This window comes from Eptatretus burgeri, chromosome 17, assembly GCF_056783735.1.
Source record: "Eptatretus burgeri isolate ZD-2024b chromosome 17, Ebu_testis_v1, whole genome shotgun sequence".
NCBI lineage: Eukaryota > Metazoa > Chordata > Myxini > Myxiniformes > Myxinidae > Eptatretus > Eptatretus burgeri.
The window spans coordinates 22,187,949-22,332,127 of record NC_140977.1 but is presented as its reverse complement, the minus strand read 5'-3'; the positions used below and the strand labels follow the sequence as shown (position 1 = coordinate 22,332,127).

Sequence of the window (144,179 nt, the reverse complement as noted above, 5' to 3'; positions counted from 1 at the left end):
AATTACTCACGAAGTTGCTACAAATACAATTGCAACCCTAACCCTCGGTGATATAAGATACACACAACACCTGCCACAAAATCACCACAACAAAATACATTTTAAAAAGAGCAATCAGAGATTGCATACGCTCACCAGGATTTGTTTTGTGGTGTGTTGTGTGGTTTTGTGTGGTGTTTGTGTACTGGTTTGTTACATCGATCTATAATTCCAGCAATGTGTGTGTGTGTGTGTGTGTGTGTGTGTGTGTGTCTGTCTGTCTGTCTGTCTGTCTGTCTGCGACTGCAGTTTCTCGACCACCGCCGGTCCGATCTGATTGAAACTTGCCAGGAATATTGCCGGGGCCCCGCGGATGTGCCTTTTCGAGGTTTGATATCAATCGGACAAGCGGTTCCCAAGTTACGGACATTTATCTGTCGACCAATGACAGGACACGGTGCTTTGACGTCACGAATGACGTCACATTTAGTTTATTTATTTATTATTTATTTTGCACGATTGAAACTTGCCAGGAATATTGCTGGGGACCCGCGGATGTGCCTTTTCAAGGTTTGATATTAATGTCTGTGTGTCTTAATATTAATATTAATGTCTGTGTGTTTGATAGAGGGGGGGGAGAGGGGGGCATCACAATTCAAGAGAGGGGGAGAGAGGAGGTGCAAGAGAGGGGGGCGAGAGGGGAGGAGAGTTATATAGATTATCTATCTATAATTATAGATCGGCGAGAGAGAGGGGGCATCATAATTCAGGAGAGGGGGAGAGAGGAGGTGCGAGAGAGGGGGCATCACAATTCAAGAGAGGGGGAGAGAGGAGGTGCGAGAGAGGGGGCATCACAATTCAAGAGAGGGGGAGAGAGGAGGTGTGAGAAAGGGGGAGAGAGAGGGGAGGAGAGTTATATAGATTATCTATCTATAATTATAGATAGGCGAGAGAGAGGGGGCGTCACAATTCAAGAGAGGGGGAAAGAGGGGGGCGAGAGAGGAGGACGAAAGGGGGGTGAGAGAGAGGGGCGTCACAATTCTTCTTCTTCTTCGTTTGACATGACGTCACAATTTACAGAGGGGCGAGAGAGAGGGGAGAGAGAAGGTGCGAGTGAGGGGAGGGAGAGATGGGGGCGAGAGAGGAGCGGGGACAGAGGAGGGGGAGAGAGGGGGGGGCAAGAGAGAGATGGCGTCACAATTCTTCTTCTTCGTTTGATATGACGTCACAATTGATGCTGGGGACCTGATACTGCAGGCACGAAGTTGCACCTACGGGCCCGCACTAGTATAATTAATGACACATAATTAGAACTGACACTTTATAAATGCTGGCAGTGATAACCGGTTCAGCCATTTCAGAGATTTTTGAAGGTTTAAAAAAACACAAAACAATATGGATGCCAAATGACGTGACCGATGTAGTCATCAAATTTTTTTGTGGACCATATTATCCCGAGATGACACTCAAAAATTTTCATCATGATCAGACGTGGAGTTCCATACCAAGCGGCTTAAGCGCTCCATTGGAAAACGTTGATACGGAACGGCTGGCTTGGCAAGCGCTAGCAAGCTGTTTAATAACTGAACCCACCCGAGATCCCAGTCTCTGAACCCGGTCGAAGAGCGTCGAAATGTGTTACCTTCCCTTCCCCTCCCTCCACCTGAGTCTGCTCGTGTCAGGACGCCGCAAACAGTCACCATGGCAACGCGCTCCTCCGCCTGCGTCGTCATGGTTTTCCCAGATTGGTGAGAAAAGCTTCAGAAAACGAGCCTTGGGTCGCTTGGGGGTTCCATGGAGAATTCGTGTTCGTTTTTGGTTTTTGAAACTATAAACCCGGAATGCTTTTTAAGTTACCTCACTGGAGCTATGTGACGAATCTGCGGATTGGAATTGTTGGATGAACTTATTTTGGAGATCGCTTCACAGTGCGCAAGCTGTGTGAAGAATCTGCGGATTGGAATTGTTGGATCAACTTATTTTGGAGATCGCTTCGCAGCGCGCAAGCTGTGTGACGAATCTGCGGATTGGAATTGTTGGATGAACTCATTTTGGAGATCGCTTCACAGCGCGTCGCGCGATCTCGCGTCGCGCGATCTCCCCTCGCACACGTTGTTCTTCGGCTGCATTGAACTGTGCGCGACTGTGCTAAATGACTACGTACACTACTGTACCGTGTACTATGAACGGAGATATCTCCAGCGACGGGCACAGAGCGAGTCCTCAGGTCCAGGACGGCTCTGACGGGAGAAGCTCGGTCGGTCTCGGAAGTTCTCCCGCGGACCATGGGTCTCGGGTCGCTCCGCCAGAGGACAACGAGTCTGCACCCGGTAGGTGCCGTTCCGTGCACATCGTGCTACTTTTTAGTTCCCGTGCTGTGAAGTGAGGAAGGAATGGAAATCGTGGGGTTTGTTTGGAAGCTTAAACATTCTCCCATTTGTGCGTACCTAATTTGTAGATAGCTCCTCAATGCATTTTACAAACCACAAGTTTTCCAAGGAGAGTGTATTTAGGATCTGGAAGGTTTCAACTTGCAAGAATGTCTTGCATCCCCAGGAGTCATCCAATTAACGATGGAACTTTGTTGTTGAAGTGGTGATGCGGTGCAGGTACAGGTGCACAAAATCACCATTTCCTTTGTCTATGTTTCGGGAGATCAAATATTGACCAACGGAGATCAAGTCTGTTTCAAATCGATATCTTCAGGAGTTTGCTGGACCATAAGTGGCTCGTTGGTCGGACGAGAAATCGGGCTTTATTTTAATTGTTATTACTAGTGCGTGGCCTTGCGTGCAAAAAAAAACAAAAAACCTTCAAACCGCGTGCCAGAAACAACAACCGCACAGGCCGTTCCTTCGCTCTCGCGTGCCCATACGTGCGTGGCCGTACGTGCAAAAAATAAATAAACTTTCAAACAACTACACAGGCCGTTCCTTCGCTCTCGCGTGCCCGTACGTGCATGGCCGTACGTGCAAAATAAATAAATAAATAAACTTTCAAACAACTACACAGGCCGTTCCCTCGCTCTCGTAAACGACGACTGGATTGGGGCATTGTGTTTATAAATGCACATAAATCGAGAAATTATAGAATACGGGAAGTCATCACTATCCAGAAGTCCGTACGTTGTAACCCATAATTGGGAACGCGGCTGAGGATCTCTTCCCCAACGGCCACGCCTACGCAGCAACGTGTCCTGTCATTGGTTTGGTAAATAAATGGCCATAACTTGGGAACCACTTGACGGATTAATATCAAACCTTGAGAAGGCACAGACTCAGGTCCCCAGCAATATACCTGGCAATTTTCAATTAGATCGGACCAGTGGTTGTCGAGAAACAGCGGTCACACACATACACACACACACATTGCTGGAATTATAGATAGATTTTTTTTTTTTTTACCAAAGATGGTTAAAAACGCTCTAATTAGAGAGTTTGTCAGTGACACAAAATACACCAGAATGCAGAGATAGTCGATTATTGTCTATTAATGAATGACAAGGTGGTTCGAAGTAAAAAAAACTTCAAACTCTGTGATTGTGGTGACAATATTAAAAATGCAGCCCATGGGCCCTGGTCAGTTCCGACTTCATCAATATTGGATGTATTCATTAACGTTCATTATTTTCATTCCTGCCCCAATGAACTTCATACTCATCAAGAATCATTATCTTTCCTCCTGGACAAAAATTCGGAAAAAACGCTCAGACAAGCTGCAGACATTGTTCCATAGAACCATTATACCAAACCAGAGGCAATGACTATGAATAGTTTACGAGTTTTAGGACTTTGAAGACTAATTGATTTGACTAATTAACTAAGTCAATTGGTGACAAATCTGAAATTTTATTATGGGAGGTTCTGTGTCATCTCCCCAAGTATCATCCTTCTGAGTTTCAAGTCATTCTGACCACAGGTTGCAGAATAATGATCAAAAGGTTGATTGCGGACAGACGGACGGACGGATCTACGGACATGGACCCCCATTTTATAAGTCAATTCCTTCCGAACTGACTAAAAATGGGGACAATACCCCTGGGCGCTCACCTGGAAGAACAATAATACTGAGGCGGAAATCTATGTGGGACAGAATCAGCAAAATGTACCAATGAACCAATCTTATAGAAAATATCTATTTGAGGAGCTATTACTCTTATAGAAAATACCCCCCCCTCCCCAATACCCCCTTAGACCCTGATATTTAATAATAATAATCATTTTTATTGATGTTGGAAACAAACTTTGGTCCATCACGGGTGATGAAGGTTGTGGTCAAGTTTCATCAAAATTGTGTCTGTGGTTTCGGAGAACAAAGCATATAATATTGTTGCGGCCACGGGTACCGAGACACCAGCTTGTCACTCAGGGGGATTAATCCCTGGTTGTCCTTGGAAGAGCTGGACCTGGGGCCACCGCTCACAATTAACCTTGTGGTACAGTGGGTTGTTTTAAAACCACGAACGCCACCCAGTTAGCCACGAGTTCCAGTGTCCACCATCTAATTATGCCGTTTAACTAGAGGTCACGTTGTTACTTATCTGAGCGGGGAGCGCGCCCTCGGCAAAGCACCAATGTTATCTCGATTAGATTTTAATTCGGGTGGCCGAGCGTTTTAACCGCTGGTGCGTGCCGACTATTTTTGGTCAAATCTATGGTAATTACCTCCCAGTCTGTCAAAGTTCGGACAATGCTATACCAATGGAAGGAAAGGACAAATACGGACAGGTTGGAAGTCAACAAATGAATTATTAATAAGGAAATAAATAAATATAAAGAACTTTTATTTCCTGAGGTAAATAATTGAATAAATTTCAAAGCAATCAAAATGAATAATTACTCAGGCAAAATCAATCAAAATGTCAGGAAAGAGACAGAGAGCAGATGCTTATCGGGGGTTGACTTACTTACAGGTAAACACAGACAAGGGTATCCAGCATATCATTCGGGGGGGGGGGGGGGAGGAGGAGAAGAGTCATCTCGCTCACCAGAGTTAGTCTTCCGTGAAGTGAAAAATGTCCTGAAATGTGTGCGTGCGTGTCACGTTCATCGCCAGCACCCAGCCCCGCTGTGCACGCACTCGCCAACAGCCTTGAACGCCAGTCGACGTCTGGGAGGGCACCGAGATCGTCCGTCGCGGGTCCACACCCTGGTGCTGCGACACGGGCAGCCCCTCACACTTCACGAAACTGGTGACGTCCAGTGGCCCACAAGGTCCGTCGGTGACTGACCCACGCCTCACTCGTTGCCGGCACTGCTCACACCCACACGCGCACCATGCGCTCGCTTGCTCAAGCACTGGAAAGGACGAATTGTCTCATTGTCGGCGCTGGTCAGACACCCGCACGTGCACCACACACTCGCTTGCTCACTTGCGGGCTTGCACGCTTCCTCGCTTGCACGCTTCCTCTTTGGCTCGATTCTTCCCTAGCGCACTTCAACTCTCGCTTTCTTTCTCTCTTTTGTGCACTTACACACTCGGTTCTTCCCTTGTGCGCTTCACCCGCTTCATGCTCGCTTCTCGCTTGCTTCTCTCCTCGCATGCTTACACACTCGCTTCTTCCCTCGCACGCTTACACCCGCTTCTTGCTCACTTCTCGCGTGCTTCCTCTCTCGCTTCTGCTTTCTGCTCCCTCAGAAAGGACCTCCAATTATTTTTAACCTCTGTCATCGAAGATGGATGGAGGTTACTGTTTTCACCCCTGTCTGTTTGTTTGTTTGTTTGTTTGTGCACAGTATTTTGGAAAAACTCCTGGACGGATTTTGACAAAACTTGGTGGGGGGATTAGGTATGGTCCAAGGATCATGCCATTAGATTTTGGACTTGGTCCAAAGTCCAATATGGCCGCTGTGGTGGCCATTTTGAAAAAAATATTTGAATATATTTTTGCATTTCTACATGTTTTAAGTGATTTACAACCCAAAAATATATGTTAGAGAAAAAAAACAGAAATTTTGCAACTTTTTTTTTTCAAAAAAATTCCGATATTTTTTTTTTGGCATTTCTACATCTGCGTCGATCTAGTTTAGTTTATTCAATCGTGGTTCAGTAGAGTCTGATCCGTTTTGACCTACAATGAATAGGACATCAGGTTCACTTAAGTGACCCAGCACTATTGGCGGCAGAGGTTTTCACTCTACCGAGTGCTCCCCCTTGAGTTACAGTGGGGAGAACGAATATTTGATACACTGTCGATTTTGCAGGTTTTCCCACTTACAAAGCACGTAGAGGTCTGTAGTTTTCATAATAGGTACACTTCAACTGTGAAAGACGGAATCTTAAACAAAAATCCTGAAAATCACATTGTATGATTTTTAAATAATTAATTTGCATTTTATTGCATGAAATAAGTATTTGATACATCAGAAAAACAGAACTTAATATTTGGTACAGAAACCTTTGTTTGCAATTACAGAGATCAGACGTTTCCTGTAGCTCTTAACCAGGTTTGCACAGACTGCAGCAGGGATTTTGGCCCACTCCTCCATACAGATCTTCTCCAGATCCTTCAGGTTTCGGGGCTGTTGCTGGGCAACACAGACTTTTAGCTCCCTCCAAAGATTTTCCATTGGGTTCAGGTCTGGAGACTGGCTCGGCCACTCCAGGACCTTGAGATGCTTCTTACGGAGCCACTCCTTAGTTGCCCTGGCTGTGTGTTTCGGGTCGTTGTCATGCTGGAAGACCCAGCCACGCCCCATCTTCAATGCTCTTGTTGAGGGAAGGAGGTTGTTGGCCAAGATCTCGCGATACATGGCCCATCCATCCTTCCCTCAATACGGTGCAGTCGTCCTGTCCCCTTTGCAGAAAAGCATCCCCAAAGAATGATGTTTCCACCACCATGCTTCACGGTTGGGATGGTGTTGTTGGGGTTGTACTCATCCTTCTTCTTCCTCCAAACACGGCGAGTGGAGTTTAAACCAAAAAGCTCTATTTTGGTCTCGTCAGACCACATGACCTTCTCCCATTCCTCCTCTGGATCATCCAGATGGTCATTGGCAAACTTCAGACGGGCCTGGACATGCGCTGGCTTGAGCAGAGGGACCTTGCGTGCGCTGCAGGATTTTAATCCATGACAGCGTAGTGCGTTAATTATGGGTTTCTTTGATACTGTGGTCCCAGCTCTCTTCAGGTCATTGACCGGGTCCTGCCGTGTAGTTCTGGGCTGATCCCTCACCTCTCATGATCATTGAGGCTCCACGAGGTGAGATCTTGTATGGAGCCCCAGACTGAGGGAGTGTGACTGTTATCTTGAACTTCTTCCATTTTCTAATAATTGTGCCAACAGTTGTTGCCTTCTCACGAAGCTGCTTGCCTATTGTCCTGTAGCCCATCCCAGCCTTGTGCAAGTCTACAATTTTGTCCCTGATGTCCTTAGACAGCTCTCTGGTCTTGCCCATTTTGGTGAGGTTGGAGTCTGATTGATTGAGTGTGGACAGCTGTCTTTTATGCAGATAATGAGTTCAAACTGGTGCAGTTAATGCAGGTAATGAGTGGAGAATGGGAGGGCTTCTTAAAGACAAAACTAACAGGTCTGTGAGAGCCGGAATTCTTACTGGTTGGTAGGTGATCAAATACTTATTTCATGCAATAAAGTGAAAATTAATTATTTAAAAATGATACAATGTGATTTTCAGAATTTTTATTTTAGATTCCGTCTTTCACAGTTGAAGTGTACCTATGATAAAAATTACAGACCTCTACGTGCTTTGTAAGTGGGGAAACCTGCAAAATCGGCAGTGTATCAAATACTTGTTCTCCCCACTGTATATCTGTGGCCCGTCTCGGCGGGTGCAGAGTCCCCCCAAGCTCACCCCGCCCCACTTGCGCACCGTTACCATGACATCCCGTGCGCTCCAAAAAAGGCGGGCGTCGGCGCTCACAAAATAAATATGTGTGAACGTGTCTGTCTTAAAGAAAAAAAAATTCCCATAAGAGAGGGGACCGATTCTTCACCCTTCTCAACGCATCACATTTAAGATCCCATTAGACATGGGGATGGGGTGAATCTGAACATTCATTTAAGGAAATAACTGTCTGAGGACCTGGATGTGTGGATGCATTCATCAGACCGGATTCTGAAATCTGTAACAATATTTTGGGGGGCAACCCCCCCCCCCGATATATCCCCTTAGATACTGATTTTTTTTTTTTGTTTTTTAATGTCACGAACAAATGTTAGTACCTCATGGGTGTAAAGGTGGTGGGCAAATTTCATCGGAAATATGTGCCATTTCGAAGAAGAAAGCAGACACCTATTTTGGGGGACAACCCCTATAGACTCCCCTTGGGGCCTGGTTTTATTTTTATTATTATTATTATTATTATTATTATTATTATTATTATTTTTTAATGCCGTGAACAAACTTTGGTACATACAGGGTGATGAGAGTTGTGGAAAACTTTCATTGAAATTGCTTGTGTAGTTTCAGAGAAGTTGCAAGTATTTATGGACTGTTGGAAGGACGAGGTGCCATTCCATAAGCTCCCCGGAACTACATTGCATGTGAGCTAATAATAAACAATACGAGTTCGCTTTCTAGGTCCTTTGACGTCAGAGGATGCCACAGGCCCATCAAAGCCTGCACTATTATTACTGACCTATGGATGTGTCCGTGCTCTGTCCTTTTTAAATGCTGAGCACCAAGTAAGGCAGCAGCACATACCATCTTTAAAGCCTTTGCAATTACTGATGGGGGAAGTAATGACTGAAGGAAAGTTCAAACCACTGACCTCCCAGATTCAAACTCAGAGCTTTATTGACTGTTTTTTTGTTTCCAGATGTTGCCTGTGACATGTGATATTGTTGTGGACCGGGTATTGGCGACGGGCACGACCACTAGTTGGAGCAGCAGAGTCGACTCCGCTGAACACCCGGAATTCAGATTGTTACCTTTGGATAACTCCGAAGATACGGGTCCCTTACAGCAATGGTTCTCAACCTGGGGGTCACAAGATTGTTTTCGGGGGTCGCGGGAAGGTTGTCAAAACAAATAAACAAACAAATATATAATAAAGAAATTCAGAAATATTTTTTTGAAAATGATTTTTCAATTAAATCTCCCATACCAATGTTATAATGTAGTCATTATGAAACAGATTTGAGCAGAAAGTGAAATTAATGTGTGTGTGTGTGTGTGTGTGTGTGTGTGTGTGTGTGTGTGTGTGTGTGTGTGTGTGTGTGTGTGTGTGTGTGTGTGTGAGTGCTAGAGAGAGAGAGAGCGCGCGCGCAGCACAGTGGCGGGTGCTGAAAGTCGATGTTAGCGCAAGCTAACTACTGCAAGGTGGCTGAATATGGATCGGTGGCTTGTCAAAAAACATCTGCCAGCTCAAGATGTGGACCAAGACGACACATGTGAAGGTGGGCCAACTGTTACAAGTTCAACTGAAAAACGTAAGGTGCCGGTGGCAGATTTGGCCTCCAACAAGCGTCGGAAATATCAGACTGACTTTCTGCAGTACGGATTCACATGCCTAGCCAAAAATGAAGTGGAATATCCACAGTGTGTTCTATGTTCAGAAGTGCTTGCTCACGAAAGTTTGAAACCAGTGAAATTGAAGAGGCATTTACAAACCAAACACCCATCCTACATTGACAAACCATTAGATTCTTTTCGTCATAAGGAGGGAGATCTACAGAGCCAAAAGACGACTGTACGTGAGCACTCTGCAATCCCTGTCAAAGCCCTGTTGGCTTCATATGAAGTGGCATACCTGGTTGCTCAATCCAAAAAGTCCCATACTATTGCAGAGAGCCTGATCTGCCCAGCAGCGATTGCAATGACCAGAGCTATGCATGGTGAAAAAATAGCTAGCACACTTGAGACTATTCCACTGTCTAGTGAAATGGTCAACAACATTAAAGAGCAGCTCATTGACCGAGTGAAGAAAAGTGGAAGATTTTCTCTCCAAATTGACGAAACAACGGATGTTTCCAGTGATGCACAGTTGCTTGTTTTTGCAAGATACAGCTACGAGAGGAAAATGTACGAGGATATGTTGTTTTGCTCGACACTTGAAGGAACTTGCACAGGTCGTGACATTTTTAACAAACTGGACAGTAAAATGTGCGAGGAGGGGCTAAGTTGGGAAAATTGCATCTCTGTGTGTACAGATGGAGCTGGCGCCATGCAGGGACAAGAAGGGGACTGAAAGCTAAAGTTTTGGAAGTGGCACCGCATGTCAAATTCACTCATTGCATTATTCACAGAGAGGCCCTCGCCAGCAAGAACCTCGAGCCACTGTCTGCAGCAGAGGGTCGCTCAATCTTCCAGTCTGTGTCCCGTGCATAAATAGGCTACATACCGCTCTTTGCAATTATGGAAGCCTTTTTTATGAATGTGGCTGGCTGTTTTTACTGTTATACATCAGAGTGTAAGTCATTAATTTGTGATGCCAGTTTAGTTTAGTTTAGTTCTGTTTAGTTTTAACAGCTGGCAGTACCTTGGCGTTGACCAATGTGCTCCAGGCACTGTTGATTTTTTTTTATGCGCTCCGTGACGTCACTGCATTGTGTTTCAAGTGTGAGTCGGGAGGGGGATCGCGAACCCCAACTTAAATTTTTTGGGGGGTCGCGGCTCCAAAAGGTTGAGAACCACTGCCTTGCAGGACCGTGAATCATCAATAAATCAACCGCATGGGCACAGGGTTATTTGCCAAACTTCAAAATACCTAGAGGCCCATGTGGCGAACGACCGAGTATTCACACCTTTGATGGGGCTCGAACGGGACGAGTCGTTTCCGTGCTTGACCCGTGCGTAACCTGAGCGGATGGTTACCGAGGTCTCGTCGGTGCAAATTTACTTCCACAGCAGCAACGGCCTTTTTAATCACCCAACATGCACCGTGTTAAACCAATGAAGAAAACACAGAAACGAGCTGATACATTCAACAAATGGATATTTATTTACAATAGGTGGGGAAGGAACACATAAAGGGCAGAGTTATCCGACTATAAGAAATGCAGTATGTACAAGGCAAAAAGCACTTAACAGTTCCTACTTAAAGACGGGCCCACAGACAGATGCACACTCAAAATAAATGAAATGGACCTTCCTGCCTCGTGCGGTCTTCGACATCCTGGATCGGCGAGACTCGAACCCGCAGCTTAATGCCGCTGCAAGCACTGGGTACGGAGGACAGCGTCAGGCTCCCACACACCCTCCTGCACACGACGAGGCCAGAGCCAGCGACGAGACGAGAGCCAGAGGACCAGCAGGGACACGAGACCAAAAGAAGCGCCAGCGACGAGACGACCAGAAGACCAGCAACACCGCGCCATCCCATCTATTTCTTCTCGCCCCCCGTCGGGGCGGGGGGAACGCGTCTCACCCCTCCGCGCACCTCATTCACCGGGGAAATCCGTCGTCTCTCCATGATTGGTCGGGGGGAATGTCGGTGCGTCTCGATTTACTACCCCCCCCCCCCGAAGAGGCTTTGCTTCTCTTGGAGCCCGCTCTGCACGGCCACCTCGCTCGCACCCCCCGTATTGGGCGAGAGAGACGTCAGGTCTTCCTGAACTCCGCTCACGTACGTGCTGACACACATGCGTGCAATGGTTCCGGTGGAGGATGGTGGAAGGAAGCGAAGGCAGATGTCATCGGTGTTGTGGTTGTTATAAAAATCCTAAAAATCAATCAAAATAAATTTGCAGCGCATGTAAATGTAATTCCCATTAGACACAAGTAGGGGGCCCTAACTAGAAACACACACTTATTGAAATAATTAAGCTACGTGGATGGCTGTCTGTGTGCACAAGGCTTCCAGATTCGTAACAATATCACCTTTGCTACAAATGGTGTCCCTACAAGGAAGAGCAGTGCTACCTGGTTTATGGAGACCAAATGATGATCTTGACAATAAAACTGAGAAATGTTCTTTCACATGTATCAAACTGCATCATTGTATCCCATTTCATTCATTAGCTCACCTGGAACTTAGTTCTGGGGAGCTTTATGGGATGGTACGTCGTCTGTCTGTCCGTCTGTCCATCTGTCCACAAACACTTGCAACTTCTTCTCTGAAACTACACACACAATTTCGATGAAACTTCACTACAACCTTCATCACCCTGTATCTATCAAAGTTTGTTCACGGCATGACAAAAAATCTGGCCCGAACGGGGTCGACGAGTTTCCCCCAAAATAGGTATTTGCTTTCTTCTCAGAAATTACACATGCAATTTTGATGAAACATCACCACAACCTTCATCACCCGTGATGTACCAGTTTGTTAACGCTATATAAAAAAGTTGGGGTCTAAGGGGACTTGCGGGGGGGGGGGTGTGGGAGGCTTGCTCCCCAAAATAGGTATTTGCGATAACATTGGTTCATTTGTTACGTTTTGCTGATTCCATCCCACGTTGACTTCCTCCTCAGTATCATTATTCCACCAGGTGAACTTTGCCCAGGGGTATTGCCTCTATTTATTTATTTTCATCTTGCCAAAACGAAGTTTTTGCAAGATATGTTAGTCAGCTTGCATGTTTTTTTTATTATTTTTTTTATTTTTTTGGTTGTCTGTAATCACATATAAAAAATTCTGCAGAGCACAGTTATCATTGGAAATTTTTGTAACCGCATATCAGAGGCCTATAGAGGTCCCTTTCAGCGCACAATTTTGAAGGTCAAGGTCAAAGGTCAAGGTCACTTTGTCGCAAATCAGGGGAGTCGACGAAACCCTTATTTTTTGAGTAATTTTGATCGGATCGTCTTCAAACTTCATGGGAATATAGTTCATGGTCTGGCGCTCAGCTGATTAATTTTTGGTGGCGATTGGCCTTGACCTTCATATGTTTTTTTGTTTTGTTTTTTTTTTGTCTGTAATCACGTATAAATCACTCTGCAGAGCACAGTTATCATTGGAAATTTTTGTAACTTCGCATATCAGAGGCCTATAGAGGTCCCTTTCAGCGCATAAAATTTTGAAGGTCAAGGTCACTTTGTCGCAAATCAGGGAGTCGACGAAACCATTATTTTTTGAGTAATTTTAATCGAATAGTCTCCAAACTTTATGGGAATGTAGTATATGGTCTGGCGCTCAGCTGATTAGTTTTTGATGGCGATTGGCCTTGACCTTCATGGTTAGCGCCTGAGGTCAAACATATTTGACCCCAAGGTCAAATTTTCAAGTTTTAGGAACCATATCGTGTAGTACCTCAAATTGAACACCTCGATGAGTGCTTTCTAGATATGTCCAGCTTGAGACATTATGACGTCATTTGGTGACGTTATGAGGCAAACATATTTTTCATGGTTACTCTGTAGAACGATTCTCATCGGAATCTCTCGTAAGCAGATATTCCTCAAGGAGTCGCTCCTGGTGGATAGCAGCTCTGTTCACCTCAGTGTGACCTTAAAGAAGTCACACGTGGTCACCTTTTGGCAAGATACGGGTCACCCTGCGGGTGACATTGGTTTATTTTTATTTTATTATCATCTGAATTTGGAACGATAATTTGTGGACACCTGATCTATATCTGGATGAAAACAATCTGAATGGAATCCTTCAATTGAAAATACTCGAAAGTGACAATAAATATCACAGTAAGAAGTAGAAGAGTGAATTGGAATGCAGATACGACAATATGTGCGACATGAGGCTGCTGTGCACGGAAACCTCATCGGTGGCGACATGGCCTTTGGTTGGGTGAAGCTCATGATGCCATACAGCCAATAGACTCGAGCGGTACCTTGCATATCGGCCACAGGTCACTCCAGGTATTGTCAGTCTGTGTGTGAATCCTTGCGATTGGAATTGAAGCGAAACATCGCTGTTTTGAAATTGTTCATACTTTCTGTCCGATCCGGGTTTTGACTTCACTGAAACGGGTCCATGGGTTTTTGGTAAAACAAAAAAAAAACTGGTCAAATTTGCATAATGCAGGTCACTTGCCAGCCGAGCTGGACATCTATTGTGATGATGACTTTGTTTTGAAATGCTCCATAAACTTGAACTTGAATAGCGAATTACTATGACAACTACTCATTTAACCACCATTTCCCCTTATTAGGGGGTCTGTCGGCTGATGGCCCCCTCCACTTATACCTGTCTAAAGCATCCTCCTCCATTAACCCAAACAACTGCAGGTCTTTACTGATCACCCCCTTCCAGGTCTTTTTCAGTCTACTGCTTGGCCTTTTCCCCTCAACTACTAAACTGGTGACTTTCTTGATAGACTAGTCTTCTGTCTTTCTCGCCACATGCCCAAACTACCTTAGTCGTCTCTTTTTTAACTCTTCCTCAGTACTACTTGCTTTGAGTTTGAATGCGATGTTTTTGTTTTAAGATTCCATTGTGGAGATGAAGGTGGACCCCGAGTTCGTGGATGATTACTGCTCAAGTGACAAAGGTTGGAACGACACCAACAACAATCTTCCTGTTATATTTCAACGTGAACAACAATGTTACATTTACTTCTTAGAGTGACGAATAACTGTTCCATGGTTTGCAGTTGAAGCTCATCTGGTGAAGGTGGAAACTTTCCAAAGTAACTTTTTTCAGACTTCCCAGGATTCATTGAGCGATGAGCATGTAAAGCAGGAACCGTGCCATTCTCCACCCATGGAGTCCAGCAAAGCTGCTCACCTGCTGAAAGGTAAGCTGAGCTCTGTAGAGAACACGTCACATGGTGTTTATGTCCTACTTGTTTAATTTGTCCTTTTTATGTCATCTCTTCGAGCATGACCTAATAATATGGGTGTCGATGTCCTTCGATCTGTCCGTCCGTCCGTCCGTCCGTCCGTTCACAATGAAGTTGAAGCGGGAGATCTGGTCATTAGTGATCCTTATAGAGGTCAATGAGACGTACACGATGGTTTGACTTTCAAGGTCACCGAAGGTCAAGGTCACAAGGCCTGTGAGGTTGCGAAAATGACGATTTTCAAATTCTATCTCCTCCGCCATTTCTCAAGCGATCTTGAATTTGATTGTAGCATATGAATCTATGGGACAATATCTAAATTTGGTTGGGCCGGATTTTCGATATTCGCTTTCGTTTTCGTGTCACGTGACTTCAAAGTTGGCAAAAAATGCGAAAATGACGATTTTCAAAATCTATCTCCTACATTTCTCAAGCGATCTTGAATTTGATTGTGGCATATGAATGTATGGGACAATATCTAAATTTGGTCAGGACAGATTTTCGAATTTCGCTTTCGTTTTCATGTCACGTGACTTCAAAGTTTGCAAACACTGCCCTACCTTCAGGAGGCTATATATTCTCTTCTGGGCATGGTAAAAGTTAGTGAATGGTGTCATTGCATAGCAGCTGACCTTGTCTTTCATGTCCATTCGAAAGAATACCGATATCTTCGAATACGTACACGTCACGTGACTTTGAATTTTGCGAAAACTGCTTCATGTAGTTGCAAAATGACGATTTTCAAAATCTATCTCCTCCTACATTTCTTAAGTTATCTTGAATTTGATTGTGGCATATGAATCTATGGGACAATATCTAGATTTGGTCGGGCCGGATTTTCGATATTCGCTTTCGTTTTTGCGTCACGTGACTTCAAAGTTGGCCAAAAATCCCTCCTGATCCGAGAACACTACACCCTAGTAACAGGAACTCATGCTTGTAAAGGTCGTTCTCGTGCTTGGTATTCATTAACTCTCGGTTTGTGACTCCTATTATTTCTCGCAAAGATGACCGTCACTCCTGCACGGGTGTATTTTTGGATATCAGTTATGCTTAAAATACTCAAATTTTCTGTATTTGTATTTCTGGTCTTTACTCAGGTTTGATCGGACATGTGAAGCTAAATTTGGAAAAGTCTAAAAGCACGCTGTGGAAATCGTATTCGAAAGCAAAGTTTAGGTCTGTCCAATCATGTGATAGGATATGTGCAGGCAAGAGAGTTCATCATGCCGCACAAATCGTTCACAGCCCATTCAAAATCCTGCAACCTGATTCCACAGTGATACACTCGCCAACACCAACTTTGGATGAGATCCTGTACAAGTGAATAGTGGAACCACTGTCCATTTGGTCACATGGTTCATTACAAAGCTCAAATTTCAAACAACAAAGTTATTTCAATAAATAATTCAAGACCTCATATCAGTTATATCTGTCACAATGACTGCAGTTTTTCTCGAGTTCTTGGCTGGTGGAAACGGCTGGCAGCAGGTAGGACGGCAGGCTTCACTTGGTCTGCAGGATGTGTATACGAATGTTTGAAAGCTGGTGAGAGACGTACCCGTGCAGGTCATTGGCAAGGAGGGTGTTGAACCTGAAATTTTCTAAAGCTTAATTTTGGGAATTTTTTCCACGATACTTACAAACCCATTTACCCATACACCAACTCTGCCTGTGATACACTCTTTATATGGTGCGGAGGAGAGAACCTATCTAATCGACCATGTAAATTGTAAACAGTCCCATCATCTGTTTCTTACTCTCAAAACTGACATAATGACACCTGATCCCCTGATGAGCATGCTGGTCACTGTTTCAAGACCCTGGGTAATGGCCCTCATCATTCACCACCTTCTTCCTGGGTACATTGCACAATGAAGTTGGATGGGAGGTGTGACCCCATTTCAAGCCTCCTTGTCTGGATATATCCGACTAGTGCACCTGAGCCCCTGGGGCTATCTTAAGGATCTCACCAACTACGTACTTAACAAACACATTATCAAGGCCCTCCTTTGACACCCTTGTCTTGTGCTCCTTGGCACTCATTGCTTCATGTCCTCTTCCCAGGTACCAAAGTACCCATGAATTTCTCCATTCCCATGCCTCTGGCATTCTGCGGCCAAAGCCGTTCGGGCACCCAGGGCTCAGGGCATAATTCTCTTTTAACTCCCTCCAACTCTCTGGCAACACCCCAATCTCTACCCTTTTACTGGGGCACTACTCTCCCTACTATTCCCATTATAAATCTCAGCATGCCCTATTTGACCAACAGCTTCAGAGTTATAAAGTCAAAATTCCTAGCCCCTCTATCTCCCTTCCAGTAGGAGTGCTGTTCTCTCCAAAATAATTCACACCATAAACCACAAATGTAAAATTTAGTTTCCATTTACTCATTCATCATTTACCAGCAAATATACACTTCATTCATTTTCCATACATTCCAAATTCTGGCAAGCCAGAAAAGGGAAGAATGAGAAAGGCACATCTTTGTTCCTATCAATCTCCAGTTTAATTAAAGTTAGAATTTTTCCAGAGTAGCATTTGTCCTGACACCAGTTTTTCATACACAAATTCAAGGCTCCTGGAAGAGCTTGAACACATACTAGAATGGATTTGGGCATAACTAAACAAAAGGAACAATATTAGGAGAAGGCGGAAACACACCAACAGCAGGGTTGAGGAATAAAATAGGAGATTTGGACAAATATAGAATATGGGGTGGGGGAGGAAACATGGCGCGGACCAGATGGATACAGAAGCAAACTCTCAGGAATTAAAAACTGGAAATTTGGAAACGGGTGGGCAAGGGTGGCAGGGGAAAGGGGTGGTGGGTTAATGGGAGTAGAAAAGATTGTGGCTTTGGATGGGGGATGATCTGAGATTATAATTATTATCCAGTTATCTAGTTCCATCAATTTGTGGCTGACTTTGGTGACATTCAGGATCAGATTTCTCCAAGCATCCCTATCCTGCACTTATTCCTGAAGCTCTGGCAGAGACTGCTTCGTCGCAGCCTTTACCCTCCCGTCCAGCACATACATGGTCTGACTCTTCCTCTTCTTCTTTAAACCACACGCGGCACAGTTGACTTCTCCAGGCTTTCTTCTTCTGCATGCATGATGTGTCCGAAGTATGACAGCTTTTGATTTTTCTTACCGTAGCTTCTTGTTTCATACATGTACAGGCTTATCAGGCACAAGCAAAAGTGTACCTGTCCCCAGTGACAGGAAATGTGATTGGGCATTTCAAGTCCCATCACTGCCAACATCCTTCCTTCCCACTGACTTTAAAGTCTTGTTCTGGACCTGCTTATGAGATTGAAAGGCTTGTTCTGACCGTCTCTTTTGGATTGGCCCGATGGGATTCTCTTCAGGCATTATCTCAAGCCTGTTCGTGAGCTCAAATGGAAGCATTATCGCGAGACATTTGTCTACGTACAGTGTTTTGAGCCTGTTCTTGCATCGTAATGGAATGTCGACATGCCTGCATTCATTCTTTAGCAGCAGAATTTTCTCGAGATCTGTAGTCGTTATCTTCTCAGCACTTTCTTTTTCTAGCTCTCTCACATTCTTGTTCAGCTGCCGTTTCTGCCACATTTGCTCTTCTGGCTTGCATATGGTGCCTAGCCTGCTCTCTCTTTTGATCATCAGTTTTCATCCCTTCTGGTGGCATGATTGGACAGAGAAGAGGAAAAGGATTGAGGAGGAAGAGAGGAAAAGCCAGTCCTACTCATCAAAACACTTTACTCTTCCCCAGCAGCCATTTGGGTGCTTTCAAACCTGGGGGATCATCCAGCACCATAGCTTAATCTCTTAGATTTCTGATCATGATTGTTTTCTTGGCATGTATATAAGTGGTTTGCCATTACCTTTCATTACCTTCCAGGCAGTGTCTATACTAAACAGTCGTCAATTGCAATTGCTTCCCGTTAAATTTAGCCCGTACTTTGCTCCCAATCCTGTTCTTGCTCTCCCATCAGTCAGTCAGTCAGTCTGCCTGACTCTCACCAATTCAGCTCCTGTGGGATCCCCACAGAGCACAACGGTATTCGGTCTCACCTTTTTTTCAAGCCTCCTCATGAGGCTCATGTGATCCTCATGAGGCTCCAACATATTGTCTCGTCAACGTCACCCATTATGTCAGGAGATTTTGCTATTCCTGAAGATTGCCGAGCTTACCAACTTCACACTGCATTCAATTAACTATTTTTTTCCATTTACAAACCACAAGGATCATTCCAAGCCAAGGCCAACTTGGTGCGACATGAAGGAGGCAAAATGCGGGAAAATGTATCTTTGAATGAAAAGGTTTATTATATTGAAATACGACATGGGGATAGACAAGACAACAGAACCCAGACAGGTCTGGCGCATTGGAACAACAAATGGGGGAGGTGAGGCACGAAAAACCAAACTTGTGTACAATAGAAAATAAATACATAGAGCTTACTCCCCAAATGGAGCCATTTACCAGACTCGCACACGATGAACAAGGGGACAGATAAGGGCTTGTGGCTGGCATGAGCTGGTTGTGGCTTGACCACAGTGGTGTGGTCATGCGGTCGGCGCTGTGTGGGTAGAGTGTATCTCAGGGAGCGATGGAGTTGTGGAAATGGCGATGAAGGAGGTGAGATGAGAGGGACGTCTCTTCCTCGGAAGGCAAAGAGAGCGCAAAATGATGATGTCACTGTGTGTAAAGCTCAGCTCCAGTGTGGAGTGCAGCCACGAACCTTGTGAGCTCTAGGACCGCCTGCTGTTTCTGGGCGTGGCCATCCTCCGGGCCATCCCGCCCTGTGGGACGGCCCTGAACAAGTGTTCCGTCTTCTTCAGGGCTCCACAGCAGATCTTGTCCCCATGGCTCCAAACAATACTACTCATTCAGTTTTGCTCCTCACCTCCTGGTCCTGCCTTCACCCACAGATTCTATATCAATATCTAGTCCTTGTCAGGCAACCTCGAAAGACGCAACATCATAATTCTTTTTTTCTTCTACCTTATAACTTGAAGATTCTTGCAGACCAAAAATGACTATATCATTCCTTCTTCTTTCTCTTTCTTACGACTCTTCACGTATTCCCTCGAATATGTTGTCTGTGACTGTCCATGGTCTTATCCACACTGTCTAATTTCCTTGAAACTTTCTCCATTTTCTCAGAACTCACATCATCCCTGGCATCTACCTCACTATCCTTCTTGTTAAGCCGTTTTTTCTCTTCATGTAACCTTGTGATGGATGTCATTACTTTCACAAATGTCAGGTTACACTTGTTGCAGTAACATTGCAAGTTGAATTTTGTTTTCAATGCTTTATGAGTACACCAAGATTCTTCATCCACTGATTCACTCACAAGCTATAGGGTGCCAAAACACACAAACTTCACATTCTAATGTTTTATCATTATCTAGGTTCTAGGACATCCTTGTTCTTTGGTTCTTCATTTGTTGCCGTTTCCATCTACCTGCACTGTTGTTGTCAATGTTCTCACACCATTTTGTAGCCTGCTTGTCTGACAACCACTTTCCTTCTTGACTGTGGCATTTCTAATCCCCTGCTTCCTTCCTTTTTCCCCGATTCATAACCAACTCTGATTTATTTTTTTCTGATAAGCATCCGGAGCATCCAGTGCTCCCCCGAGTCTCACATTTACAGTGTCTCACTCTTGCAGCTCATCTCACGGTAAGCAGCAGCATGCTGGCACAATTTCAGGAATTCATTTCTGTTGGGAATATTAATGCCCGTAACTGGTCCTTATCGGACACTACAGTTTGGATGGCTTGAACTGGTGAAGCTATTCTTTTATATGAATCACGAAGATACGCTTTCATTTGTTTGTTATAATCACCTCTGCACTTTTGGAGAACTTTCATTACACTTGGTGCTGAGAGGGATGTATTTTTTACATCCTGCACAAATCAGGATCAGGCAATTGGTTCACTCTCTCTTTGTCTGTCTACAGATATCAGTCGATGATCGAGGAACTACTTGATTGTTATATTTGAACAAGAATTGGAACACTAACCTGTACCTTAGGAATACTTTGGCTCTGAATTCGTCCAGATCGCACATGTACACTGCCAGACAGACTTATTTTAGTCTGTCTGGCAGCCAAACGAATTTGAAAATCATTCCAAGCAGGAAACTTACTGTTTTAGGGATGTCGTAAAGAACACAAAGACCAAGGATGGATAACTAAAGTAACGTGTTAAATAAGGTGGTGTAAAAGACGATGCATCAACAGTGGTAAACTTCCGAAAATAGATTTTTGTTGTTTTTCTACAGCCTTTAAAATTTTTGTTTATTTCAATTGAATGATATACTTGAACACTGCAGAACACAAATCGCCTCGTTGACACTTCCAAAAACCTCCAGGTTAGCAGTACTGGGACGAAATATTGTTGCGGGGCCGGGACGTCGGCCACGGTCCGTCCGCTGGATGGAGCCGCAAGTCGGCTCGACCGATCGCCCGGAATTCAGATCGTCGCCCCAGATAAGTCCGGAGTCGACGAGTCCTTGTTTTGGACCGTGAAGGGTCAATGTTTCCACCACGTGGTACAGGGTTATTTGCCAAATCTTAAAAATACCTAGAGACCACGTGGTGATCTAGCGAGTCTTCACACCCTCGACGGAACTCGTACGGAAACGAGCCGCTTAGCGCGCTCGTTCTGTGTGCGATTCCGAGCGGTTTAATCGCCGAGAACTGTCGGTCCGAATTATCCTGTTACAATGGCAATGGCCAGCTAATCCCTCACACGCGACATGCTCAGTCAATGCAAGAATGGACACGAACGAGCTGAAACCATTGAACAAACGGGGTTTATTTATATGCAATTGGGGAAATGAAGGGGAAGCACGCAAGAGCAGAGCTAAACCGATTATGAGAAATGAAAATACAAATATATATATATATATATATATATATATATATATATATATATATATATATATATATATATATATATATATATATATATATATATATATATCAAAAGCACTTTTATGCAACATCATAATTCTTTTTGACTTGAAGACAGGGTTTTTTTTTTATATCACTCTACTTGAAGACAGGGCCCCAGACGCACACGCACACACAAATACCCCCAAAATGACCGGACCAGTTGGTCTTTATTGAGTCCTAACTTGGACCTGCCCGCCTCGTGCGGTCTTCAAGGACCAGGTCATCGGGGCCGAACTGGACCCCTTGCACGATCCGAAGGATCCAAGCTTGCAAAGCCGGCAGGGCGAGGGCTGGCGGGAGAAGACCCTCCGTCCGTAGACGCTTCCCAGAGCTCGTGCGCGACCAGGATAGCCGGAGAACCACGCGCGAATGCGCAGAACAACGCGCAGAACGACAGGGGAACCACTCCAACTAGAACCAGAACGACAGGAGAGCCACTCAACCACCACACGAACGCGCAGACCGCGCCAGACCCAGAACTCTCACGCGCGAACATGCAGACCGCGCCTATAATTATACCCCCCGCTTCAGAGGGGGGGGGGCGCCTCCTCGTGACCCTCCCTCTCTCACTGGCTGGTTTTGGCGCACAACATCGCTCTTTGTCTCTCTCACTGGCCAGTTTTGGCGCAAAAATCCTCACTGTCCCTCTCACTGGCCAAAACGGGCGGCAAACCCCTCGATTGGCCTGGGGGCGTGGTGACGTCATGCGGCCCCCGTTCCTCCTGTTGCGGGCCCGGATTGGCTGAGTGGCGGTCACCCCACCCGCTGCACACCGATTGGTCGAGGGCCGCCGCATGGCTCCTCCCCAAACTCAGCCTTCTTCCAAAGGACCGCCCCTCACACAGTCGAAGAAGTCCGATTGGCCGAGCGACGGTCACCCCACCCGTTGCACGCCGATTGGTCGAGGGCCGCCGCGTGGCTCCTCCCCGAACTCCGCCTTCTTCCAAAGGCCCGCCCCTCACACGGGAAGTTGAGCAACATGTTTCTGCAAGGGCTCCGCCCACCCCTGACGTAGACCAGAGCGTGGTGAAGGAAGCGAAGTGAGGGTGAGGGTGATGCGGTGTCGTCGGTGTTGATGTCGGTGGTGTAAAAATAAACAAAAAGAAAACCTGACTATTAAAATAACTCCACAGTGCAGGAACATTTCTTTACCCATTAGACTAGGGTCGGGACCCTAAGGCCTTAGTTATTTTATAACTTGGTTTACGCAGTTCTTCAGCTAAAATGTAGGGTCGGTCGGTCGAAATATAAATATAAATATAATTTCAATTTTTAGAAGTTATATATTTTTATGATTTTTTTCGGATGTTCCATGGAAAAGACAAGGGTAAGTGGGGGGAGGGGGGAATATATAAATCCCGGACCAGGAGGATCTAAGAAAACATAGAAGATGGAAGACCATTCAAATGCAGGATGCCCATGTTCACTGTATCATCTGATGTGAAAAACAATTAATGAGGATTAAAACTTGTTTTTGCAATATAGTCTGGCATATTTTTCTTATAGAAACCTGTTGGATCATCAAACAAATGGAAACAATGCTGAGAAAATTACTCTCCAAGTCGTAGATGTGAGCGTGCACACCAGTGCATAGTGCTGGATATGATTAAAAAAGGTGTCTACTCGGAGTCAACACACTCAAAACGGTCAATCACAGCCATAACGAGCTCTTACTTTTCAGTCGGCATCTGATCGTACCGTCTCCCCATCCCCATGAGCACATCAAAGGCTGATTTCTGGTCCGTTGAAAGCTGAATATCAGCATCTCGCAGGGAAACTTTGACGTACTTGGCACCGAAATCTTTCAATACGAACAGCGGTGTCCAACTTTCGATGGAAACAAAATCGGCACGATCGAGAGTCGCCTGCGAATCATCCCTACTGCTGCACTGAATTCATGCAATCGTTCGGCCAGAATATTCGTCGTCAAGATGTTGCGTGATTAAATCACCAATACAGTCACTCAAATTTATACTGCTGACATACTTCTTAACAATCACTTTCGCCTCAGAAACCACAGTCAATCTGAACCACTGCTCAGATGCCATGAACGAAGAATACTGCGCAGTTCAACTGCGCAGTTTGGTTAAAGGTGACTCGGCATTTTGGTGCGCGCACGAAATTATATTTTGAATATAAATGCCAAGGTTTACATTTCAGGTTTTGAAACTTTGCACCTTCAGTGGAAAATGTATAAATATAAAAGGCTAAAAATGTGTTTTTATATTTATATTTCATTTCGGCAAATATACCGTCGGCGGATCCGTAAACCAAGTTATAAAATAACTAAGGCCTAACTGGCAACATGTACTTATGACTCGGTCACATTTGCTCTACGGCTAGGATACGGCGGCCGTACCCCCCCCCCCCTGAATTGACAGAAACGTGCGGCGGCCGCAGAGTTTCTGAAGTGGCCTCAGGGTGGCCCTAGGGCGTATGGCTATCTTTTACAGGCCGTGGAGGTCTCCGTGGAATTATAGCGCGGCATGGCTTGCATTTTGACGGGGCCGATCGGCCTCGCCCCCGTGATCGACCCGGTGGTCGATTTTCAAGGGGTCTTTTTATTGGCCCCGTAAAATTAAGCTGTGAAAAAAATAAAATAAAAAATAATAAAAAAGCTAAGATTACCTGTATGGCAAAACAAAACACCTTTGTTCAACAGCATTGGTCTCCTTTTGGATGCGAGAAACGGACAATGACGTGGTTGAAGCCATCTCCACAGATGAGAATACTGTTGTGTTGGAGTTATCTTCAGGTAGCTCAGGGGATGAATCTCTTTCACAATTATCTGATGAGTCTGATGATAGTGACTTTTGGGGGTTTCTTCCTGAAGATTTACATCATAACTAAACCTACTAAAGTTAATTAGTATTTGGCAGAATGTACTGAACACATGTATCTGTTATGTTATTGGACTGGAGAGAGAGAGATACTTGCAGATAAATTAGTTTTGTTGAGACAGAAATGCATCAATAAACTCATTAAATTTGCGACTGTTCAGATTTTTTTTTTTTGGTCATCCAGCTTTGCAGCGAATAAAGTTTTAAATTTGTTTCGAGAATAAATCTTTTGACATTATTACTGTTACTGGTGGATCCAGGTGTGGACATTCAAGTACAACCTTCATGACAAGGTAATGGCAGTGAAAAGTCAAGATTTATCCCCATGTATATGTTGAACACAGTGGGTTAGTCCAGGGGGAGAAATGGGTTGGACTTGTGTACATAATACTTGAATGGTCCCAGTTCAATGGCATACATGTAATGTATTGTACCGGCACATCATTCATGCAAATTGTCAGAACATTTGTCATTACAGGTAATAATCCACAACAACAAAGACAACTTCGTTCTAATACTTTTTAATGAAAAGGATTGAGGGAAAGTACTGTGCTTGAGCAGAAAGTTCTGTTTCTCAGAACTTTGTGTTTGGCCCTAAGAAGGGCCGTTTAAGGTACATTTTGAAATTACATAGTTAGGATTAGGCTCAGTTTATTCAGATTCTTTGGCAGTTCAGTTTGTACGGACATTGGTCAATTTGGACCACATGTTAAAACAATTTACAAAAACTAATTCACAAGATTTTGAAGCAATTTTAAAATCAGCCCCCAAACCCCACATGACGAGGCTGATTTATCAGCCCCGTCTGATTTTGAAAATGCAAGGCCTGCGCGGAGTTATAACTTTTTTTTCATTTCTAGCTTGGCCGTAGCAATTCGACAAGCCGTAGCCATGACGTAGATGTGTTCCACGTCGACTGTACGTAGGGCGTACGGTGGGCTTGCGTTATTCGTGCGGCTGCCGTAGGCTCTTATCAATGAAAAATGAATTTTGCCAACCCCCAAAAAATTACGGCGGCCGCACTATTTCCACAGTCGCCGTAGGGTCGTTCTAAGGCGTCTCTGTGTTCACCGTATGGTGGCCTTGCGGTCTGTGTGACTACCTGCGGGCAATGCAGGGTCAAGGCACGGTTCCCCTACGCCCGCCGTGCGTCCTACGTATGGCCCCTGTGGCAGTCTGCGTCGACTGTGCATCCACCGTGCGCTACCGCTAGAGATCGGAGTAAAGGTGTTTGCCACACACATCATCACATTTCACCAGCAGCTCAGACCAGACACATCACCATGCCTCCAAAGAAGCGATCAACCAAGGACAAGGGGAAAGGTGCCAAGAAAAAGACCAACCCAGTCCCTGAGGATGAGCAAGAGGACCAGCCATTCATGGAGCCAGAACAGGTGCCAGACACCCAGCCTGAGCAGGACCACGACCCTGATGGAGAGGATGAGGATGAGGATGAGTCTCCCGCTCTCCAGCGCATTGTCAAATTTTACGAGGCCCATCCCTACTTTTACAACCTCAGACATGAGAAGTACTGCAACACCAAGCTGAAGGAGGCGGAACTGGCTGAGCTTGCCAAGGAGATCAAGTGGACTGGTGAGTTGTGAAATTAATCCTGGTACATAGTTGCCACTATCAGTACTTTCCCCATTTCCTCATTTCTGTAATTCTTAAAATACTGATTTGTATTGTATTTTCATTTAGTGGGGCAACTTAGCTAAATATAGCATAACAAATATTTAACAGATTTATGAACAGATTTGGATATTGGGCCATCTCAAATTCAGCCGCTGATGGCTGTGGCAGCCATTTTCCACTGCCATCAAAAATTTTGAGATGGCCCAATATCCAAATCTGTTCATAATATGATAAGCTACTCGTGTGCCAAATTTGGTGCTTTCCTCACAAAATGCACAATTGTTATGCTAAGTTGCCCCACTCATTGTCAATTGTCCAAGTATCATGAAAAAAATCCTCAATTGTGTAAATACATAATATTCACCTTCCTCTGACACATTCTAATGTGATTATTTTTTGTTTGCAGTGGAGAAGATCAAGAGGAGGTTCAAAAACCTACGTTCTGCCTACGGCAAACTCAAGAACCGGGCCGGTTCTGCAGTGAAGTCGGGCCAAGCATCCTCAAAGTTAACTAGCCTACAGCAGTGGAAGCTGCGGAACTTGGCCTTTCTCGATGAGGTGATTCAGCCGCGGACCCAGGGACAGGAGTTGGGAAGGGTAAGCATTGGCATTGAATTTGTTTGTGTGCAAATGATCCTCTTCTTTTCAGTCCCTGACAGAACATCCTGAGTGTTGCATGTTCCTAATATTCACTTTTCTCTGCCTATGCTTCAGGTTCCTGTGGAGGACGAGGAAGATGAAGATGTGGGGGACGACTCTGCGGCACACGACTCTGAGGCACACGACTCTGTAGCACACGACAATGACGACCATGACAGAGGGTCTGAACGTCGGAAGAGGGGGAGCAGTGCCGACAGTCACCACAGTAGCAGGAACAGGGCGGGCACCAGGATGAGCAGGAAGAAGGCCGCAAAGACCACTCCCGGAGTAGGGGAGCTCCTCCACGAGATGCTGATGGCGAACTGGAGACGGGACCGGGAAACAGAGAAAAAGGTAAATTATAACTGATTTAATGATAACCTAAACTGTACTTTTTAATGTCATGTGTCATAAGTCTTATGTTTTTTGAAATTTGGATTGAAACAGTTATGATAATTTTCCTTTTTGTTTTCTCTTTCCCCCCAGTTGGAAGAGTCCGCAAGCAGAAAACCAGATGAGCGAGAGGCGTGGGGCAGCTGGCTCCAGACGGTGGTGCGCAACTGCCCGAAGGAGATGTTCCGACAATTCCAGACTGAAACCCTGGCCCTCTCCCAGCGATACCAGCCAAGAGATGAGGGGCAAAGTACGAGTCAGCAGTGTCCGGCTCCAACCCCAGCTCCACCTGCCATGTACCCGCCCCAGCCCGCGGCCTCCCAGTTCTCATTCCAGGGCCAGTTCCAGCACCCTTCCCAGCAGTTCCAGCCCCAGCTGCAGTTCCAATACCAACAACAGCAGCAGCAACCGCCAGGGTATTTGCGGCAGCAGACCTTCACCCAAATGCTGGTAAGTTATTATAAAGAAATAAACTCATCAAATCAGGATTCTATGTAAAACATAAAATATTTTATTTCAGAAATTTATAAAGAAATTAACTCAGTAAATTATGATTCTATGTAAAACATACAAGATTTTATTTCAGAAATGTACTATTTATATAGAACCTTTATTTAATGTGCATTTTTTCTTGTGTCTCCAGACCCAGTCGCCTCAACAGCAGCCGCAGCAGCATCAGCAGCCTGCCCGCCCCACCTCTGCTCCTACTATCCCCAGCACCAGCAACATATTCGGGGACCACGACTTGCTCCCGGCCCTCCGCACCCCTGCATTGGGGAACAGACTGAGCCTCTCGGGATTCAGTGGTGGGAGCAGCTTCGGCCTCCATGGCACCAGCACGGACCAGTCCTTGCTCAGCGGTCTAATGAGGCCCCAGACTTCATCTCCGGCAGACAAGGCGTGCGCTGAGTCCGAGTCTGATGGAGATTAATATAAATATGTTGCTGTTACTATATATATATATATATATATATGATATGTTAGTTATTTTTGTTATAGTTAATAAAATGGTACCATTTATGGGCTTTGAAACTTGATTTATGTGTTGGTCTTTAATTCTTCCATAATATAATTATTTATATACCTTTGAAAATAGGAAAGAAAGTTAAAAAATTAATACCACAATAGAGTGAATATTTACGTTATTACTTTAATCTGATCACTTTAAAGACACAGGGAAGCATCATAATTAATAAAGAAACAGAAAATAAAAACCAGAAATTGGGCACTTAAAACTTTCAAGGGAAATTTTCCCTTTATTTATAAATGGAAATTTTCATTACTAAAATTGATTTAAGTGTCTAATTTATGAGTTTTATATTTTTCTTTTATCGTTCAATTATTGCTGTCTGTTTCTTTGTTTATTGTGGGATAAAACGATAAAGCAAACAAACTGGGTTATGTTCAACTTTTAAATACTTTATTTGACAAGTGGGATCACATGGTACATTTAGTTCACAGGTTATTATAAGGTCAGATGTTATGGCTATAAAGTTCATTTGATGGTCCAATTATAATAATTCACCAGTTGAGAGCTGCCTCCTGCCATGGCATGCTGCCGGCAGCACTGTTATAATAGTGTTTGAGGTGTATCCGGAGCTCTTTGCCGGCACGGTTCTCCCTGGGGGCACGTAATGCACACTGCATGTCGGCGAGGTAGCCTGCATCCCTCCATGACCCTGGGACAATCACACCATCCGCCTGCTCCCCGGCAAGGTCGGCATTCTGCAGGTTGGGAAAGCGGATCCGCATCAGGTTGTGCAGTATCACACATGCCTTGGTGATCTTGGTGGATGTCTCGGGGGTGGTCATGAGGGTGGTGAGGAGGCACCAGAAACGGTTGGCAAGGATGCCGAAAGCATTCTCAACCACCCTCCTGGCACAGGAACACCTGTAATTGAAGATGCGTTCGTCGTGCGTGAGGTTCCTGTGGGAGAAGGGCTTCACCAGGTATGTTCGCAGGGGGAACGTGTCATCCCCGATGAAAAAGTATGGCACGTCGTGGTCGTCGTTGGGGAGGGGCTCAGGGGGAGGAAAACCAAGTCTTCCTTCATGGAGGTCGGGCTCAATGGAAGACCGGTTGTAAATCCCTGCATCAGAGTGAGCTCCTTCTGCACCCACATGCACCCAAAGGAAGTGATAGTCTGCATCCACAATCCCCATCAGCACTATTGAGAAGAAGCCCTTATAGTTGAAGTAGACGCTGCCTGACTTCGATGGCTTCTTTATCTTTATATGTTTATCGTCAATGGCCCCGCAAGCGTGAGGGAAGTTCCATCTCCTCCCTAAGACCTGGGCAACTTCATTCCATCCATCAGGAGTTGAGGGGGTCACGAACACCTCGTACCAGCACTCTTCAGAGATGGCATCGCACACCTCGGGCACAAACAGTGATATTGTGTTATGTGCCACCCTGAAGCTGAATGCAAGCGAGTGGTAGGAGTCACCCGTTGCCAGGAACCGGAGTGTTATGGCCAGCTTTAGGCCTGGCGAATGGGGGGGGGCTTGCACCGTCGCTTTTTGTGATTCTGGGAGTGACACGGACCAGCATCTCCTGGAACATTGCAGGTTCCATACGCAGGAATGCCTTGAAGTCACCCCTGGATTCATGCATCAACTCCTGCATCAGGTTGTCGTAGTGGCCCAGGGTGACACGCCGCAACACCCAGGGCTTTACCCACATCGTCCTCCTTTTTCGCTGCCGTCGGGCCAGCCGCTGCTCCTCCAGGAAAAGGGCTACAATCGGGTAATCTCTCTCTCGATGCACACGCCTCAGCTGCATGTGCAGGTAGCCCAGCCTCTGCCGTTGAGGAACAACCAGCGCCATCTGTATATAACCTGGTCCACAATCTATATGACAGAAATGAGATATGATATACATATGAAAAAGAACTGGTATATATACCCACTCGTTACCGTCCGTCTGGCCGCACGTTCGAATTAGGGCCCCCCTGCGATCGCCTTTCGGGCACCTCGAGGCTACCTTGCGTCTGCCTTGAAAATTCTATGGCAACCGCAGGGACACCCCAAGGTCACCGTGTGACATCAAATCAAAGACTGTACGGCACCCCCACGTTTTCGGTCTCCACAATTTCTAAATACCCCGTGCGGCTACCCGAAAAATAAAAACATATGTGACTGCTACATTGTGTGAGCGTGGAAATACTGCGGCTGCCCCATAATTGCTAGTGGCCGTAGATTTTTTAGACCCTACGGCCGCCGAGCCAAATGTGACTGAAGCATTACCGATATAATTGATCTAAAGGACCTGAATGTCTATGTGCTCATGGCCTCCAGATCCGCAACACTACTCCCTCCCCTTTTTACAGCCTCGTCCCGAGTCGTCAAATTTTCGTGTGACCAGCATGTGTAAGTTTTCCCCCAGTACATTTTACCTTTGGATCCCTGAGTGCGACATTTTTTTTTTCTTATACATGTCCCGAAAATAAATAACCTACTGCGCTGCATAACTAACTAAAACTCACACAGACTCATACAGATGACTTAACTATACTGCCTGCGCTACGACAAACATGTAGGTGGGGTTCAATGTATTTACAACCTTAACTTATCTGTTATTTTACACTAACCATGGCCCAGGACCTGGCATCTGTGGGAAAGAAGGCATAGCAATGTCAACAGTTATGTGAGGGTGAGTGCTCTGCAGCGGAAGGTCAGATGTCTTCAGGGCCTGTTCAAAAGGTCCCCTTTTTTGTTTGTTTCACTGAACCTTATTCTTTTTTTTATTAAGTTTCCAGCTGCTGGAGGCAACTCACCCTAACCCGGCATGCCAAATGCCATCCCACAGGCCATTTGAAGGGGGTAGCCAGGCTGCCCAAATGCAGTCTCTGGCTCCCTTGTGCAGGAACAGGAAGGTAGCCGGCTGCCCAATGCAGTCCCTGGCTCCTCCCTGAAATGAACTGGATGGAAGATGTAAAAACACAACGGTGCACGGGCCGCTCGATGCAGTCCCCGTGGCGTGGCTGCCTGCAGGGCAGTCTTTGCAAAACATACTGAAAGACGATCCTGGCGCACATGGTGATGGTAGGTGAACACAGGGGCAAATGCACAATGGGGTAGCAGGCATGGGGTCATGGCAGAGGCAGGCAAACAAGGCATGACAAGGCAACCGTGGAACAGGCCGCTGTAGCACAAACAGGCCGGCAGGTGAAGCTAGCCAGCCTCCGGTCTCGTTCCGTGCGGGTCTGGAGGGAGTGCGGTGGTGTCGGCCGCTCCGAAAGCGGGCTCGGACCTAACCTACTGTATCCCCCCAACCTATCGCCTTTGCCTGTCTCTGTCCATACCCACTCCCTTAATTTGTAACATAAAACCACCAAATTTAGCCCCTTTTTATTTTATTTTATTTTATTTTTTATTTTATAATTTCATCTCCCTCACCCCCTTTATTGTCCTTGTCCGGCTAACCTATCCTGTCAACCTAGCCTACTCCCAACCCCTACGTTCCCTGTCTGGAGGAGAATAGGGAAGAAACTAGCGTCCTGTCTCGAGGCCCAACGAAGCCTCAGAATGGCCTCCCACATAATTCAGCAGTCTTCTCCACAGTGAGTCCAGTGGCCTATTGAGAGCGAAGGGATGGATGGTGCAAAGGGGTACATCTCCTAACTATCCTGCTTTTTATTAACTTTAAACTACCCCAGGGCTTTCCAAAATGCCTGTCACTATAAACTATCGGTTCTAAAAACCATGATTCCTGTCGCCTGTGTTGGTGTCCATTATAAATTCGGGCCAAGCCCTCCAATTTTCATTCGTGTCCTCGCACAATTTCATGGTTGGGCAGCGTGGCTCACTTGGCAGGAACTACCCTCTGCCGAACTCTAACCATGGCACCCCCGGGCACTGAGGCTGTCTCCGAGCCAAGCTCCCTCTGAACGCGGGGGGTTGCCCTCTCTGGCATTGCCCCCCTCCAATGCCCACGTGGCATTTTGGCACTCCGGGTCCCTTTCATAGGGTCGCCCGTGCCCACTACACTCCCGGTCCCGTTGACCCTTGGCCTACTCTGGCCGACTAGTCCAGTGCCCAGGGTGCCCTCTAAACAAATACTCACCTTTCAACAGCCACGCTCCCAGCTGGTCCATGAACTCCTGCACCCTCCTAATGGGTATCATTCCTTCTCTTGACACCAACAACAAAACGAGCTCCTTTTGGTAAATTTAACCACCCACTAACTAATATTAAACTGACCCCGGGGTCCCTTGGGTGGGAATCACTCCTCCCCCAAATCATTCATCGCACCATGCAGTCCACATTCATTCCATACACACTCAGGCCCGCTGGCCCATACTCACTCATTGTACATATTTTCCCTTTTCAATTCACATCATACTCCAACTCTGCCATTCTGCTAACTAAATTCCCCTAAGTAACTCGTGCTCCCTCGTCGTCCCTTACACTCATGCACGTTCCTTTTAATCTACGTAGCTAAGCTACGTCCCCACTACACATTTCATGTCTGTCCATGTCTTCCAGAAGTCCCAACATCCATTCTAAATCTACCCTAAAATCCCTCTAACTAACCCGTTCCACGGGCTCCATGAGGAACAACCCATGTCCCCATTAAGCCGGTCTAACTAAACACCCATCCCACTCACTAGTGCTTCCTTTGCCCAAAAACACAGGATGCCCACCACATCCTGCAGGGCTGTGTACTTGGAGCGAGGGGGTTTTTTTTCCTCTCCTTTCTGCAGCGCCATGGTGGCGGTTTACGGCACGCCCGTTCGTCCTTATAGGGAGATGCCAACGTCCCTTCTAACAGGCGTTACGTGCAGCCATGATGTCACTCTGCAGATCGCAACAAGCGCTCGCTCGCGGTGAATTCAGGATGACGAGCACCGTTTGCCTGGCATTCGTGCCACGAGATTCCTGGTAACGTCACCCGCGCACCGAGCCTGCAGCCGGCGCGCGTGTTTCATCCCAGGAACCCGCTCCGCGAACAGAACACGCAGTATGCAGCACGTGATGCCTCGGACACGTGCCCGCGCGCACATGGGAACCCCCGTGTTCCGAACTCGCCTAACACCTGCCTACATTTTAACCATCCGCGCGACGGTCTTTCCCGAACCACAGGACGTTCCCGCGCCGAGATCCCTCCACGAAGGCGCACGTGCGAGGGCCGTTCGCTAAATGCCGAAAGGGCCCCCGTTCGCGACGTCCCGTGAAACCGGCGCGGTTCCCGAAATAATCCTACGCGGCCTTTTTGGCTCGCCATTCGCGTCCCCCGTCTGGACACGTCTATCCGTGTTTCACGCACGCACTCACGCATGCTATTTCACTCACACCATACTTACCTGTACCACTCACACTATTTACCACACACACTGGGACAATCGCGCCGGGGATTCGCGCGAACACAAGGGGTCCCGGGGTCTCTATGCATCCCAAGCTGCGCGTGCACCCGTTCACCTCACTCATTACCTCAACCTCGCACAGCGCGACTGAACTCACCCAGTCGTGATCCGCTTCAAGGGGGCATGCCGTCTCCCCTCGTCCTTGAAGGAGGCCATCCTGCCTCGCATCGGGTCACAACACATTCCCCTAGCTCAACCCCATTGTCCCCTATTACTCCCACGTGTGTGTGCTCCCTTGTATCGTGTAGTTCCTCCTCTACCTTTTCTATCTCCAGCGTCTCTGGTGTTCTTTCCTTTGTCTCCTGCGTCTCCGTTTGTGTCTGTGACTTTTTCCGTCGTCCTCTCGCGTTCATTCTTGTTTCTCCCCTTGTTTCTTTTATTATCCGCGTCTCTGTTACCGTGAATTTTTCCGTCACCTCCACGTGTCTCGTCCTACACGTCTCCCTAATTATCGTGACGGCGTCCTTCGTCACCCCGACCTCGCCCGTCCCCATTGCGGGTCGACAAACCTCCACACTCCCCCTCGTTGGTTCGGTGTCTCTGCCACGCGGCGCCCCCATCTTGTGCTCCGTTGTCCAGGTTTCGTCACGCGCAACCGCCATTATTGGGCACGGATCCGCCACGGGTCAGGGGGGAAGTTTGACAGAGGGATTGGGGGGGGTGGGGTGTCATACACCGCCTCTGCGCCCCTTTCGGACTCTGCCTTTTGTTGCGGGCAAAGTTCCTGCATGGTGGTGGTGTCCTGGACCATGGATTCTATTAATTCTACACTATCGCTACCCACCTGCCTCAGCTCATATTGGCTGGCCATGTCGCGTGTTGGGAATAATTTAAAAACGCTCATAATTTGGGGAAATGGGGGGGGGGGGGGTTCGCTCCCGACACCCCTGATCTGAATCCGTTAATTTCGTGGAGACGGATGGGTTCAAATTCCGCTCCTGAACACCACTTGTTGTGGGATTCGAACCTGCAAATTTACGGAGGTGGATGGATTCACATCCCACTCCTGACACCACTTGTTGCAGGGCCGGGACGTCGGCCGTGGTCCGTCTGCTTGACGGAGCCGCAAGTCGCCTCGACCGATCGCCCGGAATTCAGATCGTCGCCCCGGATAAGTCCGGAGTCGACGGGTCCTTGTTTTGGACCGTGAAGGGTCAATATTTCCACCACGTGGTACAGGGTTATTTTCCAAATCTTCAAAATACCTAGAGACCACGTGACAATCTAGCGAGTCTTCACACCCTTGACGGATGCGCTTAGCGCTCATTCCGTGTGCGATTCCGAGCGGTTTAATCGCCGAGAACCGCCGGACCGAATTATCCTGTTACAACAGCAATGGCCAGCTAATCCCTCACATGCGACATGCTCAGTCAATGCAAGAATGGACAGGAACGAGCTGAAAACTTTGAACAAACCAGGTTTATTTATACGCAATTGGGGAAATGAAGAGGAAGCACGCTAGAGCAGAGCTAAACCGATTATAAGAAATGAAAATACAAATATATATCTTCTTCTTCTTCTTTCGGCTGCTCCCGTTAGGGGTCGCCACAGCGGATCACCCGTATGATCCGCATAGTGATTTGGCACATGTTTTACGCCGGATGTCCTTCCTGACGCAACCCTAGTCGCCTCTTACGACACAGGGATATGGTACACCTATTTTAACCGGGGTATACACCGGCCCAGTACACTGGTACTCATTGCGCCGACCTCGGAAGGATGACAGGCTGAGTCAACCCCTTGGTGTATTAATTCAGTGGCCCAACGGGGCTTGAACTCAGGACCTTTTGGATCCCAAGCCGCTGCCCTAACCACTGCGCCAACACACCAGGCTACAAATATATATATATATATATATATATATATATATATATATATATATATATATATATATATATATATATATATATATATATATATATATATATATATATATATATATATATATATATATATATATATATATATATATATATATATATATATATATATATATATATCTCTATATCAAAAGCACTTATACAATTCTCTACTTGAAGACGGGTCCCCAGACACACACACGCACACATATACCCCCAAAATGACCGGACCAGTTGGTCTTTATTGAGTCTAACTCGGATCTGCCCGCCTTGGGCGGTCTTCACAAGGTAAGGGGTTCTATGGACTCGAGTTTATTTTGTGTTGATTCGAGTTATTTCAGAATTAGCACAAAAAGGCAGAAGTGATAGCTGAGGGGGAGAGGTTATTCTTGGAAGGGAGAAGTGAGGAAGGTGAAAGAAGGTAACGGGAAATGTAATGTCAAGTTTCAGAATGAATGGAATTCATAAGGTGGGTGGGTGGATGCATGGAAGGGGAAGTTGGAAAGTCATGAGATCAACAAAAACACCTTTCCCTGCATCTGTATTTCCAGAGTTAAAATATGGACCAAAAGAAGGTGAGCTCGTCAGGTTTACATTTTAAAGTCGGTTTCAAATTAATACTTATCAGGAGATTGAAAAGTAAACACTTGCTGGGCATTTCTTGTGATTGAGTTTGTTTACAAATGCTGGGTAAAGTTGAGGGTGAATGGGATGTTGTTTTTTTTCAGATTTTATTGTGGAAGTGAAGTTGAAGTCTCAGTTCGTTGATTATTTCTCATTTCTCAAAGGTTTGCACAACAACAGTAACAACAACAACAACAACAACAACAACAACAACAACAACAACAATCATCTTCCCATTCTATTTCAAAGTGTATAATAATACAAATGCCTCCTGGAGTGAAATTTATTTTTACAAGGTTTGCAGGTGAAGCTCCTCCTCCAGTGAAGATGGAAACTTTCCAAAGTAACTTTCTTCAGACTTCCCAGGATGCTTTTGAGCAATGAGTGTGCAAAGGAGGAACCTTGTGATTCTCCTCCCAGGGAGGCCAGCAAAGCTGATCAGCTGCTTGAAGGTAAGCCGAGCTCCATAGAGAACATCACACTGTGTACATATGTTAGGGGACTGAACTATTCTGGCTTCTACCCTATTGATTTTCGATGGATTATTATTACCTCTACCTCCTAAGGTGGACGGATGTTATATTTTCACCCGTTTGTCTGTCTTTCTGTGAGCATGATATCTCATAAAAGTTATGGACAGATTTGGACAAAACTTGGTGGACAGGTTGGGTGTGTGACCAGGACGAATCGATTATATTTTGGTGAAGTTCCAGATCCAGATACTCGAATTTTGTAAGTGATTCTTCGCCATTGAGAGGACCAAAAAATGATATATAATAGGTTATCTCAAAAAGCACGTTACTTGTAAGTGTACCTGCAATAAAGGAGTGTGCCTCTGCACAATCAAACATGTGAAGAACTTCCTGATCAACTCATACAAAAAGTTGATATATTGCAGTTTTATTGCAAAAACTTCTGATGACATAGTCCCGTGAAAGATCGAAGGTTCAGAGATGTGTGTTCTAACCAAACTTTCGTGCTTCTTTATACGGAATGGAAGGTCATATCTGGAGCTTGTCGATGCACAGGCTAAGTTTAAAGTGATGATATTTTCTGCAACCGCTTATCCGAGGACACAAAACTTTTAACATTGGAGTAACTACCCATGGAGAATATTTTATTGATAATTGTGATTTCATAGGTCACCAAGTATGGCAGCCATATTGCATTAAAGGAAAAATTTTGGACATCTCCGAAACCACTCAACGAAATTTTTTTTAAATCTTGGCACATGTCAACTCCCCTTGGGGAATATAGCTTGATAATGTTGTTATGAATATCATGAATAAGAACCATAAATGGTTGAATCAAAATCCTTATCTGAAAAATCTGAAACTTCATATACCTGATCAATGAGGCAATTCCATTGAAGCATTAAATTTATGATGTCATAAGTCACCTGGTTTAGCAGTCATATTGGCTTGAAAATAAAAACCTTGAAAAATCCTCTTCTCCAGAACAGCTAAAGAGATCAATGTGCTAATACGAGGTCCGTCTAAAAAGTAACGGGACTGAGCCTGCTGTTTGCTCCACTTACACAACTTGAATGAACGGGTTGTGTCACAGTCTTTCGCAACATTCCATCATTATAAATGATTGGTGATGGTTGACTGCGCTTGTTGTGTGATTTTTTTTTACAGGTCGTGCTTTACACGTTGTCTCGTCTGAGTCGTCGCGCTATGAGTCATGAGCAGAGAGCCAATCTGAAGTTTCTTGCCAAGCTTGGCAAGACACCTCCCGCATCCTTCGCAGTGCTGCAGCAAGTCTATGGGGAAGAAACGATGTCATGAAGACGTGCATTTGAATGGCATAAGAGGTTCGAAGAGGGGCGGGGGGGGGAGGTTGAAGATGATCCACAGTCTGGAAGACCTTCAACGAGCAGAACGGCGGACAACATCGAGCGTGTGAAGCAGATGGTGCGCGCAGATCATCGATTCACAGTGTGGATGATTGCTGAGGAACTTTCCATCAACAAGGACACTGTCTGGAGCATCGTCATTGAAAATCTCGAAATGCGCAAGGTGTGTGCAAAGATGGTCCCCAAGCTGTTGTCCGAGGACCAGAAACAGCAAAGAGTCACTGTCTGTCAAGACATTATCGAGCGTCTCGAGGACGATCCAGACCTGCTCGGGAGAGTCATTACTGGCGATGAATCGTGGATATTCGAATACGATCATGAGACCAAACGGCAGAGTCGTCAATGGAAATGTCCGGCATTACCAAGACCAAAGAAAGCAAGGATGTTGAAGTTGAAGGTCAAGGTTATGCTCATCGCGTTTTTTTGACATCAAGGGCATCGTCCACTTCGAGTTTCTACCACAGGGTCAAACAATGAATCAATACGTGTACAAGGAAATCGTCCGGCACCTCATGAGATCAGTCCAGGACAAAAGGAGGGATCTGTGGGAGAACAATGCCTGGGTGCTCCACCATGACAATGCCCCTGCTCACAGTGCCCTGAGCATCCGCCAGTTTCTGGCGGAGAGGAACATTCCAACTCTAGGAGCAACCCCCGTATTCGCCAGACTTGGCCCCTTGTGATTTTTTCCTATTCCCCAAGCTCAAGGGGGTGATTAAGGGGACCCGATTTCCTGATGTGGAGGCCATCAAAAGGGCCGTGACGACGGAACTTTGGAGGACTCCAGAAAAAGCCTTCTGGGGTGCATCGAAGCATGGAAGAAGAGGATGGACAAGTGTGTAAGACTGGAGGGAAACTATTTTGAAGGGGACAAGCTGTGATTTCAATATATTTTTTGGAATAAAATTTCTGTGAAGTCAGTCCCGTTACTTTTTAGACAGACCTCATATATTATATATATACACACACACACACTAGCAAATACAACCTGTCACTTTGCTGATGGGGATATTAATGGTGGGGGAGAAAGAGGGAGAGATTGAGGGGAGAGAGAGAGGATGGAGGGGAGGCAGGGGAGAGGAAGGAGGGGGTGATTATGTGGGGGGGGGGGCTAGGAAGAAGGGAAGAGTGAGGCTTTACAGCTGTGGAGGAGCTCTGGGAATGGTTTGAAACAGCAAAGGGCTTACCTTGGTTAGCCTTTCCTGGTTGCTTTATGCAGCTTCTTCTGCGAGAAGAGCATGGGAGGAGTCAATTTATTTATATAATCCTCGCCACTTAAGTTTAATTGATGAGGTGAGAGATGTGGGTAGGTCTTCGTTTTTCATACGTGTGTGTATATGTGTATGTATATACTGTATCTATATACATATGTATATGTACATGGATATCTATCTATCTATTTATCAAAATATACACTACCGGTCACAAGTTTTTGAACACCCCCATTTTTCCAGTTTTTACTGAAATTTAAACAGTTTAATGTTTCAATGCACTCTGAAATTAAAGCATAGAACAAATAAACAATTGCAGATAAAAAATAAATAATGGAATCATTTTGTTGAACAAAATTTAATTTAAATTTTTGACTCATCAAAGTATCCACCTTTTGCAGATATAACAGCCGAACATACTCGTGGCATTCTTCCGACAATTGAAATCAAATATTGTTCGGAACATTCTTCCCAACACTGTTGCAGAAGTTCCCACAAATGTGTTGTACTTGTCGGCTGCTTTGCTTTCACCCTTCTGTTCAGTTCAACCCAAACCAGCTCGATGGGGTTTAAGTCTGGAGAGTGTGCTGGCCATTCCATGATGTGAAGCCTACCGTCTTATTCTTTTCTTCGAAGGTAGTTCTGACATAGCCTGGAGGTATGTTTTGAGTCATTATCTTGCTGTAGGTTGAACCCCTGACCAACTAGGCGTAGACCAGAGGGTATTACATGGCACTGCAAAATGCTGTGGTAGCCCTTTTGGTTCAGGGTGCCAATCACTCTGTGCAAGTCGCCGACTCCAGATCCAGCAAAAGAGCCCCAGATCATCACGCTTCCTCCTCCATGTTTGACAGTTGGTGTCACACACTGAGGAACCATCCTTTCACTTACTCGATGGCGTACAAAAATCCTTCGTGATGAACCGAAGATTTTAAATTTTGATTCATCAGTCCATAAGACCTTCTTCCAGTTTTCAGTAGTCCACTGGCAGGACTAGTAGTCCACTGGTGCTTCATGGCCCAGGCAAGCCTCTTTTTCTTATTTTGCCATCTTAGGGCCCTGTCACACCTTGACGTTTTAGCCAGCAATGGCAATGTATAAAAATGTATGTAAAACGTTGGCGTACGCTGAAATTTTGATGTTTTTAAAAAAGTTTTGGTCGTATTCATAACGAGTTGGACGTATGCATAATGTATTAGTAACGTACACAGAACGTTTTAATCACATATAGATAACTTAGAGTCTTAGACCAACGAATGATTAGCGTGTTGTCGGCGTTCACAACCTATGCCCAACGATAGTCGAACGTATGCATAGCGCGCTGCACGTATCGCCGACGATCACGTGGCGCAGCCTATTAAAAAACTGCCGCACGCCAATTTAAATCATAACCGCCTGAGAATTGGAAGTGTCAACATCGCAGTCACACCTTGACGATTTAGTATGCCGACCTCTGAAAAATTTGTCTAAAACGCTGGCACATGTGCTGTATCACGTGATTGGGTTTTCGTATATCATGACTCGCCCGCTAGAGGTGGCAGGAATGTACATCAGGACGCGCAATAAAGCGGAGTTGCTGCTAACACTCTTGCTTCTCATGTTCCACTGCACCTCGTACATCACAGTTGGCTGACAAGGATGCTTGATCGACGAGTCACGGCGCACGGACATGTGCCCGTTTTCGTCGGAGATGACTTCGAATTGTTTTCAGAACAATTGGCATGCTATTTCCACGCGAATGATGTGGTCGACGAGAGCAAACAGAAGTCGATCTTGCTCGCCTCGCTATCGACGGTACATTATCGACTACTGAGTGATTTGGTGGCGCCGGACAAGCCCCGTGATGACGGGCTGTCGTTTCAGGACATTGTGCAGAAGATGAAAGCACACATGGCGGCGGAGAAGTCATTACAGCTCGCTCGATACCAGTTTGATCGCCTCTCGAAAGGTGCGGAGGAGCGCGTCGCTGATTTCGTGGCGCGAGTGAAGCATTCTTCCGTGGCATGCAAGTTCACGGCGGAGGAGCGTCCAGCTCGTCTCAGAGATCGTTTTATTTCTGGTTTACAAGATGCGAAGATGGTTTCGGCGGTTCTACGGCTGAAGGGTGAAGCCATTACATTCGACTCGGCGGTCGGCACTGCTACAGCTATCGAGCAGACTCGCGGAGATGTTCGGGCCATCACCGGCCACAGCATGCCGGATGGCCCGGAGGCCCACGCGGGGTCGCGATCACCTCGGGACGCACGCACGACCTTCAGTGCGGACCGGACGTCACCGCGCGGCCGCACGAGCGACGAGGTGACCCCGCGGACGTGTGTGGGATGCGGAGGTCGACACCTGCGCCATGTGTGCCCGTATAAAGGCACCGTTTGTTTACATTGTCACAAGGTGGGTCATCTGAAGCGTGTGTGCTGTGGGGCGCCGGCCACCGTTAAGGTCATGGACGGCGATGTGCGAGGCGACCTCGGCGACCCGGGACGGAACCGGCAGCAGTTGTTGAGCCTGTTTTCAATTGGCCCTGCGGCAGCATGCCCGATGACGGTGGAAATCGAAGTGAACAAAACGCCGATCACGTTTCAGGTTGATACGGGAGCGGCTGTGTCGATCATAGTCGAACAGACCGCGCGTAGACTCAACGGCCTGAAGCTTATCAGGTCAAACCTCACGCTGTTCACGTACACCCGCAAGAAGATAACGCCAGTCAGGATGGCAGACGTGTCTGTGCGGTACCAAGGCCAGGTCGCCGCGCTTCCGTTGTACGTCGTGCGGGGGAGGGGACCGTCTCTCCTCGGCTGAGACTGGCTGTCCCACATCACTGGGCCTGGGGGCCTGCACACCAAGCGTCGTTCGACCGCATCAAGCGGCTGCTCACAGAGGATACGGTCCTCGTGCACTACGAGCCTGTGCGTCCGCTCTTATTGGCATGCGACAGCTCTGCATATGGCATCGGGGCAGTGCTCTCCCACAGGATGGACGATGGTTCCGAGCGGCCTGTTTGTTTTGCATCCCAGACCCTGTCCGCGGCAGAGCGGGAATATGCCCAGATCGAGCGCGAGGCTCTCAGCCTCGTCTGGGGTGTGCGGAGGTTTCATCAATACCTGCTGGGGCGGCATTTCACTTTGCAGACGGATCACAAACCGCTTCAATTCATCCTGAGACCCAAACGCGGGGTACCGGTGGTAGCGGCAGCGCGAATACAGCGGTGGTGTCTGTTTCTTGCTGCTTACGATTACGATATTCAGTTCCGAAGCACCGAGAAGCATGCTAACTGCGACGGGCTTTCGCGCTTGCCGTGTGTGGAGGGTCCAGCTGCGTCTGAGTCGGCCGACCGGGTCGATGTGTTTGTGCTGGGCCAGGTCCAAAGCGGGCTGATCACGGCCAAACAGGTCGCGGTGGAATCTGCTCATGATCCAGTGCTTGCCCGTGTCGTCCAGGTGATTTCTACGGGGAATTGGAGCGATCTACCTTCGACACCGGCATTTCAGCCTTTCGCGTCACGCGCATCGGAGCTGTCGTTGGTCCAACGGTGCGTTATGTGGGGAATGAGGATGCTGATTCCACCGAAGTTCAGGCAGCGGTGTTTGGAAGAACTGCATGTCAGTCACCTTGGCGTCGTGAAGACCAAGAGTCTTGCTCGTAGCCTGTTGTGGTGGCCGGGGTTGGACAAAGACATTGAGCAGTTGGTTAAGCGTTGCACCACGTGTCAAACAGATGCTGATAACCCGCGTTGAGCCTCGGGACTATGGCCGACCCCAGTCAGGGCCTGGCAGAGGGTACATGTGGATTTTGCGGGGCCGGTTAATGACAAAATGTTTTTGATTGTGATCGATGCATTCTCCAAATGGCCGGAGGTTGTAGTAATGCAGCATACATCAGCAAACATTACAGTAGAGAAACTGCGGATGATCTTTGCTAATAAAGGATTACCTGAGATCCTGGTCTCTGATAACGGTCCGCAGTTCATCGCAGGTGTATTTGATGAGTTTATGCGTCAAAATGGTATTCGACATATAAGGTCCGCACCGTATCATCCTGCGACGAATGGGCAGGCGGAGTCGTTTGTTAAGATGTTGAAACGGGCTTTGCGCAGGGGGGGTGTTGCACCTGTGCAGACGGTGGTCGATGTCTTTTTGCTCCATTACAGGAACGCAATTCATCCTGTCACGGGTGATTCTCCTGCCATTCTTCTCTATGGACGGGCATTGCGGTCCAGACTGGATTTGCTGCGACCTGGAGGGTCGGTGAGTGGGGCGGTGTCGCGCCAGACACTGCTGCGTGGTTTTGATGTGGGACAGCGTGTAATGGTGCGCGATTATTTCCATGGTTCCAAATGGGTGTCGGCTGTGGTCTCTGTGGTACTGGGGCCGGCGAATTACATGGTGCGGACTGATAGTGGGGAGGTTTGGAAGCGGCACATGGACCAAATGCATGATCGCTGTTCAGCGTCACCCCCCCCCCCCCGTGCCGAGCGATGTCGGTTCCCCACCTGGAATGTCGCCGTGGCCAGACGTTGTATCGCCAGGGCCGGACGTGCCGACGCCCGTGGGGTCTTCACCTGATTCGGTCCTGCCCGAGGACGTCGGGCAGGCTGGTCGGCCGGGGCGGTTGTTATTGCGGATGGGGAAAGTCTGGCGAGGGTGTCACCTCGACCGAGCTGGGAGGCGTCTGAGCCTGGGCCATCTGGCGTCGCTGCCCGCCCGAGGCGGGTCAGGATGCGGCCGCGGTACTTGGAGGATTTTGAATGTTGACTGGTTTCGGTTGGTCTTGTTATGATTGTCCTTTCATCATTTGACTTGTCATTTTACGAGGGGAGGAGTGTGCTGTATCACGTGATTGGCTTTTCGTATATCACGACTTGCCCGCTTGAGGTGGCAGGAATGTACATCAGGACGCGCAATAAAGCGGAGTTGCTGCTAACACTCTTGCTTCTCATGTTCCACTGCACCTCGTACATCACAGCACACGTCGAATACGTCATGGGTAAGTTGTGTATACGTTAAGAGCACGCTGAAAAACACTGCCATACGTCGTAATACGCCTTGTACGTCGTGAAATTCCAAGCATGCTGAAAATTTTACGACGTACTCGCCGTATTGTTCACACGTTCCACTACGCGGGGAATAAGTTGTAGGCACGATATGCGATCGTTGACACACGTCGACACAAGTTCCTTGTAAGTTACTCATAAGTCGAAACACGTCGAGGTAATGTTTAGCATACCCGGAACTTATTTTCTCCGTCAAGGCACATTTTCTTTTTTTCTCCTTGGCTCCGTGAAGGCACGTGACGAAATATCTGAAGTTGTTGTTGTTGTTGTGTTTTTTTTTTTTTATTTTTTTTAGTCTATCACGAATTTTAAAATATATTCGGACATTTGCTTTAAAGTTTCGACGTCGACGTGACAATATCCTCAAACAGAAAATATTCACAGAGGAGGAACACACAGCTACTTTCTGCTGGTTCCTTTACTGAAATGGATTAAACCTGGGTCCTTTAAAAACCTGAGATCAGGTTTTGTTGGGTCATAAGTGAAAATTCACAACTTTTCTTTGATTTGCGTCCTTTTTGTACATCCCACCATTTCATTTCACCCTTTTTCTGACGTCTCGTCTTGCCATCTTTACGACTGAAGACTAGCTTGCACTATGACGGCATTGTTGATTCCACTCCATACTTGATTGTTGTTTTGACCTCATTATTTATTTGGTGAGACGATCTGGCAGAACTTTCGACAATTATTCAACTCGTTGACAGAAAGACCGTGGTTGTATCCCTCACTGATAACCGAGAAAAGATCGGATACTAGAACATGATTTTTAATCCAGGTAAGTCCTAAACACTCACAGTACCTCTCTGAAAGGTTAAACCAGCCAACTCATATTTACTGAGTGGATTATCCTTTGAAGGAAGTTCATTCTTGAGAACTCAGTGAATCTCACCATTCCTGATGGCATGTCCACAATAAGCTAAATTTCCATGCGAGCCTCTAAAAGCAGGTACGACTCGACTGCAAATTCTTCAACAGACAAAGTCATACCTTGGTTCTTCTTCTGTCTACCAACAAAACCTTTTCAACGAATTGTTCTCCCTTGTAAGGCTGGTACCCCTTTGTTTTGCTTGTCTTTTAAGGACATTGTCAAAGCCAAAGCTCTGAAAATCATTCTGCATCTATGGATGGGTATGAAAATAGAAGGATTCAACAGAATGTTTATCAAGGTATTCTCGCTATGATGGGATTCGTTTTGAATCGTGTCAGACGTCCAGTTGTCTCTTCGCTGTTGCTACTCGCGCACATTTGGCAATGCATATGTCCACTCCATCATAAGTTTCCAAAGCACTCCATCTCGACTGTCATCATCATCCATCGAAGCCCTTCACTGCCGAGGAATCTTATCGATCTGAATATCAGTTCTACGACTGTTCTGGCGGTTTTTTGCTTTTTCTCAACAATGTCCGACAGTACAGCATTAATGGGAGTGTTGTTGAGCGAAGCAAGCATTCTCACCGATTCTGAATGTATATCAGACAACTCGTGCTGGCTAAACTTTGCGCTTGCTTTACGCCAGTTACAAAAGCCTCCGACTGTGAATGAACTTGTCTTTCTATCGTAATGTCTTAATCCCTTCTCTATGGCTTTGCAGCAGGAGAAGCAAAGAACTGTGTCTCTTTCCATGACATAGTGCAACCATTTCCACTTGGTAAACCAGCTTTTCTGAAACAACCGCTCCAAGGTCTCTGTTCCAATTTTCCTCCCAGGAAAACGTATGTCTGGTCGACACGGCTCATCAAATCCGAGTACGTTGGGTGGAACATGCGGTTGCGGTTCCTCCTGTGTGTTGGCTATCTCGTGTGTGTTAGCCGCTGACTCGCTAGCTCCTACACTGTCTGCAGTGGTGCACGTGCTAACAGCCTGGTGGTCATCGTCGGTGATGGTGGGCAAAGAAGAAGAAGGTTCTGCATCCGCAGCATCAGCACCTTCTCACTCGGTCCTGGATGTTTTAGCATTTTTTGTCGGCCTATTGAAAAAATCTGAATTGCGTTTTTGTGCCATGTTGTCCGTGTCTCTCTCTCTCTCTCTCTCTCTCTCTCTCTCTCTCTCTCTCTCTCTCTCTCTCTCTCTCTCTCTCTCTCTCTCTCTCTCTCTCTCTCTCTCTCTCTCTCTCTCTCTCTCTCTCTCTCTCTCTCTCTCTCTCTCTCTCTCTCTCTCTCTTTCTCTTTCTCTTTCTCTTTCTCTTTCTCTTTCTCTTTCTCTTTCTCTTTCTCTTTCTCTTTCTCTTTCTCTTTCTCTTTCTCTCTCCGAAACCGTCCACACTGCGATGTCCACGCATGCGTGTTTTAGCAATGATGTTAGAGTCGTCGTGAACCCCAACCCCATAGCAAGATCTCCATGTCTGTGATCACTAAAAACTAACACACATTTTTTAAACTTATATTTTCTTCCCCAAAGCCAAATTATTTATTATATCGTTTTAATATATATATTTAATATAAAAAATGACTTTTTTTTGCAGGCAGGAGGTGCTGTGCTCCTCCTGCCCGCAGCTCGGGGTGCTGCAGCACCCTCAGCACCCTCCTTCCCGCGCGCCTGTATTCTGCGCAAGTGGCATGGGGGATTCACAGAAGGAAAGAATGTTTTGAGGACCAACAGAAGACGGGGTGTAGGGCCAGAGTGAGGGAAGGCAGTGGTGGGTGTCATGGCCGGGGTGAGCACAGGCTGTGACGGGGGCAAGGGCAGATGGGGTCTGATGCCAGGGAAAGCACAGGCTGGGGCCAGTGCAATTGCAGTTGGGGGTTGGGGCCAACGCAAGCGGTGGCTGGGTCTCGGTCAAGCACAGGTGGTGGCAAGGGTCGTGGCAGGGGTGGGCACAGGCGGTGTTGTGAGCTGGAGCAAGTGATGGCTAGAACTGGCGATAGCACAGACAGTGGTGGGGTCCAGGATTAGCACAGGTTGGGCTTCTGCCAAGGTGAGTGAAAGTGGTGGCTGAAGCCGGTGCCAGGGTGAGCTCAGGTGGTGGCTGTGTCCGGGGCCGGTGCGAGCGTAGGCAATGGAATGGACTGGGGCCGTGGCAAGTGCATGCAGTGTTGAGGGCTTGGTCTGGGGCAAGCGCTGGCAGGAGCCTGGTTGGGTGCAGGTGGTGGCTGGCGTTGGGGGCCAATATGATTGTAGGAGGTGGCACTCTTGATCAGATAACATCACAACTTGGTCCATTAAACGTAATTCTGTACCGAAGCTGAGGCCGATACCTTTTGAAACTCGCAAGAGGCGATTACTACCGATGAGAGAAGGGAATTTGAGCATTTAATTTCCTTAACCGAATCCACAGATTAAGTATGTGGGGTTACACTGAGCAACCTGAATATGTGCCAAAAATAATAAAATCTGCACATTCATCACTGATGAAATAGATCGCAACCTCACTGTGAGATAAGGCACTGCACCCGAGCAAAAATTTAGAGCTGCCACTGACCCCAAAACTCTGACAAACGAAGCTCAAGATGAACAGAAGAGGCCAAATTGAGGTGGGCTTTCCCATACATATTTCTACCAACCCTTAATTGCAAAGTATATTTCACATAAAAGGTACAGGAGAAACACAGTGGAGGAAAATATTTTTAGGACCAACTGAAAAAGTAAAAAGTGTCATCAAACGTTTGGAGAAACTCATTTTAAAATATCACCATCGTAACATGAAGTCTACATATACCCATCCAAATACTGAATTCAGGAAATGACTGAGGAATTCAGACAGCAAGCAACTAAAGACCAGAGGGAAATGACCCCAAACATAATTGGTCAAAATAAGAAAAACAGATGTTCCTCTGGGCCTGGTAATGGATGTTACCTGGGAGGGAATATGCCAGATAAAAGTGAATAAGATTAGACACCATAAACACATGCGAATGGATATTTTGAAAACGCTGTCAGTAAAATTGACGTTGGTACACAAATTGTAAATTACATGACTGTCCCATGGCACAGACTTTCAAAGGGATGTGGTCAGTAGACTGTGATGAATTTGACGGAGAAGATGAAGGCAAGTCAGCCCCACATTAGGAAGTTGAACCACAGGCTTTCAGAGGAGCAGAACCTGAGACCGAAAGATATACCAACACCAAGACCAAAAAGGACTGAGGATGTGCACCAAGGTATGAATTTGGACCACGACTCGACACCGAGACCCCAATGGGGAAGAAAATACCCATTCCCAGAGGGAGAGCATGTTCAGCCAACTAACCACTAATAAGCGGCGCAAGCCCAATAACAGCGAAGTAAGGGTAGTGATGAAAGTGGGCTGGCAGAGAAGGATGGCCTGTGAATGGAGATGAGCTGGAAAATGAGGGTGTTTTTGTTAAACGACCCCTCATTTTAGACCTGGCAGTGAAGTCCATGTTTTTCTCTTGGTGGTCCTTCCATTGCAATCTTTAACGAGAAGGGCACTCGGTAAAGCACATCCCTCCTCCACATAATGCCTGATCCATGAGAACATATTGGGCTCAATATATTTTTGAAATATCATGCGATACAGTACGATATCGTTTTTGGCCCTATCTCTCAATGGTGAAGAATCACTTTAAAAATTATAGTATCTGGATCTGGATCCAGATCTTCACCAAAATGTAATCAGTTCGCCATCCACACACCCAACATGCCCACCAAATTTTATCCGGATCCGTCCACAACTTTTTTGAGATATCCTGCACACAGACAGACAAACAAACAGACAGAGAGGAGTGAAAACATAACCTGCTTCACCTTCCGTGGCAGAGGTAATAATGTGCTTAAATATTGTGGCAGAGATCCTTGCTCTCGTCTTTATTAGGTTCGACTGGATGATTCCCCTCACTGCATCGACAGTGGACACAAAAGAACCCATTACAATTTGAGCCAGTGTCACTAACTGCAGGAAAGTCTTCTTTGTGGCCACGTACTGTATCGGTAGTCTGCACAACTGTGACCCGGACAGTGCATTTTTTTGCTTGAACCAACATGTTTGAATTGAGAACTCTTGCTGTGCAACAGTTTGTGAAACCCAATAATCCAGAGTAATGATCACTGATGCATTTTATCTCTTCTACACCAAAGGAACAATAATTTTCATCTTTGTGGTGAACATGTTGGGGATATAACATTAGGTTTTTTTTTTTTTTTTTTGTATACCTTTGTTGAGGCTCGTATGAGAGCTAACACACAACTCACAGCAAGGAGGCATGAGACAAGAGGGACGGGAGTGGAAGGGACAAAACAGTGGGGAACAGACACATTAGGTGAACTGTGGAAGAGAGAGGGATGGGGATGGGACGGGGAACATGGCGAAGAGAAGATGGACATTTCAGGGACTTTCAGGAAGGAAAGCAGGAGAAATGAAGGAAGTGGGCTTGGGTGGATTATCGGGGGTAGAAAAGATCGAGGATTTGGATGGTGGAAGATAAGAGGTGGTGGTGAACAGCTGTTTTGAAAGCCTGGAGGGAAGAATGGGAAAGAATAGAGTGAGGAAGTTTATTCCAAAGGCGGGAAAAAAGAGGAATGAAAGAGTGAAGATGAGCAGTGATTCGTGATTTTGGTAGTTTTACCAGAAGGGGTTGTTGGCGGACCTTGAGCGCCCTGTGGAAATGTGGTGGGGACAAATCGCAGAGAGAGCAGGGGGGCAAGGCTGGAGAGGAGTCGGTAGAAGACAGAAAGACCACCGACCAACCTGCGGTGATTGAGTGAGAGGCCCAAAGACTCAGCTTCATTGCGGGAGATGCCGATGATCTTAAATGCCCTGGTTTCGACAGCGTGAAGCCGAGAAAGGTGGGAGGCAGGAGCACCAGCCCAGAGGGGAGAGCAGTACTCCATCAGGCTACGGACAAAAGCTTTGTAAGTGGTCAGGAGCTCAAGAGGGCCGAGGAAGGACTTAGCACGACGGAGGATTCCCAGTCGGCGACTGGCTTTTGAGGCGAGGTTGGAAATGTGACTTTCCCAGGAAAGTTCATGGCAGATAGTGAGACCTAGAAGCTTGAAAGAAAAGACTTCTTCCAGAGGATTGTTGAGAAAGTGGATGGGGGGGTTTTGTAAACGGTCCTTTCGAAGAGACATAGTGAGAGTGTGAGATTTGTCTGGATTGAAAGACATGTTCCACTTGTTGGACCAGTTTGTGATTTTATCCAGATCTGCAGTGAGCGAAGAAGCTGCTGCTTGCTGGTCTGAGGGATGACAGATGGTACGGCAGAGGGTGGAGTCGTCGGCAAAGAGAAATAGAGGATTTTCCAGAGAGTCCGAGAGATCATTGATGAAAACCAGAAAAAGAACAGGGCCCAGAACGCTACCTTGAGGAACTCCAGCCTGCACAGGAAGAGGGGATGAAAGAACTCCATTTAGGGCCACACGGTGACTGCGACAGGAGAGGAAGTCTGCGAGCCATGAGTGGAGATGGCCTTGGATACCATGGGAAGAGAGTTTGGTGAGTAGGGCAGGGTGCCAGACTGTGTCAAAAGCACGTGATATGTCCAGGGATACGGCTCGGATTTCCTGTCTGGCATTGAGGACCTCCATCCATTGATGGGAGAGCAGAAGCAGCATATCCAGGGTAGAGTGACCTGGTCTGAAACCAAATTGATGATCGGAAATCAAGCCATTGGAGAAGAGGAAGGATTTCATGTCTGAAGCGATGATGGATTCCATCACCTTGCTGATGATTGGGAGAAGGCTGATTGGTCTGTAGTTACAGGGATCTGTTTTTGCACCTTTTTTATGCAGGGCAGTGATGTTAGCAGATTTCCAAGCAGATGGCAGATGACCTTGGGCAAATGAGAGGGTGAATAGAACAGAGAGAGGGTGAGCAAGAGCAGAAGAGCAGGCTTTGAGGACACGTGGGCTGATGCCGTCTGGACCGGTTGCAGAATCTGACTCGAGGTTTGAAAGCAAGCTCTCCACCTTGTCAGGAGAAAAGGATACAGAGTCCAGGGACAGTTGGGTGCGACTGGGTAAAGTGGGTAGAGATAGTGATGGGTTTGGGACACAAGATTTAGCTGCAAACACCGAGTTTAGACATTCAGCTTTATCACGTGTGGAATCAGCAGTGCGGCCATTTGAGGTAAGGGAGGGGATGGAGGGGGAACATACACCAGAAAGAGATTTGATTAAACGGCACCAGGATTTTGAGGAGGGAGAGAGGTTTGAGAGTTCAGACTTGAGATGAGAAAGATGTTGTTTTCTGGCTCTCCTGAGGGTAGATACACACTTGTTCCGAGCTTTGTGGAAAGAACTGAGATTGCCCTCAGTTGGGTTTGCTTTCCATGAGGCAAAGGCAAGTTGTTTCAGGACAACTGCCTCGCCACAAGCTTCAGTAAACCAAGGGCGGGAGGAAGGGTAAGACAACTGAACACGAGAGGGGATAAATCTGTGCATGAGGGAGAGCAAGTTTCTTTGAAAGAATTCCCAGGATGAGTTGATGGATTTCCCAGGAGGTTGAAGGTGAAGGTCGTGCAAAATCATTTGAATACCTCGATATCTTTCAAAAATGTTTTTCATGTTTTTGAAAAGGATGTCCATAAATCTTTGATCTTGTTTTATTTTTCTGTTTTCTGCCTCATTTTTCTTTTTCTGTGTACCTTTGATAAGGTGCCCTTCTATCTCGAAGGTTGCTACTTCCACACTGCTTGGCAGCATTTGTTCCAAATTGGAAAAGTTAGGTCAAAGCGAGTAGAGTTGTCGTTGTGTTGCCACAGTCAGTTCTGCTCGAACAGGCCCGCGGCACGGATAGCCGATCGATCTCCCGGGAGTGACCCAGAGATCCCTCACATCCCACGATGTGTGCTCTTGTTTAAGTGCAGCCTGGATCGTGCAGTCTTCCATAATGTGTTTTGTTCTGTGTGGGGTGGTCTGGCAGAGGTTGCAGGTGTCATCAGTGGTGCCGTCGAGTCTGTGTTTGTCGTGTAAAAGCTGTGGGTGGTGTCTGCAGCGGAGGCGTGCAAGGTGAACACAATCGGACCTGGCAGTAGTTGGTCTGTGTCATGGATGGGTGGGTGTTTACTTCCCTGGATACTGTCTGGATCGAGTTTGTCTCAGTGAATGGAGTAACCTCTTGTGGTGATGCATCCTTCAATGTGCTTGTTATTTCACAACCCAGATTCTCCCTTTGAAAGGTCTTTGACAAGGTGTAAATCTCTGAGATAGTGTTTGCCCTGAAGATTGCTGCCGAGATTAATTACTCCCTCCTCGGGAATTTCACCAATCCTTATCCCTTTGCTGATTTATCATCCTGAAGAAGAGAAGAGCGCTGTAATTCTTCAAAATGCATCAAGTGAAACCTCCGTCTAATGAGATCCATCTTGTGCCATCCACTTAATGAAATCTTTTAGATTTCTTTTTGCTGTTTAAGGCCCGGTCACACTTTGACGTTTTAGCCAGCGATGGCAACGTATTAAAATGTATGTAAAACGCTGGCTTACGTTGAACTTTTGATGTTTTTTTTTTAAAGATTCGGACGTATTCATAGCGACTTGGTCTTATGTATAACGCATTGGTAACTACATAGAACGTTTCGTTGTGTTATAGATAACTTATACCAACGAATGCTGAACCTGTTGTCGGCCTGCACAACCGATGCCCAACGATAGTCTAACTCAGGCATAGCGCGTTGCACGCATCGCCGACGATGTCGTGACGTAGCCTATTAAAAGGCTGACGCACAACGATTCAAATCATAACTGCCGTAGAAATGGAAGGGTCAAAATCGCGGTCACACCTTGGCGATCTTGCCAGCGTATGCCGACATAACAAAAAGTGTGTCTAAAACGTTGGGGCACGTCAAATATGGTATGGGTAAGTTTGGTATGCGCGAGTAGAACGCTAAATAGGCTATCATACGTCGTAGTAAGTAGAGTACGTCAAGAAATTTTGAACATGTTCAAAATTTTACGACGTACTCGGCGTATGACACACGTTCCGCATGCGATGGGGATAAGTTTTACACACGATATGTGGACGCTTACACACGTCCACAAAGGCTACTTATAAGCTACTCATAAGTCGAAACACGTTGCGGTAATGTCTTTTTTACGCGAAACTTATTTCTAACTTATGTTTGACGTGCTTTGAACCAATTCTTTACGTAGTCCCAACACACATCGACGTATGTAGACGTATTCCAATGACGTCTTCCGGTCGACAAAAAAAAAAAAATGAATGTGTTTCGAGCTTACAACTGCCATATAAAGACGTGTTCCCAGCGGTTTTGGGAATTGGTATATAAAAATGCTGCTCATAAAAGGGGAACCCAACAGTGTTTTCGAGTCCTTTTTGAGTCGATGTCCATGTCAGCAGTAACAGTATCAGTATCAGCATCAGTATTAGTATTAGTATTAGTATTAGTAGTAGTTTGTTCATGTTGGCAGTAGTAGGTGGGTGTGAGGGGGAGGGTGTGGGTTATGATGGATCGTCCTTGCGTCCACGTGTCCACGGGTAGGTTCATAGGCTGCCACTCAACGATTTAAATGGCTGCATCTCCACTATTGAAAGTAGACGCTTGCGCTCAACAATTGGATTTTTTTTTACACTCAACGACTTTTAAACGGTACCACTCAGCTATTTTCATTGTTTACAATGAACGATTTAAATTGCTGTCACTCGCCTTTGTTTTTTTTTTTTTTTTTGACGCTGGGGTTTGGAAATTTGAAGCGTTTCTTCTGAACGTGTTAAAACGCTCAAACTCGACTATTTTAAATAGACGCTGCCGATGGACAATTGGAATCATAGCCAAGCTAGACATCGAAGTGTGAACATCCTCGTCATGCCCAAGAAAAGTTTGAAGAATGCTGCAAACAAGTGTCCTGGCCGTGGCCGTGGACGCTGACGCAAGGACGATCCATTATACCGACGTCTTTCAGCCTATGAGTAACTTAAAAGTAACGTCTGTCGACGTGTGGCAACGATCGTGTAACGTGCCAACAACACGTTAATCATAGGTTAGAAATAAGTTTCGGGTACGCTAAACATTACCTCGGCATGTCTCAACTTATGATTAACTTACAAGTAGCATGTGTTGACGTCTGTCAACGATCGCAGACCGTGCCTACAACTTGTGGCCAGCGTAGCGGAACGTGCGAGTCATACGCCGGCATACGTCGTGAAATTTCAAGCATGAAAAAATTTGAGGCCAACCGAAAAGTACAACGTTTAAAGCCAGCGTACAACGACGTATGGCAACGTACTACGACGTATGCCAGCGTGCTCTTAATGTTATCAAAACTTACCCATAACGTATTCAACGTGTGCCAGCGTTTTAGAAAAAAAATTCAAAAATTGGCATACGTTGGCTAAAACGTCAAGGTGTGACAGGGCCTTTAAATTGGAGAATGCCTTTAAATCATATCCTGTAACACACCACTACTTCATATCAGGTTTCAGAATCATATCTTTTCACTCTTTTGTATGTCCAATGCATCATTCTACACAAGGTGGAGTCATTGCTAAAATGGTGAACTTGGTTGGCATCCATGGAGACGAGAAAATTCCTTCTTAGAAAATGCCCTGCTGAGTGCGTTGAGAAAGGTGGCGCCATTGTTGTGCTGTCACTGGTACCAGAGTGTCATGGGAAGTGACGGCACTTCCTCCAAGGTCAGTGGCTGTTTTTTTGTCTCATCTAACAGTCCTATGTCATGTCACGTATTTGTCCGTGTGTCCATGTGTGTGAGATGTGTGTGTGGTAGCTGCACGATGAGCCTTAGATACTGCACAAATAAAATGGAGGATCAAATATAACATGAATATAGATCAAGAATAATGTTACTCCTGTGATGTTGCCTTGTTACTCCTGTGATGATTATCATTTATTTCTCACCCTTTACCCCAAATATTCAATCCATCTTTTATTACTGGTTCTGTTCCTCTGAATCTGAAGGTGCTAATGTTACTCCCGTTTTCAAAAGTAGCGATCGTCAGGTCATTCACAATTACAGACTCATACCTGTTCTTCTATGTTTTTCTAAAAATTTGGAGAGACTTGTTTGTAACCGTCTAACCGTATAAAAGGAACCGTAGAAAGAGATGGAGATAACCACTGAGCTGTAAATATAATTGTTAGCCATCGCATCAAAGATACATGTAACTGGATTGAACCTGCAGCACACACTTCCGGTGCCAGTCAGCCGCCATGATGGAATACCCGTCCCTCACTAGAACGCTTCAGGTGAAGGCATATCTGAGAGTGGGCTGAGTGGCGTAACCCTGGGACTTTATCGGGTTCTGTTGACAGATTGATTCACATTTGTTTCCACATTTCCACTTTTGTTGACTTTCCTTCAGAGCTTTGTAACTGAGTTATGAAGGTGACTGACGAAACTGAGAATCTGATTTTATTAAGTCAGAAGTGTCAAGTTGAGTTGGTTTCAGTGCGAGAATAATTGAATTTCAGATCCTCAATAAAGTAAATGGAAGGAAAGTGGGGGAGGGGATTTAAATAACGATGTCACTTATGGACAGGGTCCACAAGTGTTCCTTACGAACAGGGTCCACAACAGTTCCTTGTGGACAGGGTCCATAATATGTTTCTTACGGACAGGGTTCATAACTTTATTCCTTACGGACAGGGTCCACAAGAATGCTCCTTACGGACAGGGCCCACAACAGTTCTTTGTGGACAGGGTCCATAATATGTTCCTTACGGAGAGGGTTCATAACTTTATTCTTTACGGACAGGGTCCACAAGAATGCTCCTTACGGACAGGGTCCACAACAGTGTTCCTTACAGACAGGGTCCACAACAGTGTTCCTTATGGACATGGTCCACAACAGTGTTCCTTATGGACATGGTCCACAACAGTGTTCCTTACGGAGAGGGTCCATAACTATTCCTTACGGACAGGGTCCATAACTATGTTCCTTACAGACAGGGTTTCTTACGGACAGGATCCATAACTATGTTCCTTACAGACAGGGTCCATAACTATGTTCCTTACAGACAGGGTTTCTTACGGACAGGGTCCATAACTATGTTCCTTACGGACAGGGTCCATAACTATGTTCCTTACAGACAGGGTTTCTTACGGACAGGGTCCATAGCTATGTTCCTTACAGACAGGGTTTCTTACGGACAGGGTCCATAACTATGTTCCTTACAGACAGGGTTTCTTACGGACAGGGTCCATAACTATGTTCCTTACAGACAGGGTTTCTTACGGACAGGGTCCATAACTATGTTCCTTACGGACAGGGTCCATAACTATGTTCCTTACGGACAGGGTCCATAACTATGTTCCTTACAGACAGGGTTTCTTACTGACAGGGTCCATAACTATGTTCCTTACAGACAGGGTTTCTTACTGACAGGGTCCATAACTATGTTCCTTACAGACAGGGTTTCTTACTGACAGGGTCCATAACTATGTTCCTTACAGACAGGGTTTCTTACTGACAGGGTCCACTACAGTGTTCCTTACGGACAAAGCCTTGAAAAACACACACACACACACACACGCACACGCACACGCACACGCACACGCACACGCACACGCACACACGCACACACGCACACACGCACACACACGCACGCACGCTCTCACTTTGAACCCCTTTCGTGGTGATTATAACAATGTTGGGAACTGTAAATTAAATTCAACACGCAAAGCACGTTCAATCATGCCAACGTGACGTCATCGCGTCGGATCTCGATTGACTTGTTTTTGGAGCGTGCACCTTTTATTTGGCATTTTAGATCCTCGTGACTCTGAGACGTCATTATTTTTCAATTATTATTAAAAAAAATTTCCAGAGAGAAATGTTTCTGGTATTCAGTAAACGAAGAAGAAGAAGAAAGGAAAGGGGAGAAAGGACCATTCAGGCCATGTTGTTGTGGTAATTTATTTTTAACCGACAAAATAGTTCCTCGATCCCATCGTGACGTCATGAAGACGCTCGTGGAGCGATTGTTCTCCCAGTTTCGGTGTTCAAAGGTTCCAACGCAAACCGTGTGGCGAATCTGCGCGTCGGAAACGGCGAGTACACTCACATCAGAGATCCATCGCGTGCGGGGTCTTCACTTCCCTCTTGTTATTTGATCGCATTGCGCGCACGTGCTGCACGAGACGTCCGTGCGCCATGAGGCGAGACCTCTCGGGCGAGGAGCACGGAACGGACCCCGTGGGACCCACCAGCGGCTCCGATGGAGGACGTGCGCTCGGTCTGGGAGGGTCTGCCGCGGTCCGCGGGTCGAGGGTCGATCCGTCCGACGATGAGGAGTCGGGACCCGGTACGTGCCGTTCGCTCCGCATCGTGAAGGCCTGATTAACGTGCTGTCCCGTCCCCGTGCGTGGTCCGTGCTGTGCAATATTTCAAGAACCGAGTACCTGTGGGGAATCTTACAACGTCACGGGCGGGTGGAGCTGTGTACCTGTATTCAGGTACACGACACGGACATTGCCGTTTATTATTACTAGTGCATGCCCGTAGATGCGTGGCCGTACGTACAAACCCTCCCCCCCCGCAAAAAACTCAAACCGAGTGCCAGAAACAACAAACTCACTTTCACGTGCCTTCGCTTTCACGTGCCCGTACGTGCGTGGCTGTACGTGCAAAAAAAAAAAAAAAATATATATATATATATATATACTTTAAAACCGTTTGCCAGAAACAACCATACAGGCCGTTCCTTCGCTCTCGTGTGCCCATATGTGCGTGGCCGTACATGAAAAAAAAACTTTCAAACAACCACACAGGCCATTCCTTCGCTCTCATAAACGACGACTGGATTGGGGCATTGTGTTTATCTATAAATGCGGATAAGAAATCGAGAAATTATTAGAATACAGTAAGTCATCACTATCCAAAAGTAGTGCGTGCCCATACGGAATGTTCACATCATTCCACGAATTATTGCTTGCATTGAAGTAACAACTGCTGTGATACTTACACACAGAGTTAATTAAAATCAAGTTTACCTCCCTGTCTTTGCTTGCCATGACATTCGCTGCCATTTTACCATTGGCACTCCTTCCCCACGGTAACTAAGGCACCGATCGATCCCCATCGTAACCAGCACGGCACGTGACGTCATCGTCGGCCAGCCAAGCACCGGCCTACGCAGCCACGCCCATGCAGCAACGTGTCCTGTGATTGGTAACTTAATGGCGCATCGGCCACGCCTACGCAGCACGTGTCCTGTCATTGGTTGGTAAATAAATGGCCATAACTTGGGAATTACTTGTCCGATTAATATCAAATCTTGAGAAGGCACATCCTCAGGTCCCCAGCAATATAGCTGGCAAGTTTTAATTAGATCGGACGGGCTCTCTCACACACACACACACACACACACACACACACACACACACACACACACACACACACACACACACACACACACTGCTGGAATTATAGATAGATGAAATGAGGTCAATGAGATGACAAATGAAGGGGTTGAATGCAGACTGCAGAGCAATGAGTAAGGAAACCCGTCGTTGTGAATCGTTTTTATCACCAAATTGAGATGTATTTCGTTGGCAAGCATGCTGAGTGGAGCTGAATTCCTTAACACTTCCAAAGGCCACAGCGTTTTGACAATTGGAAACCAAAAAAAAGTTGTGCACTTTTTTGATAAATTATTTTTGGAACAATTTTTCTTCAATAAATAAATAATAATAAAAATCGTCTCCATGTACATTGTACACACCTTTATCTCGTTCGCACCTCTTCATAAACAACATCGCTGAGGAAACGGCACTTCTTTGTTTCCTCGTCCAGGGCAAGAATACGAAGGCTTTTAATGGCCAATTATTCAATTAGCGCCAACGTATTTTGCATTTTCGCAAGGAAAAACATGAAGAGGAGAGGAGAGAAAAAACCCGTAATGGCGAACGCGGCTGAGTTTCTCTTCACCATCGACCACCATCGACCACTGCCACGCAGCAACACTTCCTGTCATTGGTTGATATAAAATGGCCACAGCAACGGTTCCTGTCATTGGTTGGTAAATAAATGGCCATAACTTGGGAAGCGTTTGGCCGATTAATATGAAACCTTGAAAAGGCACATCCTCAGGTCCCCAGCAATATATCTGGCAAGTTTCAATTAGATCGGACCAGCGGTTGTCGAGAAACAGCGGTCACAGACACTCACACACACACACACACACACACACACACACACACACACACACACACACACACACACACACACACACACACACACACACACACACACACACACACACACACACACACATTGCTGGAATTATAGATAGACTAGTGTATGCCAGAATAGGTGCAAAAAAAAAAAAAACTTTCAAACCGCATGCCAGAAACAACTACACAGGCCGTTCCTTCGCTCTCACGTGCCCGTACGTGCGTGGCCGTACATGCAAAAAAAAAAAAAAACTTTCAAACCGCGTGCCAGAAACAACAACCACACAGGCCGTTCCTTCGCTCTCGTAAACGACGACTGGATTGGGGTATTGTGTTAATCTATAAATGCGCATAAGAAATCGAGAAATTATTCGAATACAGTAAGTCATCACTATGCGGAAGTAGTGCGTGCCCATATGGAATGTTCACATGCAATCCACAAATTATCGCTTGCATTGATTTTGCCTTTTATCGCAAGGAAAAACACAAAGAGAAGAGGAAAGAGGAGAAAAAAAAAACGTGCAAAAAATAATTTACTTCCTGCTTCGGAGCATACCAGCACTCTGATGTTACCCAAATTTATGCACCGTCTAATATGAAAACGATCATAACTTGGGGCATTGTGTTTATCTATAAATGCGCATAACTAATCGAGAAATTATTAGAATACACGAAAAAAAAAAACGTGCAAAAAAATAATTTACTTCCTGCTTCGGAGCAAACCAGCACTCTGATGTTACCGAAATTTATGCACCGTCTAATATGAAAACGATCATAACTTGGGGCATTGTGTTTATCTATAAATGCGCATAAATCGAGAAATTATTAGAATACACGAAGTCATCATTATCCGGAAGCCCGTATGTTGTAACCCGTAATGGGGAACGGGGCTGCCCGTAAAAAAAATAAATAAATAAATAAATAAATAAACAAATAAATATTCAAACCGCGAGCAACAAACAACAACCACACAGACCGTTTCTTCACTCTCGCGTGCCCGTACGTGGGTGGTGCAGAAGTTCGCATATCACAGTTACGATGACTCACAATTTAGGTTTTAATGGCCAATTATTCAATTAGCGCCAACGTATTTTGCCTTTTCGCAATGTCATCGCAAGGAAAAACAAAAAGAGAAGAGAAGAGAGAGAAAAAAAATTACTTCCTGGTTCGGAGCATACCAGCACTCTGTTACCGAAATTTATGCACCATCTCGTATGAAAACGATCATAACGTGCGGCATTGTGTTTATCTATAAATGCGCATAAGAAATCGAGAAATTATTAGAATACACGAAGTCATCACTCTCCGGAAGTCCGTACGTTACAACGTATTTTGCCTTTTATCGCAAGGAAAAACACAAAGAGAAGAGGAAAGAGGAGAAAAAAAAAAAAAAACGGCATGCACCGTCTGCACCGTGCGGACGTTGCGGCATGCACCATCTCATATCAAACTATCATAACTTGCGGCATTGTGTTTATCTATAAATGCTCAGAAGAAATCAAGAAATTATTAGAATACACGAAGTCATCATTATCCGGAAGTCCTACGTGTAACCTGTAATGCGGAACGCGGCTGAGCTTCCCTTCCCCATCGGCCACGCCCACGCAACAACGTGTCTTCTCATTGTTTTGGTAAATAAATGGCCATAACTTGGGAAGCACTTGTCCGATTAATATCAAACCTTGAAAAGGCACATCCTCAGGTCCCCAGCAATATACCTGGCAAGTTTCAATTAGATCGGACCAGCGGTTGTCGAGAAACAGCGGACACACACACACACACACACACACACACACACACACACACACACACACACACACCCGCACACACACACACACACACACACACACACACACACACACACACACACACACACACACACACACACACTGCTGGAATTATAGATAGATTATTATTATTATTTTTTTTTTTAACAGCTGTGTCACGTGGTTTGCAGGGGAACCTCATCCGGTGAAGTCAGAAACTTTCCAAATTAACCCTCTTCAGACTTCCCAAGATCCCTTGAGGAATGAACGTGTAAAGCAGGAACCGTGTGATCCCACTCAGTTGCTCGGAGGTAAGCTGAGCTCCATCAAAAAAACATCAAACTGTGTTTACTCGTTTCATTTGTACTTCTTACAATTAAATTATTTCGTTCCAAACTCTGCCAAAAACGGATCCATTTAGAGTGTTCACCCATGTGGGCTTCTTTACATAAACTGGACAGGGATATATATGGATATATATATATATATATATATATATATATATATATATATATATATATATATATATATATATATATATAATATGTGCCTGGTGTTGGCTTAATGGTTTGGGTGGTGGGCTTGGGATCTGAGGATCCTGAGTTCAAATCCCCCTCGGCTGTTGAATTAATACCAGGTGGGGTTGACTCTGCCTGTCATCCTTCCAAGGTTGGCAAAATGAGTGCCAGCTTGCTGGTATCCTGTGTTGGAGTGGTGACCCGTCCAGGATTGTGTACAAGAGCCAAGGAGAATGCTTAGGCAGCACCAACACTGTTCACAGTCTGGGCCGATGGATGGATAGGGATATCGGTTGCATTTCAAACATTTATAAATTTTCCATACTTTGTATTTCTTATCTTCACTCAAGATTTATTGGATCATTTAGCTAAATTATGAAAAGTCTCCATTTCATCAATACATATTGTTATGCAGAAGGGGGAACGGGGGGGGGGGCAGGGAAGGTGAGGAATGGGGATGGGGAGATCCATAGATAAATCCTGTTAAGACTTTCATATGGACTTTGTGATCGAGTAGCTTAGATTACTCCTGTAAACCCGAGAGCAGAATAGGGAAAGAGTATGTTGTCTGAAACCACCTGCAACAGGAGAGGTCAAGTGGAGGACTTGCAGCCACAAAAGGCACCCACAAAGCACGTCGCACACTTTTAAATGGCACTGTTGTGAATCATAAGCCATGGCGGTGACGTGAGTTGTAGAGCCCTGGCTGAGGGCAGAGCACTTTTGCTAACGGCCACCCCGCAGGTCCGAACGGCCCAGAAGATGGTGCCTGCCACATGCAGTGGGCAGATGACAGTAGGGAGGGAGATTTAGAAAGGAAGGTGTGTGGAGATGGAGTAGTGTGGAGGAAGTGGAAGCGTTGACCAACAAAATTCAGACAATATCGCGATTACGGCGAAATACCACGACTATTGAATAGAATGCAACAAACAGATCAAAGTACTTGAAAGAAGAACAATTTAGGCACTGGTAAAAATGATACCAAGAACCCTTAAAATAAATCAACACTGCACACTTTGCTGCATTACTGCACAGTCAAGAAAAGCAACAGCCAAACACCACAGAAACAGAAAAAAACAGCCAAGCCACACTAACATAAATCAAACCATAGTTGTGGATATTTGAAGGTAAAAGAGAACAATTGTGAAAGGAAATGTGGGGAAAAAACAAAGAAACATTCAGCAAGGTTCTCCAGCCCTTTCTGAAGCCTAAAACTAATAAAAGAGAATCCAAATGTTTAAAAACACATAAAAGATCGAGAGTTCATTGGCACCGAAAACAAATTAAGTAGAAATGACAGCAGGGAAAAGAGAACAAAAGTGAGTAAACAACTGCCAAGAATGAAAAGTTTTTAAATCCTTGGCCTGGATTGGAAACCAAGTTTCGGGCCAAAGCTTCAAGATGTTCTACATGAGCAATGTGAGACTTTCGCAATGATGTATGAATGCTAAACTAGGCCTTTTGCACATGCACTGTGCATGTGTTTTCAGTGACTCGGTTCTGCTCGGTTGCCAGCGCAAAATCTGTAATTACCCGTCTGTTTGTCTGTGAGGAGGATGTCTCAAAAAGTTACCGACGGATTTGGACAAAGTTATGTGGACAGGTTGGGTGTGTGCCAAGGACAAATTTATTTGATTTTGGTGAAGATCTGGATCTGGATCTGATAATTAACAAGACAAAACTAGACAAAACCTTGATAATATGATAGTTTATATCCAAATACATACGTATCCAAAAGTTCTCCACTCAAATAGTTCTCCACTCCACTCAAAAGTTCTCCACTCAAAATCGATGCATTTGCCGCGCTCTTTCATTTGAATTTCCTCCACACGCATCATGTGACCCCTCGACAGCCAATAGACGCTCCCCCGTGTATTATTCACCAGGACAATGTAGCGAACGAAGAAGTCAAACGTTTTACATCTGTAAGATGGGATAAATGGAGAGAAAGTGTCAACAAATGGCTCGTCTTAGACGGTCACGAACGACGTTTAGCCGAGAGTGCCGGCGCGGAAGGACGAACTTAGATCATGGGTCAATTGTACCCGGAGTGCCGGTGTCAAGATTTCAAAATACCCCCCCCCCCCTTTTCAAGTTACCTCCCGGTAATCTGATATCGATTTCAAGTTACCCCCGGGGGTAGCTTGAAATCGATTTCATCCCACCCCCTACGATTTCAGATTACCCCCCTCAAAACATTTATTTTTGTATGTTTATTTACAAAAAATATTAATTTAATTGTTGTTGAAAAATAATTCGGGAAAAACTATTGACGACGTGCCATCCTTTATAGAGTTTGCAATGAATTTTGATTTTATTATGAATGATTTTATAAACCTCCGCCATCGAAGATCGGAGGTGACTGTTTTTACCCCTTTCTGTTTGTTATCTTGCCAAAACGAAGTTTTTGCAAGATATGTTAGTCAGCTTGTATGTTTTTGTTTTTTGTTTGTTTGTCTGTAATCATGTATAAAAAATTCTGCAGAGCACAGTTAACATTGGAAATTTTTGTAACTTCGCATATCAGAGGCCTATAGAGGTCCCTTTCAGTGCATAAAATTTTGAAGGTCAAGGTCAAAGGTCAAGGTCACTTTGTCGCAAATCAGGGGAGTCGACGAAACCCTTATTTTTTTGAGTAATTTTGATCGGATCATCTTCAAACTTCATGGGAATTTTGTTCATGGTCTGGCGCTCAGCTGATTAATTTTTGGTGACGATTCAACTTGACCTTCATGGTTAGCACCTCAGGTCAAACATATTTGACCCCAAGGTCAAATTTTCAAGTTTTAGGAACCATATCGTGTAGTACCTTAAATTGAACACCTCGATGAGTGCTTTCTAGATATGTCAAGCTTGGGACATTATGACATCATTTGGTGACGTTATGAGGCAAACGCATATTTTTCATGATTACTCTGTAGAACGATTCTCATCGGAATCTCTCGTAGGCAGATATTCCTCAAGGAGTCGCTCCTGGTGGATAGCAGCTCTGTTCACCTCAGTGTGACCTTAAAGAAGTCACACGTGGTCACCTTTTGGCAAGATACGGGTCACCCCGAGGGTGACATTGGTTTTTTTATTTATTTGTTTGTTTGTTTGTGAACAATATTACGGAAAAACTCCTTGACGGATTTCGACGAATCTTGGTGGCGGGGTTAGGTCTGGTCCAAGGATCATGCCATTAGATTTTGGACTTGGTCCAAAGTCCAATATGGCCGCTATGGTGGCCATTTAGAAAAAATATTTGAATTGTTTTTTTTTGCATTTCTACATGTTATAAGTGATTTCCAACAAAAAACGTGCCAAAATTATAATTGCGGCTGATTTTGGAACTTCAGGTGGATATACCCACGTAAAATCAATTTCTGTCTCAAGGAATTATGACAAATGAATTGAGTATGTGAAAGTTAAAAGTAAAAGGGAAAGTTGCAAACTATAACTCTGTGAGCACTGTTGACGTCAAATTGAATGAATAGGATATCAGGTTCACTTGAGTGACCTTGCAGTATTGGCGGCGGAGGTTTTGCACTCTACCGAGTGCTCACCCTCTAGTTTTAATATTGTTATTAATTGAAATCAGTATTTCTCATACAGTTATAGTTTTTGCCACATTTTTATGAAATCCTTCTTCGATATAGTTGATACAAATAGACATACTGGTATATCTTTTTAACCAACTCAGACTATATTTACAATTATGGAAACAACGCAATAAAATCAATGTATAAGAAAGGCAATGAAAACATCGTATTTTTTATTCACAATTTCATTGTGGTCGTATGGCAGCTTAGCTGCCGGGGTAGCTCTCATTTCTTGAAACACGACTGTGTCGCTGATGCAGTGCCCCTCTACCAATACACACACTGGAACTTTTACTCATTTCGCTGACCTCAGAAGGATGACAGGCTGAGTGTGTAGCCTGGTGTTGGCTCAGTGGTTAGGGTGGCGACTTGGGATCCTAGGGTCCTGAGTAGTGGTTAGGGTGGTGGCTTGGGATCGTAGGGTCCTGAGTTCAAGCCCCGTCGGCTGCTGAATTAATGCACCGGGGGTTTGACTCAGCCTGTCATCCTTTCGAGGCCGGCGAAATGAGTACCAGTTCCAGTGTGTGTACTGGTAGAGGGGCACTGCATCAGTGACACAGTTGTGCTTCAAGAAATGAGAGCTACCCCGGCAGCTAAGCTGCCATACGACCACAATGAAATTGTGAATTAAAAATAAGCTGTTTTCATTGCCTTTCTTATGCATTGATTTTATTGCGTTGTTTCCATAATTGTAAGTATAGTCTGAGTTGGTTAAAAAGATATACCAGTTTGTCTATTTGTATCAACTATATTGAAGAAGGATTTCATAAAAATGTGGCAAAAACTATAACTGTATGAGAAATACTGATTTCAATTAATAACAATATTAAAATAAAATCATTCATAATAAAATCAAAATTCATTGCAAACTCTTTAAAGGATGTCATGTGGTCAATGGTTTTTCCCTAATTATTTTTCAATAACAATTAAATTACTATTTTTTGTAAATAAACTTACATAAATAAATGTTTTGAGGGGGGTATTCTGAAATCGTAGAGGGTGGATGAAATCGATTTCAAGGGGGTAACTTGGGGGTAACTACCCCCGGGGGTAACTTGAAATCGATTTCAGATTACCGGGAGGTAACTTGAAAGGGGGGTGGGGGGGTAGTTTGACATCTTTACACCGGCACTCCGGGTACAATCGGCCCATGATCGAAGTTAGTCCTCCCGTGCTGGCACTCTCGGCTAAACGTCGTTCGTGACCGTCTAAGACGAGCCATTTGTTGACACTTTCTCTCCATTTATCCAATCTTACACATGTAAAACGTTTGACTTCTTCGTTTGCGACATTGTCCTGGTGAATAATACACGAGGGAGCGTCTATTGGCTGTCGAGGCGTCACATGATCCATGTGGAGAAAATTCAAATGAAAGAGCGTGGTGAATGCATCGATTTTCAAGATGAAAATACACAATAACTGCAGCTATTTGAGTGGAGAACTTTTGGATACGTATGTATTTGGATATAAACTATCATATTATCAAGGTTTTGTCTACCCCCCCCCCCGATGAGTGGAACGAAACTTGATTTTCAGGCACTTTCTGAGCCATGGCTGATGGCCTAGACGTTGTCTTTCCGATTTCAGACTGCATTAAATATATCGCCACGCATGCCATGTTCACATGAGGTAATCCCGCAAGGTTCAAAGTCCACTCACTGGCAGCGATGATCGAATGTTTGGGTAGAACACACCCGTCTACAAACCTTTGGGCCTTGCACTGATCCATGTGGCATCAGGAGTTTGCAGCGTGGGGAGCTGCAAGCTATCACCTTTTTGGGCGATTTCATAAAGTTCTCCAACCCTTTCGTTGTACAGAGGCACAACCCTTTCACGCCAGTATGTTTCCCTGTATTTTCTGCTTCTTTTAGAAGCTTTGTGAGCCATTTTAGTTCACAATCCTTATTTCACACACTCGGTTGCTTGGGTTTTCTGCACATGCGTGTCACGCATTCTGGGGTGGATTACGTCATTTTGAAAGTCCTGTATTGATGAACTCGCCCGAGGAGGAAAGGCAATGGACAATGACTCATGATGATTTGTCCAACAGAAGGTCAGATCATTGGGTTTATTTTCGCAGGTCGGTTTCAAATCAATAGTTTTCTATTCTATTTTCAGGTTGGTTTATATGGACATGTATTGTGACTGAGTTTGTTTAGAAGTGCCACTTAAAGTTGACTGAATGGGATGTTTTTATTTTTAGATTTTATTGTGAAAGTGAAAGTGGAGTCGGAGTTCGTTGATCATTTCTCTTCGATTGTCAAAGGTCTGAACAACAACAACAACAACAACAACAACAACAACATCTTCCTGCGATAGTTCGATGTGAATCGTAATACAAATGCCTTCTCGAGTAAAAATAACTGCCGCATTGTTTTTCAGGTGAAACTCCTCTGAAGTCAGGAACTTTACAAAGGAAATCTCTTCATACTTCCCAGAATGCTTTGAGTAATGTCCACATAATGCAGGAACCATGTGATGCTCCACCCACAGAGCCGAGTCATGCGGCTCAGCTGATCCAAGGTAATTTGATCTCCACACACAATACAACACACTTTTGACTTTTCTTTTTGTATTTTTTTTTCTTTAATGATTAAATGATTTTTGTTTCAACCTCTGTGGCATCACAGATCCATTTAAATTGTGTGCCGCCAAGTGGGCTTGTTTATGTTATCAAGACAAGTACTGTATTATCCGTTCCACTTACAATCTCCAGAAATCTTTTCGTACTTTATTTCTGGCTTGAACTTAGGATTGGTTGGACACATGAAACTAAAGTTTAAAAAGTCTCTTTAACCAATGAACACTGTGGAAATAGCATTGGAAATAACAACCTAATTGAGATTAATAAGCCTCCTCCAGTTTAAAAGACAAGTTTATGACTATGGAATCCCATGATGTGAAAGGCATATTCAAGATAGTTGCATCACTCTGCACAAGTCAGTCACAAGTCATTCAAAGTCAGTCCTGCAACCGAGTTCCACAATGTTACACTTGCCTACACCAACTTTGGATGATTTCCTGTGGAAGTGCATTCCAGAACTCAGTAATTTGATATTCTCAAACACATCACAATCGCACATCTGCCGGTTCCTTTACCACAATGTATTAATCCTCGAACATTTTTTTTCAACATACGAGATCAGGATTTCTTTGGTTGGAAGTAAAAATCTACACCATTTCTTGGGTTGTCTCCTTTGTTGTCTGTGATCTCTTTGTGTTGTTCTAAATCGTTCGTTTGCCGTTTCAAACCGGATGCGGGTTCCTTAACAGCTGCGGACATTCACAAGTAGTACATACATGAGAATAGCAATGCTACAGCTCTCCTCCCCCCCCCCTCAGCCACCGTACTGGTTTCATCACTTTTTGACTCATCAGCGACAGCGTACACAAAATTGCACACCACTGAAGCTCCCAAGCATGTACCACATGCAATGCCTATGGCAGGGAACATGTAGATAACAATAACTAATCACGTCTCACCGGTAATTTGAAGGAGTAGCCATTTATATTGGTTGCTTTATGCAGCTTTCTTTAGAAATGAAGTGAAAACGTAAAAGACTCCACACTATAACCAATTTTACCCACTCTTCCACATGTTGGTGCTCTCAAATCGGGCCTGGTCCTCAAATCTTCACTCTGTGCCTCTGCACAGTATCCTGGCTAGCAGTGTGGCTCTCATTGCAGGCTCCTACTTGCTTTACTCTATCGCTGCATCCCACGCCGCTGGAGTTCCCTCCCCCCCCGGCTGTCTCCTAGCTACCGTGCTTAATACCGAATTCTGTGGAGGGGGGGCTCTTTGGCCTCCACCCACATGTGCCCTCACTGGCAAGAGAGACCCTCCCCCGGGTACTCGGCCCACTCTGCAACACCCCCGCCCCTCTGGGATTCTGGTTTGCCCGGGCCCGGTACTCTCCAGTGCCAGAATTCCCTTCCACTCTAAACCTACTCACCGTGCATTGCACTCTCAGCCCGTCAATTAACTTTGCACCAAAATAAAAGTCAATGGAATTATTTCTCACCAACACTGAAACAGCATCCACATTCTGAAACATCTGGATCCCCGCTATCTATTTCTTGGGAAACCTGGAATCTCCTTCAACAGAAAGTGAATTCCACATTCACACCTTCACCATAGTTCACACCTCATTCACACAGGCTTCGCTCCCAACACTCTTCCGCCCTTTCACACACCATTCTCTCCAAGGGGTTCCTTACCTTCAGAGACTGGGACTTTACTGGGTCAGCATATTTAGAGTCCACGCCTTCCAACCAACCGCTGGTCCTTACCATTTTTTTCTCAAGGCAGAACATAAGTTCCATGACACCCCTCTTCCAGTTTGTGAATGGAATAAAATAAGACCCCACAAAGTATATCATAACCTTGTTATCTGCTCCCCAGAAAGATCAAATAACCTCAAATGAGGCAACTTGTGTGTGCTCAGTAAATGTCTATCTCATTTGGGAACATCCAAAAAATTCTGCCATTAAAAATATCATTTTGAATTTCTTCAGTGGATTGTAGAAATATGGTCAGTATCCTGGAATGGCCTGTGTTTCCAGATTATTGTATAAGAATGCTCTCGGCAGTTTACCCAACACTTGCAGAGTTTCAAATCACCTTTTCTTTAATTTGAAATACTACAAATGCATTGGTTAAAAAACATCGTTCCCTTTCCTGATACATGCATGCACACGTCCCTCCAGACTGGGGAAGAATGCGCTCACTTTCTGCAGCGGAGATGACGCAACACATGTGCGGAGCATGAATATGCATGAGGCAAGACATGCGTGGAACATAATATACATTTTGCATTTATACTTGGTTAAATCGCCTTCCTCGCCTGGTTTTTATATAAACCGCAACAGCAATTTACTGAGCAAAGAGAATTACGTGAACACGAGAACCAGGGTAGATCAGGATTCCGGAACCAGGGAACACCACCTTGGCTCAAAACATTGTCAAATTGTTGTTGAACATTATCAAAAATGTTGAACATTTGTTAAAAAATAAATGAAGTGACTACTTCGTACATCATATACAGTCATTAAATTAATGGACCAGACAGTGGCTAACGGATGGTGATATAGTGGAAAATAACATGAGAATATGAAATTCACAATCGATAGAAACAATAAAAGAATTCACTCTTCCCCCACGAGTATAAGCAGCACGACCTCAGTTATGGGTTGCAGGTAGATATGGGGCTTGCTGTCCTTAATGGTGTGGATTCGCACTTTACAAACCCGACCGTCTTTGCTGGGCAATGTCTCAATCACATGTCCAAAGGGCCAGTCGTTCTTTTGCGCATCCGCCTTCAGCAGAATGATATCACCGACACAAAGATTACGTTTCTTGACTTGCCACCACGTAAGCGGCTGCAGGTCCGAAGATATTCTTTGCGCAATCATGACCAGAAGGTGTTCGCCAAATGCTGTACATGCCACCGTTGGTAGCCGAAGATGTCTGTAGGATGACTGAAATTGCCTGGTGGTGCATAAAGAAGCATTATCTTCATGGTAAGTAGTGCCGCTGGTGTCAAAATTTCTGGCACTTCTGGATCTGTAGACACCGTTACAAGTGGACGAGCATTGACAACAGCGCATGCCTCCACCAGGAAGGTAGTGAGGAGTTTTTATGGGTTTGAGAAACTTTTGTCTCCAACAGAATCGCATCTAGGATTCAATGACAGACACCGATCATTCGTTCCCACACTCCACGCACACGAGACGCGTGGGGGCATTTGAACTTCCACTTCGAGAAACGCGTGAAATGTTGTGTTCCAAATGAACATTCATGCTTGGCAGCTAATACAGGTATGGAACGAAACTCCGGATTGTTAACCAACTCTACAGCAGGCAAAGTGGATTTAATGGATAGTTCCGAATCCAAGAGAAATCTTGGTCCAGACAGCCATAATGACTCCATTAGGTCATAGCCTTTTACAAAGTGAGTAGCCAGGTCTGTTGGGTTAATGTCGGTTGCCACGTAGTTCCATTGAGAAGATTATGTACTCTAATGGATCCTTTGCTCAATCTTGCGTCAGCCATGATGGCGATGGGTTCCTGTCTGAAGTGTATTAATACCCCGAGGAGACCATTGACGAGGTCTGGACCAGGAAGTAGTACCTTATTTTGTGAGACATCACGATAGGTAGCACTGCCGTCGAACACCACATGAATATTTTTAGGTCTGTGTGGATGGAATACAGCAAAATGAGGAAGATACAATCATGGACATTTTGCCTCTATTCCTGGTTCAAAAGGCTCAGTATGTCCTTTGGAAAAGAGTTTTGCCATGTAGTCTACATACTACTGTTTAATGGCTGGTTTCTTATCCAGGAGCTTGCAAATGGACTTTAAGCGGTTGATTGCAAGGGGTTGATTGTCTGGAAGCTTTTCATCGTCTCTGAAGGATAACGGAGCCACCCAATTGCCATTTTCATTTGTGATGAATCCATCCTCTATGATCACGAGAAAACTATTGTCCTCTCTGGAGCGACCCGGCTTGTCATCTTTCCGTGTTCGCCGATAGACGTTACTGCCGATCCCGTCATCGTATACTCTGTAGTCACAGGATCTCCCAAAGAGCTGACCTGAAGGTACATGATGATGGGGCAGGATGACGTCCTTGATGGTAACATGATTCTGACATGGCGAGCAGACTGATGGTCTTCCATTGTGGAGAATGTGGGCACGAAAGGCCTCCACTCGCTCAGGGCTGTGAACGCTGTCCAGACCTACATGGCTAATTATCACCCATCTAAGGTCCATATGCTGTGCCCACGGAGCATTAGATGGTCCATTCCGAGATTCTTTGACCTTAAGCAGCTGAGGAGCATCTCGTCTAATTAACAGCAAGATGGTCGCTTCTAGATCAGGTTCGGGAAACGTTTCAGCAATAGGACATATTTTGTGAGTGGAGCCTTGCGACCCCCGGTGTTGGAATCTTGGAGGAATTCCAAGGAATCGCATTACACTCGGTTAGCTCCGGGAGTGGCAGGTGCATGATTTCATTGAAAAATTTGATGACTAGATTCCTGACGTGCCTACCACTGGCTGCCATCGTTCCAGAGCAGGTTTTGAGTTCATAGAGCACTATATTATTTGGCAGGTTGAAGGAGTCAGAGTTTGCTGTGGTCCTGAGACTGATTTGAGTGGTCATCCACAACAGCATAAGTTTTCAGGATTACCAGCGGCGAATACTTTCACAAGACAGAGTTTGGAACAAGACCTTCCTCTGGACCCACTACTACCACAAATTTCCATATGCCTGTTAATCACTGAGGGTTGCTCCTCTCCATGTTTTTGAAGCCCATCCAATACTTTCTCAGGGTTCAAGAGTGTCTGGTAAATTGCCTCCCTGCCGTTCCATCAAGGGTAGAACAGCTTGCATCATGAAGTGCTGAGCAATAACGGGTGCTGCCGCAGTGAGAACAGCGCAATTTTACTTGACACTCCTTGGCTGAATGGTTAGTTGACAGAGCACATCTGGTACATATTTTCCATTGGTTAAGAAGGATGGGTGGATTGCACTGTTTTTGCTTTGAATGTTCTGCAATGCGCAAGAGGATGTTTGCTCCTGTGAATTGAGCGGAATTGTTCCGGATCTTCCATTCGACGATGAGTGTGCTGATTTTCAGAAGGCGATGTGACTGCTGCGGTCGGTTGCTCGACAATCTGTGGCAGCAATTCACCCACAACCTGGGTCTTGCTTACTCTGACCCTTGGACGAATGTCACTGGTGACGGCAGATATTTTGTTCTTCGTTGTGAGTGGAGCTTTCACCTTCGTAGCTGAAGAACATTATCTGTCGTCATATTCCGAAAAAACCATCAGACTGAGGTCATTTTGAATCTTTGCATTGCGCTGACTGAAGGATGTGAGCATCGAGAATGGCGGAAAGGTGACATTGTGGGTTTCTTTATAGTTGAAGGCCTCCCTCCTCCGAGGATCCACAAGGTCAGATGGAAGCTTTGCTGTGATTGGTTTAAGGGACAGAGATGTATCCAAAGCTGCAAGTCTAGGAAAGGAACCATCGTTTTTAGCGGCCTCTATTTCCTTCATGGTGTCACGAAACTACTGCAAAGTTTTGCGGTGATGAGGAGAGACCTGAGGCAAAAGTTCCAGCTTGTTTAGCAATGATTGTGTGACCGCTTCATCACTGCCGATTTCTTTCTTCAAGGCGATTCCAGACGTGCTCCAAACAGACATCAGGGTTAGAAATGTAGACTCGGTTAAGATGCTCTACGAGTGCTTTGGATTCTGAACCATCAGCCATATGTTGAACTCTGAGGTTAAGCTGCTCATACATGCTGCTGGCGGTACTCCTCTGTTCATGTTCTGAAAGGCTACACGCCACGTCCTGAATTTCTCAGGCTCATCATCAAACACAGACATCCTCTTTCAAAACAAGTCTCGACAAGACAAATAGTTTACACAGTCCTGCGTGGAAGGCATCAATGTTGGCATGATTGATGGCTTGACTTCTCAACCCAATAGTGAATGGCTCGACACTGGTAATGTTGTTGCTGCATGTGTTGTATGTCCTTGCCGCATATGTGTGTACAGCATGGCTGTACACTGGATTTGGTGAGAAGTAACCTGATTGGTTGTCAGTTGTAATCCCACTGGACAGCGAGGTAAGGTCAGTATACACGGTGGGATACCGAGCGGTTGTAACTGGAGTCGGGTTTGTGACCCATGAGCTCATAACGGGGCACGTTAACACACTGGGGGTCGATGTGCAGCCGTGACACTTGGCATTGGAGAAGGATGACGACAGGAAGGTTGTGTGTAAGGCATTAGTTGGTGTCTGGTGAGTTGCGTATGATAGACCAGGAGCTGGCATCGTGTTACACTGAGCAGACAGAACTTGCCTGCTGGTTAAGTTTAATGTCGATGAGTTCTCCATGGATGTTGGTGCTGCAGTGTTGACGTCTCGTGAAAGGGGGTCTATCTGAAATGGCACTGGGTCAGCACGTACCCGGGTATTTGGTGGAGTACCTTCAGTATCATCTTCAGATAGAATGGGTAGCGATGAAGACATGGCATCCCTGGACAAGAGCATTCCCACCTTCTCTGCAGGTGTAGGTAATCCAGCTGCCAAAATGTCGAATCCACCCCAACACAAAGCATCAGGACATCACTTCCAAACGGGCCTGAGCCACGGCAGCCTCTTTCTCCCGCTTCATCTGTTTGAGATATATCTGTTGCTGCGTAGCTTTCAATTGTTGCTGCTCGAGTAGCAATCAAGCTTTGCATGTTGCTGCTCGAGTAGCACTCGAGCTTTGCTTTGCAATCAATTTACATCCCATGGCAGCTCTGACAGAGGCCTCGGCTGCTTCTGCTCTGCCCTTCAACATAAGCAAAGGCTTGGAAGAGCTGGACGAACCAGCGACAGACCACATGTGAAGCAAGCTCAACATGGCTACTCTCGACGAACCACCGGAGCCAGCGACAGACCGAGTATGAAGCAAGTTCGACATGGCTGCTCTTCCTCCTCCCAGCGGTGAGACAAGCATGAAGTTCGTTTTTTTTTTTTACTATTCTGGAATGGCCTATGTGTGCCAATTCTTGTATAAGAATGCTCCAGGCAGTTTAAACCACACTTGCAGAGTATCAAATCACCTTTTCTTTAATTTAAAATACAACAAATGTGTCGGTTTAGGGTGGTGGGCTTGGGACCCTAGGGTCCTGAGTTCAAATCATGCTCAACTGTTTAATTTAAACCAGGAGGGATTGATTCAGCCTGTCATCCTTCTGAGGTCGGAAAAATGAATACCAGCTTGCTGGGATGATTGAGCCATTTGAGTATCTTGTGTCAGAGCGGCGACCTGTCCAGGACTGTGCCCAATAGTTCAGGAGACTGTTTAGGCAGCACTGATGCTCTGCACAGAGTATGGTCCCAATGGATTGATGTAAATGCGTCGGTAAAAAACAGTGCCCTTTCCAGATACATGCACACATTCCGCCAAACCGAGAAAGAGTGGACTCACCTCTGCAGTGGATATGACGCAACACAGTGCAGTGGATATGACGTTGGCAGAGCATAAATATGCATGAGGCAAGACATGCGTGGAACATAATATACATTTTACATTGAAACTTCATTAAATCACAGCTAGCACTCACTCATATTTGAGTGAAATTGTTATCATTACATCCACCACCAAAGGTGAATGGAGGTTGTGTTTTCACCCTTGTTGGGTCGCCGAAATTAGTGACCCTTATTGTCAGTAATTCTGTCTGTTTGTTCGTTTGTCATCAGCATGATTGGTAGTAAACGTGGGCCGATTTTGACCAAACTCAGGTGGTAGGTACATCTTATGACCTAGTGCTTTGGAAATTGTGATGGTTGCTCGGGATGCTTTGGTTCCCTAGCAACAACCGAAAAACCTTCAAAATCGGTACCGTTCACGTGAAATCAATTCCGAAAGCCATTATCCCACGTAGGGTTATGAAATTTGGCACGAATGATCTACAGGTTATGCTCTATCAAATATATTCCGGTTTTTGTGATATATGGAATACTTCACCCGTAGCGCCCCCTACAATTAGGGTATGCGTGAAAATTGGCGAAAATTGAAGGCCCCCTAGCGACTAGGTGAGTGCATCGATACGAATGAAACTTTGCAGGTTCATGGTACTCAATGAATACTACAAATTTGCCTCAGGACATATTGACCGATTTCGCTTAGGTCAGGGGTCAAAGGTCAATTAGTCAAAAATCGATAATATGTGAGAGCTGGAGGTGCCTTCGCGCCAAATGCTACTCCTAGGGTTATGGTCGGATGGTCATGAAAATTCATACTAATCGTCTGAAATGAATTCTGCACAAACGATCGAGCCGGATTTTCGATTTCGATCTTTGTTCACCCACAGCACCCCCTCGAACTTTGGGGATTTCCGATATCAAACCGCATTTTCGGTACTTTTCATTCAAATTGATACCGAGTAGTTATCAGGAGATGGAACTCGATGAGATTTGGTATGCATAATCTTAAGGTGATTCTCTATCCGCTATATGACATCCATTTTTTTTCTATATCTTATAGTTTCCAAATGGTAACCCTCTCAACTCGGGTGTTCGAGGGCCATTGAGCATTCCCACTGAAAATTCAAAGTATACTAGCTCCTAGACGGTTGAACCGAATCGAATGAATCTTTGAATCTAACAAACTGTAATGAGTACTACAACTTTTCTCATTTGCATAATGACCTATCTGGAGTAGGTCAGGGGTCAAAAGTCAATAAGTGCATTTTTCGGGTGAAATTACCATTCAAGGCACCCTTGCTCCTACACGGATTAATCGATATGAATGAAAGTTCATAGGTGCATAGTACTCAATGAGTACTACAATTTTGCTTCAGGACATATTGACCTATCTTTGCTAGGTCAGGGGTCAAAGGTCAATGAGTGCATTTTTCGGGCAAAATGACCATTCAAATCCCCCTTGCTCCTCCACGGGTTAACCGATATGAATTAAAGCTCATAGGTACAGAGTACTTAATGGGTACTACAACTTTGCTTCAGGACATATTGACCTATCTCAGCTAAGTCAGGGGTCAAAGGTCAATGAGTGCATTGTTCGGGCAAAATGACCATTCAAAGCCCCCTTGCTCATACACGGGTTAACCGATTCGATTGCAATTTCGTAAGTACTTGGTACTAGATTAACTCAGATCAGGGGTCAAAGGTCATCTGATGCTCAGCAACCCATGGCCGCCTACCGGCTTGTCTGTTTGTTTGTCTGTGAGCAGGATATCCCAAAAAGTTATGGACAGGTTTGGACGAAACTTGGTGGACAGGTTTGCTGTGTGACAAGGACGGATTAGATTTTGGTGAAGATCCGGATCTGGATCCGGATATGACAATTTTCATCAGTGATTCTTCACCATTGAGTGATTGGGCCAAAAACGATATATAGCATGATATTTGAAAAAGTCTTTGACAGATTATGACAAAACTTGGTGGATGAGTTTGGTAGATGATGAGAACAAGCTGATTAGATTTTGGTGTGTGACAAAGATGAATGGTCTGGATGTAGATCCGGCCTATCAGTAAGATACAAAACGTAAAGTGATCAACCTGGTGGGAGGTATGCACTCTCTCGAATGCTGTTCTAGATATGCTGTATTTTTATGCCTGCAGTTGAAAGCCAGCGGAATTTGGTTTTTGTGTTGTCTGTTCGTCCATTATAAGTTTTTTGTTACCACGGTAACTTGTTAACCACTGCAGGGATATAAACCAAACATGGCACAAGTATAAATTGTAATACAAAGATCAAGTGAATAGATTTGTGATGTAAATGTTAACGGTCAAACGTCATGTGACATTTAGTTGAAAATCATTGTTACCATGATTTGTGAACCACCGAAGTGATTTCAACCAAACTTGGCACACCTTGGAATGTAACGCAAAGAGGAACCGATTTAATTTTGGGTTCAACAAGTCAAAGGTGCTTTGAAAATCATTTTGCAGACGATACTTCGAGTTATAAGCATCTGATGTTCTCTCTTATACATCTTTTTTCTTCATCGAACTCTCTTCTGTGACCTTTAATTTTTAATGTGATTTAACATTGGGTGGACATATAACGTGGTTAGAGGTATATCCATCGACACATTCGTGTCAAATTTTATGTTCTGTTTTAAAGATTTGTTGAATTTTGAATGCTATGTGTGACTTGTCTTTGCAGAGAAACAAACGAAACTGGTTTCGTGTCCCAACTGTTCTGAGTTGTTCAACTTGGAAGTTTCCAATCCACAAACGACTCGGACCATTTGTCAAGAAACTGGAACATTAGGCAGCCTGTCTTGTAACCGCAGTTGCAAACGTTGTACAGAGGCCCTCAAGAATATCCAAGGAAGTGAGAGACCACACAAGTGTTCTGTGTGCGACAAATCATTTACCATTTTATCGTCTTTAAAACTACATCAAAGAATGCACTCAGGTGAGAAGCCGTACAAGTGTTATTTGTGTCCTAAAGCCTTTACTCAATCATCACATTTAAGTAGCCATCAAAAAATTCACAAAGGAGTGAAGCCACACAAGTGCTTTGTGTGCAACAAGGCTTTTACCTTTATCTCAGAGTTAAAAATGCATCAAACAATCCATACGGGTGAGAAGCCGTTCAAATGTTCAATATGCAACAAGGCGTTTCATCGTGCATCATATTTACGCCTTCATCAAAGAATACATAAAGAGAAACTGCACAAGTGCTCGCTGTGCAGCAAAGCTTTCACTGGGATTTCACCTTTAAAAAAACATCAAATAATCCACACCAATGGTGAGAAGCCGTTCAAGTGTTCTATATGCAGCAAGGAATTTGCTCACTCATCATATTTACGTGTTCATCAAAGAATACACCAAAAAGAGAAACCACACAAGTGCTCAATGTGCAGCAAGAACTTCAATTTTATGTCCACATTAAAAAACCATGAAAGAGTCCATACAGGTGAGAAGCCGTTCAAATGTTCTATCTGCAGCAAGGCGTTTGCTCTCCCATCATACGTACGTGATCATCAAAGACTACACACAGGAGAGAAGCCCTATAAGTGTTCTGTGTGTGACAAAGCATTTGTAGCGTCAGCAACTTTAAGACTACATAAAAAAACACACACAGGTGATAAACCACACAAGTGCTCAATGTGCAGCAAGGATTTCGATTTTATTTCGACATTAAAAAACCATGAAAGAGTTCATACTGGTGAGAAGCCGTTCAAATGTTCTATCTGCAGCAAGGCGTTTGCTTTCCCATCATATGTACGCAATCATGAAAGAATACACACAGGAGAGAAGCCCTATAAGTGTTCTGTGTGTGACAAATCATTTGCAGCGTCAACAACTTTAAGACAACATAAAAGAATACACACAGGAGATAAGCCGTACAAGTGCTTAATCTGCCTGAAGACTTTTGCTCGTCCTTCATACTTATGTTGTCATCGAAGAATTCACAAACTTGAGAAACCATACAAGTGCTCTTTGTGTCTGAAAGTTTTTGCTCAACCGAGAATTTTAGAAGAACATCAAAAAATCCATGCAGGTGAGAAATTAGCAAGCAAGAAAACAACACGAGCAAGAAAAGAAAATAACAAACCAGAAAAGGGATCCTTAATCCGTTTAGCAACACACTTCCAAATTTCAACAAAATCTCATCAAGAAGAGAATTTCAAGAAAACTAAAAAGTCCACAACAAGACCAGGGAATGGCAAAAGGAAATCCCGCAGCAGCACCCGGAGAGAAAGATCAACTCGAAGTTACTAACTCAGATGATATAGCGCCTTTGAAATAGATGAAATAGAAACTAAACGTCATGGAAACAGACTTGAGAAGCAGAGACCGACTGAGGGTGGAAACGGGACAAATGGAACAATTTAACAGGGGAAACAGAAGCCCAAAGCTCATGAAAAGAATGGGGCAAATATAAAAATAATTATAACATGTTGGAAAGGTATATTTTTGAAGATGATAAAGAACACAACAAGGAAGCAGAATGGATATGACACTTGGAAAAGAAAAAGCAACATCTCCAGGAAATATTCTCAATGATAATTGATGAAGAGAAAATTAGAAACCATCTCGCAAAAGCACCAAACTTCAAATGCCTGGATGGGATTCCAAACTTCTGGCTGAAGCAACTACATGCTCTCCACCATCACTACACTCAAGCATCTCACAAACTCAGCCAGTGGATGAATGGTTCACAGAAGGCAACACTCTTTTTAATCCTGAAATCTGAAGAAAACCCATCTACCCAACAAATGTAGACCAATAACATACCTACCAACAACATACAAACCTTCAACAGGTATAATCACCGATGCAATTTATGACCACCTCATTCAACAAGGAGCTTGAGAGGCAAAGCAGAAAGGATGTGAGAGAGGATACTATGGAGCAATCGACCATTTATTGTTAAACAAAACCATACGCAGTACTCGAAGGACATTCACATGGAGTTTGGTTATGAAAAATGTGCCAAATGCATATTAGTACAAGGAAAAACAAAAAGTATAGACATGTCAATCGATCCAAGTACAACAATACAGAAACTAGAAAATGAAGCATTCTACAAATACCTAGGAATAGAAGAAGGCCTACAGTACAACACAAAAAAATGCACAATAAGACTAATTATGATATCATCCCTCTCTCCAAGAAACAAAACCAAAGCAATTAACCAACTTGCACTGCTGGTATTCCAATATAGCTGTGCAATTATAAACTGGCCACAATGGGAGATCAACAATCTTAACACAAAAATAAGGAAACTTCGAACTATTCACAAAATATTCTACAAAAACCAATGCATACCGAGGTTGTACTTACCGAGATGAGAAGGAGGAGGTGGTTTGATGGAGTTTAACCAAGTGCACAGAACATCATGTGCGGACTAGTTCTGTCTGTATGAAAAGCTCAACAGACTATCAGATACCATTTGTGCACGAGCAAGAAAACAACAAACCAGTCAAGGGATTATTAATCTATTTAACAACAAACTTCCAAAAACAGGTGCAAATGATACTACACAGGAGAGCAAAACAGAAAGAAACACAGCCCCAATGATTGCAGATAATAAAAAGGAAAACTACAAAAACAAATATCAGCAAATATACTCTGACAAATAGGAGAATGGCAAAAGAGCACGAAGATTTTAAAAAGAGCTTGATAGGACAGGTATTGACAAGGAAGTCCCTTTGGAATGGCTAAGAAGAGGTCAAATTAGTTGGGATGGAGCATGAGTCATCATCAATGCCCAAGACCAAGGACACTACACTGATGCCTTTAAGAAAATGGCAGGATTGAGCCAATCAGACAAATGCAGGTTTTGTGGGGTCAAAAAAGAAAGTACCAGTCACCTTTCGGGATGTAAAAAACTCATGTCAGAACAGCTGTCCACAGAAAGACATGACGGCATCTGTAAAGTCATCCACTGACACATCTGTAAACAATTCAACATCCCAGTCCCAGAACGATCATGGAAACACAAACCAGATCCGATCGTTGATAATGAACAAGTAATGCTCACGTATGACAAGATTATCCCATCAAGTGTGGACATTGCAAACAAAGTATTGTGGCCGGACATAGTGCTCAAACACAAAAAGGAAAAGTCAGCATTGTTGATGGAGGTTTCAGTTCCCAATGGCTTTGGACTGAACGCCACAGAAATCAAGAAAATGATCAAATACCAGGATCTGAAAAATGAGGTCAAGAGGACTTGGAAATTGAAGAAAGCTGAAATTGTATCAGTGATAGTCAGAGCTACAGGAATGGTAAAGAAAACCCTCACTGAGTACTTAAAATAATTCTGGGGAATATCACCACAAACGAGCTACAAGTGGAGGCTGTCAGAGATTCAGTGAAGATTCTGAAAAGAGCCCTCGGAACGAGGCTTTGAGAAGGAAGTTTCACAGTGTGGTTCATGAATCACGATCCTTTAACAAAAACGGAAGTGGAGATTTTGAGTTCTGGGTGGACTTCCTCCCACCTCCTGAAATTTGCAAATGGAGATAACAACCAACAGGAGAAGCCCTGTAAATTTTCTGTGTGCAGCAAACATTTCTTTTATGATATCACAATAAACACCAAAACATTCACACAATATAGATTGGTGCACCCTCACTGTGTCCCGTTTCCACTCTCAGTTGCACGGTGAGGATGCGACAGATCAATGCACTCAACCAAAAAGCTGAAGCAGTGTCACCTACCTGCACCAAAAACAAAAAAAGAAACTCCAGACAAACAGAAGAGATGTCAATCAGCTGGAGCATAGAGGAGAATGAGGCCATCTTCCACTGCAAAGCATATTCTGCGCATGTTGTATGGGGGATGCATTTAAGGAGAGAATGTTTTCAGGGCCAACAGAAGATGGGAGCTGGGGCCAGGGTGAGTGCAGCAAGTGGAGGGTGTTGGGGCCAGGCGAGCACAGGCTGTGGTGGCGGTATGGGCAAGTGCAGATGGGGTCCAGTCTGGGGAAAACACAGGCTGGGGCCAGGGCAAGTGCAGGCAGAGGTCAGGGCCAAGGCAAGTGGTGACAGGATCTGGGTCAAGCACAGCTCGTAGCAAGGATCATAGAAGGGGTGGGCACAGGCGGTGGGGTGGGCTGGGGCAAGTGATGGCCAGAACAGGGGAGAGTGCAGGTGGTGGTTGGGTCCAGAGTTAGCACAGATTGGGGTCTGTGCCAAGCGAGTGAAGGGGGTGGCTAATGCCGGTGCCGGGGTGAGCTCAGGCGGTGGCTGGGCCTGGTGTTAGGGTGAACTCAGGTGGTGGCAGTGTCCAGGGCCGGTGTGAGCGTAGGTAGTGGAATGGACTGGAACCGGGGCAAGTGCACACGGTGTTGAGGGCTAGGTCTGGGATAAGAGCTGGCAGGAGCTTGGGTGGGTGCAGGTAGTGTCTGGGGTTGGGAGCTAATTTGACCAGAGGAGGTGGCACTTTGGATCAGATCACATCACAACTTGGTCCATGAAACGTAAACCTGTCCTGAAACTGAGGTCTATACCTTCTGGGAATTTGAGCATTTAACTTCTTCAACCGAATCCGCAGATTAAGTATGTGGGGTTACACTGAGCAACCTGAATATGTGACAAAAATAATAAAATCTGTGCATTCTTCACTGATGAAATAGATCGCAACCTCACTGTGAGACATGGCACTGCACCCAAGCAAAAATTTAGAGCTGCCACTGACCCTAAAACTCTGACAAATGAAGCTCAAGATGAACAGAAGAGGCCAAATTGAGGTGGGCTGTCCCACACATATTTATACCAACCCTCAATTGCAAAGTATATTTCACATAAAAGGTACAGGAGAATCCTGCTCACCAGATTCTCTCAGCAAGGGAGCCTTGTGAGTGGAGGAGGCCAATGGGCTGATCACGTGCCTCATAGTTGCAGCAGGTTGATCAGCATCTCAAGGAGATGGGGATGGGCCAGGCATCATCCTGGGGGATGGTCAGATGGAGGTCCCTGGAGTATTGGCGGAAAGTGGACGCAGCGACACGTTGCTCTGGCACATGCTCCCATACCTGACCTGACCAGAGGGAAATGACCCAAAACATAATTGGTCAAAATAAGAAAAACAGATGTTCCTCTGGGCCTGTTAATGGATGTTACCTGGCAGGGAATATGCCAGATGAAAGTGAATAAGATTAGACACCATAAACACATGAGAATAGATACTTTGAAAGTGCTGTCAGTAAAATTGACGTTGGTAGACAAATTGTAAATTACATGACTGTCCCATGGCACAGATTTTCAAAGGGATGTGGTCAGTAGACTGATGAAGTTGATGGAGAGGACGAAGGCAAGTCGGCCCCACATTAGGAGGTGGAACCACAGGCTTTTAGAGGAGCAGAAGTTAAGACTGAAAGGTATACCAACGCTGAGACCATAAAGGACTGAGGATGTGCACAAAGGTGTGAATTTGGACCATGACTCGACACAGAAATCCCAATGGGGAAGAAAATATTTCAGACCCATCCCCAGAGGGAGAGCACTTTCAGCCAGCTAACCACTAACAAGCGGCACAAGCCCAATGACGGAGAAGTAAGGGCGGTGATGACGGTGGCCTGGCAGAGAAGGATGGCTGGTGAGTAGAAATGAGGTGGAAAACGAGGATGTTTATGTTGAATGACCCCTCATTTTAGACCCGGTAGTGAATTCCACGTTTTTCTTTCGCTGGTCCTTCATTTGCAATCTTTACCAACGCGTTTAAATTTGTGACAGAGATCCTTGCTCTCGTCGTTGTCAGGTTCTACTGGATGAAACCCCTCACTGCATCGACAGTGGACACAAAGGAACCCATTACAATCACCAACTGTGGAAAGTCTTTGTGGCCACGTACTGTATCGGTAGTCTGCACAACTGTGACCTGGACAGTGCATTTTTCCTTGAACCAACATATTTGAATTGAGAACTCTTGCTGTGCAACAGTTTGTGAAACCCAATAATCTAGAGTAATGATCACTGATGCATTTTATCTCTTCTACACTAAAAGAACTGTAATTTTCATCTTTGTGGTGAACATGTTTGGGATATAACATTGGGTTGACGGTCGTAGAAAATCATTTGAATACCTCTTTGATATCTTTCAAAAATCTGTTTTTCATGTTTTTGACAAGGATGTCCATAAGTCTTTGACAGCAGTTTTCTGCCTCATTTTTAGCTCGCCTGTTCGAAGAACAGAGAGCTATAGCGATACCCCCGGTGTGAGCGTGAAAATGTTAAAGTTTTTGATGCAAGTTATTTTTTCCTTTCTAATGTTTTTATCTACCACACTAATTTTTTATACGCCCGATATATATATATATATATATATATATATATATATATATATATATATATATATATATATATATATATATATATATATATATATATCGGGGCGTATTATGTGATACCGGTCGTCCGTCCGTCTGTCTGTCTGTCTGTCCGTCCGTTCCTGTCCGCACTCTAACTCCCAAAGTTTTCAACTTTCACGTGTCATATTTGGTACATAGGTACAGACTGTGGAGACGGTGTGTCATGACATATGTTCGTCATCTAAAGTGGTTGCCGTGGCAACCAGGATGCTGTTTTCCATCCGTTCCTGTCCGCACTCTAACTCCCAAAGTTTTCAACTTTCACGTTTCATATTTCGTACATAGGTACAGACTGTGGAGACGGTGTGTCGTGACATACGTTCGTCATCTAAAGTGGTTGCCATGGCAACCAGGATGCTGTTTCCCATGTTGTAGCACAATTCTGTATATACCTTCTTGTTCGGGCGTACATTGTGCTCACTTGCGCTCTTGTTACTGATTACAATATACAAATACATATATTGCTTTATAATTGTACTTCACTGCAATGCTTTATAAAAAATATTAATTATTAGACTAGTCTTTTAAAAACGATAAATGTAAAAACAGGCGAGCATTGGGTGGCTTTGACACCAACTCTGGTTGTTTTTCTGTGTACCTTTGATAAGGTGCTCATCTATCTCGAAGGTTGCTACTTCCACAATGCTTGGCAGCATTTGTTCCAAATTGGAAAAGTTAGGTCAAAGCGAGTGGAGTAGTCTCTTGTTGTGTTGCATCTTTCAACCTGTTTGTTATTTCACAATTCAGATTCTCCCTTTGAAAGGTCTTTAACAAGGTGTAAATCTCTGAGATAGTGTTTGCCCTGAAGAATGCTGCCGAGATGAATTATTCCCTTCTTGTGAATTTCACCAATTCTTCTTCCTTTGCTGATTTATCATCCTGAAGAAGAGAAGAGCACTATAATTCTTCAAGATGCATCAAGTGAAACCTCCGTCTCATGAGATCCATCTTGTGCCATCCACTTAATGAAATCTTTTGGATTTTTTTTTTTTTGCTGTTTAAATTGGAGATTGCCTTTAAATCATGTCTTGCAACACACCACTGCTTCATATCAGGTTTCACAATCAGATCTTTTCACTCTTTTGTATGTCCAATACATCATTCTACACAAGGTGGAGTCATTGCTGAAATGGTGAACTTGGTTGGCATCCATGGGGAGGAGAAAATTCCGCCTTAGGGAATGCCCTGCTGAGTGCGGTGAGAAAGGCCGCGCCATTGTTGTGTCGTCACTGGTACCAGAGTGTCATGGGAAGTGACCGTGCTTCCTCCAAGGCCTCAGATACTGCCAAAAAGAAGAGAGAATCAAATGCATCACTGATAAAGATCAAGAATAATGTCAGTCCTGTGATACTGCCTTGTAGTACTCCAGCCTGAAAGGGAAGATCATTGGAAAGAACACATCATGAGCTACCCATTGTTTCCAAATGGAAGATGTGATTTATGCCTGAAATTGAATTACTGAAACTCATAAGGAATACCAAAATATGATGATAAACATGGAGGACCATAATGATGGGAAAGCTCTCAATGGGCTTATCATTAATCTTTTTCTTTTATGGGACACGCTTTAAAAGAGGATATTATGTTTACAGTTTTGGGTTTCTTCCACCTTTTTGAAGTCATTAAAATCAACCTTTATACAGGTTGGTGTTTACTAGACATTCCAATTGCAGACTTCATTTCCAAAGATGGACAATTATGGCTGTATGCTCTATTTCATTCTGAACAGCAACAAATATTTTAATATGATTTTTAATCTATTACAAATAAGTTATTAATTAAAGGTGACCTTTGTTGGAAAGAATGGTTAAAGCTTCAGGGTATTCCAACCTGGAACTCTTCCAAAAACCTTCCCTCACTTCCTTGATAGATTCTTTCAGTTACAAAACAACTATTTCACAAACTTGCCGGATCACACTTTCATCACAAACTAATCTCACAGTGCTATTCCTCAATGGCCCACGCTTGTCTTAACCTTCTCTCTTCCCATTTCGTTAAAAAAAAATGCATTGCAGTTACGGTATGTTTTTCTTGGCCATGTCCTTCTCATAATCTTTTGCCTTGCCGAATTGTTTTCTCAACTAGCCTCTGACGGTGATCCGAGTTTGACTCCTACTCTGAGAATGATCACATTCAGACTCCGGTCTTGTTGTTTTGTACCTTGTTCCTCATAACTTCTGGTTTCGGGTCTGGATGCATTGGACTTTGGCTCATGCCATGCCTCCTTCCAGTTCATCAAAGTTAGTTTTTCCGGTCCAAATCTATCGTGTCTTTCTTTTCTAGTGTACTTTTCGTTGGTGCCAACTTGTTAGTACTTTTACATCATGAACTTTGTTCCATTTTCTTGTCAAACCAATGGCAGTAGTCTAGGTGTGGTTTTTATCTGTTTTTCTAATTCATCATTTTGCCCTACACTACTACTGGGCTCTAGGAGCTCCCCTCAAGGGACGAGCGGAGAGGAAGGCTTTAACGGGAGTGTGAGGACACCTTCCTGCTTGGCGGCTCATTATTTATACCATCGTAGAAATGACTCATGGATTTTAGTTTCACTAGAGTTGAACTAAAGTTTACTGGAGTTCACTGGAGTTAAACCGCATTTGCCGTCCAATCCTGCAGCAGCGCTTTGCTCTCTGTACCCGCAGCTTCGTACCACTCGCCACGTCACGGTTCTATCTTCAGTGGGTTTGAATGGCGGGACTACTATCAGCGAACTCCTTTTAGTGAGCATCTTACTCTCACGGGCACTGGTCATTTATGACACCCGAGTCACCAAGTGGATTATATTATTTCATGGACACGACACTGCATTGGCCCACTGGTGATACGCCATTTCTTGCTTCTTATTGAACTTGTGACTGTATTCACCCGCGCTCAAGCTTAACAGCTTATGGGATGCCGCTCATACTGTACGAGGTCATCAACCTTTAGTGGTGAATAGAAGTTGATAACTCGATTTTCGGTACTGATATCGTTTTGTCCCTGCGTTGTCGGTTGTGTTTTCGTCTGATTTTTCCATGTCTAACCGTACCTTGCTGTAGTGTATTGTCAAATTTGTGTCCTTGTGAGTGTCTGGCCTACTTACCAAGGCCTCAGCTATTGGGTGTGCCATTTCTGTCTCTGCTCTGATGTTGTGTGCCTCGTTCCACTTTCTTTTTCTTAAGTGTTCTCCTTTTATGCTGCTCACCCTTATCCTTGCCCCCCTCCCCCAAACCCCACCCTTCGCTTCCAAAAAAAAAATTGTTTGCCTTGTTTCTCCATTAGGAACATGCCCATGTGTTCTTCTTCATCACAATATATTCCTTTTCTTCTTCTTCACAATGTTTCCTTCCCAAACCTGTCCAACACAAATGCTCAGTCCATCGACCGCCCCCCCCCCCCCGACCGAGAGCACTATTTTCCTCCATGCCCTTATTTCACCCCTCCCATAATGTCTGACTGAATATCTAAATTGGGGATCATAAAAAGTCCAGTTTGCAGAGGTTACCTACACATATGACCATCAACTCCCTTTCACGTCCATTAGCGGCGTTAAACACTTCCATGTCAGTATCCTCCCTTTTGTTATTTCCTACATGCTCATGTCCTCCCAATCCCACCCCTTCTCTGAGTGCCCTTCTTCAGCATCCCTCCTCATGTACCCTTTTCTGCTTCCCTTCACTCTGCCTTCTCCCATATTTCCCCTCACTCTGCCTCTTTTTGAATACAATGGCGAGGCTCATGGAGAAGCGAAAACATGGAAGTGTTCAAGACGTAACAGAACTAAAGGAACTTTAGAAAGAGAGGGGGATAACACACCAATAGCAGGGATGAAGGACAAAACAGAGTGAGACTTGGAGAAATCAGGGATGAGAGGGAGACTCCTGGAAAATATAAAAGGTTTTCCCCATGATCAGATTTAAAATGATTCCTCTTTACAAAGATTTTCCTTCATTGCGAAATAAGTTACGAGGTTATGTTTTCAGCCCTGTTTATGTGTCTTTTTGTTACTTGGCAAAAAAAAAAAGTTTTGCCAGTATGTTGGTCTGTAGCGTTTGCCCGTCTGTCTTTTTGTTGTCTGTTTGTCACACGATTTTTCAAGCAATCAAGTTTTCAAGCAATCGTTCTGAAAATTTTTGTGTGTGTCGGTGACCGGCCAAGGACAGCAATGCTTAACTTTGGTGAAGATCCAAATCCGGATCCGGATCTGAGAATTTTTTTCAGCGATTCATCACCATTGAAAGATAGGACGCAAAACAATGTTTACCACGATATCTGAAGAAGTTGCAGACTGATTCAGACGAAACTTGGTGGAGAGGTTGGGTGTGTGACAAGAACGAATCGATTAAGTTTTGTGAAGATCCGAATCTGAATCCAGATCTGAATTTTTAAAAGTGATTCTCCACCATTGAGCGATGGAGTTAAAATGATACCGCATGTGTTACGGATTAGTAAATCCTGTATAAATCCTATATGATTGGAAATGTTAAGTTTTGTGTAAGACATGATTCTGATAATTCGGGAACAAAAGGCAACTCCAGTTTCAGGGGATTAATTAAATGAGATGTAAAGTGGGACAAAGGATTTGTGCACAGACATCGGTATGCGTCAGAGGCAATGGACATCGAGACAGATGGTCAACATAGCTTTGAAGATGACAAGTGATGAGGTTGAATGCTTTGCATGTTGTGAACAGTGGGTGAAAGTTTTGTTGTGAAAACCGATGCTCTCAACCAATGGTTAAGCTGTGTCAATCTTTGGATTCAGACAGAGTGTCGCCTTGCTGCGAGATTGACTTTGCGAGTTTGCCATAAAAAGGTGAGGTGTGGAGCAATCGGGAGAAGGAAAGAGAAGCAGATGCGATTCGGTGGTGATCTTGGAGGTGACCTGGAGATGCAGCTGAAGCAGCGTACAGGGCTTTGGAACGGCGGAGTGCTGGGCACAGTGGGTGACAGGCAGCGACGGTCTCGTGAGCTTTTGCACTGAGCACACGGTGACCGCTGAGTTGGTGTGCGTCTTCACTCCTGCTGGCCGATCGGTTGTGCTCACGAAGAGCCAACACAGCACGTGCCAAGGTCGTCCCTTCTGCCACCTCATGCGTTCTCACGGTTCGGCAAGAGACGTGGTGAGATCCATACTGCACGATCATTCCTGTGGGGCTCGCATGCTCTACACTCATAGCTGACCGCCAATCTGCAAGGTTCGTTTCTGCACGACCATTCATTTTCATGCTAGCTTGATCTACACAGCAAAACTACACACAGCAAAAGGTTCACAGACGCTTGTTTGACATGGCAAGAGGTTTAATTGCACGTTCGGACACGGCAAGATCTTAACGTTGGTTCACGGCACGAATCCTGGTAAAAAGGGATGTATTAACACGTGAATGTAAAGTTGCCTTTGTCAAGAGAGCAATTGCCTTTTTATAAAGAGTTGTCGAAGTATTTGAAACTGCATTGAAATATAGGTGTGTAACTTTGATTTGATCAAGCACTGATCCATGACTTGTACTTTGCTGTGTGGGAGTTTACAGTTGCTGTTTAATTGTGATTGCATTTTTACTGATAGATATTGGCACATTTTAACAGTGGGTTTTAAATAAATTGCATTTTATCATTGTCACTCAGTTGACACAACAGTGGTTTTCACTCAATTGAAAAGTTTTAAATGATCATTTTTATTGTATGCCGTGCTCCCCCTCGGGTGACTCAAGAGACACTCATCTCGAAATCTGTAGGCAGCACGTAACACATGGTATCTCAAAAAGTTGTGGACGGATTCAGATGAAACTTGGTGGACAGGTTGAGAGTGCGATGGGGACTAATTGGTTTGATTTTTGTAAAGATTCGAATCTGGATCCGGATCTCATTCTTCTCAGATCTGGAATAAGTGATTCCTCACCATTGAGAGATGGGGCTAAAAACGATATTTCGCATGATATTTCAAAAATGTTTTGGGCCTGATATGTTCTATTCGATCAGGCGTTGTGCGGCAGAAGTACGCGCTCCACCGAGTGCCCTTCTGTTTTCGTATGCAACCTGTGGCTGTTGGTTGCATCATTGCTGGAAACAGTTGTGCCTCTGATGCATTTCCCCCCTGTTTCTTGTCACCCCCTTCTCATTGCGCTGACCTCGGAAGGATGATGGACCGAGTCAACCCACCTGGTGTTACTTAACGGCCGCACAGAGGCTTGAACATAAGACCCCGAGATCATAAGTCAGCAACCTTAACCATAAAGCCAACACCGGGTTAACCGTTAAAACAACACCAGGCTTCAGTTGCTACAACAAGGTGATCAACGCTACAGCCATATTTAGTGATGCTTTACCACGCGCAGCACGCTCGATCGAAGCAAGCATGCTTCCGGGTTATTTTGTTTAGAACCAGTCAAACGATCGTCATGCCAACGTGACGTCATCCCTTGAGATGCACCATTGACTTGTTTTTGGAGCGTGGAGTTTTTGGCCTTTTGGAGAATGGTCTATTTACTCCATGTTGTTGTTGCAATTTATGTTTAACCTTAAAAATAGTTCCTCGATCCCATCCTGACCTCTGGAAGATAATCGTGGAGCTATGGTTCTCCCAGTTTTAGTGTTCAAAGCTTCCCACATGAGTGCTGTGCCTGTGGCGCATCTGCACCTTGGAAACTGTGACTACACTCGTATTAGAGATTGAGCGCAAATCTTAACTTGCACATTGTTGTTTGACTACATTTCAGAAGTGCTGTGCTGTGCTTTGAGTTACTGGACCTTTCTGCAGCGAACTCTTCACACTATGCAGCGAGACATCTCCGGTGAGGAGCACGGAACGAACCCCGAGGGACCCACAAGCGGCTCCGATGGAGGACATGCGCTCTGTCTGGGAGGTTCTGCCACGGTCCGCGGGTCGGGGGTCGATCCACCCGAGGATAAGGAGTCGGGACCCGGTACGTGCTATTCGCTCCACATCATGGAGGTCTGATTAACGTGCTGTCCTGTTCTCGTGCTTGGTGCGTGGTCCGTGCTGTGCAATATTTCAGGAACCGAGTACCTGTGGGGAATCTTACAACGTCATGGGCGGGTTGAGCTGTACCTGTATTCAGGTACACATGGACACGGACACGGTAATGATCGCGATTCATGGTTTTCAATGTCCCTGTTCACACATTATGATGTCCGGACGCGGGTACAGACACGATGATTCCGATCGAACCAGGTAACCATGGAAATCGTCTCCGCAATGCCAGCAGACGGCGAATTGCCACCATTGACGTCATCATCTTCAACACGTGGGGTTTCGGAAACCATGCTGCGAGATTCTTCTCCGATCAGTGCTGAAGGAGTTGAGAAGGTGAGGAATCTCCTGCCGCTATGACCTAAGACTCCCTGAGCACAAAGCTGCGCAAAAAATACACGATGTCTGGGTCTGAAATTATCATGTCACGTGGTGCGATGACGTCACTGGTGCAGAGAACGCTGCATCCTTCACAGAGCTGATGTCAGTCATCCTGTTCGTTTGACTTTGTGCAGGAGTGGTGACGCCGCGTCTTCATTAGCCGTCTGCCGCGCAGCTTGATAAGGCCAGATTTCAGCAATCCCTCCATGTTTCTTTAACACCAGCAAACACAACCTGTCACTTCCCTGATGGGAATATCCGGGGGGAGGAGTAAGAGGGAAGGGAGGGACAGGAGGGGAGAGAGTGAGGAGGGAGGAGTGGGTGAGGAAGGGGGGGTTGGGAGAGCGACGAATCACCAAACATCGCCATACACTCCAAGAGGATGGGGAAGGGAAGGGAAGGGAAGGTGGTGTGGAAGGGAAGGTTGATAAATCACGCCCAAACAGCAAAATTTTATTCACCGTCGGGTTCCACATCAAACCAGGTGGGAGCATTTAAAACCCACTCCATCTACCTGGATTTGGCCTGCCTGCCTGCATGCATGCATGCTCACACATGCAGCGACTAATGCACCCCCTGGTTGGTTCACTCTGAATCTCCTTTGTACATGCTCCATGATGGGAAATTCAAAACTAAACAGTCAGTCCTTAATAGTCCCCTTAACAGAGGGAGAGGGATGCAGAGAGGAAAAGGATGGAGAATGGAGAGAGGAGAGGGTGGAGAGAGGAGAGGGTGATGAGAGGAGAGGGGTGATGAGAGGAGAGGGGTGGAGAGAGGAGAGGAGAGGGGTGATGAGAGGAGAGGGGTGATGAGAGGAGAGGGGTGATGAGAGGAGAGGGGTGGAGAGAGGAGAGGAGAGGGGTGGAGTGATGCGAGAGGAGAGGAGAGGGGTGGAGAGAGGAGAGGGGTGGAGTGATGCGAGAGGAGAGGAGAGTGGTGGAGAGATGCGAGAGGAGAGGAGACGGGTGGAGAGATGCGAGAGGAGAGGAGAGGGGTGGAGAGATGCGAGAGGATAGGAGAGAGTGGAGAGATGCGAGAGGATAGGAGAGGGGTGGAGAGAGAGAGGAGAGGGGTGGAGAGATGCGAGAGGATAGGAGAGGGGTGGAGAGATGCGAGAGGAGAGGGGTGGAGAGATGCGAGAGGAGAGGGGTGGAGAGATGCGAGAGGAGAGGAGAGGGGTGGAGAGATGCGAGAGGAGAGGAGAGGGGTGGAGAGTGGAGAGAGGGGTGGAGAGAGGAGAGGGGTGGAGAGAGGAGATGAGAGGGGTGGAGAGAGGAGAGGAGTGGGGTGGAGAGACAAGAGGAGAGGGGTGGAGAGATGAGAGGAGAGGGGTGGAGAGAGGAGAGGAGAGAGGAGAGGAGAGGGGTGGAGAGAGGAGAGGAGAGGGGTGGAGAGAGGAGAGGAGAGGGGTGGAGAGAGGAGAGGAGAGGGGTGGAGAGAGAGAGGAGAGGGGTGGAGAGATGAGAGGGGTGGAGAGATGAGAGGGGTAGAGAGAGGAGAGATGAGAGGGGTGGAGAGAGGAGAGGGGTGGAGAGAGGAGACGGAGGTGTCGAGAGAGACGAGACGGAGGTGTGGAGAGAGACGAGACGGAGGTGTCGAGAGAGACGAGACGGAGGTGTCGAGAGAGACGAGAGGGAGGTGTGGAGAGAGAGGAGACGGAGGTGTCGAGAGAGAGGAGAGGGAGGGGTGGAGAGAGAAGAGAGGAGAGGGGTGGAGAGAGGGAGAGGAGAGGGGTGGAGAGAGAAGAGAGGAGAGGGGTGGAGAGAGGAGAGGGGTGGAGAGAGGAGAGAGGAGAGGGGTGGAGAGAGGAGAGAGGAGAGGGGTGGAGAGAGAGGAGAGGGGTGTAGAGGAGAGGAGAGAGGAGAGGAGAGGGGTGGAGAGAGGGTTAGAGAGGGGTGAGGAGAGGAAAGGAGAGGGTGGATAGAGGAGAGAGAAGAGGAGATGGAGATGATGGAGATGGAGATGGAGAAGATTAAGATCATGGAGATGATGGAGATGATGATGATGGAGGAGATGATTGATGGAGATGATGGAGGAGATGATGGAGATGGAGGAGATGATGGAGATAGAGGAGATGATGGAGATGGAGGAGATGATTGAGATGGAGATGGAGGAGATGATGGAGATAGAGGAGATGATGGAGATGGAGGAGATGATTGAGATGGAGATGGAGGAGATGATGGAGGAGATGATGGAGGAGATGATGGAGGAGATGATGGAGATGGAGGAGATGATGATGGAGATGATGATAGATATGATGGAGATGATGGAGGAGATGATGGAGATGATGGAGGAGATGATGGAGATGGAGGAGATGATGATGGAGATGATGATAGATATGATGGAGATGGAGATGGAGGAGATGATGGAGATGATGGAGGAGATGATGGAGATGATGGAGATGATGGATATGGAGATGGAGGAGATGATGGAGATGGAGGAGATGAAGGAGATGGAGGAGATGATAGAGATGGGTGGAGAGAGAGAGAGGAGGTGAGGGGTCATGCTTTTTTTGGGCAATGCCCCCCCCCCATGTTTCTGCAGTGTTCACACGGTCCACCATCGACCACCTTTTGGTGAAACTCTCAAAATCCAGAATCGCTGCCCGCGTCCATTCTTTCATTCCCCTTTTTTCCCCCAACTGTAAAACCAACTTCTACATCCTTTCAATCTCATTCTTCCAACCAAGTCTTCAAGACAGCTGTTCACCACCATCTCGTATCGTCCCCAATCCAAAACCATGATCTTTTCTGCCCTCATCAATGCCGGTCCCCATCCTCAAGGCTACCTCCTTCCAAATTTCCAGTTTTTTCCCTTCCTGAGAGTTTGCTTTTTATAGTGCAGCAGATAATCACAACAATTGTGCAAATTATGACTAAAGCATGAAATTTTTACCAGTGTTAGTACATACCATAAGCTTTATTTTCAGATCGGGAGGTAAGTCAGATTTGACCTCTGAGGATAGTGAGAGGTCAATGACCTCAATTACATTGAAATTGTCATTTTTTTTCATGATTCTGGTGCAGTTTGTCTGTTTTGGGAATCATTAAAAAGGTATGTTGCCATGTGTTGGTCCCTTTATCTTCTGGAGAGCCTTTATTCATAATCATAGGATGCAACCATGACTGAACAAGTGCTTTAAATGAGGTCAGTGACCTCAGAAAACAGATTTATTGAAATACCCAATTAGGTTATTGTGGTGTCCAGAACAGCTTGCATGAAATCGTGTTGTAAGATCATCTGTGCAACCTTAATTTTCAATGTGCACTGAACATAGTCTTTAAGCTTAAAGTACAGTGAGGTCAGTTACCTCAGACACATGTAATACACACACATTATCCATATAGATGCATAAATATAAAGGCGTCTGATTGCACCTAACAGTCTCCCGAACATGCACACAATGCCACTTGAGTGCAGCCTTGGTGCACTTGCAGCGGCCGGTACATCCCTTCTCGCAGCCGCAGTGGATCAGTTCGTGGCAAGATTTTGATGCCTCTGGCAGTGTCGTCCAAAGAGGCTGCCACCCAGAGGCCTCTTTTGTCCAGCCCCGGTCAGATGGGATTGGTAACTCTGGATTCAGGACCAGAGTTTGGTTCCAGCAGTTTCCCTGGAGAGATGCACACTTGATGCGCTGCTGGAGTGCTGCCTGCGTTGGGGGAATGTTTTCTAGAGCCCTAAACTTGTGTGCGAAGAGCTGTTTCCTAGCATCGTTCACTTCCATGGTGTAACTGGTGCGGTCATACATCAGCACAACGAAGCGCTCCAGCAGTGACATTGACTCCTCACTGACATCACTTGGCATGCGTAAGAGTTCTTCAAAGGCATCAGTCACCTGTGGGAACACTTTCCAAATCTCCCAGGCAGTCTTCTTCCCTCTGCCAGCGAAAGAAGACACAGTGTCGCACCCTGTGATGGCATGGAAGATGGGGAGAGTAGCACATTGTCTTGGGTTCATGGCGGCAGCCAGTTGGTGAACGGCTATGTACCGGAAGCTGGATCCAGTGCCAAGAGCTATCCACAGCTCGTCAGGATTGATGTTGTTGAATGAAGCCACAGCCAGTACCACAACATCAGTATCCACAGTGCGTATGGCCACCTTCCTGATCCCCTTCTGCACAGCATCTGCCACATGTAGAAGCAGGCGAGTGTCCGCCTCCTCGTGTGAACATGGGGCGAGGCTGGTCAAGTCGGACTCGGCAGGAGAGCACAAGACCTCAGTTCTACATGTTGCATACATTTCCTTGCCATCTGCTATTGGAAGACGAATGGCCTCTGGTGACAGGAAACCAAAGAGCTCAGTCTTGTTTTGATCCACACGAAGGAAGTCCTTCCAGTTCTTAGGCATGACGGTAGAGGGAGCCACTCTCTTCCTGACGCCCTTGCCCCTCTTCTGTCTGGTCGTGCCTTTCAGGCTGTCAGGTAGATATACATCCCAGATGAGGTCGAGTCTGTTGACCTTTTCGAGTTGAGTGGAGATGTAAGTTGCAAAGACTGTGTTCACATACTCTTCAAAGGTCTTTGCCATAACAGGATTGAGCATTTGAACAATAGCTGCTCCGTCAAGGATTGTGGCATCAACCCCAGGTGCGCTTGTGGTTTCGGGTTGGTCTGATTTCAGGCAGTGTAGTAGATCTGCTTTGACTCCAAGGCACAGTTTTTCTCCTGTTGATAATGCTGGTGGGGCTGCCTGGTTCTCGTGGCAGAAGAACTGGTCCAGATCCCCATCACGTGATTGGCAGGCAATATACAGCCTCGAGAAGAGACTACAGTCACTCTTCACTGCGGCGAGTTGGATCTGCTGCTTTGACTGCGTCTTGGTCTGTGGCCGACTGAAGAGTGGCAACTTGTTCTTGGGCAGTGTTTCCGTAACTGGCTTCATGCATAGTTCCAGTCTTTCTTCAACAAACTTTGTGTACTGCTCCTCACCAAGGGACTCGATCTTCCTCACAGTTTCTGCCACTGGGGTGTCCATGATGTCTCTCGTGTCAAGGACCAGTAGGTCAAAGCTTGACATCTGTAAATAACTACCAACAATGTGTGGAATATGTAGACACTTTTATTGGAACACAAATGCATGGTTTGTACATCATAAACATGTTTACCATTCACCAATGATGCCAAACATCAATAATTTGATACTTTGAGGTCATTGACCTCTCACGGTCCTCAGAGGTCAAATCTGACTTACCTCCCAATCTGAAAATGAAGCTTATGGCATGTACTAACACTGGTAGAAATTTCATGCTTTAGTCATAATTTGCACAATTCTTATGATATGAGAGATTATCAGCTGTACTATTATGTGTCCATCTTGTCTATCCCATGCATCTTCCCCTAACTCTCATTCCTCCCCACATTCTTTTTTTGTCCAAGTCGCCCTCTATTTTGTCCATTAGCCCTGCTGTTGGTGTTTCCCCCCTCTCTCTCGTGTTCCTTTTGTTTTGTTTCATCCTCATCTGTTCTGTGTTCGAGCTCTTTCACGAGCCTTGACTGTATACAAAGAAAATAAATAAAACTAACTAAACCCGCGCGGAGCGTGAATTTTCTGAAGTGAGGGTTCGTTAGGACATCAATATCTCCAGTGTTCACAATGTGATTAATAGAATTTCTTTATAATACAATGTTTCTTGTTACATGTTTTTTGTGTCAAATGCACCTTCTGAGGAAGTCGGCATGTGCAGAAGAGGGTTTTACATTGCAGACGCTGTTTTCTAGGAGTGGCATTACACCTCTCAGCGGTGACGTCACATGTCGCCATGCAAACGAATGTAAAAATTAGAAAATCGCCAAAAATTCCCAAACCTGTCCATCTCTTGTGATCTCACATAGCCCATGCTGTACATGAGACCACAGAGCACCCACATGCCGAAAGTGGTGACAATCCGTCTGGCAGTTTCGGAGGAGATACGTCCACAAAATATGGCTTAGTGTATCAATATAATAATTGATTAAACTGCAAGTCCATGTGGAATGTGGATGCATCACCAATACATTATGTAATATGCTGTTGCATCACCATTACATTCTACTAAACAAATGCAGGGGTGAGCCTGAGTGTGCGTGTGTGTGTGTGTGTGTGTGTGTGTGTGTGTGTGTGTGTGTGTGTGTGTGTGTGTGTGTGTGTGTGTGTGTGTGTGTGTGTGTGTGTGTGTGTGTGTGTGTGTGTGTATATATATATATATATATATATATATATATATATATATATATATATATATATATATATATATATATATGAATGTGTATCTGCTGCTTTATCACCACAAGCATGAGCATGACATGGTAAGCATGGCTCGTCACCAAAATGGGAGCCACGACGGACAGGGAGCGCAATAGCTGGGCAGCAAGCACACTGCCACCCGGTTACCTCACAGGTAGTTAAAATTTTAATTTTTTTAATGCTGAGCATGCAACATCAAAATTAAAAATCACTCAGTGACAACTTTGTGAAACGGACCAGCATTCGGTAGAGCGCATACCTCCGCGAGGATGAACAGTTTACATTTTGTATCCCACTGATGGGTCGGATCTGAATCCCTAACCCTAACACGGAATGGTGAAGAATCACTTTTATAAATTTGCATATCCGGATCCGGATTCGAATCTTCACCAAAATTGAATCAATTAGTCCTTGCCATACACCGAACATGTCCACCAAGTTTCATCTGAATCCGTACACAATTTTTTGAGATATCATTCAATGTCATTTTTAGTCCCTTCTCTTAATAGTGAAGAATCAGTTAAAAATTAAATCATTCTCATATCCAGATCTGGATTCTGATCTTCACCAAAATTGAACCAGTTCTTCCTAGTGGTACTCCCAACCTTTCCACCAATTTTCGTCCGAATCCGTCTCCAACTTTTTCAGATATCGTGGTAAATATTGTTTTTGGCCCTATCTCTCAATGGTGAAGAATCACTTAAAAAATTCTCAGATCCGGATCCGGGTTTGAATCTTCACCAAAAGTTAGAGTTGCTGTCCTTGGCCGGTCACCTGCACACACAAAAACTTTCAGAATGATTTCTTGAAAACTGTGGCCAAAAATCATGTGACAAACAAACAAACAGACAGACAAACACTTCAGACCAACATACTTGGCGAAATGTTTTTTTGCCAAGTAATAATTGAGAGGATGTGTAATGTGTGATATTGGACATGTGTGATATTGTCATTTAAAGTTTTTTTTGTGTGTTCATCAGCCGGGCAGGGCTACCTCTGAACCAACGACCATCTCCTCTGTTGTATGGAAGTTTGTAGCAAATGGGCCAAAGTGAATATTTATATATCTTTGCTTCGTGTTCATGCGTCTCATTATTATGTAGTCGTGAACACTTCTGTATGCCTCAAGATGGTGACCCACAAGAAAATGAGCAATGTGAACCATCTGGTTTAAAAGAGCCATACGCAATTCCTCATGTTGTTCTTCAGTGCCAGTTATGATGTACGGAAAGCTGTGAAACAAACAATGGCCACCTCCCCATGATTCATGTGGTCATGTTTGGATTTGGAGGTTTGAGAGGAACATCTGCACCACTTGCATTGAGCCTGTTTGTCCTGTGAAGTCGGAGGTTGTGAGAGCTGCAGGTGTTGTGTTGCCATTGCTCTTCGACTGGAAGGAACCCAACGGACAGATCTGTCGCTGTCTGGGGTTACCATGAATGGAGCTATGTATTAAAATGGGAGGTTGCTGCCTTTCCTGAATGCTCGTATTTTCTCCCTGTCTTTTGCTTAGTATAGAACCTTACCACTTGATTTTAGCTCTTGCGATAGGAGTATAAATAATGCGATTGACTGTCCTTTTCTCTGGGGGTTAACACAATAACTAGCACAGGATGGTTCCTTTTTTTTTCTCTTCGGGTTAAGGCTATAAATTAGCACAGGAAGCTGTCTTCTTCTCTCTCAGGGTTAACGCTATCACAAGTGTGGGAGGCTTCCTTTTTATCATAAGGGTCAACCCTCTACTTGTCATGGGAGGCTACTTTCTTTCTTTATTTCTTGGTATTGAATACAGTTCTGTTTATTATGGGCCCTTTTCCTTAATAAACTATGCATAGTGCAGAGTTTTCCAGTCTGTACATGCATAAATGGCATGTGATGGCTATTCGAATGACTGCCGATTGCCGAACAAGTTCAATTTCATTGAAAACACCATGGTATTAGTGCAATACCCCAGAAACAATGTTGCTTCTTCACATTAGAATCATTGTAATCGCTTCAGCCATTATTGTGCTTTCCTGGCTGAAGAAATACAAGTACAACGTGGCGATTTAATGGTCTCCGGATTTGGTACTTTAGCAACAAAATCGCTTTTTCCTGAATCTGTATTTTTTGAGATCCAATATTGACCAACAGAAGCTCAGATAATTGGGTTTACTTTTCCAAATGTGTTTCAAATCAATATTTTTCTCCGTTGAATAAAAAGTAAAGACATGTTGGACACTTATTGTGATTGTGACATTGTTTAGAAATGTTACTTTACTTTGAGGTTTTATTGTGTGAAGTTTATTGATGATCCACCAGTGTTTGAACAACAACATTCAACAAATATTTTAAAGTGAATGTACTTGCAGTTTTTATTATTATTATTATTATTATTATTATTATTTTGAACAGCTGTGTCACATGGTTTGCAGGGGAACCTCATTTGGTGAAGTCAGAAACTTTCCAAATTAACCCTCTTCAGACTTCCCAAGATCCCTTGAGGAATGAACGTGTAAAGCAGGAACCGTGTGATCCCACTCAGTTGCTCGGAGGTAAGCTGAGCTCCATCAAAAAAAACATCAAACTGTGTTTACTTGTTTCATTTGTACTTCTTACAATTAAATTGTTTTGTTCCGAACTCTGCCAAAAACGGATCCATTTAGAGTGTTCACCCATGTGGGCTTCTTTACATAAACTTGATAGGGATATATATGCCTGGTGTTGGTTTAATGGTTTGGGTGGTGGGCTTGGGATCCGAGGATCCTGAGTTCAAATCCCCCTCAGCTGTTGAATTAATACCACGTGGGGTTGACTCTGCTTGTCATCCTTCAGAGGTCGGCAAAATGCATGCCAGCTTGCTGGTATCCTGTGTTGGAGCGGTGACCCATCCAGGATTGTGCCCAATAGCCAAGGAGACTGCTGAGGCAGCACCAACGATCTGTTCAGAGTATGGTCCCGATGGATGGATGGGGATGTCGGTTGCATTTCAAACATTCAGATATTTTCCATACTTTGTATTTCTTACCTTTATTCAGGATTTATTGGATGCATTAAGCTAAATTTTGAAAAGTCTCCATTTCACACATTGTTATGCAGAAGGGGGCACGGGGGGGGGGGGTTGGGGATGGGGGATGGGGAGATCCATAGATAAATCATGTTAAGGCTTCAGTATGGAACATGTGATAGAGTAGCTTGGATTATGCTTGTATCAGGGAAACTGTCAGAACTAAGTTGGACTGTAAACCCCAGAACAGAATAGGGTAAGAGTATTTTATTTAAAACCACCTGCAACAGGAGAGGCCAAGGGGAGGACTTGCGGTCACATGAGGCACCCAGAAAGCACGTCGCACACTTTTAAATGGCACTATTATGAACTGGTTGGCAAGTGGACCATAAGCCATGGTGGTGACGTGAGCTGTAGAGCCCTGGTTGAGGGCAGACCACTTTTTCTCATGGTCATCCTGCCCAGAAGATGGCACCTGCCACATGCAGAGGGTGGATGACGGTGGGGAGGGAGATTAAGAAGGGAAGGTGAGTGGAGATGAAGAAAAAAATGAGGACGATGAAGAGTAGTGTTGAGGAAAGGGAAGCGTTGACCAACAAAATTCAGATAATATCGCTATTATTACTATTATTAGATAATATCAAAGACCACGACGCTTGAATAGAATACAACAATTTCTGTCAGGTCAGGTTATATCTGTGACCTGCTACAGGTACCATGTAAACCTGTACTAACCTGTTCCATGGTCGGGTTGTCGGCGACTAAACCATCTCCCCCACCAGGTTTTCTGGTGAGGAGGGTGTTTGGATATGGACACCCAGCAGGATTAAAAACAAAACCTGTCAAAGGGCGGAGGAGCTCCTTGTGAGCCAACGGCCATCCATATCTAGTGCCCAACTGTGTCTGCAGACGTCCTCCTGCAGTTGGGTTACTTTTTTATTAGGTTGGTGGCAAGATTTGCACTCCGGCCACCGTAAAACCCTTCATTCCCCAAAACACAAAAACGCAAAAAAATCTGAAAACCCACTCCGTGATCTCACCGTGAAGGATGCATTCTACGCCACACTTGAGTCTGTGGTTGATCAGTGCCCCAGACGAGATACACTTCTAGTCTTGAGGGATTCAATGCATCGACTAGAACTGATAGGGATGGTTATGAGACATGTGTTGGTCCCCATGGGTCAGGAACTATGAACCAGAAAAGCACTAAGTTCCTTGACTTTGCAAGAAGTCATGGACTTAGGGTGGCTGGTTCATGGTTTCAGCGTCCACAAGCTCATCGCTGGACTTGGTGGAGGAAAGGCAATGGACAATAACTCTTGGTGATTTGTCCAACAGAAAGTCAGATCATTGGGTTTATTTTCGCAGGTCGGTTTCAAATCAATAGTTTTCTATGCTATTTTCAGGTTGGTTTATATGGACATGTATTGTGACTGAGTTTGTTTAGAAGTTCCACTTAAAGTTGACTGAATGGGATGTTTTTATTTTTAGATTTTATTGTGAAAGTGAAAGTGGAGTCGGAGTTCGTTGATCATTTCTCTTCGATTGTCAAAGGTCTGAACAACAACAACAACAACAACAACAACAACAACAACAACAACAACAACAACAACATCTTCCTGCGATAGTTCAATGTGAATCGTAATACAAATGCCTTCTCGAGTAAAAATAACTGCCGCATTGTTTTTCAGGTGAAACTCCTCTGAAGTCAGGAACTTTACAAAGGAAATCTCTTCATACTTCCCAGAATGCTTTGAGTAATGTCCACATAATGCAGGAACCATGTGATGCTCCACCCACAGAGCCGAGTCATGCGGCTCAGCTGATCCAAGGTAATTTGATCTCCACACACAATACAACACACTGTTTTGACTTTTCTTTTGTATTTTTTATTTCTTTAATGATTAAATGATTTTTGTTTCAACCTCTGTGGCATCACAGATCCATTTAAATTGTGTGCCGCCAAGTGGGCTTGTTTATGTTATCAAGCCAAGTACTGTATTATCCGTTCCACTTACAATCTCCAGAAATCTTTTCGTACTTTATTTCTGGCCTGAACTTAGGATTGGTTGGACACATGAAACTAAAGTTTGAAAAGTCTCTTTTACCAATGAACACTGTGGAAATAGCATTGGAAATAACAACCTAATTGAGATTACTGGGACTCCTAGGTAGTAGCAGAATGTTAGTTGTAAGACGAGTCTTTTTCGCAGGACCACTTGCTTACATTCGCTTATGCTCATTCAGCTCGTTTTCACTCGCTTACGCTCTCTCACCTTCTCAAGGTACAACCAACATTCTGTTCCTACTACGTGGAGGTGATTATTAGCTCTGCCACCGAAGGTGAAGGAGGTTATGTTTTTCACCCCTTTATGTCTATTTGTCTGTTTGTGTACAGGATATCTCAAAAAGTTGTTCACGGATCCAGATGAAATTTTGTTGACAGGTTGGGTGTGTGATCACGACAAATTGATTCAATTTTGGTGAAGATCCGGATCCGACTACTATAACTTTTTTTACGTGATTCTTCACCATTGAGAGTTCAGGCCAAAAATGATATACAACACGATATCTCAAAAAGTTGTGGACGGATTCGGGCGAAACTTGGTGGACAGGTTGGGTGTGTGTGGCAAGGATGAATTGTTTCGATTTTGATGAAGATCCAAATCCGGATCTGGATACGAGGGTTATTTAATTTTCAAAGTGATTCTTCACTGTTGAGAGATCGGGCCAAAAACGATATCGTACTGTATAGCAAGGATATTTCAAAAATGTATTGGGCCTGATGTGTTCTCGTGCATCAGGCATTACGTGGCGGAGGTATGCGCTCTACCGAGCGCCCTTCTAGTTACTGATGGTCTTTCACATTATTCACACTGCACTCCAACGTCATTATTATTTATCATCTTTACATGAAACTCATAAAGAGAGCCAATGAGTGTGTGTGTGTGTGTGTGTGTGTGTGTGTGTGTGTGTGTGTGTGTGTGTGTGTGTGTGTGTGTGTGTGTGTGTGTGTGTGTGTGTGTGTGTGAGAGAGAGAGAGAGAGAGAGAGAGAGAGAGAGAGAGAGAGAGAGAGAGAGAGAGAGAGAGAGAGAGAGAGAGAGAGAGAGAGAGAGAGAGAGAGAGAGAGAGAGAGAGAGAGAGAGAGAGAGAGAGAGAGAGAGAGAGAGAGAGAGAGAGAGAGAGAGAGAGAGAGAGAGAGAGAGAGAGAGAGAGAGAGAGAGAGAGAGAGAGAGAGAGAGAGAGAGAGAGAGAGAGAGAGAGAGAGAGAGAGAGAGAGAGAGAGAGAGAGAGAGAGAGAGAGAGAGACACAGAGACAGAGACAGAGACAGAGAGAGAGACAGAGACAGAGACAGAGACAGAGAGAGAGACAGAGACAGAGACAGAGACAGAGACAGAGACAGAGACAGAGACAGAGACAGAGACAGATAGATCCACTCATCACCATCAAGTATATTGGCGAACGATATGTTGGAACTTGGTTCTTGGTTTAAATATCGTTTTGTTGAATGGAAATTAAATTTACAACCTCTCTCAATAGTCTGGTCTGAGTGCCTACTGAGCCATATATCAATTTTTTTTTCACAAACCCTGCCTGCTTTTACATTATTTCCAGTTAAGTCCTGCCCCAATGACCTTTCCAGTATACTTACCTGATGGGAGAGATACTGTGATCACGAAGGCGGTGCTCTCAGGGTGATGTCTGGCCATTGCACTTCGGGCAGGTTGACCCCTGCGATTTCCCCAAATGTTATTGTCAGGTCGTGCGAGATCAGATCTGTGACTTGCTCCAAGTATCATGTAAACCTGTACTAACCTGTTCCATGGTCGGGTTGTGGACGACTAAACCATCTCCCCAATCAGGTTTTTTGGTGAGGAGGGTGTCTGATTTGGACACACAGCAGGATGAAAAACAAAACCTGTCAAAGAACAAAGGAGCTCCTTGTGAGCCAACGGCCATCCATATCTAGTGCCCAACTGTGCCTGCGGACATCCTCCTGCAGTTGGGTTACTTTTTCTTAGGAGGTTGGTGGCAGGATTTGCATTTCGGCCACCGTAAAACCCTTCATTCTGAAAAACGTACGAAAAGCACAAATATATCTGTAAACCCACTCCGTGGGAGTACCTCCTGTGCAACTGTCCTTTGCAGGGCAGCTCACCGGATGATGGGATTGGGGCAAAGCCTTCGGGGCCCTAACTATTTGATGGGAGGAAAACCATGGGTAGCCTTCCTGGGTCAGATTGCGTCAGTGTGTTGGGGTGGTGCTGAGATGTTGTCCACCAGACAGCAGTCTCCTTGGGTTAACCTGAGGCGGTCCCTTCGAGCGGGTGCCTGGAACCTCCTATCCCTAAGAGAGGATGATCACCTGTCTCTGTTATCATCTGAGCTCAAGAGTTTGGAGATCGGTATTGCAGCACTCTCTGAGGTTTGAAGACCGGATTGCGGCGAGATCATGGCGGGTGGTTACACCGACTATTGGTATGTTCGCGCTCATGGTTACAATTCCCAAGGAGTTGCTGTAGCTGTGTCCAATAAGCTGACTCCAATGGTAGTTCAGATAACACCAATCAACGAGCATATTATGAGACTCAGGATTCGTCACTCCTTGTGTGTCATTTCCCTGGTCTCTGTACATGCTCCGACTGAGGTGAGTGATCTCATCGTGAAGGATGCATTCTACGCCACGCTCGAGTCTGTGGTTGATCAGTGCCCCAGGCGAGACACAATTCTCGTCTTGGGGGATTTCAATGCATCAACTGGAACTGATAGGGATGGTTATGAGACATGTGTCACATGGTTTCATGGAGCTAAGAAAGTGTTGGTTTAATAAAGAACTGTGAACCAGAATAGCACTAAGTTCCTTGACTTTGCAAGAAGTCATGGACTTATGGTGGCCGGTTCATGGTTTCAGCGCCCACAAGCTCATCGCTGGACTTGGTATTCCAACGCTGATGGTGTGGCAAAGGAGATTGTGCTTGTGTACCATGTGCTCGTTGATGGTCACTGGAGGATGATCCAGAACTGCAGGGTCTACCGGAGTGCTCAGTTCCTCAATTCCGACCACAGGCTTGTTGTAGCAACTCTGAAGTTGCGGCTTAAATCCGGGAGAATGGTACCTTTCCAGCCTAGGCTGGGTGTTGGAAAGTTTAAGGATGAGGGGTAGCTGAGGAGTTTGCGAACAGGCTGAGTAGGGATTTGAAGGGTCTGGGTGCTTTGTGGAATCCTGAAGAGTTGTGGAGTGCTGTAGGAGTTGCAACCAAGGAGTTGCTGTAGCTGTGTCCAATAAGCTGACCCCAATGATAATTGAGGTAACACCGGTCAACGAGCGTATTATGAGATTAAGGATTCGCCACTCCTTAGGTGTCATTTCCCTGGTCTCTATTTATGCTCCGACTGAGGCGAGTGATCTCACCGTGAAGGACACATTCTACGCCACACTCGAGTCTGTGGTTGATCAGTGCCCCAGACGAGATACACTTCTAGTCTTGGGGGATTTCAATGCATCGACTGGAACTGATAGGGATGGTTATGAGGTGTGTGTTGGTCCCCATGGGTCAGGAACTATGAACCAGAATGGCACTAAGTTCCTTGACTTTGCAAGAAGTCATGGACTTAAGGTGGCTGGTTCATGGTTTCAGCGCCCGCAAGCTCATCGCTGGACTTGGTATTCCAACGCTGGCGGTGTGGCAAAGGAGATTGACCATGTCCTCATTGACGGTCGTTGGAGGATGATCCAGAACTGCAGGGTCTACCGGAGTGCTCAGTTCCTCAATACTGACCACAGGCTTGTTGTAGCAACTCTAAAGCTGCACCTTAAATCCTGGAGAATGGTACCATCCCAGCCTAGGCTGGATGTTGCCAAGCTCAGGGATGAGAGAGTAGCTGAGGAGATTGCGAACAGGCTGAGTGGACACTTGGGGGGTCTGGGTGCTTTGGGGGGTCCTGAAGAGTTGTGGAGCACCTTCAAGACCACCGTCCTTGATGTTGCCGGTGGATGTCTTGGAACTCACCGCAGGGCAAAGAAGAATTTTGTCTCTCAAGGGACACTGGATACCATTGACCAGAGTCGCAGGGCCAGGCTGAATGGCAGAGCTGAGCTGTTCAGGGAGCTGAGGCGTAAAACTGTACGTGCACTGAGGGTGGACAAGGAGGCCTATGTGCGAGGAATCTGTGAGGGGGTAGAGCATCACCTGTGGACAGGTGATTCTCGTCCCGCTTACAGGGGAATTCGCGCATTACGTTCATCCAAGCCCATCCCTCGGAGCACTGCAGTTCGAGCAGAGAGTGGTAGGCTCTTGACAGAGGAGTCTGAAGTGAAGACCCGCTGGGCCGGTTACTTTGAGCGGTTGTACCAGGCTGATCCCCCAGCTGTCGAGTTGGACGTCAAGGGTGTTACAATCCCTGTTGCTGACCCTCGAATCAACTGTGGTCCACCATCGCTTGTGGAAACACGGGCTGCGGTGAACCAGTTGAAACGGGGCAAAGCTCCAGGGATCTGTGGCATCCATGCCGAACTTCTCAAGGCTGGTGGAAATGCTGCACTCGTGTCGTTGCATGCAGTTTTGTGCTCTGCCTGGAACACAGGCATCATCCCAACTGATTGGAAGAGGTGCCTTGTTGTCCCTCTCTGGAAAGGGAAGGGTGATCGCCAAGACTGCAACAACTACCGAGGGGTGACGCTGCTCTCAGTGCCGGGCAAGGTCTTTGCTCGGATAATTCTTGATAGGGTTCGCCACCATCTGCTTGAGCACCAGCGTCCAGAGCAGTCAGGCTTTACACCAAAGAGGTCAACGATTGACCGTATCCTTGCACTTCGTGTCCTCACCGAACGCAGGCGACAGTTTCGGCAGGGGCTGCTTGCAGCCTATGTTGATCTCTGTAAAGCGTTCGATTCAGTGAATCGGGATGTCCTCTGGAGGATTCTTGGTCTTCGTGGGGTGCCACCAAAACTGATCGATCTGATGTCTGAACTCTACTCTGGTACTGAGAGTGCTGTGAAGTGTGGTGGTACCATCTCTGACTTATTTCCAGTTGTTACTGGAGTTCGTCAGGGATGTGTACTTGCCCCCACACTTTTCAGCACTTGTATGGACTGGATTTTTGGGAGGATGTCGGAGAGATCAAGTTGCGGTGCATCATTTGGCAATGTCAAGATCTCGGACCTTGATTTTGCAGATGATGCAGTCATCTTTGCGGAGACTTTAGACATCCTCTTGGGGGCCCTGGAGGTGCTGAATGAGGAGTCGGAGCCGTTGGGATTACGGATTTCTTGGGTCAAAACTAAGATCCAGGCTTTCGGTGACATCTTGGATGCTGCTGCCCTGTCTGTGTCTGTTTGTGGTGAGGATGTTGAGGTCGTGGAGAGATTCACTTACCTTGGCAGTGATATTCATGTCTCCGCAGGTTGTGAGCCGGAGGTCAATAGACGTCTGGGTCGGGCCTGGGGAGTCATGGATTCACTGGATCATGGGGTGTGGCGCTGCCGGTACCTGTGCGGGAGGACGAAAGTCCGAGTCTTCAGGTCCTTGGTGCTTCCAGTCTTGCTCTATGGGTGCGAGACTTGGACTTTGACCAAGGATCTGAGACGGAGACTTAATTCCTTTGGTACCAGGTCTCTTCGGAGAATCCTTGGCTATCGCTGGTCGGATTTTGTGTCCAACGAGCGGTTGCTGAGAGAGACTCGGATGAGATTTGTTCCCTGCATAGTCCGTGAGCGTCAGCTGCGGCTGTATGGACATGTGGCTCGTTTTCCTGACGCTGATCCTGCTCACCAGATTCTCTCAGCGAGGGAGTCTCATGAGTGGAGGAGGCCAGTGGGCCGACCACGTGCCTCATGGTTGCAGCAGGTTGACCATCATCTCAAGGAGATGGGGATGGGCCTGGCATCTGCCTGGGGGATGGCCAGACGGAGGCCCCTGGAGTACCGGCGGAAATTGGACGCAGCGACGCGCTGTTCTGGCACATGCTCCCATACCTGAGCTGACCTGACCTTGTGGAGTGCCTTCAAGACCACCGTCCTTGATGTTGCCGGTGGATGTCTTGGAACTCACCATAGGACGAAAGGGAATTTTGTCTCTCAAGGGACATTGGATACCATTGACCAAAGTTGCAGGGCCAGGCTGAATGGCAGAGTTGAGCTGTTCAGTGAACTGAAGCGTAAAACTGCACATGCGCTAAGGGTGGACAAGGAGGCCTCTGTGCGAGGAATCTGTGAGGGGGTAGAGCATCACCTGTGGTCAAGGGATTCTTGTTCTGCTTATAGGAGAATTCGTGCATTGCTTTACTTAAAGCCTGTCCCTTGGTGTGCTGCAATTAGTGCGGAGGGTGGTAGGCTCTTGACAGAGGAGTCTGAAGTGAAGGCCCGCTGGGCCGGTTACTTTGAGCGGCTGTATCAGGCTGATCAACCAGCTGTCGAGTTGAATGTCAGGGGTGTTATTATCCCTATTGCTGACTCGCCAATCAACTGTGATCCACCTTCGTTTGTGGAAACACGGGCTGCGGTGAACCGGTTGAAATGGGGTAAAGCTCCAGGGATCTGTGGCATCCATGCTGAACTTCTCAAGGCTGGTGGAAATGCTGTGCTCGCGTCGTTGCATGCAGTTCTGTGCTCTGCCTTTGAAAACAGTCACCATCCCAAGTGACTGGAAGCAAGGCCTTATTGTCCCTCTCTGGAAAGGGAAGGGTGATCGCCAGGACTGCAACAACGACCGTGGGGTGACGCTGCTTTCAGTGCCGGGCAAGGTCTTTGCTCGGATAATTCTTGATATGGTTCACCATCATCTGGTTGAGCACCAGTGCCCAGAGCAGTCAGGCTTTACACCAAATAGGTCAATGATTGACCGTATCCTTGCCTTTCGTGTCCTCACCGAAAGCAGATGAGAGTTTTGGCAGGGGCTGCTTACAGCCTATGTTGATCTCTGTAAAGCATTCGATTCAGTGACTCGGGATGCCCTCTGGAGGATTCTTTGTCTTCGTGGGGTGCCACCAAAACTGATCAATCTGATGTCTGAACCCTGGTACCCTGAGAACTCTGAGAGTGCTGTGAGATGTGGTAGTACCATCTCTGACTGATTTCCAGTTGTTACTGGATTTCGTCAGGGGTGTGTACTGCCCCCCACACTTTTCAGCGCTTGCATGGACTGGATTCTGGGGAGGATGTCAGAGAGATCAGGCTGCTGTGTGTCATTTGGGAAGGTCAAGATCTCTGTCCTTAATTTCACAGATGATGCAGTCATCTTTGTGGAGTCCTTGAATATCCTTTTGTAGGCCATCAAGGTGCTGAATGAGGAGTCTGAGCCACTGGGATTACGGCTTTCCTGGATCAAAATATGATCCCGGCTTTCAATGACATCTTGAATGCTACTATCTTGTCTGTACCTGTTTATGGTGAGGATGTTGATGTCACGGAGAGATTCACTGACCTTGGCAGTGATATTCATGTCTCTGCTGGCTGTGAGCCAGAGGTCAGCAGACATCTGTGTTGGGCCTGGGGAGTCATGGATTCACTGGATCATGGGGTGTGGTGCTGCCTTTGCCTGTGCGGGAGGATGAAAGTCCGAGTCTTCAGGTCCTTGATGTTTCCAGCCTTGTTCTCCGGATGTGAGACTTGGACTCTGACCAGGGATTTGAGATGGCGACTTCATTCCTTTGGTACCAGGTCTCTCCGGATAATCCTTCGCTATCGCTGGTCGGACTTTGTGTCCAACGAACAGTTGCTGCGAGAGACTTAAATGATATTTATTACCTGCATAGTCCCTGAGCATCAGCTGTGGCTGTATGGACATGTGGCTTGTTTTCTTGACGCTGATCCTGCTCACCAGATTCTCTCAGCGAGGGAGCCTCATGAGTGGAGGAGGCCAATGGGCCGACCACATGCCTCATCATTGCAGCAGGTTGATCAGCATCTCAGGGATTGGGATGGGCCAGGCATCTGCCTGAGGGATGGCCAGACGGAGGCCCCTGGAGTACCTGTAGAAAGTGGATGCAGTGACGCTCTGCTCCTGCATATGCTCCCATATCTGATCTGACCTGACCTGACCTGCGCCAAAAGGGTTGCCTAAACTTGCCCAGGGAATTACCCAATTAATTTCCAAAAGAAACCACATCAACCAATGTTATGTAAGCCAAGGGAACAGAGGCTAAATTTAAATATATTTTTTACTTTTATTGAGAATGGACTACTGTGCTGAACTTGAGTGGGATGACTGGAAATCCTTGATGACCTCCTACCTGTGTGGAACTTAACCTTCAAATTGATGAACTGGATTCAAACCTCTTATCTCTGGAGGGAAGATTGTCTTTTAATCTTCACACAGTTTGACTTATTACATACATTAACCTTGTTTTTATTAAAAATGAATGAAGTTAATTTGTTATTATTTTCTCTCACAGGAAATTATATCATTCAGAAATACAAAATGAAAATACTGCTTTTGCCACAACTTGGGGTGATATTATTGACTTTTTTGAAGACCTTTTGAGCAACCAAGACCCATAGAACGAGTTTTACCTTGATGACCCAGCAGACAAGTTTTGTATAACCCAGAACAAGTTATACCTTGATGACCCAGCCGATAAGTTATAACTTGATGACCCGCTTGGCTGCACCCGGATGGGTTTGAGGGTTGTGGTGTAGCAGCTGAAACCCGAATCCTATTCAGGTTCCTCCTGATGACTCCATCTTTACTCTTTGCTTCTTTGCATTCTTTCTTGGTCTTCCGTTTGAGATTACATTGGAAACTCAAAAAATCCAGAAAAAGAGTTCTACCTTGATGGTTGTCATTGTGAAACTTATCTTGAAGACCCACATAATAGTGCAGGGGCATATGTTGAGATACATGGTCATGTTTGCAAACGATGTTAATTTATGTTGTAAGGTTTTTTTGTGACTACAGGAGTATATTGATATTGAAAAATCTTGGTGCCAATTTTTTTGTGCATGTTTAGTGTGATTTCTTTTTCCAGACAATACGAGATGACCGTGATCGTGTTGTAACAAAATTAATTTTTTCAAAACTTAATTATAAGTATGTCATATAGCACCTTAAAATGACCGGTGAGATGTACAGAGTAATTTTGGCAGGAAATTATCATGCTACTTTTCTTATATAAATTGTTATATATTTTAAAATATGGAAAATATAGTGTATTTTCAAATTTATTGAACAAAATTGGTCAATGCCGCTTGGCCAACTTAAGTGTTATATTTTATATTATTTCAGAGTTCATCATAAAAGTTCATCATCACTGGCATCTGAATCAGAGGCTGCTGATTGTTGAGTGTTCTCACAGATGTCATCAGATGCCTCACAAGTGCACATCTCTGTACATACAACATTTGCTCGCTTGCAGGAACAACGTGCCGTTCTGCACATTTGTTTGACACATTTGCACCTCACAAGTTCCAGCACAGCCTTTGGTGCAGGTGGTAGATGGGTTATCACTGGCCTGTATAGGTTGTTCTCTAATGTCCAACCATATTCTGATGGTTCTGGTAGTTTGGATTTGGCTATTTCATCATGGTACCACACCATAGCCTGATAATGGGCTCGCTTGATGTGCTGTCCCAGTGCTCCTTTTGTAGGTGGCAATTTCTCGGATTCTGCAAATGACTTCTTGAACATGTGCCATCGAAGTGATGAAAGGTCACAAAGCTCTGTACCAGGTAGGTATAGTTGACACACAAATTGTTCCAGTGCTAACTCCATCTCTGGAGAAATTGTGCGGTTTGATCCAAGCTGTATGAAGGCTTCTATGACATTAACTGAGGGTTGTTTAAGAGCCTTCCAGCAGCCTTGTTTCCCTTTCCCAGCTGTAAAGGCATGAAAGCCTGGCAGGGCAGCAGCTAAGCAGTCACCAATCGGATCATAGATTGGTTTGAGGAAGATGGTGCGCCTTTTGTCACCCACACCTTTGACGAAGGAAGGATTATGTCCCAATTGTGGATATCTTCGCAAGGCTAGCAACAGTACATCCGTGTCTGGAGATATGATCTGGACTTCTGCGCCTGTACTAGCTACATATGGAGGGCATGGAGTAGCAATAGTGTGTCGGCTTCTTCTTGTGTACTTGACAGGCAATCAACATTCCCATGATTTGACCGTGTTCCACGTTGTGTTGACACAACTACTTCCATGTCGTGCGTTTTGTAGTGATCCAGGATCTTATTGGCCAAATAGTTAGTCAAACTATCCTTCGTCTTGAGGCTTGTTCGTATCGGTGTGGCATCTGTGCATATGTATGATTTACCTTTACCTGTTTGTGTACTTGTCATTTGCCAATCCCTAGTTTGCTGTTTCAAGGAAAGTGGTAAATCGTAGTGATAAAATACCATGTGCACAGCCTGCTGAGTTTGTACATATTTGCTCAACCACTGATTCATGTTGGTGGCCAGAATCTTAAAGGATGCTGTATCCTTGGATCCAATTTGTTGTATGATTGCCATCGTATCAATAATGACTGTTCGCTGTCCCCCTACAATGGGTTCTACTTCGTCATTGATCGCCCATTTTTCCAACTCTTCCATAAGCTTGTACTCGCCGATACATGGTAGCAGAGTATCATCTGCTGCAAATAATGAACGAGCTACACTTGAAAATTCATACTGACCAATTGCATTCTCCATATCTATTTCTGGCCGCGACTTTGTGACAATTGCCATTCGGGAAAAGAGGGAGCGATTCTCTTTCAGTTCAAGGGTTTGTTCATCACATGTTACGGATGATTTATTTCCTATTGATGTCCATCGTTGTAGTTTCACCTTAGTGACTTTATCCCATAGATTTGTTTCTCCAACAATTCGCTTTTGGACGAAGTCGTTGTATGCATCATCTCCACAATGCTCTTGTCTGAGTATATCATCTCGAATTGTGTCTGGTACAACAGATTTGGTGATGACATTGACCAGGTTCCCACCATCATAGCTGAAAAGATTCAGTTCCTTCAGTACTGATTTAAGTTTCTTCACTTTTACTTCTTGTCTGTCCTGAATTCTAATTGGACATTTCGTGATGTGTGGTTCGTTTCTCTGGAGAAAACCCTGCCATCTTCTCGGCCTCTGATGATAATCTCTAATTCTGGTGCGATATGAAAGAAACGCTATAGTGCTGCTGGGTTGTGGGTGATACCTTTCAAACCTCCCAGTACTTTCAACCTTTTGTTTTCTTGTTCCAAAGCTTGATCCACACCCAAACTACAGAAAGACAATTCTGTTTTCTTGACACAGAAATTGCCTTCACAGAAATATTTCCAAACATCTGGATCACTTGTTTGCAAGCTGTACATTTTTGAGAGGTATTCTGGGATGTGCTGAGCATATTTTAACCTATTCTGGCTGAAGAAGTGCTGACATAGATTCTCCAGGGAAGTAAGATGAAGGATCCAATCTCCCTTCCGTGACGCCTTTATAAATTGTAGAAGAGTGAGAACAAGGTTAATGTACATGCTTGTAACTTTGAACGTTGGTGAAGCTGCCTCACGTTTGATGCAAAACTCCTCCAGTTTCTTCGTTAAGTCATTGACCAACTGTGATATGTCCTTCGATGCCTGCTGTGCTTTGGCAGTATCATTATCACTGCATACTGACTGCAGAAGTTTGAGTGCTACAGGTAGTGGCCCTTCGGATGCTTGATATTCGTCCAGAAGGAGGTCATATAAAGCTTGTAAAGTGATGATGTGTGCTGTCACAGCTCTCTTCATGTGTCTCTCCTCCAGGATTTGTCTGGTGGTTGTCGGACCATAGATGTAAGCCTCTATCCAAGCATCATCAATCCCACTGGCCTCTATTGAACTTCCAATAGCACGCAGGGCACACAGCACAGTGTGGAATTCTCCAACTCTAAGAATGCAGTTCTTTGTCAATTTTGGCTTAAGTGACTGCAGTTTGACTGCCCTCATGTACAGATCCATGTCCAACGTGATGATTGTCTTTTTGTTTGGTCCAACAATCTTCGAACTTAGGTGTTGTGCTTGTTTTAAGACGGTGAGGAGGGTGGACCATTCATGGGCCGGTGCTGGTATCGGTGGAAGAGTTTGTATTGTTGTAATAGGTCTCTTATCATCTGTGATTATAGAGTTGTAGGGAGCCCATGTTGGGACAACATTAGTGTCTGTTTGTCGGTCTATTGTAGCATGCATGGTGGGGTCATCGGTTCCAGTGGATATATCATCAGGCCTGTCAGTGGGTATATCTTCTGTACCCGCTTCAACATCCATTGGTGCTATGTTTGCAGTCACAAATCTTTGAACATAACGGACTACAAGCCATGCTCGATCTTCACTGATTGAACGCTTGAAGTTTGGTAAATGTCTCTCTGTCTTGTAATCTCGGTACTTTGGACTACTTGTGGGCTTAGGAGTTCCATGAATACCACTCTCCTGCAGTGTGATACCTTTGTAGCCTTTGAGAGATCTGCATGAAGCTTTGGTTGAGATAGTTAATGTTGAAGTGTTTAGCAAACCCCCCTCTTCTTGCTGAAAGGCTACCATAACAGTAGCATGGAGTGTATTCTTTCCATCGTGGGTATCTTCTGAAAAGTCGATGTTATCGGCTGCAAAAAACAGTGGTCTACCATGCTGAAGGCCTGGTGGAATATAGATGTCACCTGTTTCGCTCATACGAGAGATAACTGCTTGAGCCAATTGTGTTTCGATGCGCAGTATATGACTGTAATCAACGCTCAGTCCCAATGCATGTAGGTAGGTGATTAGATGTTTGCTACGACTGTATGCATGGACTTTTAATCCAACTGCAAGTACATGTTCATTGTAACATTTGCTGTACCTGAATCTATCTGCGTTCACATTATTGGGTATATGTGTCACTTGCCTTTGGGTTTTCACTTCAGACATTATGTTCTGTGCAATGTTGATGGTTGCTCTATCAATGTGGTTTGCACGTTCATCAGCCAAGGACATGGATGGCCCTTCTAACACCCATCGGAGCAGTGCTGTCAAGGATGCTGGGACGTTATAATCTCTACTACCACTGTTAAGTGATTCGTCAAAGACCCATGGCGTTTCTCTGCCACGAAGAATGTCCTTTCGAGGAGTATTTGCATATTCAAAAATGCTTTTCATGTTCTGTTCCATACTTTGGGAGTCAATTTCCTTTCTGATGGCAGAATCTTTCGTAGTCTTGGAGCATAACATTTCAGATTGTCTCGTACTGGGATGTGAGAATTCAACATTTTCAAGGTGTGTCTTGATCAGATCTTTAACATTTTTATTCTGAATAAATTTTCCTCCTACCACTCCATGCATTCTGCGGATGCCAATGTTGGTGTTGTTGACATCATTCATTGAAACAATGTTGCCAGAGTGAAGTGCATTTTTCAATACATTGAAGAGCTCAATGTTGGCAAGAATAGTCCTTTGGTTCTGATCCACTTGGTGAGGATTCAACGTTTGTTGCTGTGGTCGATGCTGTACATGTTTCACGTAGCAGGGGAGATGATATTTTACATCTATGGCCCGAGCGTCATTTGGTGATATGGCTTGTAATTGAACCTAAAATTCATCATTATCACTGATTTGGACAGCGTCGTAGATTTTTTTTTTTCCAACGTCAAATGAACACACTTCATGCAATTGTTTTGTCGTTCCATCTCCACTACAGAATATACATTGCATCTTGTTATGCGAGACTGATGATGATGATCGGGTGAATGGCTTCGTCCCTGTTGTGGCATCTGAACACGGTGAGTTATCATCACATTTTGATGCTTGGGAAGATGACGGACAGCCGACTGGAGATGATAGCAGAATGGCAGAATCTTTGGTGGCTGTACTTTTCTGAAATCGCATCTTCGCACGATCAATTTTTGAGCTTATGCACAGTATCTTGAAAGCATTCCCTGTGCCAAGACGCCCCATATGATTGAAGATCTGATGCATCAACATCCCGGAGTCTGCTGCTCAATGGTAGATAACCAGGATCACCATAACCTGCACGCTCATGAACACTGTCCAGGAACATGTCATATGAGGTGGGATTGGCAACCAGTTGTCCACCTGGAGCTTGACACTTCAGACATATTGCATAGTTTGTCTGAAGTTACACGAGGAAGCTTGGAATGAGGTTTGTCCATTTTGATTTCAGAGAGATACCTCAATTTTTATGATTAGTGGTCTGATGCAGCATATATGCAAGTACATCTGAAATAAACAGAAGCAAGAAAGGTAAAGCAAACTTGTTAACCAAATGCACATAATGATTGTATTGGCATGACTGTGTGATTTATGCACGAGTATTATGATTAATATAACTGCGATGTCATCCACTCTCTGAAAGATAAAGAAAATTGTGAATCTTATGCACAAAATTATTGTAAGGGAATTAATACATAGTTTATATAGCTGCGATGTTGTCTATTTTCTAAAAAATGTATCATCAGCAAATAGTAAGATAATAATTTATTTATTTATTATCTGCTAAGTTATATTTAAAGATATCCAATCAAATAACTCTTCTGAAATGGGATTCCTCATGATCAACAACTGTAATTTATTACAACAAATAGACTGTGTTGTTATCTTAACTAATTTTGCATATATACATATATATATATATATATATATATATATATATATATATATATATATATATATATATATATATATATATATATATGCCAATTAGTTGAATTTCATGATTTAGAGGTGGCCATCTTGGATTTTACGGTATCATTTAATTAAACTATGGTATGTATAAATTCTGACATTTTCATTGTATACCATGGTCCACACCGATCATTTTGAGGTGCTACATGACATGGTTCATCAAAGATATTAAAAAAAAATCATGTCAAAAATTTTGCTGAATTGGTCAATTATGTTATGATGTATATACCTGAAAAAACGTAGTCAAATATCTCTAAAAAATTGGCACCAAAGATTTTCTTGTTCAGTGGGACATTCTGAGTCAGAAAAACTTTGGTGCCACAAATTAACATAATTTGCCAACATGCAAACATATGCCCCTGCACTATAACAAGCTTTACCTTGATGACCCAGCAGATAAGTTTTACCTGAGAGACTTACTAAATTTGGGAAAAACATATTATGAGTTCTTCCTAGATGGTTTCAATACCTACCTTGAAGACTCTGGAAAAGGGTTCTGCCAAGATGGTTCTAAATGTGAAACCTACATTGGAGACCCACAAATTTCAATAAAATCAGGAAAAGAGTTCTACCTTGGAGACTTGGAAAACTGTTTTTATTTTGGAGACTTGAAATGTGGGTTTTATCTTGCGAACACACAAAGTGATACCTATCTTGGAGACTTAACAGGAATGTGTTTATACCTTGGAGACTTGGAAAGTTGTTTTTATTTTGGAGACTCTGCCGATGGGTTTTATCTTCGAGACTCTACTTATGGATATGGATTATACAAAGAATAATCTTTGGAGTCTAAACCAATGAATATTGTTCTTCATTGGATGTTGTTTTATGAGATTCATTTATTTAAACCAATGAATTTGTTCAGTTATTTAAAAAAAAATGTAATTAAATGACTGATTATATTAGATCCTCGTGGAGGATCTCGAAGTCTTACTCACGTTGTTGCTCTTCGTCTTCTTCTTGTGGACTTTTTTGTTTCACAGCCTACAGTTTTCATCGAAACTACCTACAACTTGGCATAATATGTAAAAATACCCTGCACAGACAGTAACCATCTCCGATTTTGAAAATGCATCCTAGAAAAAAAGTTATGACGTCAAAATATCTCCGCGAATGGAAATCGCCGAAAAAATTATCTCCGAAACTAGGCACGCTTTTTGAATTGTTTGTGGGAATCGAACAGGGCATTAGCAGAGATGAATTACCGCACATATGATACATCATTATGATGTCATATCAATTTTTATGACGTCATTCCTATTTTTTGTCATTTTTTGTTTCACAACCCAGAGTTTTCATCGGATCTTCGTGAAACTTGCCATGTATATGCAGAAAGCCCACGCGCAGGCAGTAACCATCTCCGATTTTGGAAATTCTTCCTAGAAAAAAAGTTGACACCATAATATCGCCGCTAATGGAAATCGCCTATACCATTATCTCCGAAACTAGGCAAGCTGTTTCAATTTTGTTTGCGGGAATCAAGCCGGGCATTAGCACAGATAATTTATCGCAAACCTGATACATCACAATGACGTCATATTCGTTTTTATGACATCATCATGAAGAGGACGAGGATCTGAGCTCATTTGAGCTTGTTTATATTTTATTAATACATTTAATTTTTCATTATTTTTATTTCATTATTACTTTTAATATTCAACAATGTTGTATTTATTACTTACGAAATCTTTGTATACATATATATATATATATATATATATATATATATATATATATATATATATATATATATATATATATATATATATATATATATATATATATATATATATATATATATACATATATATATATATATATATATACATATGTATATATATATATATACATATATATACATATATATATACATATATATATACATATATATATATACATATATATGTATATATATATAGATTATATGTATATATATATATACATATAATCTATATATATACATATATATAGCCTGGTGTGGCGCAGTGGTTAGGGCAGCGGCTTGGGATCCAAAAGGTCCTGAGTTCAAGCCCCGTTGGGCCACTGAATTAATACATCAGGGGGTTGACTCAGCCTGTCATCCTTCCGAGGTCGGCGAAATGAGTACCAGTGTACTGGGCCGGTGTATACCCCGGTTAAAATAGGTGTACCATATCCCTGTGTCGTAAGAGGCGACCAGGGTTGCGTCACGAAGGGCATCCGGCGTAAAAAAAACGTGCCAAATCACTATGCGGATCATGCGAATGATCCGCTGTGGCGACCCATAATGGGAGCAGCCGAAAGAAGAATATATATATATATATATATATATATATATATATATATATATATATATATATATATATATATATATATATATATATATATATATATATATTTATTTGTTGGGATGGGATTTGAATGTAAGGGTTAGGGAGGATGGGATTGAAATTTGAGGGTTTGGGATTGGGGTTTGAATGTTCCTTGGACTTATAAATTTAGTGTTTAAGTGTAAGGGTTGAGTTTAACTTTGAGTAATCAAGACCAAGGCATACACCACCTGATGCACTCCCCAGTCTTGGTCCTTGAGTTTCCACAGTGATGTATAAGTAGAGGGGAGTGAAAAGCCAACCAGTTGCTCCCAAAGACATTATTTGCTTTTCTTTGTTTTCTGAAGTTCCTGTGAATAAAATGAACCTAAAATCTCTTCTCCCTTAAAATCATACAATTTATACGTCCAAGGAACTATCAAAAACATCAATGATTTTAAAAAGTTCATTACTCCACCTCTTTGTATAACCTTTCTCAAAGTGTGCTTTCCACCTGTAAATTCTTATGATATCACAAACTTTGAACTTGGGCTTTCTCAATTTAATCGCCTTTTCATTTTGTAAATGTTTCTGTTGGCTTTGATTTTGTTTAGGAATGAACTGCATTATTGTAATCATCTGCAATGTCCTTAATTAAAGATACCCATTGAGAATGATTTGTTAGTGATTTTTTAAAATTTAGTCTTTCTTTCAGTGTAACTAAAACATTTCATAACAACTGTCTTTCCTTCATTAAAGGTGCTGGATAATGCAATACTGTTATCTTTAAGAAAATGCATAAATGTTTTGTTATCGAACTCTGTTCCCTCATCAGTCCATAATTTCTTTGGTTTCCTTTTGTTTTTACTAAATATCCCACTGAAAGCTAACATAAGAGTATTACCTCTTTTGTGTTTCAAAGAGCAACCCATGCAAATCTATTCCTCAAATCAATAACAGTTAAATCATACTTGTATCCCTTATCATTATTGAGTTCAATTAAGTCAGCAGACCATGTGTAATCAACCCCTTTGGGATAAACCTTTCTCCTTTTAAACTTTGTGATTATTGGCTTATGTAATCCATCAGCCAAAAGTTCATGAGGTAAATACTCTTCAGTCTTAATGACATCCTTAGAGTTCAATAATGTTTTTGATTACCAAGCCCAAATTTCAATTTAGTGCTTGTCAACTTCTTCACGATAAACCTATCAACTTTTTCTCTCAACGTTAGATTTCATATCAAAGACAAATTATACATTTCTCTATCAGCTTTGTGTTTTTCATCCAATGTTGTGCTGTTATCATAATTAATCATTATCATGCTTCATACATACTTCATCAACCCTATTTTTAAGTTTGTTCCAAGGTTTAGGATTGTTAACTTAAAGGTCCCATGACACTCAAAACTTTCTGGTTATTTATATTGTTGCGGTCTTCGCGCCCGCCGGCGTGCGAACGGCCACGTAACTCGAATCGCGGCACGTCGCCCACCGGACGGACAATCCAGTCGTGACCCTCTCGGACTAACGCCGGGAACCAGTCACGGGTGGACCTTTCGGTCTCACCGCGATCGAGCCAATCAGCCCCCGCGTGGGATAGGGTTGCTCGCCAAATTCGAACTACCTAAGTACCCACGCGGAGGGTAGACCGGGCGATCGCACCTCGCCGCAGGTCGACTTCGGACACGGGCCACTTAAGCGACCCGTTCCGTACTATCAGAATAACCGAGCGGTGTTATCGTCGACCTCGACGGTTCGATTAATTATCGGGCGTACTCAGCCCACTACCAACCCTTTACGTGAAGCAAGGTGGGGATTCAATGGAGGAAAAGACGAAGCGAAGCGGGAGAACAGTTCAACAATAAAGCACATTTATTCTCGGCACACGGGAAGCACACAAATACAATTCCACCAAATGCACACAAAAAAAAGAAAACACAATTCCATTTACACAAAAAGCAAACATAAAAGTGAAAACACAGTGCAGAGCTAATACCGACTACCGAGCACACGGCAACACTTATACAATTCTACTTCACAGACGGCGCCGACAACACATACCCAAAACCAAGGAAAAGAAATCCCCCAAGAATGAGGTAGGCCTGGGGCCGAGACCGGGTCGGGCCTACCCGTCTGGTGATGAGACGCGGAGCGGCGATGGCCCCGCAACCCGCGGGCCTCGTGGACAATGCCTGGCAGGGGGTGGGAACGGGGCCCCCTTGGTCGCACTATCTCAGCGCGGGGGGAAACAGGAGGGGGTTGCTGATGCTCGGGGTATAGAGGATCTTTATTATCCCTGGTGTGCGTCTCCACCTCGGCCAGGTCGCGCTGCCGGCCTCCCTCGGGCGTGCAGCTCCTGGCACCGACGCGAGCACCCCCTCGTCCGACTCTCTTCAGCTTCTCCAGCCACTGCAGGCTTCGGGCTCCAGACTTCTTTCGTTCTCGTTTGCGACTCTCTTCTGACTCCTTTGCGACTCTCTTCTGACTGACGAACACCGTCCTTTTATCCCCCCGTAACTTCGCCTTTGACCCCCTCCCTTTGACCTTTCACCTCGCTCCCCATTGGCCCGAGAAAAAGTGGGCGTGAAGGCTTTTTGATCCACAAATTTGCATATATCGATCGCCCTGGGGGCGGGGCCACCCGCCCCTCGCTCACCGATTGGACGGCAAAAAGTGGGCGTGTGTCGTTTTTGATCCGTTTTTGAAGCAGAAAATCCGTGGTTTTGTACACGCTGTTCAACGTGCGCCCTACACGAGTCCAGCATCGGTGCCCATGAGTGGCGCGAGATGACGGTGATGCGATGGTGGCGAGTTGTGACGGTAAAGGTCGTGGCGGTTGTGGTGAAGCGGTGGTTGTGGTCGGTGGTTGATGTTGTGGTTGTGATCATGGCGGTTGGTCCAAAATAAAGATAGTAAAAGAAAAACGGCTATCCTAAAGAGTCGCAGCACGTATAAATGACATGTATTCCCACTAGACAACGGGTTTGGGCCTAACTACACATGTACTTACCGAGATACCTCACCTAAGGGACCTGAATGGTGGTTTGCGAATCTGGTAACCACAACACTACCCCCTTCCCTTTTTACAGACTCGTCCCGAGTCGTCAAATTTTCGTGTGCCATCATGTGTAGTTTTCCCCTAGTACACTTTACCTACGGATCCCTGAGTGCGACATTCATGGTATTCGTGTCCCCAAAATAAATAACCGAAGGGCTGCGTAACTATCTAAACAAACTCACTCACACGGACGACTTAAATAAAATTGCCAGCGCTAAGACATACATGCCGGGGGCGCACTCATATGTACAGTACATCTTACCTTAACTTACAAATTTTACACTAAACCATGGCCCAGGATCAATGAACTCTGCAAAAAGAAAGCAGTTAGCAGGGAGCCAGGCTGCCCACATGCAGTCTCTGGCTCAAACAATGCAGGTGACAGGGAACGTGGCCGGCTGCTCACACGCAGTCCAAGGTCTTCCCTTTTGAACTGAACGCAGTGAACCACAACGGTGCATGGGCTGCACAAACGTAGTCTCCGTGCCAGCTCAAGCGGCACACGCAATGAGCACAACGAATGGATGGAAGAATGGTTTGAACTGAATGCAGTGAACGCAAACACGGTGCACGGGCCGCCACTGCAGGCCCGTGTTGTAGCTGCCAACAGGGCAGTTCTCGCAGCTTGCAAACTGTTGCTTTCAGATCCTGGCGCACATGGAAACGAACAGGGGGGGGGGGGGCAAAGCAAAAATTGAACGGGGGCTGGTGAACAGGGGCAGTGGGCATGGCATGGCAAAGGCAGCAGGCAAACACAGCCCGCTGAAGAAGGCCGCTGCAGGCAAACACAGCCGGCAGATGAACTGGCCGACACAGGCCTTGAAGAAAAAAACAGCCAGCCGGCAGATGAAGTGGGCCGGCACAGGCCTTGCAGCACAGCAGCTGCAGACGATCCAGCCGGCACAGACCTTGCAGCAAAATAACAGCTGCCGATGAAGTTGGCCGGCCTCCGCCTTGAAGCAAAACACGGCCAGCCGATGAAGTTGGCCAGCCTTTGCCGTTCAATGGAGGTTGGTGGAGGGAGTGCGGTGGTGCTGGCCACTTGGAAGGCGGGCTCGGACCTACCTACCTGTCTCCCTCCCAACCTATCGCCTTTGCCTGTCACTGTACATACCCACTCCCTTAATTTGTCAAACCCCAATTTAGCCCCAACTTATTTTTTTGTTGTTTTTATTTTTACTTCCCCTCTATAAATCGTCCCCTAACCCCCTTTATCGTCTTTGTTCGGCTAACCTATTCTGTCACCTAGCCTACTCCCAACCCCTACGTTCCCTTCCCAGAGGGGAACAAGGGAGAGCTAGCGTCCTGTGTCGAGGCCCAACGAAGCCTCAGAATGGCCTCCCCAGAGTTCGGCGATCTAACCCAAAGTGGGTCCAGTGGCCCACAACGACAGCGAGGGGATGGATGGTGCGGAGGGGTACACTTCCTAATCTACCCTATCCATTTAACTGTTAAACTACCCCGGGGCTTTCAACAAGCGCTTCTCGCTTAAACTATTGGTTCTAACAACCCAGATTCCCGTCGCCTGTGTTGGTGTCCTTACAATTTCGGGCCTCGCCCCCCAATTTTCTCTCCGTGCCCTCACACGGTCTCCTGGCTGGGACACGTGGCTCCCTCCGGCAGGCACGACCCTCTGCCGAATCTCCCGCTATGGCACCCCTGGGCACTACACTGCCTCCGAGCCTACCAGCTCCCTAACACCGGGGAGTGCCCCCCATGGCACCTCCCCTGAAACGCACACGTGGCAGGCCGGCCTCCCGGGCCCCTTTCCGAGGGTCACCCGTGCCCACAACACTGCCCACGCGGCTAATGGCGCCCCGGGCCCCCGCACCAAGCAGGCGCACCCGTGCCCACTACTCTATCCCGGCCCCCCATGGACCCATGGCCTACCACGGCCGACTAGCCTGGTGCCCGGGGTACCCACTCAGCGATACTCACCTTTCGCAGCCACGCTCCCAAGCCCGTCAACAGGGCTCCTGCACCCCTCCAAATGGGTTTCGAGCCTACATTCCCACCAACAACAAAACGACCTCCATTTTTCAATTTGACTAACCCAGCTAACTCACTTTACTCTGACCCCGGGGTCCCTTGGGCGGGAGTCACTCCTCCCCCCAATCACTCATCGCACCATGCATTCCCCATTCGCTCCATACACACAGACCCGCTGGCCTCACTCACTCATCATGTACTCACCTCTCAACTCTTCAACACACACACCGCTGAACTCTGCCATCCTTCTATCTACATCCCCTAACTAACTCGTGCTCCCACGTCGTCCCTTAAACTACAGCACGTTCCTTTTAACACTACGTAGCTAAGCTACGTCCCCACTACACATCCAAAGTCTGTCTCTGTCTCCAAATCATCTCATTAATCAATTTCCCAACCTAAATCTGGCTACAATCTCTTTAACTAATCCATTCCACGGACTCCATGAGGACTTACCCCTGCCCCATGAAGTCGGTCTAACTAAGCTAACCCTTCCCCCTAACTAGTTTTCATCCTGTGCCCAGGTAAGGGGGTCTTTCACCCCTTGCCCAGGAATCCTGTACACCCGAAAGTGAGGCTTGCTTTTTTATTTTATTTTTTTTTCCCATGCGCAGCACCTGCGCGGCAACTCAGAGCTCGCGCACTTTGCACCTGTCCGTGACGTCATGCAGCTGCACGTGTTCCTCGTCCCTCCTTGGACGGGACCATCCGGCAGAGATACCCCTCCTGCCGGATTCCAACCCCACGTGCAGCCATGACGTCACCGTGCGCATAAAAAAAACAAGCCACACGTCTCGAGGGGTTCCCCACGCGAACACATGTGCTTTGCCCGTTGGAGCTTAACACACACGATCGCGTGGAGAACCCGTCCGGTCCAAATCCATTTACCTGCCTAACTTTGTCCGTCCGCGGGATCGGCAAATCCACCGCGTGCGTTTCCGGACCGGGACTTCACTCTCGCAAGCGAGCACGTGGTGGTCTCGTGCGTTGCACAGCACGAACCGCGTGCTCACTGCTGGGTGAACCCGGCACGGTCCTCGAAACAACTACAGCCGCTACTCGGCTTTCTCTCCTCTGTCGCCATTCAACCCACGCACACCTGCGTGTTACGACGCACACAGTCCACTCCATTAAACTCACACCGGGAGACGCGGCTGCGTGCTCCCGCATGCCAACCGACATCTCCCTCACATACCGCTCTCTCACACACACGGTCTCCCTGGCACACAGCGACCTTGCACACGGCCGTTCACTCACGCGTGCGGGGGCACTCACCCGCGGTGCCTCATCCACACACCGTGCCCCACTCATACACGCGGGGGCACTCAACCGCGGTACCTCACTCATACACACGGCGACACTCACACACGCGGTCTCTTCCACACACGGTGCCTCACCCACACACACGGGGGCACTAACCCGCGGTGCCTCACTCACACTCCGTGCCTCATCCACACACGGCGTGCTGGGAAGCACGCACTCTGGCACCATCGCCACCACACCAATCACACACGGGGTCGCTTCCACACACGGGGACGCACTCACACCTTGCACCACACACACAGGGACAACCATACTGGGGATTCGTGTCCCCACAAGGGTCTCCGGGGCCTCTATACCCCCCAAGCTCTCCGTGCACCTGTCCACAGCACCCGTCCCCTCAACCTCGCAAAGCACGACCGAACTCACCTGGTCGTGACTCGCCTCAAGGGGGCATACTCCCTCCCCTCGTTCCTGGAGGAGGCCATCCCGCTGCTCGCACCGGGTCCCTACACGCTCCGCGAGCTCACCCCCGTTGTCCTCCACTACCTCCGTGTGTGTGTGTGCGTCACTTACCCCGTCTTCATCGTGTAGTCTTCCCTCTATCGTTCCCATCTCCCGTGTCTCTGCCAACTCTTCACCCTTTACCTCCCTTGTCTCAACTATTATTTCTGTTGTCGTCACCTCGTGTCTCGTCTCACACGTTTTGGTCTCCCCATTTAATTTTTCCCTTTCGGTCATCGTCACGACCCTCGCCCAACACGTTCCACGAATTATTTTTTCACCCGCCTCCACCGCGGGCCTGTCAGCCGTTGCACCCCCACCCAGCTCGTTTGCTCCCACACGTGGAGTCGCCATTCCCAGCTCCCTGGTCACGGCCTTCATGCCCGCCTGCAGGCATCGGCCCATGTTCTGCGTCTCACCCCGTAGTTCTTTCATTTCTTCCTTCATGTTTGCTTCCATTCCGTTTATTTGCTTGTTCATTTCGTTTTTCATTTCATTTGTATTTGTATCCATCTTCTCGTTCATGTGTTGTGTATTCGCATCCATCGTCGTTTTCACTTCATTCATTTGCTTGTTCATGTCTTTCATTTCGTTTGTGTTTGCATCCATTTTTTCGATCATTTTCGCCAGCATGGCGCATAGCTGGGCCATGTTGGATGCACTCAGCTGAGTCGTTTCGGCAAGGGTTGGGGAAGGGTTTTGGTGGAGAGGGGGGGGGAGGTGTCATACACTGCGGCCGCTGCCGCACCCACCTCGGGCCCTGGGTTCAGTTGGGCGAGTCCGTGTTCCTGCACAATCAACATTTCCTGCTCGGGGATTCCATCCTGAGCCATGGATTCTACACATTCTACATCCATTTCTAATACCCCCGGCTCCCGCTCGCCTTGAGATGCCATCTTGCTTCTCGTGAAGGGTTAATTTGCTCGCTCGTAATTTGGAGGGAATCGGGGGTCGCTTCTCTCACCCCTGGACCGATTCCCGTACTTAGCCGGAGACAGGAGAGCCTGTTTTCCTGTTCTCCGATACCAGTGCCGCGAGGAGGGCGATGAATTTGTATCGCACGACCTGACACCAGTGTTGCGGTCTTCGCGCCCGCCGGCGTGCGAACGGCCACGTAACTCGAATCGCGGCACGTCGCCCACCGGACGGACAATCCAGTCGTGACCCTCTCGGACTAACGCCGGGAACCAGTCACGGGTGGGCCTTTCGGTCTCACCGCGATCGAGCCAATCAGCCCCCGCGTGGGATAGGGGTGCTCGCCAAATTCGAACTACCTAAGTACCCACGCGGAGGGTAGACCGGGCGATCGCACCTCGCCGCAGGTCGACTTCGGACACGGGCCACTTAAGCGACCCGTTCCGTACTATCAGAATAACCGAGCGGTGTTATCGTCGACCTCGACGGTTCGATTAATTATCGGGCGTACTCAGCCCACTACCAACCCTTTACGTGAAGCAAGGTGGGGATTCAATGGAGGAAAAGACGAAGCGAAGCGGGAGAACAGTTCAACAATAAAGCACATTTATTCGCGGCACACGGGAAGCACACAAATACAATTCCACCAAATGCACACAAAAAAAAGAAAACACAATTCCATTTACACAAAAAGCAAACATAAAAGTGAAAACACAGTGCAGAGCTAATACCGACAACCGAGCACACGGCAACACTTATACAATTCTACTTCACAGACGGCGCCGACAACACATACCCAAAACCAAGGAAAAGAAATCCCCCAAGAATGAGGTAGGCCTGGGGCCGAGACCGGGTCGGGCCTACCCGTCTGGTGATGAGACGCGGAGCGGCGATGGCCCCGCAACCCGCGGGCCTCGTGGACAATGCCTGGCAGGGGGTGGGAACGGGGCCCCCTTGGTCGCACTATCTCAGCGCGGGGGGAAACAGGAGGGGGTTGCTGATGCTCGGGGTATAGAGGATCTTTATTATCCCTGGTGTGCGTCTCCACCTCGGCCAGGTCGCGCTGCCGGCCTCCCTCGGGCGTGCAGCTCCTGGCACCGACGCGAGCACCCCCTCGTCCGACTCTCTTCAGCTTCTCCAGCCACTGCAGGCTTCGGGCTCCAGACTTCTTTCGTTCTCGTTTGCGACTCTCCCCCTGACTCCTTTGCGACTCTCTTCTGACTGACGAACACCGTCCTTTTATCCCCCCGTAACTTCGCCTTTGACCCCCTCCCTTTGACCTTTCAACTCGCTCCCCATTGGCCCGATAAAAAGTGGGCGTGAAGGCTTTTTGATCCACAAATTTGCATATATCGATCGCCCTGGGGGCGGGGCCAATTCGCCCCTCGTTCACCGATTGGACGGCAAAAAGTGGGCGTGTGTCGTTTTTGATCCGTTTTTGAAGCAGAAAATCCGTGGTTTTGTACACGCTGTTCAACGTGCGCCCTACACGAGTCCAGCATCGGTGCCCATGAGTGGCGCGAGATGACGGTGATGCGATGGTGGCGAGTTGTGACGGTAAAGGTCGTGGCGGTTGTGGTGAAGCGGTGGTTGTGGTCGGTGGTTGATGTTGTGGTTGTGATCATGGCGGTTGGTCCAAAATAAAGATAGTAAAAGAAAAACGGCTATCCTAAAGAGTCGCAGCACGTATAAATGACATGTATTCCCACTAGACAACGGGTTTGGGCCTAACTACACATGCACTTACCGAGATACCTCACCTAAGGGACCTGAATGGTGGTTTGCGAATCTGGTAACCACAACAATATATTAACTTGACCTTCCTTGTGAAGAAATCACCCATGTTTCTTTATTAAAATAAAAAATAGGATAATTAGACCAATATTTCGAACATTTCTGGTGCTTTTCACACCTTGCTATGCCCCGCCCCTTAAAAAAGTTGACTTCAGCGAACCGCAGCCTTCACGTCATCTGCAGAAAGCGACTCGCACAGAGTGGATTGACTTGAGATGTCGCGCGCCGTATAAAGTACGTACAAATGCATTGTGCACGCGTGTTTGCTATCTCACTGATCGTCTTAATTCCTGTGATTGTTTCGCGGAAAAGAAATTCTGCTTCTGAGCCGTGTATGCACAACAATCACGAGGCAATTATTTCTCCCTTTACTACCTTGTCATAGTCATGTACAAATCCAATACATGTATGCACAATAAAGGGCTATACCATGTCCATAAAAAATATTGAATGTGACTGTTGAACGTTTCCATTAAAAAAGAAACTTACAGGGACATACAAGTAAAATACTATACAAAATTGCATGTTTGCAAAAGATTAATATTGCATCATATCAAGGCGCAACGAGATAATGTTAAAATCAAACAATGTGAAAAACCTGCACCCACATTTTGCAGCTTATTGAATTGTTCGTTGAAACCAGCCTGCTGGGACAGGTACGATTACACATACATGCAAGCCAGGTATGGCTGCACTCGACATACATGGGTTTATTCTAAAGTGAAGGTACTGCTTCCATTGGCTTGCTATTCATTAACAATTAGCCAAAATGCTGTAATAAATGAACAGGGAAAAATATGTTGGCACAACTATGAAAGACAAATTTATCTGTCCTAGTACACAGCCTCAGGACTCTTACGCATTGACTTGTACATTGTGTGCATGCTAATACAAGTTACTTGTCAACTCTAGAGTCTAGACTCGTCCGATAAATCCGTCATCCGTCTGACTTGTCTGATAAATCTGACGTGCTGTAGCTTTCTTTTATTATTCTCTTTTCTTCATCGTTTTGTATTGGTGCTACATGACGACAACAGGAATAAAATACATAAAAATGCAACAGAATGTCAGATTTATCGGACTACTCGAAACAATTGTGTCGCAAGGTGTGTTCTACACATAAGTTTTCATTGTATCTGGACAGCGAGGTTGCTTCGTTTTATGCGCAGAGAGATACGGCCGATGACATGGGCTGGCCTTGCTTGTGATTAATTCGCCGCGGTGCAACATGCCCGTTGCGCTGCGCTGGTCACGTTACTAAAATATTTCTGATATCGAGCAGTATGCAAGTCGAATTTACATTATTGAATTACAAAGAGGATTTTGTCTAACCAGTTGTTATCGCCAAGTCTTCCTTCGATGTCCTCCGATCATAATGAATGCCGGGAATTTCATCGCCATTTTCCTCTGCTTGTCCTGCTTCAGGCTCGAACTGCTAAGGCCGTATTTCATTTCCAGCTGCCTGAACTTCACCTCCCGCGACTACGTTATCTGACAATTCTCCATCTGATTCAGACCAAAATCCTTCATTTCTTTCACACTCACTGTCGCTACCAGACAAATCAAAGTCCATGTCATCCATTATTCAAAACGAAATGTTTGATTTTTTAAAGGAGAAATGAACGAAGCGATTGAGTCGATCAATCAAATGTGGAAACACAGAAAGCCAATAGAATCACGTAGACCACCAACCCGAGTAATTTACATGCAGCCTTTGTCATCCTGCAGTTGACGTCATGTGGGTTACGCCCCTTTCAGTAGAATTTTTAGGGGCGTTCCCGAAGAGGTTTGTTTTTTTAATTTTACATTTTACAGAACGAGTATTGTGAAAAAAACATTGTCAGATCTGAAATCACGATGGAAAGAAAACTCCTATAGGACATATATATGCAATTTCAGTACTTTTGGGTGTCATGGGACCTTTAATCTAATCTCTAATTTATCATACGGAGTATCAGGGAATTCAAGAGGCTCAACAGTTGGTATATCGCTTGTATTCAACATTTTTTGTGTCGTATATTTTCACTTAAACTCAAATTCATCTTCATGATCACTGTTATACTATTCATCATTGGTGTAACGATCATAATCTATAAGACTACTTTCATAACTGTCATTTGAATATATACTCATAGTATCATAGTCTGTTCCAATATAAATAGTCATTACTATCATAATCTTCAAAATATTGAACTGCATCATGGCTCATTTATTAAGGAAAAAAAAGTTGAGAATTTCATGTCAAATGGAAAAGTATCTATAAATTACTATGAGATTTTTCATCAAGACAATTATATTTTAAGCGAAAAAGTATCTATAAATACTTCTTAGAAAATCATCTTTTTTATCCTATAAATATGGTGAATACAATGCATTGTGATGTCTGTAATAATGACAACAGATATTATAAGAAACATCTTCAATCACGCAAACACACGATCAATATATTCCAACAAATATCTCAACTTGAACGAGAAAGAAAAGATTGTGATGTCTGCTCAAAGGATATGTTAAAAGAGAGTTATAAGAAACACCTTCAATCATAGAAAGACGAGGGAAATTAAGAAGGGATGCTTGGATAGTCAATTGAAAACACTGACCAAGCATTTAAAGGACATGTACTGTAAAAATAAAAACTTTTAGGTTTAAAGAACCGGAACCGACATCAATAGTTGAAGCAATTGATATGGTTAAACCAATGATTGTAACTCTGATTTTAAAAATATTGAGAGAAATCAATACTTTTAAGTTTTATATTGGAGTAAAATTGAATGTGGTGAAGAAACACCCTATACGAGAACAAACCCTCACTTTATCACATCATTCCAGGATTTCTTAGTTTGTGATGTATATGATCATGATGAACTAAATGTTGATGAGAATGTGGCAGGTAGTGGATTTAATATGAGAAAAATCATTTTTTTGGATACGAGGTCCGTCTGAAAAGTAACGGGACTGACTTCACAGAAATTTTATTCCAAAAACTATATTGAAACCACAGCTTGTCCCCTTCAAAATAGTTTCCCTCCAGTCTCACACACTTGTCCATCCTCTTCTTCCATGCTTTGATGCACCCCCTGAAGGCTTCTTCTGGAATCCTCCGGAGCTCCGTCATCACGGCCCTTTTGTTGGCCTCCACAACAGGAAATTGGGTCCCCTTGATCACCCCTTGAGCTTGGGGAATAGGAAAAAAATCACAAGGGGCCAAGTCTGTCAAATACGGGGATTGCTCCAGAGTTGGCACATTCCTCTCCGCCAGAAACTGCCGGATGTTCAGGGCACTGTGAGCAGGAGCATTGTCATGGTGGAGCAACCAGGCGTTGTTCTCCCACAGATCCCTCCTCTTGGCCCGGACTGATCTCGAGGCCCCGAAGGATCTCCTTGTACACGTGTTTATTCACTGTTTGACCCTGTGGTAGAAACTCGAAGTTGACGATGCCTGTGATGTCAAAAAACGTGATTAGCATCACCTTGACCTTTGACTTCGACATCCTTGCTTTATTTGGTCTTACTTTTCCACTGACAACTCTGCCGTTTGGTCTCGGGATCGTATTCGAAAATCCACGATTCATCGCCAGTAATGACTCTCCCGAGCAGGTCTGGATCGTCCTCGAGGCGCTCGATTATGTCTTGACAGACAGTGACTCTTTGCTGTTTCTGGTCCTCAGACAACAGCTTGGAGACCATCTTTGCGCACACCTTGCGCATTTTGAGATTTTCAGTGATGATACTCCAAGACAGTGTCCTTATTGATGGAAAGTTCCTCAGCAATCATTCGCACCGTGAGTCGACGATCTGCACGCACCATCTGCTTCACACGCTCGATGTTGTCCGCCGTTCTGCTCGTTGAAGGTCTTCCAGACCGTGGAACATCTTCAACCTCCTCCCGTCTCTCTTTGAACCTCTTGTGCCATTCAAATGCACGTGTACATGACATCGTTTCTTTCCTGTAGACTTGCTGCAGCATTGCGAAGGATTCGGAAGGTGTTTTGACAAGCTTGGCAAGAAACTTCAAATTGGCTCTCTGCTCACGACTCATAGTGCGACGCCTCAGACTGGACAACGTGTAAAGCACGACATGTAAAAAAAAAAATCACACAATGAGCGCAGTCAACCATCACCAATCATATATATTGCTGGAATGTTGCGAAAGACTGACGCAACCCGTTCATTCAAGTTGTGTAAGTGGAGCACACAGCAGGCTCAGTCCCGTTACTTTTTAGACGGACCTCGTATACACATCTTGAAATGAGACCCTCTTAATGCTTCTTCTTATATTGATTTTCCAAGGGAGATAAAACTTTAAAAAGTGGTTGTTAATATCCAAAACAAAGATAATAAATGTTTTGTATGGTCTGTTCTTGCTCACCTCCACCCCCCTAATTGGAAGCCTGAAAGGCTTGGAGATCAGGAAAATATGAGAATATACTAAATGTTAAAGATTTACAGTTCCTAATGTCATTGACAGAAATTCCAAAATTTGAGAAAATGAATAATCTATCTGTTAATGTATATGGGCTAACAGATACAAAGTTCATATATTAAAAATTTCAATTAACGACAAAAATTATGAAACGCACATTGACCTTCTGTGTTATAGTTTGGGAGAAAATTCACACTGTGCTTACATCAAAAATTTATAAAGATTAATCGCTTCTCAAGTAGTCAATAGAACTAATAAAACATATCCCTGTAAGCGGTCTCAACTTCTTTCACATGAAAGAAAGATTAAACCAACATTCAAAATACTACAGTAATCATAAATCAACCATAATGAATATGCCAAAAATCAGGTTAAAACGTATCTTCAAGGATTTCAACAAATCTATAAAGCATCCATTTGTGATATATGCTGATTTTTTAAAGTATCCTTGAAAAGAGAAATACTTTCTCCAAATCCAAATCAATCATGCACAAATATATACCAAAAACATACTCCTTGTGGTTTCTGTTTTCATATCAAATCATCTGTTGGTGATGAATACAAGTTAGAATTTTACAGAGGAGAACATGCCTCTCAAGAGTTTGTAAAACCACTGGAAAAAGACTTCAATTTTCTAAGATAATGGGAAAAACCTGCAAGTCAATGTCCTTAACAAAGGAAGAGAAAAATAAATTTAGGAAAAACAATTTCTGTCATATTTGTGAGAAGGAAATAAGTGAAGGCCTAAAGGTAAGAGACTGTTGTCATCTCACTGGGGAGTTTAGAGGTCCAGCTCATCAAAGTTGTAATCTCAATTTTAAACTTCCCTCTTTCATTCCAGTCTTTCTTCACAACAACGCTCACTATGACACACATCTATTCATAAAAGAGATGAGTAATACCTCTGGAGACATTTTAGCCATTCCTAACATGGACCAGAAATACATCTTTACAAAAACAATCCCTACGTCTTCCATAACTCATATTTGATTTCTTGACACCTTCAAGTTTATGTCAAGTTCATTATCTAACTTGGTATCAAATATCAACTTTCCCATTCGTGAAAATCATTTCTCATATCAGGAAGAAATTGAACTCTTGTCACAAATAGGTGTACATCTCTATGATTATATGGACTTGTTTGGGAGGTTCAAAGAAACACAACTCCCCTCTAAAGAAAGTTTCTACAAGTTGAATAAAACACGTTACTGATATAACGAATCTATCCAAGCAGAAAACGTTTGGAAGAAGTTTGATGTAAAAAAAAAAAAACTTTGGGAATATCACGATTTGTATTTCAAAACTGATGTGCTCTTTTTGGCTGATGTTTTTGAGGCTTTCAGACAAGTCTTTCATCATAAACATTCATATGGATTACACATTTCATATGCATATTCATATGGATGAAAAATTAATATCAGCCAGGCGACTGTCAAACAGACAAAGATTACATCGTCAACATCAGTGAAACATCAAACGGCTTTGTGGTCATCATTGGTTGGATATTTATCAGTATGCCATTCTGATAAGGGCAAATAATCCCAAAATCCAGATCGGTGGCTCTGTTTGATGTTTAACTGATATTGACCATGTAATTTCTGTCTTTTTTTTCACCTCAAATTTTATGTTCCATTTTAAAGTTTGGTGAATTTTGAATGCTATTTGTGACTTGTCTTTGCAGAGGAACACATGAAACTGGTTTCGTGTCCCAACTGTTCTCAGTCCTTCGACCTGGAAGTTTTTAATCCGCACACTACTCGGGCCATTTGTCAAGAAACTGGAACATTTGGCAGCCTGTCTTATAACCACAGTTGTAAACGTTGTACAGAGGCCCTCAAGAATATCCAAGGAAGTGAGAGGCCACACAAGTGTTCTATGTGCGCCAAATCATTTACTATATTATCGTCTTTAAAACTACATCAAAGAATGCACTCAGGTGAGAAGCCGTACAAGTGTTATTTGTGTCCTAAAGCCTTTGCTTATTCATCACATTTAAGTAGCCATCAAAAAATGCACACAAGACCGAAGCCACACAAGTGCTTTGTGTGTAATAAGGCTTTTAGTTTTATCTCAGAGTTAAAAATGCATCAAACAATCCATACAGGTGAGAAGCCGTTCAAATGTTCAATATGCAACAAGGCGTTTCCTCGTGCATCATATTTATATGAGCATCAAAGAATACACAAAGAGAAACTGCAAAAGTGCTCAATGTGCACTAAAGCTTTCAATGGAATGTCAGCTTTAAAAAAACATCAAAGAATCCATACAAATGGTGAGAATCCATTCAAGTGTTCTATATGCAGCAAGGAGTTTGCGCGCTCATCATATTTACGCGTTCATCAAAGAATACACCAAAAAGAGAAACCACACAAGTGCTCAATGTGCAGCAAGGATTTCAATTTCATTTCAACATTAAAAAAACATGAAAGAGTCCATACAGGTGAGAAGCCATTCAAATGTTCTATCTGCAACAAGGCGTTTGCTCGCTCATCATACGTACGCGATCATCAAAGAATACACACGGGAGAGAAGCCCTACAAGTGTTCTATGTGCAACCAATCATTTACAGTGGCATCAACTTTAAGATTACATAAAAAAACACACACAGGAGATAAACCGTACAAGTGCTTAATCTGCATGAAGACTTTTGCTCGTCCTTCATACTTATATTGTCATCAAAGAATTCACAAACTTGAGAAACCATACAAGTGTTATTTGTGTCCGAAAGTCTTTGGCCAACCGAGAATTTTAAAAGAACATCAAAGAATCCATACAGGTGAGAAACCCTTCAAGTGTCCGACCTGCAGCAAGGAGTTTGCCCGCTCATCATCTTTACGCATTCATCAAAGAATCCATACAGGTGTGAAGCCGTACAAGTGTTCTATCTGCAGCAGGGAGTTTGCTTGCTCATCACATTTATGCGATCATAAAAGGAGACATTCAGACGAGAAGCCCCACAAGTGTTCTGTGTGTAACAAATCATTTGCGCTTTTGTCATCTTTTAAAGTACATCAAAAAATACACGCAGATGGGAAGCAATACAAGTGTTCTGTCTGCATGAGAGCCTTTGCTCGTCCATCACATTTAGAAGGTCATGTAAGATTACACACTGGAGACAAGCCGTTCAAGTGTTCTTTGTGTCCTAAAGCTTATGTTCAATCAACACATTTAAGCAAACATCAAAGAATGCACACAGGACAGAAGCCACACAAGTGCTCTGTGTGCTGCAAGGCTTTCGCTTATCTCTCAGAATTGAAAATTCATGAAAGAGTGCATACGGGTGAGACGCCATTCAAATGTTCTGTGTGCAGAAAGGCATTTGCTTCTTCATCATATTTGTGTCGACATAAAAAAATTCACACAGGAGAGAAGCCCCACAAGTGTTCTGTGTGCAGCAGGGCATTCGTCCATTCATCCTATTTGCGTAAACATCAAAAAATTCACACAGGAGCCCAGGAAAAGCCCTATAAGTGTTCTTTGTGCAGCAAGGCATTTCCTTATTTGTCAAGTTTGGATAATCATCAAAAGGTTCACACAGGAGAGAAGCCCTATAAATGTTCTGTGTGCAGTAAAGCATTTGTTTCTTCGTCATATTTGAATAAACACCAAAACATTCACACAGTAGAGATTGGTGCAGGTGTGCCCTCACACGGTGATGGCTGGCCACCGCATGGCGAGGGTGTGACAGAGCAATGCACTGAACTAAAAAGCTACAGAGGTGCCACCTGACACCAAAACCAAGACAACAAAGCTCCAGTTGAACAGAATAGATGGAAAATTTACATGAGCTGTTCGATGCAGACGGAGACCACCCTCAATTGCAAGGTATAGTCAAGACATTATATTGGGGATACACAGAAAAGGAAAACATTGCGAGAACAAATTGCCAAACAACGAAATAATTGATGAAATCAGACAAAGAGCATCTTCAAAAGCAGATAAAGTCTCACTTAGCATGAACATCCAAGGTATCTTCAAGTCCAAAAATACCTATCCAAAGACAAAAACTAAGACAACTAGAAAGCATCTGAAAATGCAAAGCCTGTCCATGTCTGCTTTGTATTCAGACTTCTTCTTTTTCTACTTCTTCTGTATGCTAAACATGATGAAAACAGCTAAATAAAAATTTATTGATTCTCGGCGACCTTGACCTTTTGACCAAAAAGCAACCGGCTTCAGTGACCGAATATGCAAACCCTGCTCAAATTTGAAGTCAAACAGATTATATTGATTTTGTGACCCTGACCTTTTGATCTCAAAACAATCAGCTTCGAGCATTTTATTTGTGAACCAATTCAGTGACCAAATATGCTAATTCGTAAAAATTTCAAGTCAATTGGATGAAATTTGACGATTTTATGTGAAGCTGACCTTTGACCTTTTGACCAAATTATTAATTTGTGTTCTCCATATTCTCATATTAAAGCTATGTTGAAAATTTGATGACAAAACTCAAATGGTAAAACAGTTACGGCACGCACGCATACGCGCACACGTTTGCAAAACCCCTCTCCCGCTGAGCGGAGGACGGGCTAACTATAAGGGCACTCGGTAGAGCGCATACTTCATCCACGCAATGCCTGATCCAGAAGAACATATCAGGCCCAATACATTTTTGAGATATCATGCTGTATATAATGGTGAAGAATCACTTTAAAAATTCTCGGATCTTGTTCTGGATTCAGATCTTCACCAACATCGAATCACTTCATCCTTGTCACACACCCAATCTGTCTACCAAGTTTCGTCCGAATCCGTCCGCAACATTTTGAGATATCGTGCCATACTGTGTATCGTTTTTGGTCCTCTCTCTCATTGGTGAAGAATCACTTTAAAAAAAATTCAAGTATCTGGATCCGGATTTCTACCAAATCTAATCAATTCGTCATAGTCACACACGCATCATGCCCACTAAATCAACAACTTTTTCAGATAGCCTGCACACAAACAAACAGACAAGGGTGAAAACGTTAACCTCCTTCCCCCTTCGGTGGTGGAGGTAAATATACTTAGCTAAAGGAAATAACTGATGAAATCTAGCAAAAAGCATCGAAAACCAGAGAGACATGACCGCATGCATTAACGTAATTGAGCAAAAGAGGGGGAAAAAAAAGAGAAATAGATGTTACTGTGAGCTTGAGAATATTCCAGATGGTGGAGTGGAGCTGCACAGCTGAAGGAAGAACAGATGATGGGTCAGCTGCACAAGGGGAGCTTGGAACCATTGGCTTTTAAAATAAAAAAAGTTATAAAAAAAAAAGAAAAGAAAACGTTCAGTGACTTTTGGCCCATCCTGTATAATGGTGTCGATGACTGTGCGGTGGGAGACAATGATGTGTCGGTGAGTGGAGATGAGGTGGAAAATGAAGATGGTCATGAGCAGGACCTTCCCTGGGAATATTTATTTTTGCCAACCTTTTTTTTGTGTGTTTAGCAAACTAGCTTGTACTTCTCATCAAGACTGCGAATACTATTCCACTTAATCTATCAATTCATCAGTCATTTGCACAGCCATTCACCAATCTTAAAAGCGGTTTTGTTGTTGCACAACCCCTCATTTGCACTGAGTAGTGAGAGATGCAGGTTTTTGTCAGGGGTCCTTCAATTCATGCCTTCATTTTATGACAGAGGTTCGGTTCTTGCTCTCACCTTTATCAGGTTATGCTGGCTGAATCCCTTAGACATGTACAGTGGACACAGGACGACCCATTACAATTTGATTCAATAACCAAATATGGAAGGTTTTCTTTATAGCCAAGTATAAGTAGTCTGCACAACTTTCACATGAACATTACATTTTTGTTTAAACACTTTTCTACCAACATTTCCAACTGTGGCAATTCCTGCTGTGCGACACTGTTTCTGAAACCTGGACACTCAAGGGCAATGATCACTCGTGCGATTTCTCCTGCACCAAAATGATTGTAATCTTTATCTTCAGAGTCAACATGCTTGGGATACAACGCTCGGTTGAAGATGCTTGAAACCCCTCGAATGTTATTTTCCTAAAATGTGTTTTTCATGTTTTTGACAATGCTGTCCATAAATGTTTTGCAGCAGTTATCCGCCTCATTTATCATTTTCAGTGCATCCTTGATTGCCCATCCATCTCGGAGGTTGGTGATTCCATAATCCTTTGCAGCATTTGTTACAACTTGGAAAAGTTTCAACGCTCATCTATTCTTTGATACCCTACAAAATATATGTGATATCTTTTTCCATTTTTTTTAGATCCTCATGGAGGATCTCTAAGTCTTACTCACATTGTTGTTCTTCATCTTCTTCTTGTGGACTTTTTTGTTTCACAGCCTCCAGTTTTCATCGAAACTTCCTGAAACTTGGCATATGTATGTAAAAATCCCCTGCGCAGACAGTAACCATCTCCGATTTTGAAAATTCCTCCTAGAAAAAAAGTTAGGACGTCAAAATATCTCCGCTAATGGAAATCGCCGAAAAAATTATCGCCGGAACTAGACAAGCTTTTTGAATTCTGTTTGCGGGAATCGAACAGGGCATTAGCAGAGATGAATTACCGCACATATGATACATCACTATGACGTCATATCAATTTTTATGACATTCCTATTTTTTGACATTTTTTGTTTCACAACCCACAATTTTCATCGGATCTTCGTGAAACTTGCCATGTATATGCAGAAAGCCCACGCGCAGGCAGTAACCATCTCAGATTTCGGAAATTCTTCCACAAAAAAGTTGACGTATCGCCGCAAATGGAAATCGCCTATACCTTTATCTCCGAAACTATGCAAGCTGTTTGAATTTTGTTTGCGGGAATCAAGCCGGGCATTAGCACAGATAATTTATCGCAAACCTGATACATCACAATAACGTCATATTCGTTTTTATGATGTCATCATTAAGAGGACGAGGATCTTCGCTCATTTGAGCTTATTTGAATTGTAAAGTAGGTAAATTTGCGATTAAAAGTCGAAATGATCTTCTTCAGATTAGCTGTGACGTATCAGGAAGTTGACCATCAGATTTGTACTGTCTCCAGGTTACATCACCGTGCGAGTCAACTCAAACGGCGAATAATTTTCGATTTTCCACAAATATGCTGAGTCGATTCGTCCTTGGTGGTTGGAGTAATACAAACCGAGATGGTTTCATGCCACACCAATGGCCCAAAGATCCGAGTGTTGCCAGAAATTGGACGAGGTCTGTCCGAAATATCCGATCGTAGATCGGGACGACAAAATGTTTGGTGTTTGTGCTCGGATCATTTTACAGAGCACTGTTATGAAACAACAAAGACGGTTAGAGCTTGTGGTTATCTGCCATGAATGAGAGAGGATGCAGTCTCCACGATTAGGCGGAAGAAACAGCCGTCGCTCGAAACTGTAACACCATCTCAACTGAGCTACCAGCACATGTACACGGATGATTTGAACGGTGAATCAAACACCTGTTGACATTGCCCAGCAGTTACTACAAGAGCACCTGAAAATTATTAACTATTACCAACATAAATTCCTGCAAGTCAAATGAACCACCATCTATTTGTAGTGGAGATAAAGTGTGTATGCATCATCCACTCCAAGAGGATTTGATCTTGGAAGCTAAAACTTTCAGGGTGCCTCCCCCCTTCACTCCCGTCCCCCACCCTAGCACCACTCCCCCCTCCACAATCAACCATCACCCCCACAATACTCACCACCATCCCACACCATCACCCCTCAATTTTCCCCCCACAACCCACATCAACCTTCATCCCACAATACCCACAACCACCCCACACCCATTCTTCCCCCAAGCATCACTCCCCCTTCCACTGGGGCAGGACCTCAATGCAGCACACACATGGCATGACAGAGCACCAGAGCACAAATACGGCACAGCATGAACACAGTACGACACTAACATGGCACAGCACAGCCCCATAGGCCAAACACGGCCACGACCACAGACACAACTGGCATCCGGCAAAGTATGAAATGGGACGATCCCGTAACATACGAGACACATGGTCAGCCTGAGATGGTGGGAAAAATTTGTTAGGGCAGGAATTTGGAATTTGATCATGGTGCTGGCAAAAGCTCACCTACTCTTCACAAAGGACACCATGTGATCTTGAACATCCACCAACAAATGCTTGCAGATGGGACACCCATTTGACATCCATTTAACATCCATCCAAGGGATGGCACACACATTCAGAAATCGAACACGAGCTAGACAGCTTCGAGGCAATTGTGTGTACCTCTAGACTATCCTGTTAGCCCTTCTATTAACATTATTGATGCAAAATTTCATTCGGAAAGTCCCAGCCGGTTCCAAGATACATCTCGGAAATTGATACAGTAGTTTGGAAATTGGAGTGTTGGAAATCCAGGAAGAATAAACATATAAATAAGTAAATAATAATTATAAAAATAACACTGAAATAATTTTCTACATGGTGGTTTAATTCTCCTGGGGGGGGGGGGGGTCTAAGAATCTCTTTGGTACCATTGATAAATAGCCCTGTGGGAGACACGGTTTTTTTTCCCCAACAGGTAGGGTGAAAATGAGGAATTAGGGGGAAGGGTCGTTTGCATCGAAATCTTGTGTCCGAAGCCCATTGCTTTGTGTACCCACCTTACCCAGTCGCACCCAACTGTCCCTGGACTCTGTGCCCTTTTCTTCTGACAAAGTGGAGATCTTGCTGTCAAACCTCGACCCAGATTCTCAAACCTCGACTCGACTCAACTGGTCCAGACGGCATCAGCCCACGTGTCATAAAACCTGCTCCTCTGCTCTTACTCTCCCTCTCTCTGTTCCATTCACCCTCTCATTTGCTCAAGGTCATCTGCCATCTGCTTGGAAATCAGCAAACATCACTGCCCTGCATAAAAAGGTGTAAAAACAGATCCCTGCAACCACAGACCAATCAGCCTTCTCCCAATCATCAGCAAGGTTATGGAATCAATCATCGCTTCAGACATCAAATCCTTCCTCTTCTCCAATGGCTTGATTTCCGATCATCAATTTGGTTTCAGACCAGGTCACTCTACCCTGGATATGCTGCTTCTGCTCTCCCAACAATGGATGGAGGTCCTCAATGTCAGACATGAAATCAGATCCATATCCCTAGATATATTGCGTGCCTTCGATACGGTATGGCACCCTGCACTACTCACCAAACTCTCTTCCTATGGTTTCCAAGGCCATCTCCACTCATGGCTCGCAGACTTCCTCTCCTGTCACAGACAACGTGTGGCCCTAAATGGAGTTCTCTCATCCACTCTTCCTGTCCAGGCTGGAGTTCCTCAAGGCAGTGTTCTGGGCCCTGTTCTTTTTCTGGTTTTCAATGATCTCTCCGACTCTCTGGAAAATCTTCTTTATCTCTTTGCTGATGACTCCACCCTCTGCCGTACCATCTGTCATTCTTCAGACCGGCAAGCAGCAGCTTCTTCGCTCTCAGCAGATCTGGATAAAATCTATCAGGAGATCAGCAGATCAAGAGCAGATCTGCTCTCACCTTTCTCGGCTTCACACTATGGAAACCAAGGCATTTATGATCATTGGTATCTCCCACGATGAGGATGAGTCTTTGGGCCTCTCACTTTCTCACCGCAGGCAGGTCGGTGGTCTTTCTGTCTTGTACCGTCTCCTCTCCAGTCTCACCCCCCTGCTTTGTCTGTGATGCCCCCCCCCCATATTTCCACAGGATGCTCAAGGTCCGCCAGCAACCCCCTTCTGATAAAACTACCAAAATCGCGAATCACTGCTCTCCTTCACTCTTTCATTCCTCTTATTTTTCCACCTTTGGAATAAACTCCCTCACTCTATTCAATCCCATTCTTCCCTCCAGGTCTTCAAAACAGTTGTTCACCACCACTTCTTATCATCCCCCATCCAAAACCTCGATCTTTTCTACCCCCGTTTATCCACCCCAAACCTACCTCCTTCAAATTCCCTGCCTTCCTGAAAGTTTCCTGTCGTGTAAGGTCCTGAAGATCCCTGTAGTGTCTGTCTTGTATATATACTCTGTGTTCCCCGTCCCATCCCTCTCCCTTCCACAGATCTAATGTCTCTGTTCCCCACTGTTTTGTCCTTCCCTCTCCCGTTCCTCTTGTCTCGTGCCCCCATTGTTGTGCATTGTGTGCTATCTCTCATACGAGCCTCGACAATGTGTACAAAAAGGGCTATGGCCCCCCTTCCTGAAATGGTATGGTCATGGGAAGCACAACTTAATTTAGCGGCATGGTCTTTATGTTTCATGAAGAGTTTGGTCTGCATCTGGCTGTCGGTTTCTGAAAATATTTTTAAATTGAGGTGAAATCCCCCTTTTCAGCCTCTTATAGGGGTGGATCCAGATGGGGAGCACAACCCCATGAGATCTTCCTGTTCTGATGTACTGTACCAAATTTGGTGCATATCGGTCATGTAGTTTGTGAGATGTTTTCGTCAAATGTCAACGGATGTACGGCTGGCCACC

At 45.0% G+C, this 144,179-nt stretch overlaps 4 protein-coding genes, 1 non-coding gene and 2 pseudogenes across 7 annotated transcripts in view; 6 read left to right on the top strand and 1 right to left on the bottom strand.

Annotated features, from left to right (window-relative positions):
- LOC147009530 (uncharacterized) overlaps nucleotides 1-14,257 on the top strand; it is a 51,002-nt gene extending 36,745 nt beyond the window's left edge. Inside the window, exons 6-7 of the mRNA XM_085861278.1 lie at nucleotides 8,758-9,337; nucleotides 10,091-14,257. The gene's annotated coding sequence lies outside the window, so the exon portion shown is untranslated. The remainder of the gene's footprint in view (nucleotides 1-8,757; nucleotides 9,338-10,090) is intronic.
- LOC147009528 (uncharacterized) lies at nucleotides 2,047-28,116 on the top strand. Of its 3 annotated transcripts, none has more exons than XM_085861281.1 (8): nucleotides 2,048-2,309; nucleotides 14,264-14,326; nucleotides 14,429-14,572; nucleotides 25,676-26,005; nucleotides 26,454-26,644; nucleotides 26,762-27,040; nucleotides 27,173-27,529; nucleotides 27,723-28,116. In XM_085861281.1, exons 1-8 carry the CDS (start codon nucleotides 2,132-2,134, stop codon nucleotides 28,008-28,010), a joined length of 1,830 nt encoding a protein of 609 aa, XP_085717407.1. In that variant the 5' UTR covers nucleotides 2,048-2,131; the 3' UTR covers nucleotides 28,011-28,116. The 3 variants fall into 3 exon arrangements, with proteins under 3 accessions (XP_085717408.1, XP_085717407.1, XP_085717406.1); XM_085861280.1 differs by having other exon boundaries at nucleotides 25,673-26,005; XM_085861282.1 differs by lacking the exon at nucleotides 25,676-26,005 and having other exon boundaries at nucleotides 2,047-2,309.
- On the bottom strand, nucleotides 15,972-16,043 carry LOC147009529 (small nucleolar RNA SNORD36). The gene has a single exon (XR_015053115.1). It is a non-coding gene; the product is annotated as a small nucleolar RNA SNORD36 (small nucleolar RNA).
- Nucleotides 28,117-56,795: 28,679 nt separating the features above from the next.
- LOC147009524 (uncharacterized) lies at nucleotides 56,796-138,045 on the top strand. Its single transcript, XM_085861246.1, has 10 exons — nucleotides 56,796-57,223; nucleotides 61,051-61,170; nucleotides 67,162-67,224; nucleotides 67,341-67,481; nucleotides 77,660-77,914; nucleotides 91,020-91,226; nucleotides 100,313-100,432; nucleotides 102,376-102,438; nucleotides 102,576-102,716; nucleotides 135,420-138,045. Exons 1-10 carry the CDS (start codon nucleotides 57,073-57,075, stop codon nucleotides 137,465-137,467), a joined length of 3,309 nt encoding a protein of 1,102 aa, XP_085717372.1. The 5' UTR covers nucleotides 56,796-57,072; the 3' UTR covers nucleotides 137,468-138,045.
- On the top strand, nucleotides 77,905-89,923 carry LOC147009527 (uncharacterized). Its single transcript, XM_085861290.1, has one exon. It carries the CDS (start codon nucleotides 77,905-77,907, stop codon nucleotides 79,225-79,227), a length of 1,323 nt encoding a protein of 440 aa, XP_085717416.1. The 3' UTR covers nucleotides 79,228-89,923.
- LOC147009526 (U1 spliceosomal RNA) lies at nucleotides 104,531-104,675 on the top strand (annotated as a pseudogene).
- Nucleotides 111,060-119,184, top strand: LOC147009525 (uncharacterized; annotated as a pseudogene).
- Nucleotides 138,046-144,179: the final 6,134 nt, after the last annotated feature.

Coding starts and splice junctions, on each gene's coding strand:
- LOC147009528 (XM_085861280.1), top strand. CDS start 2,132: ATGACTACGTACACTACTGTACCGTGTACTATGAACGGAGATATCTCC. Junction 26,006..26,453: donor CAAGGAGATCAAGTGGACTG/GTGAGTTGTGAA, acceptor TTTTGTTTGCAG/TGGAGAAGATCAAGAGGAGG. Junction 26,645..26,761: donor AGGGACAGGAGTTGGGAAGG/GTAAGCATTGGC, acceptor CCTATGCTTCAG/GTTCCTGTGGAGGACGAGGA.
- LOC147009524 (XM_085861246.1), top strand. CDS start 57,073: ATGAGGCGAGACCTCTCGGGCGAGGAGCACGGAACGGACCCCGTGGGA. Junction 100,433..102,375: donor TCCCACTCAGTTGCTCGGAG/GTAAGCTGAGCT, acceptor TTTTATTTTTAG/ATTTTATTGTGAAAGTGAAA. Junction 102,717..135,419: donor TGCGGCTCAGCTGATCCAAG/GTAATTTGATCT, acceptor TTGTCTTTGCAG/AGGAACACATGAAACTGGTT.
- LOC147009527 (XM_085861290.1), top strand. CDS start 77,905: ATGCACTCAGGTGAGAAGCCGTACAAGTGTTATTTGTGTCCTAAAGCC.